Source organism: Ptychodera flava, chromosome 21 (assembly GCF_041260155.1).
Source record: "Ptychodera flava strain L36383 chromosome 21, AS_Pfla_20210202, whole genome shotgun sequence".
Classification (NCBI taxonomy): domain Eukaryota; kingdom Metazoa; phylum Hemichordata; class Enteropneusta; family Ptychoderidae; genus Ptychodera; species Ptychodera flava.
Window position 1 is genome coordinate 30244251 of NC_091948.1, and position 123227 is coordinate 30367477.

General features: G+C 36.7%; 4 protein-coding genes across 5 annotated transcripts; all 4 read left to right on the plus strand.

Annotated features, from left to right (window-relative positions):
* Nucleotides 1-7942: 7942 nt before the first annotated feature.
* On the plus strand, nucleotides 7943-13860 carry LOC139121995 (uncharacterized). Its single transcript, XM_070687332.1, has 4 exons — nucleotides 7943-8241; nucleotides 9430-9674; nucleotides 10102-10503; nucleotides 11209-13860. The coding sequence occupies exons 1-4, from the start codon at nucleotides 7997-7999 to the stop codon at nucleotides 11496-11498; spliced, it is 1182 nt and encodes a 393-aa protein (XP_070543433.1). The 5' UTR covers nucleotides 7943-7996; the 3' UTR covers nucleotides 11499-13860.
* Nucleotides 13861-14515: 655 nt separating this feature from the next.
* LOC139121003 (uncharacterized) lies at nucleotides 14516-19926 on the plus strand. Its single transcript, XM_070685581.1, has 4 exons — nucleotides 14516-14814; nucleotides 15993-16243; nucleotides 18178-18573; nucleotides 18826-19926. Exons 1-4 carry the CDS (start codon nucleotides 14570-14572, stop codon nucleotides 19101-19103), a joined length of 1170 nt encoding a protein of 389 aa, XP_070541682.1. The 5' UTR covers nucleotides 14516-14569; the 3' UTR covers nucleotides 19104-19926.
* An 803-nt stretch (nucleotides 19927-20729) lies between these two features.
* LOC139121997 (mitogen-activated protein kinase 4-like) lies at nucleotides 20730-34072 on the plus strand. Of its 2 annotated transcripts, none has more exons than XM_070687334.1 (4): nucleotides 20730-20897; nucleotides 22326-22969; nucleotides 26597-26906; nucleotides 28882-34072. In XM_070687334.1, the coding sequence occupies exons 2-4, from the start codon at nucleotides 22409-22411 to the stop codon at nucleotides 30279-30281; spliced, it is 2271 nt and encodes a 756-aa protein (XP_070543435.1). In that variant the 5' UTR covers nucleotides 20730-20897; nucleotides 22326-22408; the 3' UTR covers nucleotides 30282-34072. The 2 variants fall into 2 exon arrangements, with proteins under 2 accessions (XP_070543435.1, XP_070543436.1); XM_070687335.1 differs by lacking the exon at nucleotides 20730-20897 and adding an exon at nucleotides 21013-21170.
* Nucleotides 34073-35522: 1450 nt separating this feature from the next.
* LOC139121998 (proprotein convertase subtilisin/kexin type 5-like) lies at nucleotides 35523-104528 on the plus strand. The gene is made up of 31 exons (XM_070687336.1): nucleotides 35523-35913; nucleotides 47849-47953; nucleotides 61902-62000; nucleotides 63567-63695; nucleotides 64008-64084; nucleotides 64430-64518; nucleotides 65912-66084; nucleotides 66632-66850; nucleotides 67231-67331; nucleotides 67994-68112; nucleotides 68257-68374; nucleotides 70205-70503; nucleotides 71315-71648; nucleotides 72653-72849; nucleotides 73980-74304; nucleotides 74776-74885; nucleotides 76215-76314; nucleotides 79726-79865; nucleotides 81194-81415; nucleotides 81820-82170; nucleotides 82972-83163; nucleotides 83773-84006; nucleotides 84671-84869; nucleotides 85448-85548; nucleotides 88023-88277; nucleotides 95030-95257; nucleotides 96397-96595; nucleotides 96888-97093; nucleotides 97632-97768; nucleotides 98099-98276; nucleotides 101215-104528. Exons 1-31 carry the CDS (start codon nucleotides 35749-35751, stop codon nucleotides 101490-101492), a joined length of 5679 nt encoding a protein of 1892 aa, XP_070543437.1. The 5' UTR covers nucleotides 35523-35748; the 3' UTR covers nucleotides 101493-104528.
* Nucleotides 104529-123227: the final 18699 nt, after the last annotated feature.

Consider the following 123227-nt stretch of genomic DNA (forward strand, 5'->3'; position numbering starts at 1 on the left):
GTCTGTTTGGTTTTGCCTTCGCCAACAACTAACGTCGTGCATGACACGCGTTATCATTAGCCACCAGTAGCCGACACTTTTGGGTTATTCACCGTAACTTGATGACGGGTAGTTTTACTCTGGTTGTAGTTCCTGTCGATTCGTTCACGAGGCCACATTAACGCCATCGTGTTGTCAAACCCGTATGATGTAACGATTAGCCGCATTTTAATACTTACTCCAATCACGGTCACTCCACAAAGCATGTACAAACTGAGCAAAGTGCTAACACACTGTTTTGGATGCAGTTGATGAGCATTCATTGCATTGCAGACCTGAAATATGGTAACCGAGTCACCGTTTGCCGGAACAAACTTGTTTTACTGTATCTATGGCCTGGGAGTCGGAGGCATTACATTAGAATCTTCGAAATTAAAAGTAACCCTCCACGCCAACCATGATGAATTTGGGAAACCCCCTCTCTAACATAGAAATTTTGACTGACCAACTCCAAACTTAGAAAATTTAATATTATACATGTACATGTATTGGTATAATTTACGGATACTTTAATCAAAGTCCTTTAAGATCCTGGTTTACCCTGTTAGATTATCATCGGTAGCCTCATGATGGTTGAAAAAAGTGAAACCAACAAAATGAAATTCAAGGTCACAAAACATAGAAAGCTCGCCCAATAACCATTATCAAACCATATAGTACTGTTTAATTTGGATCGGATTTGGTTAAATATCAAAATGGTTATTGAACTTAAGTCAATCAAAGTATATATATATTTGTAATAATAAAGGGTGAATTTACAACAGTTCACAGTGTTCAGCTAATTTTCAGTGTTTACACTGCTTTTTTTCAAGGTTTGAGTGTATCAACAGCAAAAATAAAGATATATATAGGAATTTACACATACCGCACTTTGGTTATTTTTACCTAGTTTCATGTCGTTAACATTTATTGTTCTGTTAAAGTATCTAATAAATTTTGCTTTAGACTATAAGAACAAGATACACTTTATCAAGATATGCCTTGTCATTTGTATGCCTAGGATGCATCTTATTCATTTACCGTACAAAAACTGTTTCCGCAGATTGTGTTTATCAAGAGGTTGCCAAAACGTGTTTTAAGGCGATACCGAAGGATTCATATTGCTAAGCAACGGTTGCTAAGGACAATTTCCAAAATCAATCACAATGCAAAGTTTTCATGGTTTTCTTTGCATAATAAAGATTTACAGAAACATACAATTCCAAAAGACGCAGGTTTGTCGCGCGATTTGTCAGTGACGTCACACATATACAAAATATGTTCACAGCTGTACTTTAAAACGTTTCAGCTCCTACAAATTTTCACCAAATTTTCCAAAATTTCAGAATGTTACACATGAGATACCTGTTTACAGGTAAAGCCCCTAGCATGGATTAGGTTATCTGTTCAAGTACAAACGATTTTTGAACAGGAAAATATATCTCCTGTGTCATTTTGTAAAAATTTTGAAGGGTTTTACGGCGATATCTCATAAACGGTCCGGAATTTTCAAAAACGCATGCTTATCTATATTCTCATGTATGACTTCAATAATCCTACCAAAAGTCGGCTAAATTGGTTTACAATTGAGAGAGTTGAAAGATTTGAGCATTTACAAAATACCAGGAGTCGAAAATCCATAGAAAACAACGGGACGGTATGATTTTGCACGTGCAAAAGTGCGCGTTTGGAACGTTGCCAGCCATAGCAACCAACGCGCGCTTTGAATCCTTGGGTATCGCCTTAATGAATCAAAACAACCGAAATTATATTTTTGCACTGAAAAATCGACATTTATTTTTATTTTGAAAGATCAGTAGGGAATAATTAACAATTGTAGCTCTGATATAATATCAGTAAGCTAGAGGGTCAATTCTCAGGTCTAACAAAATTCACCTTTTTTCGTCACCTTTTGCTGTTTAGTAAGAAAATTTGCGTGGTGACCCAAACTTTTTTTGCTCCTAAATCAAAGAACACTCTGTTTGATAGATATTGCTGTACTTTTTAACATTTTGAAAATTATTTTGTGCATTTATATGAAGTTTATATTTTTAAAAAAGACTAATTTTACAATTAAATGATAAATTTAGGGTCTAATATTTAATTTTTAAGACAAGACATCACAAATTTTAGTTGATTGTCCTAATTCAGCTGTCCTGGCAATGCAAAAATGTGGTATGTACACTGGGATCTGTTAATCGTTTGCGATAAAATACAGATTCTGCTGGTAAGTGCAAATTTCGCAAAATGGGAGATTTAGTGGTTTTCTGTCAATTTTGGCATGTGTTTTTTAAAAAGTTTTGCATGGGTACCCCATATTTTTTTCATATCTTTGCAATGTACACATAAAGATTATTTCAGAAAAGTCAACTTCAAGAATGTCCCAACATTTTTGGGAATGGTAGCGTACCTCCTTAAAGAGGAAAAAGAAAGTAAGACAGAAAACAAAAGATTGGAGATTAAATTTTTGAAAGATAAAATGAATCTCTATCGCTCAGGTATTTTTAGACTATGACAAATTATTTACTTGCAATAAAAGATGGGGTTGTTATCGAAGCAGTTCACTGTATACTTACGGTAGAAGAATTAGTTTTCTTCACAATCAGTACCCCCTATAGAAGAGACAGTAGATTTTTCTCACGCTTGATCAGACAAGTTTACCATTTTTATTAGGAAATACCGACAAATTACTGAATAAGTAATGGTAGTCAATATACTTGGTATGCATTTATATCAAGTTTTACCTTTTTTATAAAATTGTACCAGTTTGTTTTCTTTCATTTCTATAATGTTTGTATTTTTTCATAACTGCACTAAATGCTTCAGTATATTTTTAAAGAATTTGAAAAGCTCCCTTCTTCCTCTACATATTTTAGCAACCCCCTTGTAGCTTTCGGGTGTTTTCATAATCTCCCCCTGATTCCCCCCACCCCCACCCCCCGGCCGTAAATAATGACGACACCTTATTGATTGCCAATTGTTATGTGTATGACACGATTCGTGTGGGGTTTTTTTTGGTACCACTAAGAAATTCAATGTTTTTTTGACATGATGATGTGTTCAACACTCACAAATATCGTGGGAATTTGAGCATCGCTGCTTTCAAATTTTTTCCGCTGGGATATTTGATACTACTACCTTTGAATCTAACAACTCTTTTGAAGTTTTAAGCGATCAAGACACAAAGCAAAATCATTTTTACAACAATTCTCAAACAACTACATCATCATTTAAAAGGCAAGATGTACACCACCTCGCATAAAACAACTGTGCGGAGTGATTTGCCATTGCTTATATTAGTTTTAAATTGTCAGTCAGTTAAACATGGCAATAAAACATCTTCTGAAAGTATGATTACATCTATACAGACTGATATCATAATTGGTACGGAGTCATGGCTTGATTCAAAGTTGTGAAGTCTTTCCACCCTACTTCAAATTTTATAGAAAAGATAGATCATCTGGCAGATGTGGCGGCGGAGTTTTCATTCTCCTTTCTGATAAATTTGAAAGTGATGATCTAGAATGGATAGATAGTAATGTTTAGGATCAGTATTATAGGAATAAATGATTTATATATCGGTTCCTGTTATCGACCACCTTTATCAGTTGATTATGAATATTTAGACAAACTCAAGTTACATCTGTCGCATTCCTAATTGGACCCATCTACTAAAATGCCAAGTTGGCAGCTGAGCATATTCTTCGCTTGGAAAGAACCCCTTTCTTTCTGCGTACATCTTATTGTCATTTGTAGAGGAACACTGTTAAAAGTGAGTACACACACGAAATAAAATAACAACGTATCAGACTGGATCAGTTCCCTCTTTCTTCTATGGCTGAAATTTGTCAAAAAGTAATGTAATTTCTGTATCGGATCTGCTTGAAATAAAACGTGGCGATGTACAACCACGCAATGTCTCTCAAAAACTGAGATGGATATACATTTTTCTCACAATATTTATTTGCAACTATAAAGACCATATATGAAGTGAAAATGCTCCCGTGTTTCAGTATATATCGAAGTTATTTGTAAAATCGAAACTTTTCCTACATGTTTGCGACTTTATTGAAACTGCTATGATCAACATCGTGAACAAATTTGACCATATATTTTAATTCCAAAAACCATTAGATATATGAATATGTAAGTAGCTGAAATGAAAATACAAGATTTCTGTGATTGTTGTCATTGTATCACCAATTTACATGCAAGTAAAATTGCCTTTGGTCAAGGCCTTCCAGCTCAATGTGCCTAATTTTCAATGTGCATTAAATATGCAAATTATAAATTAGCTGACACGATGATGCAAAAATATCTTTCATGACAATCGTATCTCTATCATCAATTTACATAGCACTTTCATCAAGTTGGTCAAGCCTCTCCAGCTATCACTCAGTTGTTGAAAAGTTTATAAGGGAGCGTAATAATTTACGGCCTTGGGGGTCGGAGCAGTGTGAGGGGGTTACTCAAAAAACTAAAAGCTAAGGGGATTGCTCAAAATGTGGAGAGAAAGAAGGGGGTGTGCTCAATATTCTCAGATTGCACAATTTCACACATCAATTTCTCCAAATTTTTGATGCGAGAGGGGGAACTCTAGCGCTCTCCCCTTGGGGTGTTCTAATAGTTTTACATAGCGAAAAAAAAATTGAGAATACCTCTCAAATCGCACCAGACTGAACCATTGCGCACATCAATTTCTCATTTTTTTCTTCAAGCAAAAGAGGGTACAAGCTCCTCTGACACTTTCCACCGCAGCCTCCCGTGTGTTCTCCCCCTGTGCTTTCAAATTCTGCCGTGTCACATATCTTAGTGAAAATCTTGTCATGATACCCATCCAAAGTAAACAATACTATATGGTTGGATACTGGTTATAGCATGAGCTTTTATATCTATATTTGTTGTGACTTTGAATTTCATTTTTTTGGGGGGTTTCACCTTTTTCAACGTAACCGTCATGAGTTAACCGATGATAATCTAGCAGGGTAACAAGGATATGAAAATTCTTTACTATTGCTATATTTTTTAAAAATTTTTCAAATACATGTCTTGATACTGTAATTAACTTTTCTAAGTAGTGGGGGTCAATCAAATTTTCTGTGTTAGATAGGGGATTACTCAAATTCATCGGGGTTGGCGGGGGGGGGGAGGGTTACTCGAAATTTCAGAGTTTCCGGTGAAATGCCTTCGACACCCAAGACAGTAAATAATGACAGCTCCCTTGTATATTCAAATTACTAATCAGCTGACATAGCAATTTTCATCTGCTTTGATCAAGTCCTTACAGATTGTGCGCTTAGTTTTTAATGTTCATTAAAAATGCAATCATCAATTAGCTCATATGAATATGCACAATGCTTTTTCACTCCTTGTCATATATCTTCACCATCAAATAGCAATTTCATCATCTTGGTCAAGTCCAGTTATCGCTGAGATTTTGAAAAGTTAATTACATATACAAATTACCAAGCATCTTTAGTAAAGTCCTTTCAGTTCGTTAAATATGCAAATTAGTAACTAGCTGATGTAAAAATTCGATTTTCATATTTATTTTTTCATAGTTTCTACAATGTACATAGGTTATGCCATTTTTGATTAAATCAATAAGATATATGATTAGGAAAGTTCATTTCAAATGCAAATTAGTAATTAGCCCATGTAAAAATGCTAAATGACTTTAAATAATCGTATATCATAGATTCTTAAATGTACATAGCAAGTTTTGGCTACTCTAATTGTCTATTCAAATACATATTTCTAATTAGGAAAGTTTCTTAATTATGCAAATTAGAAATAAGTTGCTCTAAAAATGTTAAATGACTTTATGTTAGTTTATAGTATCTTCCATGTAAAAGCAAGTTTTGTCAACTGTGGTCAAGTCAATTCAGATATATCCCTAATTATGAAAGTTCATCGAAAATGCAAATCAGTAATTGACTTTCGTGTCACCTGAATATCTTTGACAGTTGATATATCCTAGTATAGTACGATTAATATTTGTAGTAAGTCTCATCAAATTTTGTGCAGCCATTCTCAAAGTGTATCCCTTTTTTCCCAAAATCATTATTTATGCAGATAAGCATAAAATATGCAAGCTATATCTACCAAACAACTGATCAGTTCTTCCCATTCCGAAACAAAATCAGTATACCAGTTTTCATTCCATGTGACATAAAATGAAAATATTCTTCTTATAGCTAGGCATCCACAGTGGGCTAGTTGCCACAAAGTGTTGTGGTAAAATCAGAGTACTGATCATATAGGAGTGTAGTTTGGAGATGGGTGAACAGACATTATCATATGATTTTAGGAGGTCGAAAAACTGCCTTATTGTACAAAGGTTTTATAGATGCATTGAAATTGGGGCGGTAGACACAACATATATTGCCGAATATAATGCTAGAAAAATTTCTGTCAGAATACAGAACCTTCAGACTGTGTAATATCACAACTGGGGTGAACCAGTAAGCTCATAAAAAAGTAATATCGGAAACGTATCATCAATTGAAAGTACTCGGTAGGATTTTTGATAAAAAACTTTTGAGAGACATGTCTTTGTCACAGGTGTTGATGGCCTCGCTATGCTCATCAATCATGACATTGTCAGTCACTTGCTAATACCTTTTATACAGATGAACGCGATCAGTATGGTTTAGCTTGGCGTGATAAATAATTCAATAACACATAGTATGAGTGCAAGACTTCAGTTGGCCACACAATAGCTGACATAAAATATTGTTTTGATAAGTTTAGCCAAATTTGATGTGCACTGTACCGTCTGAGAGGACGTTTCTGTTGTCGTTGAAACCATAAACGAAGCTATGACAAAATGCCTCTTGCAAACGATTATTTTACCCATAGTCATGCTCTCACCTTTAATTTGAAACCTGGCACAGTCAGCTTGGCTTGGTGTTTCATCATGTAAAATTTGATCATCCCCTATATGCTATCTAAAATGTGACCCTCTCTCTTTTCCAATTTGTACGACATCGCCCTCCACCGTTCCAAAGTTGGAAGCTTGAAACAGGTGCAGCCAACGAACAATGCACTTTAATATATATTGTGCATGACAAGTAATGTGAACTGACTAATTTTAAGTCTAGAGGGCAATTAATTAGCTGTTCTTTATTTGTCCTCCCACAGAAAAGTTTTCGACTTACCCTCCCGCACTCATACTTCATTTTTACCCACTCCCCACTTATTTTGGCTGTTTCCCCTCCCACTGTGAATTTTTGAAGCTCCCCTGTCCTGTGGCGAAAAAACTTGCTATTTCCCCTGCGCTGGAAAAAAATTCCCCTCAAAATTTTGTCATTCCATTTCAGACACGAAGCTACCCTACCCTGTGATGAAAAAACATGACGATTTCCCCCTGCTCTGTGAAAAAAATTCCCCTGAAAATTGATGTGGGGTCAATCACGATAGGCTAAGTAGTCTGGGTAACCTTTATAAGGTATAAGTACTTGCCCTGTGTCCCCATCCCTGGAGACACCATGGCTCAACTTCCCCTGTCCCCATTTTAAAAGTAGTTTCCCCTCTCCTCGCCCTGTCCCCAGGACAATCAACCGATATCTGCCCTGCCCGACAAAAACACTAAAATTTGCTTCCCTGTCACCTGAAAATATGTCCCCTGCCCTGCAAAATTAAAATTTCCTCTGCCCTCAAAAATTGCTGCCGGAATAGCTTTTTCGATGAATAGCTCCGTTGGCTGCACCTGTTGAAATTAAGGTATGACCTCACCAGAACTGCTTCGTCCCCGTAGACCCCCAGGTTTAACCTTTTATGCCTCAATCATTTCCTTCTTGTTTAATATTTAATCTTGTTTATAGTATTTTTAACAAACTAGGTCTCGCTCTTACCATAAAGTACCCTTTATGATTAACCCAAGTGGACCACATGCTACGATAAGACCGGGTCAAAAGGGCAGCACGTTTCCTGAGATGTTAGTGATTGAAACTTTACTGGAATACAGTTGGTCAACATGGCTATGGCATCTGTACCATTAGTTCTAACAAGTATTGACAAGGTATTGTCAACACTTTCCAAGGGGCTTAAGAGTGAAGAATGGAAAAGCATGTGCAAATCCTTGAATGAATTCGGCGAAGTGCTCCATGGACTTGTTGCAGCTTCCGAGCAAAGTAGAGTCGTTCGTACAAAGGCCTACGATGCTGTATTCGAGATTAAAAACTCCCTGCAAGATATTCTCGATGAATCCATAATACACAGGTAAGTTATTTGCCATCAGAGGCCGACGCTAATCACTGGAGACGAGCACCTGTGGTTATGAGAGAAGAGCAGGGCAATATGGGAGCTGGTGTGGAGAATGAGTATTCATAAATTGTCAACCTACAAAGAGTTTGAACTTTGCTCACCAGGGCACGTACTGCACAAGTCCAATATACATGTAATCGTAAGATAGCCAAGTCAAGCTTTTTAAAACCGTAGAAAACGAAAATGACATTCCCTCTTCCTACAAATGATGACTCGACATTATTGATTTATTCCTTGTTTTCCCGGCAAAAATTACTCATACCATTGCTCTTTTGAATACCCTTTCCAAACTATACAAATTGTTCAGTATTCGTTAAAGCATAGTTAATTCATCGGACGTGAATACTGTGTGTTAATGCTCCTTGAACGGCCATGATCAATTTATTTACCATAAGTTACTCTGTATTTGCAAAATACTATTTATTCTTCTACAGGGAAAATCATGTCGGATTACCCCGTGTTCAACGTTTCACTACAGGCAGGAGAATATGTTTGTTTTTCTGAAAAAGGATATTGAAAATGAAATCCAGAATTCCAGCCATTGTCCCTAGAAGTAAATATAAATTGTTCTCGAATCGAGAATGAAAACAGCGCCACCGATGTTATTATTTAACTCGACTACAGTAACTTACTCGAACCCAGCCGAAATCACCTGGCAGAAATCCAATTCGACTGATTCTTTTAATTTGGTTTTCAGGACAAAACTGAGTCAAAGGTTCAAATTTAACCAAAATTTATGTGTCTAACCATGTAAACTCCGTAAACCGACCCGGCCTTAATCAAATCTGGTAGAAATCCAATTTCACGGGTTCTCTTAAATTTTTTGAGAGCTTTGTCAAACGTCGGATATGATGTGAAAATTTCATCTCAAATTGTGAAGTATTCGTCCCACGAAAGCACTGACCAAAGCCACGCAAAACCCACCTGAACTTTTCGATGTTGACTCGAATTCTTAACAGGGTTAAGGTCTTACTCTGGGGAACTGTAGTCACAAAATCATTACGGTAGCCAATCTTGCGCCATCATTGAAAATACCAGTCATATGGACTATCATCTCTTATAAACGTGTTTTATACATGAGCAGGCCCATAATTAGTGACCCTTCAGTTGTTAGGGCTTAATTTGCTTTCTTTTCTGAAACAGGCACTCACATGAAAAGTGCAAAGATATACTCAAACGTTTAAAAGAATCCATACAGTTCGAACAAATGGAGATTGGTGAGTTTCTTGAGAAAAACACGCTCTCACCATATGAACAATTATTCAAGGAAGAGGAAATTCAATATGCTGGGGAACTCCTAGAGGGCTACGATGAGATATTGAAGAGTGCCAAGTCACGCATGAAAATCGGATCCTTTTCAAGATTTAAGAAATCTATCGAAAGGGCCAGTAAGTTTCAATAATTCTACAATTTGACGAAGACGTGTATTGTTTTCGTGAATCTTGATTTCACTAGTAAACAATTATAGACACCCCATGATGCCGCTGACGACATTGCGGTCTAGAGTAGAATTCGGCAATCCACCTCTGCGATAACATATCGTAAAATCAAAAGCGCCATTTAGAACAAATTTGGACACGGTAATTTCTGTCATGTTTACATAGATATTTGATGACGAAGTTAACACGGAACTGAAAATTTCAAAATATTGCGCAAAGAACAGTAACGATGCTGACAGTAGCTCGTTCATCCAACGTACCTTCCTTCAAGGGCACCGATTGTCTCGCACGGTGTCCACTTCTCTACTCCAAATGAAAAGAAACTGCTGAATACAGATGTATTACTGTTGAATACAGATGATTTTTTTGCTTCCAGAAATATCCCAAGACTACATCGAAAATAAACTTGCGAGTGATCTGGTAAGCTTGGAGGAGACGTTTACCGAAGCAACGCGCTACATTGGAGAGAAATTGAAAACTTTCATAAAACACTTATCCCCTGTCATCAAAGAATTGGCACGAGTCATCGAAGATGAAGAAACACGAATTACTATCATAACTGGTGTAGCTATTGCCACTGTCGCAGTGCTTGGTATAGCATTGGTCGGGACTGGAGCAGGTTGTCTATTTTGTGGGATTCCAGGATTGATTGCAATCTACTCCGGTGGTGCCTTGGCCTGTAAACCTATAGCCGCTACTCTTATCGGAGCTACTGCCATTGCTGGTCTAGGTGTAGTCACCGGTGTTGGTGGCTATGGTATCCACAAAGTGAGAAAAGGTGAGGGCAAATCGTATAAACTATAAGTGTTTCTTCATCGAGCGAGAGTTAGTATGATAATCTGTTCATCAATCTGATGATACACTATGGTGCACATCAAAACATTCTAAAGGTTTTAAGTAAACATGTGTATATAAGTGTCTAATTTTGACAATGTATCAAACATTTTGTCGCCCTAAAATTTCCACTGGTCTTGATTTCTTCTATGTAGAGAAGGTGAATGGTACCATCCACGTAGCAACATACACTAAAACATAATCAGACCCCATTTCTATCAAATCAATTGTACTTGAATATAGAACCAACAGACAAACATATAAACACGTACAAATGTGGACGGAGAGACATAATCGTGGCATTCACTTCCAAGCTGAATACAGGAGCTACAAATGCTACATTAGTCGCTGACTCGGCAGCTTATAATTGTTGCATGTATTCCTACAAAGTCGCTAACTACATCACAGATATCTACACTGAGAGAAATCATAATACGTTGGCATTCCATCCCAGAAAATGATACCACTTTGTGAAACCTAATGATATAGGCTATTCTCTGCGATGTGCCTATAAACGTTTTGTAACACTGATTTTACTTGGTCTATCATTCTACCCACTTTTGCTGACAATTCATGAAACTTTACAGAAGATTATTAAATTTTAGATAGTCATCCTCTCATTATAGAATTTTTACATCGTGTTCTCCAGATATGAAGGACGATCTGGACCAACTAAAACATACAGAACAACTGGTAAGAGGATGGCAAGAGGCCCTGAGAGAACAGTTCTTGCAATGGAGATCACTGGTAACTGCCTTCAAGGAACTCTTCCTTGATCTCAAGAAACACCAAGAGCGATACAAAGATCAGCAGAGAGAGATAGATGAAAAGTTTGAGCGTACCGATGACATCCTTAATGATGCGTTGCATCAAACGAATGAATTTGAGAGAATGGTGAAAGCTCTGCGAGACAAGAAAATAACTAACATCAACTTTTAAATACATGTTACTTCTCTTTCGCATGAAACCATGGTCGTAGCCTGACCAAAGTACCAGGAGGTCAGAGTTTCAACTATGTGTTGGTGCAATCTAGCTTTGATATCTCAGCGGCGCTGTGGCGTATCTATCGCACTCGGGTCACAGAACCTGGCGATGACCCTTGACCCGAGCGTGATCGATAGGCCACAACACCACTGCAATATCAAGACATATATGAATTAGATGCTACTCGAAATTTACAATACTGGAAGGTTAAAATAGTCCATCAAATAAATGTTTTCATCTCTGAAATTGTAGGTGTAATAATGGCAAATTTGGTTAAAAAATGAATAATTCCGTTTATTCACATATTTTTTCATTTAGTCTTTACTGTTTAAAGTTTTACTTTTGAATTATTTTATGATGAAAATGAAATGTGAAAATTTACAAAATAAAGTATGACCCTATCTTTTTTCTTTAATATTGGATTATTCTCATATGCCAGAATTTAAAATTCCCCGATAACTTTTCAAGTCTTCAGGTCTTCCAAGTGTTGCTCTCTGGCCTGATCTTGGGTAAAAAGTCTGTTTCACTGTCAAGAGCGTCATTTGACCCAAACTCTTCTTCAACAACCATGTTCATCAGAGTCAAAGCTATCTCTAATACTGCTCGGGTATGCAGTAAGAGTGACACTGCAGTAGCAGGGCGGTACCTGACAGTGACACTGCCGACAGCACTCTCGAACCAGAGTTCTTATCGCGCGTACGCTAATAAGAATCTCTCATTATCGGTGACAGCGCAAGGAATTGTGGGAAAGACGCGCCGATAAGAACTCTGCGGTGGAGATTGTGCCGACAGGGGTAGCTGTAATAACTTTGATAATTGTGACAATATTTTTGTTCAGTTTATACAACTGTGTTCTTCTTCCTGCAACATATTGTACTGTCCAGTATTCAGCTTGCTATCACAGCCTGTGTATGTGTAGCATGCATTTGTATCACTGACAACTGACTGTCAGTCTGGACTCTAATTAAATTATCATCCAATATATATTTGTATATACAGGCTTTGAGGACAAACTGAATATTGTGTGTTTCAGGATGCTGTAGGGAAACAACAAGAAACTGTAGTTGATATATTGCACAGAAATATTGCAAAAATCATCAACAGTTGCAGCTTCTGCCCTGTTACTAGGCTCGTTTGGTTTTTTACGACAAGTCATACATGTTTAGATTTTTTCAAGATGTGAAAAAATGGTTCTAGATTTTGTTAAACTATTACAAACATTACAACAATTGGATGAAATAAAAATGGTATTCATTTTTTATTGAATTACCCACAAAAACTTGGAATTGGAAAATGTAAAACGTAAAAGGGAATCATTAAATTTTCAAGTTCCCCCTACAGGCAGAGCAAAATTTTCAAGTCCCCTTCTACTTCCCAAAAAATTTTCGAATCCCCACAGAATTCCTCCAGCCCCCTCCCCCTCCAACCATATTTTGTGAACGCAGCCTAACACTTACAGCTGCTTTTGACAATCTTGCCGAATACAATTTTGCGAATTATTAATGGTGATATTCGTGTTTGCTAGCCTACTAGCCTAGCTTCCTGGCACCTATTTCTATCAATTATTAGTGATAAAAAACATTTTATCTTCGTGTATGCAGAAATCAAGAAAACAGATTACACAGATCATTTCTATACAATCGCTAAAGATTTCGAAGTATGATTTTGATGAAGTTAAATTTGTACAAGGCTTGGTCCTTCTATTTGTTTTCCTATTAGTAAACTTTGGGGTTAATACAAAAGTTTATTGCAAGCCATCAATTGTCTGTCAGAGAATAAAGTCCTGCACAAATTGAATTGGTCGTTCCAACACCAGTGTTTGGGCTGCCGTAGTAGTGCTCATGCTCTATAGGAAGATGAATCTGGTGAATGAACTTTGCACTTTCGTATTTATGGCGAAATCAGATACAATCTGTGAACGATATCTTGTCAAATAGTTAATAATTTACATCGCAGTCTGACTGTCTAGCTACGAAATCACTTCATCTTATGGTTTTAACTGAATACCACAAAGGGGTGCTCCATTTGTTTTACGGGGTGACAGTTTGAGGATATATGGCACAATGTTGCTGACCAAGGGTGAAAACAAATAATTTCATAATTTGTCCTGCATAATATAGGAAGGGAAAGTTTAATAAAATATATGAACAAGTTTACCAAACTGAGTATCCACACCTACCGAAGTAACTGATTTTAGAGCAAAATAAACCACTTAATGCATGTCAATTATCTTGTTGTGTGTGGATGGATCGAGTAGTAAATGAAAATAGGACTATTCGTTGCACATGTTGCTTTAACTTCAGCCATTCATTGTTGATACCCGCTTGGTGCTGTGTATATTTGTGAAGTGAATGCTTTGACAACACTTTCAAAATTCTTAAAGCATTAAAGAATACACACAGCCACCCACATGTATATATGTATGTATGTATGTATGTATGTATGTATGTATGTATGTATGTATGTATGTATGTATGTATGTATGTATGTATGTATGTATGTATGTATGTATGTATGTATGTATGTATGTATGTATGTATGTATGTATGTATGTATGTATGTATGTATGTATGTATGTATGTATGTATGTATGTATGTATGTATGTATGTATGTATGTATGTATGTATGTATGTATGTATGTATGTATGCATGTAGGTAGGTGGGTAGGTTGGTAGGTAGGTAGGTAGGTAGGTAGGTAGGTAGGTAGGTAGGTAGGTAGGTAGGTATGTATGGATGTATGGATGGATGGATGGATGGATGGATGGATGGATGGATGGATGTGTGTGTGTGTGCGTGCGTGCGTGCGTGTTTTTATTCTTTACAAGATGGTCAACGCACAAGAGAATTTTATCAACAGTTACAGCTACAGGCGCGCTGTAAAATACGAATATATGTAGCCTCCCTCAATCTCGGTGAAACCACACCCCACACCCCCTGCATTGGACAGCTACACCTTAAAATTTCCAACGCACGCTACAACCAGTGCATAACCTGCCATTGCACGGACGTAGCCATCGAAGTAAGTATGGCCGATGAGTCCTGGTCAGGATTCCTGCAATCGTTGGACAATCAGTTCTCAAAAGTGGGAGATAAACTTGGCACTGATGAGTGGGATAGCATACATACAGCGTTGGAAGATTTTAAAGATGTGTTACGGTCTCTGGAGAATGCTTCCACGAGAAGTGACGACGCCAGGCAAGCAGCAAGTGACGCATTGTTTAAAGTGAAGAATTCATTGCGTGACATTCTCAATGAAACTGTAATGGTCAGGTATGAATGCCAGATATGTTGTTTATCCATCGTCCATACTCTTCATATGATAACAAAATGTTATGTACCGTGATATTGACTTCAACATTGTACCACAGGTACCCTTGTTTGTGGATATGGAATCCTTTGAGTAACAGAGCGTTGTCCTTCTTGACGGTGTTGGTCAATCAAATACAGACATGTAAGCTATCTAGCCCAAAGCAAAAAACGGAATCAGTTTGACTATAATTGTAATTTGTATTGAGTAAGGACGGGTTTCTGTCGCTTACCCCTACTATGAATTGACATTTTCATTCAAATCGACAAACCATAGACTCTGTACGAGGACTTTGTACCTTGCACAAACTGTCATGTCACACTGAAAATTACAGCTTTTAACAAAACCGTAAATCTAAAAACGCTGTGTTTTTAGCTGATTACACTCAGAAAATCTGTAAATGAAAGTAAACAAAAACATGCATTAGTTGCCCCAGACATAATACTAAAGATGAATGTCATTAAATATATTCCTACTGTTTATTTCAATCTTCGTAAAAATTATGATTACAAATAAGGACACCCCATAGCCATTGGTCAGCCGTTCGATAACTCACCAAGTCACCAGGAAAACTTTCGAATGCAACTTCGACTGTGGATCAAACGGAATAATATTGATAGAATTTAAGTTTCGACTGCCCACTATATATCAAGCACTCTCGAAACTTGGTCACGTGATATTAAAACCCATCAAATTATCGCATTTGCGATTCATGTACAAGAGTAATGAATGGGCGTAAAGACACTATATGAACATTGTCAGAACTGATTTAATTCATGAAAATATGCCTGGAAACGTAACAATGCCAACACCCAAAAATACCTTCCCACGTCTGTCGTTACTAAGCAGATAACCCTTAGATCAGAGTCAAATGGACAGGTATTCATTGTGACAGCATCACGACTTTACCTCTTGTAAACGAAATATAGAACTCAAAATATCACAATTATAATCACCACGCGGATTAGTGGGATATACCGGTAACAATATCCAGATATGCAAATGTAATCACACAGGACAATTGTGGTTTTCCGCCCTTTCTGTTTTCTAAAGGTGCTGATTAGTTTTGCAAAGTACATGATGTACAAGTTGATTTAGGGAAACATAACTCATCATTTGTAACTTATATGTACTTTTTCAGGTTCTGTCGGCATCGATGTTTGGAGATATTTGAAAGCATGGAGAAAATGTTTGAATTCCAGCAGATGAACATAGATGAATATTTGAAAAAATTGAGCTTGGAAAGTTATGGTCCCTTGTTCAAGACCGTCGAAGAAGTATGCTATGCCGGAGAACTTCTTCATATCCCTATGCATGACGTCAGAACAGCTTTTGAACCATACATGGAACATGACGCGTTTTCAAAATTTCGAAAGGATATCTTAGTAAACAGTAAGTAACAATTTTTATGTACAGGCACATGACAGGGAAGATGAGGAGAGCGTGAGCAGTGAAGTCAAAAGGGCAATTATGGTCCATGTATCGATTCTGTTGAAGCGTCTCATCGCATACTTATTAATGTTTTAATTATATTATAAAATCATATCACATGTTCTAGAGAACTTCTAACACTTGGCGAACACAAGCGTTTAACAAGACCCCAGATTTATCTTCAATGAGCATGTTAAATTAGAGAAATCAATTGATTAAATAAATTTTTACCATGTTGTAATTCTGAATAGTATCAAAATAATCGCAATCATACCAATCCATAATCCAATAACACTAGGTCAAAATTTGTAAGACAATAGTTGTAAACATAGACACAAAACAGCAAAATTTGCAAATAAGGTTTTTGATGTTTACTGTTCGTGGCTTGGTTCATATTTTAATTTTCAACTTTAAGTAAAGCCATTCACAGTTCATAGAACTCCATAACTGCCATTTTGTTTTTGTCAGAGTTTACAACACCTTCAACGTTTTGAAGTAATACGTAGATTTATCCTGTCAGTTCTGTAATTAATCTTCAGTTTTCTCTATCTGTCAATTATAATACTTCTAAATAAGTTTTACTAACAGCTTAAATGTGTAATGCCAAATTGTTATATTGTCGGTATATGTTAATTAGGCTAGAAAGAAAAACATAAATTGTTCATCGGAATCGCCGCTTCTACTTTGCCCGATTTGGAATTTGTTTTTGATTTCGGCAAACTCATACTTCTGCATTGTTAGATTTCAGTGATTTGCTGTGCATGTCAGTTTTATTCTGAGAGCATGCTGAAATACTCAGAATATGTTGTGCAAATACCGACTGTATATGTAATGCCCTATGCTATTGTTGAGAAATATTGTGTTGAATTCAATAACCAGTACCAGTGTATCTTGTCTGAGATATTTCTGGTTAGCCTAAAAGGGAAAAAGATTATTTGCCTTGCCTGTATCCAGGCAAAAAAGTCCGAGGGACCACGGTTACCTTTGGCCTAAAAAAATGAATAAATAAAAAACATTTTCGCTCGCCGCTCCTGAACCTTGGTCCAAAAGATCCGATGAACAAGATTTTTTTTCTCTGGTCTTATCGCTAATTTTTTTCTGCGGGGCACAGGTTGCAGCATTTTGTTTCGTTTGTTTGTGCTGTTGCACTGGTGACAATAGAACATCGGATGTCGAATAGTTGTCCTTTTTGGTTGTTTCCATATGTGTTTACAATCACAAGTAATCATTAAACCACGAGAAATACGAAACCAGAACTTTCCAAGTTGAAAAATAATGCCCAGTGGGCCGGTAGAAAAATTAATGCCACCTCATCAATCTTCACACCCCCCCCCCCCCCCCCTTAGAATATCAAGCAGCCCAAGCTCGCTCGTTAAATTGTTTCGGACAGCGGCCCGATTGGCTCGGCCAGTGACCGTTTGGCTCAGCAATGTTAGGAACACCTGTATATTGGCCCACTTCTCCTTTTGACCAGTGGCCGACGATAGTAAATTACATCATCAACACACAAAGCGCAGTTAATTATATTTTTATGTTACACAAAAGTTATAACTGCATCAACCTCTTAATAACAACAGGTCTGATATCAAGTTGTTGAAAGCTCGTGGTTACCTTTGCCGTCTGAGTATCGCTTGAAGAACTTGACCTTGCAATGTGCGCAGGTCATTTGTTAAAGTAATAGCTGCCTGATCAATAGAAAAGAAACTTTTCCTTGCACATGATGTATTTCTGCTTTTTTTCATTGATGTTTTGATTTCGTTGACTTGTTTAACTTTTTATATTATTCCGTCAGAGGACAATCGTTTCAGTATGACTAACAAAATAATACTCAAAGGCATACTTCGTCACTTCAGTTCATGCTTCATGAGATTTTGTTTCTTAACTTTTCTCGACAGAAGAGTTAATGGATTACATCGAAAACAATATGGAATATGAGCTTGAAAACATGGAAGCTCTGCATTCGACGTCATCGACAAAGATCCAGACGAAAATGGTCAGCTTCATTGATGACTTGAATCCAATTTTATCAAAACTCGCTGAGGAAATTGAGGTCCACAGCGACAAGATGAAAACCGCCTTGATCGTAGGGGGCGTAGCTTTGGCAGCCGCGGTAGGAATTCTGGCTCTAGGAGGCATCGGCCTAGGTCTTTTAGCTGGAGGAATACCAGGTTTAGTGGCTTTGATATCTGGTGGTGCAATCATTGCAAAATCAGCGACAGTTGTCACTTCGGTGGCAGGTAGTTTGACTGCTGGTGCTATCGGCGGATACAACATTTACAAAGCCACTAAGGGTAGGACTTTGTTATGTTCACATGAATTCTTCATAACTACAGATGAAATGAACGAGATTATACATTAGGAGAACCATGAATGCATACGACTAACATGTGGAAATAGTATTCTAAATACATCGTAATAACATGTATAACCGCAATGTGTAAATTTTAATAGGTGAATCTATGTTCGCATAAAGCCTTACCAAATTTTTCATTGTCGTTATACAGTTTATCACCTTATGGAAATACTTTATATTTATTTTACAGAATCAAAGGAGGTGGAAAGTCTACAGAGCTCTCATGACATCGTTACAGATTGGCAGGAGACTCTACGATCACAATATTTACATTGGCGAGAAATAATGAGTACTTTTAAAGATATCCTGCATCAGTTGAAAACAGATCGTGAAGGATACTGCCGTCAACAGGAAGACTTGAATGAACGATTGTTGAGAACTAAGATACTTCTTTGGGAGGCAGTCTTACAGACTGGAAAGTTTGAAACGCAGGTTGAAAAGCTCAGGGACATGGATATCAATATTTAACGAGATGAGTATGAGAGACCGCTCGGGATATAATCGCAGGCTTAAAATGTAGAACTTTATCGTTACGGGTTCAAAGTGCGCATCAATTTTAGTTGTACCTCATGTAAATCAGACAGCATTTTGCCTATAAGGCTCACCAAAGAGGGCTTTATTTATCTTCGGAAAGATAAATGCTTGGAGCATTTACTCGTGTTAAATTTGATGTAATATTCTTTCCATTAACTCTCCCTGATATCGTTGACTTTCTCATGTCGATACTGAATTTTTTTCAACTGAATGCGATTTATATCTTTTCCACTGATGCACCTACTTGCATTCAATAAAACGGACTCCATGGTTTTACCTTGACCGCAAAAAATAACACTTACGTCACTCGAAATTCGGACATTTTCCATTGAGCGGGACTATGTGGAACATTTTCCGAATGATAAAGTTGACTTTTTACTTCATTCGAATGTTTGTCAACGAACATCCAGTCATTACCTTGACTCGTACCATCAACAGGGCAATAAAGGCATTACCTAACAAAAGTTTAAAAATTGTTTGCGTGCATATGAACATTGTTTACAAAATATATTTCTCTCGATATTATATACTTATATATGTACCAACTGCAATCTTAATGATGTTCAGAATTTGTTGTAAATATCTTGGAAATAGAGTCTATAGTTGTGGCATGCTTAGTAATGGGCAGTCATAGTATTGCTTTCGCAGGTTCTCTTAACAGAGAATAATATATACATTTTACTGTATCGGACAAGCCGTAAGCGGATAGGCTGTTCAGTGACTTTCCATGCAGAGCTGAAATAAAACATCCCTGTTGAATTCGTTTAGTGATTTTTCAAGTATTTCATTTGCGGAAAGGAAGCTCAAGCCTGATCAATTACGAAACTCGTTATATAAATACCATTTATATTTTATAATGATAATTATATTATAGCTCTGTCAATAACATTGAATTTTGTGACGTCATACCCTAAGATTATCACTGATAATGGACCGATTATCCAACAATGTGGTTCACGATGTTTTCTACATCTACAAATTCACTGGCATCGCCAAAACTATAAAATAATATTAATAATGTACCTCCTCCCAGTCCATAATGGACTCAAGTAAACTTTGCACTGTATAATGTACTCGGCTTCACCTGTACATTTATGTGTTGCAAAGTTTGCTTTCGTCCAGTATGGGCCGGGAGGGGTAAGCTTACATTATTGCTTATGATTTTCTGAGACTGTATATATAAAATGCCTTTGACTAATGTTGATCACCCAAAAGTCTTTTGAGTAGAGAACATACTGACTTCAACTTCATTTTGTTTGTGCTTTGATCAGAGAAAGTTCTTTTATGTGTATTCAGGATTTCATCCTGTGTGATGTGTCCCTCTTCCCAACAACTCAGTCAAAAGGGAGTGGTACGCAGTAGAGCTACGTATCCACAGCGAGAGTCTGAGATGAACTTCGTACACATCCATAATACCTCTTAAATCATGATGTATTTTTTTGTGCTCTCTTCTAAGTAGAATTTGGCATTTTCTACTGTTTGAACCGATCATCATGTTCACTGAGTACGATTTTGCGCCGCCTGAGTGAAGCGCCATCAGCGTTTGCCGGTGGAAAAGCTGTGACCCGTGACCCAACTTTTACATAACCTCTAATGATCCCCCACAGTTTTCCACGACGGCGGCGGAGTATAGTATGGTGTATTATGATCCGGCAGTGTTTATGGCATCGATAGATATCCCATCGCCAAAAAACATAACAGAACTCAGCAACAAAATGCAATCTAAAGGTAATTTGTTCAAAATATCGTAGTGATTTACTCTCTCAGGCGTGTTTTGGTCCAATTTTTCTCGGTGTTTTGACCGACTGTTTACTTCCGGTGGTGTTCTTTTGTGATGTTGATAGCAACATGGCGTCGATATTGGCAGTGCAATTTCCCGGTACATCGACCTTTGAATTATTACGATGAAAAAGATGGATTTCTTTGTGTAAAAATTTTCACTCATAGAATTTTAAGTCGGATGTAAATTTACACCTAAACTGTGTCTTTGTAACATTACAGGTAAGTTTGAGGAACAAGTGACGAGTGATGCAATCACAAGGAAGGTACATTGCACAGACATTGTTAACTGCATAACGCCCTGATACGACATGAAATAGAAATACCAGATCAAAATTATGACTGCTTACATTTTCTGTCGTTATTGTTAGTTCACGCCGTCGACAGAATTGCTCTTGAAACTCGCAGAAATGAATGGAGTCTCAGATATTTAGCCGCCTTCCGACTGCGGAAAGCAAGACCAGCAAGCGTAAATAACCTCCGTACTCAAGGTCAACTGAGAGTGAATCTTTAGCTGAGCCTCGCCCTGTAAATCTAATCGCGAACCCACCACATACTCAGACTTTGGTAGTTTCATGATCCAACGAAAACAATTATTTTGGTGTGTGTGTTTTTTTACGCCATCAACTTTATATTTTTATTCAATGTCGTGAACAGCTACAGTGTAAGAAAATTTACCATGGGCTCACCATCCCCTTCAAGTTCAAGCCAGTTATAGCCATGAAAAATGTCAACACTGAATGTAATCTAAATAAGTTTGGATATTTCTACAGCTCTGAAAAATCAGTTTTTGTATTTTCCTGAACCATACGTGCTTGAGAGATTGTTAAGGTATTGCATAGGGAGCAGGTCACCTCGACCCCTGTCTGTTTTGACCCCAGTAATTCACACTGGTTGTGGTCACCTCACCTTGGTACCCAAGTCACTTCGACCTCATCATACTCTTCATGTTTACTGAATATATAATGCAACATTGCATGCGAGAATTGATCAGGTTTCTGTGAGGGAATCTGTTTGCTTCGAAAAGATGGTTTGGCTGTTTGATAGGCAAAATGCAGGCACCACGTGTACACGTATGCATCTGCCAACTGTTGGCCATGGAGATTTTAAGTACAAACATGGAGTGTTCCCGGCATTACTAGCTTCCAATACTAACCTTCAAAGTGCTATGAACATCGAATAAAACTGACTATGTGCTTTTGAGATAATAATACAGGTGTGTCTTCTTAATACTGAAGGAAGGTATGAGGGGTGGAGATGACCAGGGCTGATGGGGTCAAAACACCTAGGGGTTGAAGTGACTAGAAGCCACTGCATATACATGTATTTCTGTTTCTGCTTTGTCTTATAATGTCAATTTTCTTGCACTTTCTACAGACGAATGAAAACTCAGGAAGAAGTAAAAGATTGTGATTCCTGTCTCACTGAAATACAACTTGTAGTGGCTAAGAGAGAGAACGATGGGAGATGATGATATGTTATCAAGCCCTCTACAGTATAGTTTTACTGTAGGGCCAAGATACACCGACCTGAAACCCCTTGGTTTTGGAGGCAATGGTCTAGTCTGTTCTGCTGTAGACAGTGAGTGTGACAAACATGTCGCTGTCAAGAAGATCTCCTTCAGTGATCGAAAAAGCTGCAAACAAGCTCTGAGAGAAATTAAAATCATACGACGACTCAGACATGAAAATATCGTACATGTATGCGAAATCCTGAGTGCTCATGGTGACAACATTGATTTGAACACAACGGATAATATCAATGAGTTCCGTACTGTGTATCTGATCCAGGAACTTCTAGATACTGATCTACATAGAGTGATACAAAGTCAAACACTCAGTGGGGGCTACATCAGACTATTCATGTACCAGTTGCTGCGTGGCCTCAAATACATCCACAGTGCTAATGTACTTCATAGAGATTTGAAACCAAGTAACTTATTGATCAACATGGAAGATTTAACGTTACGTATCGGAGACTTTGGTTTGGCAAGAATTGTTGACCCCATGTATTGCCACAAGGTGAGTAAGTTTGTCTCGATTGTTCAGGTTTGAATCTATGTGATGTAAAGAAGGGATTAGGAAGAGAAATTATATTACCATTAGCATTATATGCTACCCTTTGCCATTCTGATTAGACGAGAGCTCATTCCATCGATGCTAAAATTTTGCTTAAATATTGTGGCCAAAGAAGAAAAATAACTACAGTGGTAATATATGAAGTGGTTTAGGAGAAAATAAAGAAGAAAATGTATCACTGCTGTTGGCATCACTATTTACCGAACGTCCAGGGATAAAAAGTTGAAAGCTAAGTTATATGCCACACAACTACAATTACGTATGTAAGATTCATCACTTACAAATTTTCGATTTCTATAAATTTCATGAAAGTTGCTAAATCTTGCAGCCACTTATATAGAACATTTCTTCTGCTGAGAGGATGATTGAACAGAATGGCACTTTCCTAAAAGTTGAGAGATTTGGAGTTTTATCAAAACTTTGGAAGTGTAATTTTGTCAAAACTTAAGAGTCACAGAGAGTGTTTTATGTCCATTGAATCAAGCCAAAAATCACAGACAGTAGAGATTCCCCCTCTACTGTCTGTGATTAACGTGACCTTCAAAGGCACAATTTGCATGCAGATTACCATGACTAAATGGAACCTTGGAATTCAAAATGATGCATAGTTCCCAATATATTTATTTTCCCTAGGCTCCAAATGCTGAAACAAACTCTTATATAATCACCGTCGACCTTCAATGGATGCAAAATCATGCTGCACACTTGTGTATATGAATGCTCAAATGAACATGAGGTCATTTTGGAGAACAATTTGAACTCTGTCCAGACTTTCTGAAGACTCTTCCAGTTTGCAGATTTATGGTTTTAAATTTCAAAGGGTCATAAAATCAACTCACAGGATGGTCAACAATATTGAAAGAGGGGTCACAGTCGTTTGAAGAGTTAGATTAGCTAGAAATGGATGAGTTCAAAGAGGATGTACCATGCATTCTCCTTCCACTGTGGGTGACAACATTTGTTATCAGGATATTACCAGCTTAATATCAACAAACTAACAACTCAGGGCTCGAAAATTCTCGCCGCCCGACGCCCGTGACAAGTGAATTTTGAGTCCGGGCAAGTGAAAACAACATTCTCCCAGCCCGACGGACAAGTGAATTTCAATGAGGCCACTGTACGTATGCGCTGCCACTCTCTAGTTCTTTGAGTGTACCGCTTTAGATATGGCCGGCCGATAAAATAGCTCTGTTCTACTTGGTTACAAAATAGCAAAATATTGACGTCTTTGCACGATGTTTTTTTCTTCTGATGAAATCATGTCATGCACGATGCCTCCTCAACAGAAAACTACAGCTTACAATAAAATGTTGTAAGGTGTTGAAACAAATTTACCCTCCTTCCTACAAAGTTGCAATGTATTGAAACACTTTACTCTCCTTTCTACAAAGTTACAAATTCCCTGGTACGTGAAGTAAACATTGTTGCTGTTTGATTCTGCAATCGCGGTCCCTCAGTCCCTCATAGACGGACCGTGCTACAAAACATCATGGAGGAATGATGAATACACTGAGGCTTGGCTTTGCCTCTGTGAGTCCCGCGTACCGGTCGTCCTTTTTAGTCCAAGTTTTATCTACTTTGCTTGAATCAAAATTTGGCCTGCAATTACTCAGTTTGATAGTAAAAACCATTATTTCAAAGGAAACTTTCACAAACAGAGTCAGAATACAAGGGAAAAGGAGAAAAAATTTGAGGTTTTCTGAAAGGTCAAATCTGGGTCATCTTATGTGATGTCATCAATGAAGACCCTTTAAGTACACAATTATGGTTCAAAAGAAACCACCTAGGGAGGTCCAATAGGTACAATCTCATGATAAAAGGTAATTTCTTGGTGCTTTCCAATTTAATGGCATTTAGCTTGACTGTCAGTTTTAAATTAAATTTTATTAACAGTTATGGCAAAGGGAAATTGTCAACAGTAGTTGCAGTAAGCAATCCATTTCAAATCATCACATTAATATTTCTGCAGAGTCCTCCAGTTTAATGATGTAATAGTGAACATCACTAGACATTTCTTGATGATATCGAAATATCAAATGAAAATGTTCCTGGGCTACAATGTTATCATTATCATTAAAACTATTATTACTCTTTAAAACATTGGAAAATGAATTGAACAATATCATTGTGTCTCGTTTTAAAGGATTTTGACCTGACCCTTTTTGTCTCAAGAAAATACTTATGCTGAAGATGCTATTGAGCCTGCTTGATCACAACTATGACACAACACCACAATACTTGTATACACTGTCACTATGCTACCGAATGCTTTCTTCTGCATGGAAAATTTGTATATGTGTGGCTAACAAAATTTACATCATGACTTAAAGAGTGCATAAATGTGCCACATAAGGTAGTAGAGCATGTAGTGTATATGTATGATAAGTTGTCATACTGTGAACACTACTCAATGCCGCAGAAGTATTCTGTATCTGTGGTAATACACTTCACATTGCTACCTATTTTAGAATTGCTACCTAATTATTTCTTGTGGCAAAAGTTTACCATCAGAAATGAAAAAGTATTTTGATCCCTTCAATGTCATAAAAAACACAGATAATTAATGTAATAAAAACTAAACAAATATTTCTTTAATGTAAAAACTATCATGAACAACATACAAAACATCTTGATTTGTAAAATTAGGAACTCCTGAATGCTGAGAAAGCTGTTGCTACACTTGAGATCATAAACTGTTTAAAAGTTGCTCAAAATGGCTACAAGATTTTTTATTTGGCTAAAGAGTTGGCTAATCATTTTGGTGACTTAGGGGAACCCTGCAGTTTATTGCACATACCACGTGGTAGCAGTAAACTAAATGATACTGAAAGTTTCATGTGGGCATAATTTGACACAACACCGCTGGCCCATTATATACTTACCCTTAGTGCACCTACCTGACTTGCCTATTAAAACCAGGTACCAGGTCATGATGACACACAATGACAATGTACCGGTGTTGTTTTATTGAAATGCATTACATGTCCCCCAAAAATTTAATTGGTCACCCATTAAGACCTACTATGGGTCACTGTGTCCCCATGCTAACAAAAGCTGGCTGAAACACTGTGTATGTGTACGTTACATAAGATATTATTTTTGATACACAGAATAAGGACACAAATTTATCAGTAAGTTACAGCTATTGTTTCTTTACAATGACATTAATAAACCATACATATTTACTCTTAAAATCATCTGAAATTCAGGGCAAGTGAATTTTTCTTCCGGACAAGTGAAATTGAAAATTCACTTGCCCTATGGCAAGTGAGTTTTAAAAAAAATTTTCGAGCCCTGAACATAACTGCAAACTCTGTGTACTGCCGTTGTTGTAAGTCTCAGCATAGAGGTACAAGAAGATGGTCCCCCATGGTCTCAGTGCCCTCCACTGCTTGGAAAAACAGAGGGACAGCTAATTTACATAGCAATGCATTATTTGCATAATTTTTGTGTGAAAATATACTCTTTTTGTATAGCTATTAACACACAGAAATATTGCTCCCCAAACAGGGGGGTGGTCCACTTGAATCCTGAAGTCTGATAAAATCTGTTGTTTTTGCTTTTTTGTAGGGTTATCTCAGTGAAAATGTGTCAACTCGGTGGTACAGATCACCAGAATTGATGCTAACTCCAAATAACTACACCAAGGCAATTGACGTGTGGTCCTGTGGTTGCATCCTTGCTGAATTGCTTCTTGGTAAACCAATATTTCCTGGTGCTAATGAGGCGGAACAGATATCCCTGATTTTAGATGCTGTGCCTGTACCTGTTGACAGAATAGATGAGATACTGGATCTTGTGCCAAAAAATCTACTGAAAAATTACCAAGGTCAACCAAAGCATCCACTCAGAGAGAGATTTCCTAATATAGAAAGAGATGGTAAGATTATTGTTTTCCTAATTGTTTGTGAAGAGATATTGACTCAGAAATACATGTTTCTGTATGCTTATGTGTAAGGTACCCTCCAACAAATGAGCATAGCAATATTGCAATTTTTTATAAATAATGTGTCTCATTTTGTATTGTACACCTGTGTTTGTAACCTGTTGAGTGTCATCGTGTTGTAAATATCAGTATCAGTGGACATGGAAAGAGATGGCAAGATTATTCAGTCCAATAAAGTTGGGTCTTATGGGACGCAATTTGACCATTCACCTCCCAGCTGTTTTATGTAAACATAAGAACAATCTGGCATGACGTCATAAATTTTTTCAATATAACTTAAACACCCATTTCATGATCACTAAGTCACAGAGTGTACAAAGGCCTATGAAAATCTATAACTTTGTAGTTCTGCTGGAATACTATTTTGGTACTACATTGGTTGAATTTTTGGTTAATGTCCTTGGCACTGTACATCTTGATAATACATGTACCGTACCTCTACAGTATGATGAACTCAGACATATATTCTGGTATTCTGTGAATAGCCTTATATTAATAATATAATATTAGAAGAAGTAGTGATGGCGGTTGAAGTGCTAGTATTCCAGTTTATTTTAGACTGGATGTTCATATAGACAAAAATTGTATCAGAAGCAGTGTGCTATCTAACTGACAACATTTCTGAACTTATTCAGTCAATTAAGACATTTCTTGAAATTTTTTTGAAATTTCTAAAGTTCTTAAGTTCAGCCCAATATCACACTTTCACAAGAAAACTGTTTTAATCCATTGGATTCAATATAGCTGTTACTCCACAAAATGGTAGAGTAGCAGCTGTATGTTTGACCCTTTCAAGTCTTACTTCCTGGTAACATACCTGAATCAGCCTTGTACATGTGTATGGTGACCCAGGCCAGAGTGGGTCAGTGTCCCTTGAATCTATTACACACATTGGCTCATCTATAGTACTGGAATTGAAATCCTGTGATTGTGATCAGAACATGAAGCAATATCTTCCATTTGTCATAAACAATTACAAGAGAAGCATATCACTGAAATGTGCATGTCAACAATTCTTCATTTGCAAGCAGTTTACTGTAAGCATTACACAGTACAGCTCCATTTTATGCGGATGTAAATTTTACATCAATTCTGTTTGAAACAGACAGTCTCTTGTGTTGTTCCCAAATCATGCCACAGTGCATTCTGGGTGTTCAAACAGTCAATATACTGGTTTGTCTTCAAGTTTTAAGAGAAAATAATTCATAGAATTCATATTTTCTGTTAGTAAGCGTCGGAGAGAAAAAAGCATTTGACATTGCATCAACGTCCCATCGTTGTGGCATGTGTAATCTGCTGTTGCCTGTAGAGGGCTGTGTATTGATAATGCCATCTGAAAGACTGAGTGAATCATTTAATGACCAAATTTCACAGGAAAATTGCAAAAAAAAAATGAAACCACCTGCATTGTCTCTATAACAAATACAGCTAACAATTACAGTACTCATGTAATTTATACAATATTTAATATTTTGTTGCCTCAAAATGAAAATGAATTTATATATTTACAAATGTGAAAACAGCTATCTCAATGTAAAATCTGAATTGCTGTTTCTGTGCATTCTACATGCAAATCAATGATGTTCCAGCAGAAATTTGTGACTTATCGCATTCATGTTTACTTAAACACTTGCAGCGTAAACCTGCCTAATGCTATGTGTCATGCCCAATGTTATTGTTGACAAACAAATACCAGCAACAGTCCTGACTGAAGTTCATTTGTCTACAGTAACATTAACATTCATATCGACACATTGTGTTTGTTTGCCAGGCTAATTCCCAGTATTTCAATGTATTCCAAAGGAAAGAAGATACACAGCACTTACAGAAATATCTGCAAAGGTACATGTATAAACTATTCTGCCTTAAATATTTCCGTACTCACTTTTACTCTTCTTGTCAATTGCAGCTTTAAATCTACTAGAGTGCCTTCTGACCTTTGACTCCAGGGACAGGATTACAGCTGAAGAAGCCCTTCAGCATCCATTCATGCATGTGTACTCCTATCCACCTGATGAACCAATCACAGATCAGCCATTTTATATTGAAAGTGAGGTTGATGACCTTTCACCTACAACTCTAAAGAAAATCCTGATCTCAGAAAGTTCCAACGTCCAATGGCACAACAATGTTGATGTCGACAATGAAGCCTTAGCCCTCAGTGACCTTACACTTAAAGATAGAATTTTGGATAATAGCGGATCTGAAATATCAGAAGAAGATTTGATGAACCGCAGCTTCACAGAACTTGAAAATCATTCTGTCGTGGACATGGTAGAGGGCCAGGAGAAGCTTCCACTTCCCAACAATTTAGCGGAAAAGTTCAATGGAAAAATTGAAGAAGAAGAGGAAGAAGAAAACATGGCTTTTGAGAGAAAACTGGCCCTGGACTATGAGAGTGAATGCAGTGAAAAATCAGACAACGATGCCAAGGAAGATGTGACTCCATGCGAGAATAAGACTGAGGATATGTTGGAAGAATTGGAACTGGAAGAGAAACTACAGATGGAAGTGGCTGAGAATGAGAAAATCAGTCAGGATGGTGAGAATGTGGTGGACAAGAAGGATAAATGTAAACTCAATGTGGCCTGTTTTGTCAAGATGAAAGACAAGAATGAAGTCGAGGAAGAAGCTGAACTGATGAAGACGGAGAAAGGAGATGGTGGGGAGGAGAGAAAAGTGAATGAAGATGTTGAAAAGATGTTGAAAGTAAATTTGAAGAAAGACGATGAGAAGGCAAGCAAAGAAAGTAGTGAGAAACCAAGTAGTGAGTTCAATAGAAATACTAAAACAAAGAAGGAAATGGATGTAGTGAAACGGAAAGTTAAAACAAATTGTAGTCATAGAAACAGCAAAGAAGAATATCATGACAGAGAGAAGAGTCTGCAGCACTGTCTGGAGATTGAACACTTCCGTGCCTTGCCGGATGATAGAGGAGATGGCGAAAAACATCAGGGTATGGATCAAAACCTATCGGATACCAAGAAGAAGTTGAGCTGTAGACACAAAACATGTGAAAATCACAAACATGATTGTGTCAATGCTGAGGGTTATACATCGCCAAAGCTTCAACACAAAATGAATGAAATCCGGAAGATGGAATTGGAAAGAAACAAGGCAGTACGCTTAAGTTTGATCGGTAGACAAAAAGGCCTAGAGGAATACAAACAACAGTTGCACATAGACTTGCCTGTCAGAGATATGGAGTGTACAAGTGGTCCAAACTCACCTAGATCTCCAAAAACTTATTCCCCTAGAGGTGAAAAAAGTGTCCGTCCAAAGAAGTACAAGCCAAAAGGAAAACAGTGACTTTTCACTTCAACTCATTTTAGCACAACAGGGTATGTGTATGTGAATTGCTGTAGTTGTTGAGTGCTACAAATTCTCTTCATGAAAGTGTACAACTAATCTAGGTAGCTTTAAGATGCCTCAACAGAAATTACTGATCTCATGTGTATATGAAATCAGTGTGTGGAAAACCCTGTTGAGGCTAATGTTGGATAGTATTTGTACACTGTTTAATACATTTCTTTCCAATTTGCATGTTTTTTACGATGCTAAATGCAATTGATTTTGGGTAAGAGATCAGTTACCTCAAATCATAGGTCGTTGCGTCAAAAGATTGATAAAGCAAGATAATAGTGTTATTCCTCATGGCAAATGTGAGATGTAAAGAAACATGAAAATCTAGACATGTTCAGCTTGATCATTATCTATGACACATTACCTTATTCAAGTAAATCATTATTTCTTTGGCTATGAAGCACATAAACTCACTTTGCGTAAACATTTTCTTATCAAGTGTGGGTGTTTTATCATGCATGCTGACTTTGTTAATTTGTATTTATTTGGACCAAAAAGTTACCTTCCAGTTTTCTATGTTCATAATCAATAAACTCAAGAAAGAATTCCATGAAAAGTATGTTCCCAGACAAACTGCATTACTGTATAAACATCACGTTTTTTGTCTGAAATATTTGCTTTTTTAGCCTGAGTGTCATTGTTATGACAGGTAAGCATTGTGAAAGTACCTGTGCTTTTGTGACAACATTTGCTTTGTATAAGATGTTTATTCAACAAATGATGATGATCAGAGATAGTCTAGCAAGTGTTGTAAATTCACATGATAAACGTTTTCACAAAGAGGTGATGCTCTCTCCTTTTGTTTCCAAGCACAGTGGCAGTTTTGTCCCATCTTGCCTCGGAATGGATTTTCAAAAGTGCTTGTACATGATATGCACTTGTACAATACTTTTCCAACAGTACCTCGATTCTTTTTTATTTGGAGTGATTTCCAAGAAAGGATCATGTTTAGACTTATTTATGGTCTGTAATTCATGAGAAATTTTAAAAGCCATTGAAGGCTGCAATTTGTTTAAACACACTAATAAAACCAGTGTTCTCCATGGCTTGGAAAAACAGAGGGGAGGGCAGTTTACATATCAATGCATAATTTGCATATTCCTGTGTTGTGAAAGTATTGCTCTAAAAAAAAAGAGGGATGGCCCTCCCTTGAAAATTGCCTTATGGAGAACCCTGGAAATGTTTGGTGAAAAAGCTGGTCATCTTAAATTTTAATGTTATGTTCTCTCAGAGAAATTTTTATCCAAGGTATAATCACATATTTTTAAAGAAATTTGATATTATTTCCATGTAGAAGTGCAAACATCAAAGTTTGAACCTTAAACTCATTTTATTCAACTCAAGTTATTGTGTTGGTGAAAACGTACGAAAGTCCTGCATGGAATGTCTCACTTTTTATCTTCAGTATTATATCGTATATGACAAGTGTGCCCTCAAACATCCACGATCACTAGACTCATGGAGTAAGTTTGAGTGTTCCAACAAAATTTATTAGAGTCAGCGGTAGCAGGTATTGAGTCGTTGCAAATTTGCATCAAACGCAATATGTATGTCAATAAGATGGCATAATGTTGTTCAGGGCTTATTGAATGGTTTATTTTGTTGCGGCACAAAATGCAAGTAGTTCTGATAGTTCATAAAAGTTGGTCAAACTGAGAACTCTACATTTCTCTTGACATGTACAGGAGTTATCCTGAGTCCATATGCAGCATATTATTGTACTGCACTTGATATCTTCTTATATGCTGAGCAACTCTTAATGTGGCATTCCCTTCTTTGGTAAATAATCTCCATGCAAGAAACATGTTTACTAGAAAACAACTACAAAACAGCCACTGACAGGTTGGCGTGTAGTCAAGCCATAGTTAGTGGAGCAGTATCTATGGCCAAACGTTAGGTCTTCATTGTATATGCTATCTGTCCATTTTGCACCTTTGTAGAAATTAATCACTGCCTATTGTGTCATTACTGTATGCCCCAGTAACTGTTAAATTTTTTAACAATTTCGTCGTCTATTTTGTGGTCTACTCACTGTAACTTTTTCAACTTGAAATACCTGGTACTTGGTTAAACAGCACAGCCTTCTTACATATGTTTTGTAACATATATGCTTTATAATTGAATATTATGCATTCTATTTATTCATTGCTCAATTATACCATTACTGGCGAGACATTTCAAGTCATGCTTCAACATACTTTCATAAAAATTCAAAGTTCTACACATTCATCAAAGTACAGCTCTTGCAAAAATGGTCAAAAGTTACTGGGCTTTTTGTATCAGTAGTTCACATTGACAAGTACTGGGTATGAGTGAAATGCATGTAGTGTAATGTAACACTTTCCATTACATGTAACTAGATGTGTACAGTTCTACAGACAACATTTTGATGAAGACTCTCGGGGTCTGATATCAAGTATCTAACCTAGAACAGTTTATAGAATCTATGGGGTCTGATATCAAGTATCTTACCTAAAACAGTTTATAGAATCTATGGGGTCTGATATCAAGCATCTAAACTAAAACAGTTTATAGAATCTATGGGGTCTGATATCAAGTATCTAACCTAGAACAGTTTATAGAATCTATGGGGTCTGATATCAAGTATCTTACCTAAAACAGTTTATATTTGATGTTTAGATAGTATACCACACTTAACATAGTAGTAAGATGGTTTTAGATATTTATGTATGCATTATAAACAGAAAACGTTTATAGTTCAGCACTATTTATAATCATATTTTGGTCTAAATTTCACAAATATTATAATATTTGCTATAGTGGATATTCTTTTTGAGTAGAAAATCTATTTATTCATATTTACCCAACCTAAATGTTGCTTGGCATTTCGCCAGATGTTTTCAGCACTTCACTTGTTGGATTTTAATTTTAATTGTTTGTTTTAAACATAAAGTATGATTTTCCATAACATTTAATGTGAATGAATGAATGTAGGTTTTGGAATATTTAAGTGTTTGTTAGAATGGTACTCTTGCAGTGAATTTGTAAATCAACACTCTTTTAAAAGTCTGTGAAAACTTTTTGAAAATGATGTTGTGTCAAAAAAACACCTGTCGTCATTTTCTAAAGATGTCAAAAAGTGAAACTTTGCCAAGCCTCATTCTGATAGCCAGACTATTTATACTGTGAACAACCATAAGTTAAAGGAATTTGGACACCTGGGCCTAAAGCCAAATTACTGATTTTCTCATTGGTTTCCATGTGAATAAAACATGCTATCATTACTGTACTGTGCTACTGCAGTTCCATCAGTGTATATCGCTGACATTCCTCTATTACCATATATACAGACAGTGATTTATCAAATTTGTGGTGACGAGCAACTCCACTTTTATGTGATCTGGTGAAATTTTTGGGTTTTACCCTGTGATGACATGTACCATGTCAACTCAGCAGATTAAAAAAGTACTAGTGATCACTTTGCCAGCAAAGAAACCAGTGCATCACAAGTTTGGTAGATTTGTATTGCATGCACTAGCCATCACATGTACCATGCAGATGGTATAGAAAACACAGTTTCTCTCTGAGCCAAAGATAACTTACACATTATATGGAGCAACTGTCCTGTAAATCTCTGTAGTTCTTTTAAACTCTTGAAATGTACTGTTCGTTGTACACTAGTGTTTTACTTTGTCATCAAAGATTTGTGTCTGAAAGTTTATCAGTATTCTACCATTTGAGCATTAAACCATGTACTGTGCAGCTAGTGTATCATATACAGTGTTGTTACTGAGTGTATGTCGTGTACTGTGCCTGACCGAGTGTATGAAATTTGACATGAATTGTCATGAACACCTTGATGGGAACCATGATGAAAGCAGATGAAGATGAACTTGAGTGAGTCCAGATGCTTGTGCATATGTAATAGTAGATATATGTACAACAAATAACTGGGTTTTATGACACAATTTTTGTAAATCAGTACTACACTGTAAAGGTAGAATTATGCATAAAGAATTTACAAGGAAAGGTTGTTTTCTTCCAGAAATATGTAATGTGTACCCTGTAGAGGTGGTCGCAATGGGTTTTGGAATCTTATTTAATATTTAAACTGTGGCCATCCCTACTAACCACATCTCTTGATAAAGAGGCTGAAGATGATAGAATACAAATACCAGGCCTTTGGGTTCTAAGTTATGATAAACAATCACCAGCTATTCATTGTGTATTGAAAGAAGCCATTTGCTATAACTTTTGACGATTTTTGTTCCAGTTTTTATTTTACCGTCAACCATGGTTTTCTAAAGATACATTAGGCCAAAAAAAAAGAAAGAATGTTTCTGGTCAGGTCTTTCTTTAAAAAATGGTGGCAGTGACACGCATTTTATTTTTTTTTATTTTTTTTGCCTCAAGGGAGGGGGGAGGGTCAGTTTATAGTTTTATCAATATAGTCACATATATACTGTTCATGCAGTCACTGATCATTCCCCCCAAAGAATTTTGTCTTTCTCTTCAGCCATTTTGGTTTGGTGTCAGCCACGGCCACCGGCCACAAACAGAGAAAAAAAGGGTGACGCGCTGTTGTTCAAGTGACGCGCGCGCTGACCAGAAACATTTCTTTTTTTTGGCCTTAGCAATAGCCGCTTTTGATGATGGACAATCAATTCATCTTATGTGCTTAGCAGTCTTAATATGGTAGGTACATGTTTTGCTGATATCTTATTCATGAAAACTATTTCTCATGTAATAATTACAATTTAACATTTTAGTTCACTTCCCACATTACAAAATGATTTACCATGTCTGAATGAATTCTTTCCTGGCTTGGTGAAGAATAAATACATATTTTCTTACCTTTCGTAATGTTAATAAATGACATATAGAATCAATAGCTTCTGAAGAATACAGCAATAGTAATGGGCTTTGGAGGAGAATTTTTAACCTGTATTCTGCTAATAACAGGTAGTCTGTTAGATTCATAAAATATATACATAATTTGTTCCCGTATAGCTATTTCAGTGAATGATTAAGAGTGTCTTAAAACCCTCGGTTTGGGCACGGTCATCGTGTTTTGGGAGACAAGTGAATCAAGTATGTGTCGTGTCGCGGTCATTGTGGCCTTCTTCGATAAAAACAAACTCAAGGCAAAGTATCTCGGTGGTGGCGCTTGTCCTCTGAGACGACAAAGCAACGAGTATTGGTGCTGAGTCAAAGGTCACAAGAGTTATTCAAGTAAGTACATCTAATTACCATACAAACATTGTCCCAAGTTAGGATTATACTTTTGATTTCACTCGCGAAGGAGTCTCTTTTTCTTTGATATTAGAGAACGTCATGGTGCAAAGATAACAAACGTAGAATACACATTAGTCACACGTCCATCACCAGAAGGACCTACGCCGGTAAAGGAGTGTTTTACTGTGATTTCAACCTGGGAAGATTAGCTGTCGGTATGTCTGCGTCGGTGAAGCTGTGCATGGTGACTCTCTGTACATCACTTTACGTCGTTTTCACGTCAGCTGCTATATATACAAATCAATATGCTGTCCATTTGCAAGGAGGGTTGTCAGAAGCCGATCGTTTAGCGGCCAAGTATGGATATATTAACCTCGGACAGGTAAGAAACTTGTGCCAAAAGTTGTTAGATTGTCGCTTCCTGTAGGGACTAGTTCCACGGAAGTTGTTGACGTGTCCCCCACTCAAAACGTCCAAAGCATTTCCGCAATAGGAATGCAAATGGAAGGGCATCCAGTACTTCAAAGTGCAAGGTACTGTTGTATTCATACGAATGACTTTTCTATGAAATTGTTCACTCGTTTAGAATTATTTAACAGAAGAAGATGCCCTCCTGTTCTTAATCGTAGTGAGAGGCATTGACTCCCGCCAGCTGTGACAGGATGTGTTCTAAGTGTTTTTTTGACGTTTCAGGGAAACCCAGTCTAGTCTCGGCACGCCTTTGTAATACTGCCAAGAGGCATTCAAACGCTGAAGGTGTATGCCTTTTTTTACTGACCATCATTATGACGGGATCTGGGCATTTTTTTTTACTTACTTAGAGTTTGATTTATATACACGCGGAGTCACTTAAATAGCATCACTCGTGTGAGTGGTTTACTGTTGAAGTAATTCATAAATGTACGCACCAATGGTGTTTCTGACAGGCACAATTTAGATGCACTGTTGTGCAACTAGGATTTTCCGTTTCTTGTTGCATCACAGGGATTTCACACCGTGAGTCTAATTCATGGTGTTTTACTTTAGTGTTTTTCAAAAAACTCTGTAATGATTTAGAGTCAAACAACGACAGTTCAGCCACGCCACTGTTTATGCAAAGACTGTTGTAATGCAATGAAGTTTTGTAAAAAGTATTGCATAATTTATGAGCTACTGCTTGCCTGTACTTAAAACTTGGGTAGACAGTGGAAAACAAGTCTTTGCATTCAAGAGAAAATCAAACGGCTTTTTAAACCAAAATTGATCGAATCTTGATATTATTATTGATCAACAAGGGCAATACCGGTAAGAGCAGAAATAATGAACACTACAGAGTAGATAATTGACAGGTGTGGCACATTGGCAAAATTTGTTGTTTCAGGTTACAATCAATGTGCTTTCTGCTTAAAGAAGGTTACACAGAAGCTCTTTGTGTTAGACCAGTGGTAAAGGTCACCACGTCTACATTTCAAGGTGTCACAGCAAATGATGCAAAGACAGCCAGTGACATACAAAAAATGTCTTTAGAAGGGAAGACAATATCTGTACAAAAGAAGATATCAGTTTATTCCTTTTACAAAATGGTAAAGGTGAAAGATGCTAAGTTCTCTATGATTGTTTTCAAACTGTTAGATCTCATTAGATTCCTTTAAATCTATGTAACTTGATAATCCTATATCACTTTACAAAGTCATACAAAGTGACCTTGTTCCTGAGATTGAAAGATTGACTCCACCTGTCTGGTTCTTGTGACATCATAAAGATTATATTAACTTTTCTATCAACTCTGAAACACAAATCAAGAATACTGAATCCTCAGTTCAGCTTCACATCCATTTATGAGAAACCTCAGCTAATCAGTATTAGTCAGTGACTGTCATTTGCTATGATCTGAGGTATCATCAGACCCGATGGTCAGGTATACAGTCCACAGTGTCCAAGATACTCATTCTGATCTGTTTGCAGTGTACATGCACTAAACTACTTTTGAACTTGAGCAGAAGGCATTAACTTAAAAACTGTCAAAATGACAACTCACAACATAAATCAACATAACCACAGCCACTCATTTTTTTGACGGTCAGTGCATAAAGGGAGGAACCCAGGATCATGAGATCACAATAGGTTGGTACTTGGCGCTTCATTGACTAACAATTGTGACTCCTTATTAGCTAGAGGAAACAAAAGTTTCAAGCTTCCAGTTGAGTCAACTTACCTTTTTTTCGATATGTGCAATGTAATGGAAGCTGCCCATATTCATACAAGTTGCATGTATGATTTTGTGTACACACTGATCAGAAACATTAAAATTTAACTGCCGGGATTCTCCTACAAGCATATCGTTTGTTTAATGAACGTGCTTGTAATACTTCCCTAATGCCTCTTTCATACCAGACTCTCCACTTCAGACCAATCAGCATCAACGCTGATCTCATGATTATGCAATTTTATTATGTTATGGTGGGTCATGAAACAAAATTTAACATCCATAAATTCGAATAGTTGTAGAAAATCAAACAACTCAATGTTAACTGTTTTGTTGGAATTTTACAAAACACTTATGTTAAACGATATCATCAGAAGATCTAGCTTGTACAGTAGTTTGACCTGAAACACTTAGCTTTTATCAAGCCTTCTAGTGGTCAGTTAATTCATCATCATAATCTGGTAATCAGAATATTTTCTTCCGAGAGCCTTGTCAGATTTGCATACAGGAAAATTTATTACTGTATTACAAAATACTAAATATTGACATTCCTTGTCTTTTTCAAACAAATATTCATTTGATTTGTCTGTTTAATGACTTTATCAAACTTTTAATGGCTTATCTCAAAATGACATGCATTGACACAGCCCACACTAGTTCACTGTGCTTTATCTCAATACTGTTCTAATTGATAATACTGAACTAATCTTTGTTTATATATCAGTGCTTATTGGCCATATATTCACACACAAATAAAAGACAGTTATGATCTTATCACTACATGATTGTATGTAATACCTACATACTGTAAAGGGTTGGTTCAGATTGAACACTTTGATCTATGGGAACCAACTCAAGACCTTAGTTCAAAATAATCAGAGTTAACATGTGTCAAACAAGATAACATTTTCTCTGGAAGAGGGTATATCAAATCACGTTCCTCCCCTGTGATTAAATCAGGACCAAAATTTATGTCAGAGACACAATTGTTTTTGAGGGTGAGTTTCAACAGTCGTGACGTCAAATCATACAATTTTATTCATGTACGGTAAATTATTTAGATTGGTTTGCAGCTGAAATATGCCTCATTGTTAGCTTTCCAATATACACAGTCTGCACTGTTACTCCTAGTCTACAATTGCACATCAGTGTAGTAACATGTACACATATTTGACGTTATCGTCTTGATTTAAACAGAGGGAGATCGTTCCATCTGTGGCTGTACCAATGGGACCTGGTACCCATACAACATGTCTCGGTACCCATACAACATGTCTGTTGCTATGGGCAACATATCCCAACCTTCCTTGTGCATGTCCAAAATTTTAAAATGGTAGCTAAAAGCTGTACTGAACTCGGTGACCGCATCCAAAGCAGCTTCATAGAAACAAAGGGATGCAATCAAAGTTTATTTGACAAAGTCTTGCAATCATTAGAAAGCTGCAAAACTGTTGAAATATCATCACACATGTTGAATTCGCTTCACATTTGCATGACTTTCATCACCAATTTCTGGGAAGAGACAGATTTTATCAACAACAAGGTCATGTCAGCCACAGATGGTACATGTACGTGTATTGACTGAAATGAAAAATCTGGCCAACATGCATGTAGATTGCTACTGTTCTTTTTGAAATGGACAACATATTCACGAACTCATGAACCGTCCTAATACTTGCCATGAATAGGTTTTTATGATACCAGCAATGAAAGCAGCAGTATGTGTCATGCAGAGATTCTAACATCACATGATAATATACTTGGTTATTCACATTAAAATACCAGGATTTATCACCGGGTACATGTATATCAAAGGTATTGCCATAATCGTGCGCTGTAGAATCGAGAACAATACTTAAGCATACAATGTACAAGGTGATAAATCCTGGTATTTTTAGAATAACCTTATCATTATATGTATACAACTTTTAGGGTCAACTTGGACAAGTAGGTTAAAAATAGTATTTTCAGTATACTTTGTATGTACAGTTAGCCCTGCAATCACATACAAATTAGGTTCACACCCAACGCATCAGCTAAGTGTACAATAGAAATACCGTATTCGGTACTCAACCTGTACTCAGTAAAGAAATCATAGTTCAGCACGAATTACTTGTATTTTGTGGATATTCACATTTTGACAGATTTTCACACACATTGTGACGTAGTGATTGTGAAATACATACTCAGATCTAATGAAAAAAATAATGAGATCACATCAAAGTTTTCTGATGTTTACATATAAAGGCTATAAGGTCAGAGATTGTTGGTGTTCAATAACACTAAGTTTTTGACTGCGCAGTACTTTCATTGGACTCCACATTCACAATACTGAAATTTATTATTCAATGAAAATCCATAGATTACCAAGGCAGGTGTATAATGATAAACAATATACCGGTACAGGTGAAAACATCAGTAAGAAGCCATATAAAAGGCTCTATTATGTATGTATATATTCCTTTATCCCTTACATGAAAGTAGCCGTAAATCTTACAGCTCATGCTCATAAGATTACACAAAAAGTAACAAAAGCAAAGTGCTTAGGACCGCTTTCAACTACAATGACTAAATCACAGATAAGCTTTCCTATTGATGAGTCACATTCAACTCAATTTTGCAATGATGCTCACTGAAACATTTCTTTGACATTTTATCTATCAAACATTTGTGATTTAAACCACAGTTTTTGGAGTGACCATGTTAAGATGTAAACTGGAGGTTCTCATCTTGTCCATTTTACAAACAGCACTGCCACCTGAATAATTAATATCTTCTGATGTATAATTAATAGCAATAGGATAGCCAGACTTCATTTTCTCTGTAATGCTGATGATATTGTCTGCATTCTGTCAAACTTGCACATAAAAAACCCTTGTTTTGAGGCAAGATAAAGGGAGCCTCTCTTGTCCTGCCAGGCCCATCACATGGCATTGAGCCATGATGCATTTTCACATACTTTGTGTGGTATGACCTGATAGTGAAACGAACTTGGTAGGATGACAGTAGTATGTTTTACAGGGTGCAACTTTGAACACTCAACTGTATCCTCGTTTCCCTGCAATTAAATTTTTATCAAGAGTTTATTCTGAAAATCAGAATAATCAGAAACAAATATCAGGAAATGATCCAAAAGAACAACTCTAAAATTTTCTTTAAAGCCCCAGTATTTGTAACTTTTAACAATTTTTTTCATATTTTTGATTAAAATGACATCCTCAGTATGTGAAAGTAGACCATAATTAATACTGAATCGCATGGTTTGCATGCCCAGCCCGCCTCACGATTAACAGTAAAAGGAGTGAAAAATGACTTCTTGTCCGGACCAGAAGTCAGCTTTGTTGACACACGAAACGAAACGTAATCACACCACCGCGCATGCTCAACCACATCTACGCAAGTTTTACTGTGGCGTCCGTAGAAACCATACGCTCTTCGAAAAGGTCTGGTCCATCGAAACTGGAGACTCAGCTAAAAACGCGCGAAAGTTGGGTGAAATACCGGAAAGATATAAATATGTAAGTGTTTACAGATTGTTCCGACTATAATGAGCCGTGCAACAAACGTCTTGAACAGCTAAACTAACGACGGAGGCAGTCGATTGTAAGCTTCATGCAAGGCACTGCACGTTGTGACCGATGGTACGGAGATCAAGTTTGCTGAATGAATTGAGAGAGAAAAACATATATGAATAAAAATTCAGCACTTCACCATTGTAATCATTGAACTAGTCGTTTCTTCCATTATGGAGTATAATGAAAATTTCGTTGAAAATAAATGGCGGGACTGATTCTGCTCCGTCTACTCAAACGAAGTTTTGTGTATGGCCAGGCCGGCTAACTAAGCCTGCAGGCAACACAGCCTATCAACTTCGCATATCGTTGCCGTACGGCGTAATTGAAAACGCTCAGAAAGGAAAAATATCTTGAATGCAGTACAAAAGTCTTACTTATTAAATTTAAAAGTATTTCAAAATAATATCGAACGTAACGGGTATATAATCCTCACAAGGACTACAGTAGTACAACAAGTATCGGCTAGCTGCGATGCGATGGAAGTTCAAACCCCGTTCAAACACAAGAGAGATCCCGGCCTCACTGCAAAGTCGTCCCCTGCGCACCCGGCCCGACAGCAAACTAACCTCTTGGTTAGTTTGATTCTGTTGTTTATATTTTGTATAAATTCATGATACATATCTGACTTTCACAACTGTACAATTTGCTCAGGCTGTAGTCTACAGACGATCGGAGGGAGCTAAGGCAGGCCCCAAATTTGCATGGACAATGCCCGGGACAATTATAGACGCAGCTCGATGAGAAAGTCATTCACATAAACCTAAATGAAGTAATCAATACAAAACTTTTAAACATCACTGGTTCTGAAAATTTATGATCAATGGTTCTGACCTACGGAATTTATACTGCGACGTTGTTTTTTTGTGTGTTTGGCCAGCTACTAGACCTGTAAGGCTGTACTACATGGAGGTAGTAGACTGCACAAGTGCAGCGGGGCCGGGCCGAGATTGGTGTGGGGCTGCAGCAAGGTAAATTGACAGCGTCCATTGCAGAATGCCCGCGTGTTATCCTTTGTCGTTTGGGAGGAAATTTACCGCTGTATTCAGAATGCCTTTTTACCAGTATAAAAGATCAGTAACTGATGCATCAAGAGCCAAGAGTCTGTAAATTTCTTAGCAGTAGCTCCATTGTTTTTTTCTAAATTTTCGCTGAGATACAGCAGTGCGTATACTGGTCCCGATCGTTCTGACTCAGGCGTTCACAGCTGTTTAGGGAGCCGTCATTATTTACGATCTGGGGTCGGAGGAATTACATTAGAAACTCCGAAATTTTGAGTCGCACCCCAGCCAACCATGATGACTTTGAGTAACCCCCCCCTCTAATAGAAAGTTTGGCTTACCTGAGCCCATGTAATAATTTGTAGATATAAAAGCTCACCTAATAAGCAGTCTCCGACCATATAGTATTGTTAAATTTGGATGGGTAGCATGTCATTATGGTATGGTTAAATGTCCAAATGGTTGTTGAACTCAAGTCAAATAAAATATACATTTCTATGATAATATAAAGGATGAATTCACAACAGTTCAGTTTTGTCCTAGATCCAGTGCACTTATAGTGATATCTGTCGAGAACATTTCTCCATGACCCAGCCTCTCCTTCCAACCCTGGTAACGACTGCAGAAAACTACTGTGTGAAATCATCATCACCACTGTTGATCCTCATCTTTAATGTCGCTGGTGCCATTGCGTACATGAACAACGATATCATTCTCATCGTCACTATCTTCTCTTTCATAATAAGTATTGCTAGTAGTAGCACCTACTTGTAGTTTTTTGCCTTGCTTCATCTAGTTGATATTTATTTGTACTGTTAGAGTATTTATTTTCTTTTTATTTAATATGTATCAGAGTAAAATATATATAATCAACTAATCATTATGTCATTGAGGACAGAGTAAGACAAAGAAAAAACATTTTGAGCACCCCCTTATAACTTTCAATTTTTGAATGACCCCCAGGTCGTAAATACTGACGGTTCCCTTACTTGCTGCCAAAGGCCATCGCGTTCACTGCATTCGACAGCCTACCATACATTGCCAAACTATGTTGCTTCGATTTCGCAATCACCTTGCCGCTAAAGCGACAATCAGCTGAAATTTATTACTTCAAGTTACTCAATTTTGATAGCTATTTGCCTACAGAAGTGAGCCAAGTGTATATAGTGTCGTCTTGATTTTACATCGGTACCCGGAGTTCTGAGTGACCAACTGCAGGGTGCGCATCGGTGCACTGCCGACTGCAGTTTGAATAATCCGTATATAACGCACACGGTACCAGAATAGAATGTTAGCCTCCTCTGCCAAAGTTCTGTATCCTCTGAAACACAGTAGCAGTACGTATTTGAACGGAGAAGAACAAAATAAAACCATTCGCAGGTCATTCAGCCGGCGACCATGGGCGATTACCCGGGCAGTGGCGTGGCATGGCAAGGCCCCAGGAATGTTGCAGGCTCGATGATGTCATCAGTATCGGCGTTCTCGATCACGTGCACAGCCTACAAATTGTCAACAAACCCGCGCGGCAATCCAACTCGATCGGGCAATATCTAGCGTTTGTATGTCACTACAGGAGCACAAATTTGGCTTATTTCTTTACTGAACAACATTTTACGATGGATGTAAGAGAATAATATGTAATTTCGAACATAAAAAAGGTTAAAAGTTACAAATACTGGGGCTTTAATTAAAACACACAAACATGCTTCCCTTTGCTTCAGGCAAAAATCATGTTTTTATAACCTGTTTGTGACTGTTTGCAGAAAACGGCTTTGTTTTTCAAGGTGGGATTTGCTTGTTCTGTTTGTTTTCATGTATTAGAAATACTAAACACAATACAATTAACATACAATCACTCACATATGACTTTGTTTGTATCCATTAATTTAAATATACATCTATTATCTTTTACGGTATCCAATTGTTCTGATGGTTTGACGAGTTATCTGTCAACATGACTTGCCCTAACCTGTCGTGTGTACATGTATGATACAGTGTTTCTGTTGTGCATGCATGCTCTACATGTATGTACACAACAAAAACATTTAAGGTAGAGACACACGTTAGATGATACTTATTTAAACTCACTTTTTGTCAATAAATTTCACTTTTAGACCCCACACATTATATATTTTCTGTTAGCCCTATATCTAAACATTATGAAAAATATGTTTATTTTCCGAAATCACAGTGTTTGTGACCATTTCTCTCAAAAATATGCGTTTTTGAGTTTTTTTACCTAAAAAAAATTAGGTGTTACAGGACTATGGCGACTTGAGATCTTTTAACAGAAATCAACAATTGAGTAGTCTGGGGAAAAAACGGTGTCCCAGATTTTCTCTATTCCCTTTTGTTTCAGCACAATAAGGTGTCAAAGTAACAACTCTGGGTTTTTGAATAAATTACCGGGTTTCGTTTAACTTCAGCAAGAATTTCTCTTGTTCTATTAATTTTACCAAAAATCTGGGACACCGTTTTTTCCCCAGACTACTCAATTGTTGATTTCTGTTAAAAGATCTAAAGTCGCCATAGTCCTGTAACACCTAATTTTCTTTAGGTAAAAAAACTCAAAAACGCATATTTTTGAGAGAAATGGTCACAAACACTGAGATATCGGAAAATAAACATATTTTTCATAATGTCGAGATATAGGGCTAACAGACGATAATGTGTGGGGTCTAAAAGTGAAATTTATTGAGAAAAAGTGAGTTGAATAATTTCATAGCTTGAATAAAGCTACTGAAGAAATTGGAATTTTTTTAATTCTAAAGTGCATATATAACCTTTTTTCTGCCAAGTTTATATTTCACCATCATCATCAAGTCGGTTAAAATTTGTAAAGCAAAACATGTCCCATATGGTGCATTTTAACAAAGACTTGAAGATTTGTAGGTCCCTGAAGACAGAGATACTGTAAACGTGATTTTTACAGACTTCAGCTGCTATAACATACCCCGGTACCAAGCCAAGTGGGTGAAAATACGGTACATATGGTTTTGGCTCAATACCGCTTAAATTTTTACTGACTTGGCAAATGGGGAAGTGATATTGTCTGGCAGGAAAAGAGATAAATGGTAAACTCACATAAAACTTTTCATTTGTCTTGTAAAAGCATTCAAATGTTCCTGTATACACAGACAGTATTAAACTCCCTTTGTTCATTTAGACTGGTTGACTTTGATAAGAAGATTTTAATACATGTACATGTACATTGTACATACCATTATTCAGATTGGCAATTCATTTTCCTTTTATTATTGAATTTTCAGACTCCAGGCAATATGAGTGAAACTTTACAATTAAATTTACATTTCATGCAGTTGTGAAAAAAACACCCCATGTCCATCGGTAAATCTGTAGAAAATCACATGTACTGGATAATATCTGAGATCATAATATTTTATCGACAGTATTCCCTCAATGGTACGTCAAGAATAAAAAGAATTTAGTACTGAATCTGTTGTAAATATTTCATAAATATATACAGTATAAATACAATATTTTATAAATGTGTATATCAGATAAAAATACTTTGCGTTGAAAATGATTGCACACCATGAAATCTGCAGACAAAAGCCATTCATTGCGCTGAATCATCATTCAAAAGATACTGATGGAAAATGTTGAACTTAGTAGGATACTATCAATAAAATACGTCTCCACAAGTACTGTATAAGCAGTAGTAATCAGCTAGTAGATTAAACAGTCTCTATGGATCGTTCATGTCCTTGTTAAACTTCTTCAAGATGTTCAGCCATGCCTACACATAGCTTTAAATTTGCTTGAGTTGCATCAACCACATGATGTATCTGTCTGTGTAAGGTCAGTGACCTCAATACATTCCTGTCTGCCGGACTTCACTATCATGTCAATGGTTCACATCCTGAATTCCTTGTCAAAGTGCATTTCAATACATGTATTTTGTACATACCGTATATGAATCTGTCTCCAGGTATTCACTCCGTAAATGCCAATACTTTGATAATAAAAATAATGTAATATATACATTAGAATATTTCATTACCAAGAAACACCTGTCAATTATTAATAAATACTTACAGCTTTGCATTCTTTTGTGTACATGTAATTTATTTGCATTAATATGATACCTTGGAAACCAAATCGAATAGAGGTCAAATGGGTTCTGTGATGGTACATGTACTTCTATTTCAGTCATACTCTGATTTCATATACAGTATACACACCAGATCAGTATACACCAAATGATACTTTTAGCCAATGAAGTCATAGCACATACATGTATAGTGTGTTTGAAAAGAAGATAATCATGCAAGACAAACAAAATTTTACTTTTCAAACTTTCTGGTACTACAGTAGTAGTGTGAAAAAACTTGCAGTGATTGCATGATTTTTACTCACATTCAATAAATTCTACATAATGTGTACGTTCATGTAGGCATTGAAACTGCTAGTTCATGAATGTTGCTTTGACCATTTGGAAACTTCACAGATGGTCAAGCGAGTCAAATTTTGGCCTTCTTATGCAGTGATATCTTAGATGCATCAGAAGTGTCCATTTGTAGCCAAACCTTATCAGTTGTGTGACCTTAGAATAAGACTAAACATACAATGTACATATATATGAGAGTAATCAAAAATGTTGTTTTTGAGTACAGTCAAACTATTGCTATCAATTTAGATAGCATTAAAATACAACAAAGTTACTGCTTTCATTTCAAAAACATAGACTGTTCATCCGTTGCTTTCATAATGATATCAGCTTCATGATCAGTATCATATGCAGTTTATGATTTCAACTAATGCAAACCCTGCAGTAACTACTGTACCAATGTGATAATTCACACCAAATAACAGTTTTAAAGTAATATTTTTAATGAACTGTGTGTGTAGTTTGAAGAGGAAAGAGCAAATTATTCTTGTGTAATTTTGCAGAATGTTGACCAAGAATAAATTGTGCTACAGTACCTTAATTTCTGTACTTGATAGTAGAAAATCCAAGTGTGAAATTTTGAAAATGGGATTTTGTCACTGAATGTCAACATTAGTACTTTTCCCCTAGTCTACTGTTTTAGTAAATGTCACAATAAAATTCAATACTTTCACATAGCTACACACAATTCTTCACACAATATTTTTACTCGCAGATTCAAATTTGACATTTGTTCCATGACTTTTCTGGAATAAGCAACCCAAAAGCTAGCTCATATGAAAAACTAGCCTTAGTGAACTTGCACTTTAATTTATAAATTTGCTGTAATGATTGATTATGGGATGAATTCAGACATTGCAAATGCAGTTGCAGGACCAATAATTATGAAAACAGGCCACACTTTTTTTGCTTTTAGTGGGCTTATGCACCAGTGAATAATGGGAACAAATCAGTAAACTGAGAATGAAAACAGGACCACTGACAAAGATACAGGACCACTCCGTTCATTTTAATGTTGGTCCATAGATTATCAGTTTCAAATCAATCAATTGTTGTGGCTGACTTCTTGATAAGTTACAACCAGCCTTAGTGAACTTCATGTCTCATTCTATGAAATCCTAGTTTAATTTACTTTATTTCTCTTTCAGGTTGGAACATTAGAGGATCACTACTTATTTGTTCACAGAAAAGTCACAAAGCGTTCTCTACGGCCAAATCAAGGAAAACACACATATATACATAAAGAACCAGGGGTAAGTTCAATATTTCTCTCATCAGAAATCAGTAATTGTCAGCTAGAAATAGAAATCTGACTTTGGTTCTTCCCCAGTGTTTTCTGTTACTTTCATCTGATAGCAGTTAAAGCTTTCTGCCTGCGTTAAGATTTCTGTCTGTTTCAAAGTGTATCTGTGCCCATTAGTTCCTGTGTTGTACAGATCTTCTACAGGAGTTGCACTGTACAGTTACAAATGTAATATCTCAATGGGCAAAAGCTTGTTTAGTCTGTCCATGTATTTGCAGAGCTTGTAATCCTAACAACACCAATTTGATTAAAATCAGATGTAGAGATAGCATAGGCCTCCAAAGAAAGCAGCAAAAAAGTGAAGGTGGACACATCATAATCTCTACATCTGCTTTCTATCAGATAGTAAAAACACTTATTCTGAAATTACATGGTGAGATTCTGGATAAGTAAAAAATAACTGAAGCAAGGGAAAGATAATGCAGCTGATAGTGTGTGAGTTTTAATAAAATGTGATAGTTATTAAAATTTTAAAAAATGGAGAGGGATTTCTGAAAGTAAAGAGGCAATCAATATTGTGAAAGACTTGATTGATAATTGACACAAGTCGTGCAGTGATGCTATGCAAGTCATCTAATCCTTCTCTGCTGGTGTGCTTTCATATCTCACACGGCCTTCAGAACCACACATGAAAACAGGTCTGGAATGTCCTCATAGATTGTACAGAAGTGTAGGAGATACTGGTGACCATGTCTGACACTTCATGTAAGCTGAAGTCAGCCCTACCATCATCATGTACACCAGCATATAATGTACATGCAGTATTTACCCCTGTGATATGATTGAACTAAGTTTACCACTTACAACGTAACGTCATTCATTCCTTTATTCATTCATTCATTCATTCATTCATTCATTCATTCATTCATTCATTCATTCATCTAATACTGTAAATGTTAGAAGCATTATGAAAAGAAAGTCCTATGTTAGCATTTGAAATCCAGCTTGTCATTATTGATATACCAGTACAGTTAAACAGTTAAAAGTAGTCAAACAAGGGACCAAGAAAAAGTGACCACTATGGAGATGGCCTCTAGAGGATGGGTAGCTGTGGTAATTACTTTGGGTGAAGGTGACGGTGTGCTGAGTGGTGAATTTAGGAATAGATAAAGAGTTTCTTTAATGAAGTTCAATATCATTAATCTTGTAAAAATCACAATACATGCATTTCATTTTTGAAAGCATTGTAATGCAAATATTAAAAATAAATCAAAATAGACTCAACTCTGGTTTTCCATTCGAAGCATCTGTCATTCAAAGTCAGATATACGGACCATTTTACACAGGTTTTGTACCAAATTGGAGCAATTACATGTCTCCACTGACCACATAAGTAAGTAGCTGTTCTGTAGATTGTCTTTTAACATGTGAAATAGTACAGGACAACCACAAGCTGACCAATATTTGGAGGTGACTGCTATGCAAGGGTTACCACTAGGACAGGTTTGACCACACATACACAGGTCACAATATATATTCTTGTTGTTAGACTTTATATCCCAATAGAATTCATTTGCAATTCAGACTTATGCAAGCTGTGTAAACAAGCTGTAGGTCCTGAATATATGCGTTTGAGGTAACCAACCCAGTATTTAGTTCTGTAGTTTAGGCAGAGAAATCTGCATGTATTTGACATTCTTGTCAATTGCTGAAATGACAGATCATTTACATGAATATTTCAGCACCTTATACTGACATGGAACAAAGTGAATCTCTATGAAAAAGGAATTCAAAGAAACGTAATGGCAGCTTTCAATAGAGTAATTTCAACACAATGCTGCATGGTATTCTGAAATACATTGCATTGCAAAGTACACCTGTGTCCAGCGTGAATTCATTTACTTGACAGTTCTTTCGTTGAAATGAATGGTAGGGTTGACTTTCTGCGATAGAATTCATGTAACTTAATCCTGCAAGTCTCAAAACATTTCAGTGGCAACTTTCTCTCTGTAAAGTATTTGGCGTCACTCAAGACTGGCCACCATTTTGCATTTTCAATAATTTGTCCAAATGCAGTGACCTCAGAAACAGGACTGCAAACAACTGTCACTTGATAATCACATGACCTGACTGGTTTTTGATAACCCACCTCAAGTAGGGGATGTCACCTGTACTGCACTCTGACTCTCATTGTTTTTTTCCCCCAAAAATCAGCTGATATGAAATTTATATATCTGACCTCTGACCTGAAATGACCCTACTACTAACACCCCAAAGTGGCGTGAATGACATGTGATATGTTCTACTGATAGAATCTATGGTGCAGTCTATGGGTCATGAACACTTCAGTCAGTCATCCCAGTCAGGATCCAATTCCAAAATGTGACGAGTTAGTCTGATCCAGTGCTTTAGTGAACTTTTGCTCTGCCAGTCCATGTATTTTTGACACATAAACACTGATATACGCTCAATATCACAAAACTTAACAGTGATATAATAATAATAATAATAATAATAATAATAATAATAACAAGGCAGTATTGCTGAAGGCAATGAGTACTTGGGCCGTGATAGGGTAATTTTGAGGACAATATATACTACTATTCAAATATGGTCTTGAATTTCCTCCTGTCAATGAGGCATTTGATTAACTGGTTATTAAACGAAGCAATGGCATGACAACGGCAAAATATGTCTAGCAACTTTTGTGGAGTTTGAGGCAGGGGTTCTTTATTTATAGCGGGAATTGCTTAAACTCCTTAAATATTCAAATTACAGCAAATTTCTTTTGTTCTCGATGGTAGATGTCTAATATTTAGATGGGCATATTTAGATTTCTACCCTATAGTTATCCCTATATACCAAAATCGGACATCCAGCTCTATTGGCTTGCTCAGAATTAGATATGCGCATAATTAATGAGGTACAATATGTAGTGTCATAAGGTGTCCCATCATACCATTTATGAAGGGTGTAGCACTTGTGGTTACTGAGTTGTGGACAAATATATATATTTGAGGTCAAAGGTCATCGAGGTCACGTGACATTTTGTCAAAATAATTGTATTGCTAAGTTATTCCTATATACCAAAATCAGACCTCTAGCTCTATTGGCGCGCTCAAAATTATATATGCGCATAATTAATGAGGTACAATATGTGGTGTCATAAGGTGTCTTATCATACAAATATGAAGGATGTAGCACTTGTGGTTACTGAGTTGTGGACAAATATATATATTTGAGGTCAAAGGTCATTGAGGTCACGTCACATTTTGTCATAATAATTGTATTGCTAAGTTATTCCTATATACCAAAAATCAGACCTCTAGCTCTATTGGCTCGCTCAAAATAAGATATGCACATAATTAATGAGGTACAATATATGGTGTCATAAGGTGTCCTTTCATACCAAATATGAAGGGTTTAGCACTTGTGGTTACTGAGTTGTGGTCAAATATGTATATTTGAGGTCAAAGGTCATTGAGGTCACGTGAAGTTTTGTCAAACAAATTATATTGTTAACTTATCCCTATATACCAGAAATCAGACCTCTTGCTCTATTGGCTCGCTCATAATTAGATATGCACATAATTAATGGGGTACAATATGTGGCATCATAAGGTGTCCCATCATACCAAATATGAAAGGTTTAGCACTTGTGGTTACTGAGTTATGGACAATAATGTATATTTGAGGTCAAAGGTAACCAAGGTCACAAGATATTTTGTCAAAATGTCTGAGATATCTGCGTGAAACGATGGACTCACTGATGGACTCACGGACGGATATGAGCCAATCTATAAGCCCCCTGGACTTTATCCGTGGGGACAAAAAAACTGTCACTGCATCCTTTAGGCAATATGAATACGATGAGAAACTAAATTTTTATTTTTCTTGGCATCATACATGCGAGTCTATGGAGAACTGCCTTATACATGGGAGTCTATGGAGGTGTAAACTAAAAAGTCCTCTAACACGGCCAAATTTTATAGCATTGTGAAACAAATCGACGTGCATCTGTATGGGGTTGGGTACTAGGCGTGAACGGACGGACGGACGCACGGACATGACCAAACCTATAAGTCCCCTCGGACTTCGTCCATGGTGATTAAAAACAAACGCAACAGTTATCCAGAGCCCCGTACGGTCTGCCGCCGTCGCTTGAAAACAATCTCATGCACCCGGCCATATGGGCAGCTGGCCGGATGCATGACTTCCCGGAGAAGGCGAGCCGTTCAAGCTCAGGATTATTTGTCGATCAAATTTCAGTAAATTTACCTTACCTAGATGAAATTTTGTCTATAGGCTGAAATTTCGCCGAAGTTTGACAAAATTACATCGATTTTTCAGGTTCATATGCGACATTTTTGAGTTTTGAGTGCAGACAGAAATAAGATTTGAGGCAACATGGCTGCGACCCCATGTTGACCCCTAGCCCTGCGTACGATGCTATGTGCTACAGCTACACACAGCATCGTACGCAGGGCCAGCGAGAGAGTTGCCGACATCGACGGTTATTTACGAGAAGTGAATAAAAGACTGTCATTTTTGGAAGCGATCGAGTAGCTGAGGTAGGCTGGGATACGACTTGGGCCCAAGAACGCTGAATTTCGGCAGTAATTTGGCTTTTTAGGTCAAGTCCCAAAATGGATTTGAAGTCACCGACCCAACGTACGGGTCTTTGCAGGGCTGTGGTGAGCGGGGCGGTAGCTGTAGCGGAACACACAGCATCGTACGCAGGGCTAGTGAAAATGTGTTCGCGATCAAATCTTCCTATATTTTTTTCAGAATTTTCAACAAAATCATTGCTTCTTACATCTTTTGTAAAATATAAAATACTAAAATAAAACTGCGATGTGCCATGTCTCCAGATTTCTAAAATATCGTTCGTTGACCGCTCGACGCAAACTTGTGACGCAGTTGAAATTCAATACTGACCGCCAAATAGGCCTAAGTCTAGACATCCTCCAAATTATCCAACCATTCGCAGTGGAGTTCAGCTCGCTTAGAGTATCATAACATTTTTCGGCCTTCTTTTAGATCGACCCTAATATCTCCCATTTAGGAAATAAATACACAAGCTACCTCGACAAAACTTCGTGCACCATCCAAGACCAAACGCACTACAAATCTGTCTTGACGTCATCATCTCCTTACATGGTAATCGGCATACCGTATTTTTTAGCAAAGGGGACACAGAATACGTCGGAGTATTCAGTTTCAAAACGTATTACATTGTGTGATGTTGTCAAAAAAGTCATGTTACTGCAGTGGTATAAATTACAAAACACAAAAGTTCAAATCAGTTTATTTTGGACTGGCTTTACCCAACATTTCATATTGTTTCTTATGCCAGATTTGACCACGTGCTTACTGGCGACCCCTTTTCATGCAAATTTTGTGTCAAATGATGTGTTCCCCTGGAAAAACAAACGTACGATTTCTAAATGAAGGAGGCGAAATTTGCCCTCAAGACTCGAAACCACTCCTATATGGTGTACCTAGCTATTTTTAACGAGCTTCTCGAATCTGCAGCTCTATTTCGAAATGATGGTCTGGTTTTCTCAGCTCAAGGATAAGTGTTCTCCATCGCTGTGGGCATTACTATTCTCAACCGGGGTACAGTTTCCAGTCGTAATGTTTTTCATTGTGTCCGGGATATAAAACCTTTCCTTTTCAAACTTTCTCTTTGATTAACACTAATCCACATCTTGTCAGTGATTAAACATGTTTCAAGTTTAAATGTTAAATTCTGGTCTCGAGCCCTCCTGTTCGACCAAACCGAAATTACCCCTCCCACTTTGGCTCGTCCAGTGGGTGTAGCAAGGGTCGTGCCATCGCCTAGTAAACGGAGGGTGCATTAATTGTTGCATTTCGATGCACATTTTGATTATATTCAGAAGATTTTGTGGCAAAAACTCAGATAGAGAAGCATTTATATTCACATCTCACTTATTCAAGACTGGCTGAGAGCAGCACTTCCATTCAGTTAACATCATTACGCCATTTATTATGCCAAGAAAGATGAAGCCAATACATTTTGCCCTCCCTGGTCTCAGCCAGAAATGGTTATACCTTACAGTTTTTTCCCACGGAATGAAAACAAATGTACTTGGGCTGAGGCCCAAGTACAATAATAATATTTTATTGCTTGCTTGTAAATATAGGATTTACATCACATTTGTGGCAATAAAAGTGTGATACAAAAATAAGTTAAAATTTTCTTCAATAAAGATAAAGTATTACAGTATAATAATAGTAGCTAATAATAAATATAACTAGGTATTTCTTTGTTTATATAAAGTAAAAATATAATCTGCAAGTTGTTCATTAAAAGATAACTCTTGTTTTGTTAGTAGAGAAATAAGCTGATTTTCAGTATTGTCGTTTGGGAAATTGATTTTACTGAAAAGTACTTTCTTTGGACTTTGTATTTCTGACAGACTAATAAAAAGTGTGTTTCATCTTCAATACTGTTGGTGTTACACTGATTTCAGTATCTTTCAGTAATAGATATAATAGGGTAACTTTGGATTATGTTTGAAAATGTTCATTATTTATTGTTTTAGAAGACGCACCCATTTCCTCTTAGAATCTTCTCCATGGAGTATATTGAAACACAAGGTATTAGTCTTGCCAGGACAATACAGTATGTGCAATAAACATTTTTTATTATCAGCAAAAAGTTTCAGTTCAGTTACTAACTGTGTCAAAAAGGTGAACTCTAAAATTTGAATTTCAACATGACTTTGGTGTAAAACAAGAAACTGTGTCCATCTATGACAAACAGAACAAGTTATGGAAGATCAGCTGTTAAGGATAATAGAGCTTTAGTTGTGATTATGATTAATTACAGAGCCTGTACCCTTCATTTCATTGATGAGCAGGTAAATTTATTGAAAAAGAGAATAAATGTACAAAATTAATCAGTTAACCATAAATAGACTTGCAGGAAATAAGGAGAAAAGGCAAAGTTATTACACTGTCTTTTCATCAAAAAAATATTTTTCATTTCATTTCTATGAAGTAGAAGAATATTCATCCAGTTGAAACTCCTGCCAGCATGTTGTTACATAAAACATAACTATTGGTACAGTAGGACGTTTGGAGTTAAAGGTCAAATTACCACATGTGTCTGATGAAGTCAAACTGTTTTCAATAGACTGTGTTTTACTTTAGGAGCTCAACAGTGTCAGACAAGCAAGCCCATCATGCATTGTATCCTGAGAAATCTTGACCTTTGCCACTGAAATACCCGAGAATGATCTTCAGATTTTGAACAGATTTTAATTTTTAGATAGTGCTCTAAACTAATCGCTTGAAAAAACAACTTGAATTTTTTTAAGAATCTTCTCAGTGTTGCCAACCACTTGGCCCATTTTAGCTTTTGCTCAGTAGGATTGTAACATTCACATTGTGTGTCAAGATGCCCAGTGGCCTGGTACTTGGTCATGCTAGATTCCACCACATATTATACATGTGTAATTCTTGCTCACAATAAATACCAGATCTGTAAGACTATAGTTCTTTATAATACAGTAAAACTGAATAGTCGTGAGCGACTATGGATAGTCTAGATTTTCGTTAATACTTTACTTATGTCTTATCCATGACACTTTGACTTTAACAGCTATTTCCGACGACAGAATTCTTGTGTAGGGTGCAAAGTAGCCTTTAAAATGTCTACAGCTGTATGATGTCATCACATCGTGCATGCTATATTTGAAAAAAAATAATTTGAAACCACCTTGTATTAGGAGTTCTGATTCAAATGAGGCCATGGCTAGTTGGCTGGTAGTAGCAGAAATTATGTAGTGTTTAATCCACATTTGCAGAGATTATTAAAAGATTGTAAGTAATACCACTTGATCTAGTGTAATGTGAACTTCAGATATGGGTTTGATAAAAAAACAAGAACATGATCTGCTCCGAGAGGATACAAGCAAAGTCCTTTATTTGACGTTTTGGTCCTTCACAAGAATCAAAGAATCAACATAAAGTAGGCAAGATGGTAAAATGGGTATAGTGGGCATGATAATGAAGAAAAAACAACAAAAATTTCACACTAAAAATGTGGTCACTAAAAGTTATTTAAAACTTAGACCTAAGAGGAATATTATTTTAATTGATTAATAAAAAGTTTTTATCCAGCCTGTTTTACTCCCAGTCTTCAACACCATTGGCTGCTTCTACTACATGTAGATGAAAAATACAACCCAAAACTGTTGTCTTTCAGAAAAACAAAAGTGTAGCTCATAATAGTAAGCAGTTATATTTTCTCATTAGCCAGGTTCCCTGTTCTGTGTCTGAAAAGGGATTGAAAATAAAAGTTATTTATTTTTTCTCAACATCGATATTCTTGGCATTTCATACATGTACACCGGGTATAGTGGTATGTAATAGCTGTTGTGGAATTCACAGTGATGTTGGTCAGAATTGTTGGAGTATTTTGTCACTAGGATAGCAGAAATAGCTGAAGTCATTTCTTAACCTTTGATCAGGATTACATAAATACATTGAGTTACTCTACCGGTATGTATGATATTTTTACTGTTGTATATTTGAACTTCCATAATCTTGACAGACTCTTTTTTTTCACAGTAATATTTTCAGCAACAAGTATGATCATTTTCCTGATATTTTCTAGCATCAGAACATGCGTTTATGAATGTTTTATTGTGCTACCAACCTAGAACACACATGATGATTATAAATTACATTATCAGGTATCACATGCATATGTACATCTTATGTCTTCAGGCAAATTTGTACCAAATGTATCCCAAACAGTATCAAATCCACATCATTATGCTTTGACTAAAATATCTTTCTCTCAGGTCACAGGTATGTTGTTTGTCTGAGCATTCATATATACACAAATTATCCTAAGGAAGCTTATGAAACACAAGGACTACTTTTTAGAAAGTGAAAATAAGCACTTTAGTGTACTGTATAACCAATGAATAAACCTTTGCATGACCTATTCAGAGTTTAAGCAGTAAATGGCTGGTTTTAGTGTATTCATTGCATGCTAATGCCGCTGCCTTTGTATAACCTCATCATCTTAGACCTTTGACTGTACCCAGAGGCATTGACGTTACATAAGAAGTCCTCTACTACGTGTATTAGCAAAGTCTTTGATCGTTTGTGTAACCTTCATTGTAATGCTGAATACTGTGTGTGTGATTTCATAATTTATATTACATGTACATGTATATCTATTGTCTTATCCTGTATCAATATTTTTCTAAAAACAAAATAAACGTTTCTGATTTTTAAAGCAATATAAAAACAACAACAATGCATTTTCTCAGTGGTTCATTCATTCACCCATCATTCACCTTGATCATACATTGATCTGTGAAGATCTTAGTATTAACTTGTAACTTGTAACAATTTGGTCAATATTTTGCATTATGCATCCTCATTTATTTCTATGATTACTCTCTACATCATGTGAAAAAATACGAAGTATTTGGCTGGTTAACGTTTCCTATATGTAAGCCAGGTACGTTGTTATTGTTGACAACTAAATCTCTGCATGAGCATTTATTCAGTTTGACAATAACAGTGTCACCTGACATGTTTGACAATAACAGTGTACCCGACATGTTTATTCACTGTGTTGAGGTAACCAAATAGTGGCAAATACCAGGTATTCCTCCTAATGCTGCAGAGAATGACCCATGCAGAAAGATATAAGTGATATGAAATATGCGTACGAAACAAAAACATTGAAAAAATTGTTTTAGAAGAGTTCTAAGTGGTTCCAGTGTGAACTGTTCTTTGACAGTGTACATGTATGGTAACTGAACAATGGCCAGAGTATTGTCAAATGTGCTCAGTGGATTACACTCCACTGAAAGGCAATTCTTTCAACCCAGTCTAAACAATTGTCAAGCTGTTGTCTTTCAGCTTTTTTACCGTGCCAGTGCATTAAACCAGTTCCATTCAATGATGATTTAATAAAGTTCAGAATGTTCGAAATACTTACAGAGAGCACTAGGTCAAATTTGTTGACCCAATTGGAAGGTCAAGGTGAACTGCACTTCTCAATACAGTGCCAAATAATACACTATACCATAAAAGTTAAACAATACAGATAGCTGGGGACCAAATAAGTCCAGTGGCATTGTTGACATGTAGGCGAATCTGGTTGTCTGAAGATAGGAAGGACCACTGGTTAAAGGCCTGTGTTGGTGCCAGATTGTCTCATCAGAAAATTTACTTCCTAGATTACAATTTCAATGGAAAACTAAAGGCCATGAAACCTCCATAATCCTCTCACAGACTAGAACAAAGGTGATCCCAGGGATCACCAAAAGTCTTTAAATTTGCTCAGATCAATGACTCGGCTGTCCCACTTATGTGAAAGCTTGGCTACTGATGTGACTGCATTGTCAACATGTATTAAGACTGCAAGACTTTGAAAATTACACAACAGTTGTCCTTTTGACCACTGAATACAACATTTATCAGCATTGCCTGGTTCATTGAACTGAGTAATTCTGTGTCTCCCCTGAGTTTACTGGCTACATCTGTCCGGTTGAATTTTCTGAAGTTGAGGGAGAGACTTATTGTAAAATGAACCAGTTACAGTACCTTGATTTCAAAGTGTCAACAAGTTGTTTGATTTTGTATTATAATTGAATTTTAACTTTATTTTTCTAGAATATATTATCTAGCACAATAAAAATTGCACACAATTCTGAATCAACAGTGTGTATCAATAGTAGGAATGGACATTTGATTGTCAAAATTTCAAATTACTCTATGTGTTGAAGTTTTGTTTTCATTTCAAAATATGAAAATTACTCTAAATATTATAAAGTTTGTTGAACACGACTTCTTGTAGATGAGCTTAAATCAAGTTTATGTTTTTATGAAAAAAGGGAAGTTTGTCAGTGGGAAATGAAAAGAGAACAGAAATGACAGTTATCCTGCCTGATATACAGTCTATATATTTTATGTATTGAGAATAAAGGTCTCTTTACATGTGAACAAACTGCATATCCTAAGTCAGGGTGCTATTTAACTACTTGTTGTATAATTTTCACATTAATGTAATGATCAGTAATTATTCTCGCTTAAATTTGCCTCATTAATGACAGTTATAAAGCAAAATAAAAAATTCAACCAAATGCAGGGATATAGAGCAATAAGTCTTAAATGTTGTTAAATGTTTTCAATCCTTCACTGTTGAATGATATTTTCTTTGAGTGGAAATTGACTTGATCAAAAATCAAATTAAAATTGAAAAAATAAATATAAAGAATTGTTTCTACCTGCTAGAAGTTGAAATCTGTGTAATTTGACAAATTTGTGAAATGATAAGCATAGTTGCATTGTGCTAGTAATAAATACATATATGCATAAGCCAGAGAGGATATGGTTTATTGGTGTGGGTACATGTTACTCATGCATTCATATCCCCCATGTACAGTATTCATGAAATGTTTATGAAGTACTGGTCATGTGACACGTATGATTCAAATAATGTTAAATTGCACTGAACTGCACTGTCGTTTACAATGTCTGAACACTGTGAAACATTAAAGTTCAAAACATAAAACTGGTAGAATTGACTTATATATGATAGAAAATGACATGACAATTGACATTGAACTGAGGGAAGTCATCTTGTTTTCCAAAATAGCCATGTAAGATCAAAAAGAAAATAAAAGAATTGTGCGATATGAAGATATCTCCCTGATGAAAAAATTTTATGTTCACATAGAATGTATAGATACATGTACATGTAGGTAAAGGAAATCATTGAGGGATGGCATAGACTTTACACTGGTAGATATAGTACCGGTAGTTATGTTATGTGTACAAAATTACTGGGGTTGTATAATTAAAGGGGAAGTTCACCAAGGATGATTTTTACATATGTGCTAGCTTTGTGGTCACTTACCCCGGAAAAGCTATTTTCACCATTTATAACTTGCACGATTTTTACAAAAACCGATAGAAATAGTACAGGAAGTTGCCCATGTAATTTGAATCATGGGAAAAAGCGCCAAGCTTGGAGCTTGCATAATGTGATATGGAAGGCACCATTTTCCCATGGGTATGGCATTGTCCACTCACCCATGCTTAAACCAGGCTATGCGTATTTACATACCGGTAACTTTTGTTTATACTGGGTATCCTTGCATAAACGATGAATCACTTATAATAAACTGTCCACTGTCAGATTTTGTGTTGCTGTTTACTACTGTGTTACTGTGAGTGGACAATGTGGGGGCCATACCCATCCGAAGATAGTTCCTTCCATATCACATGATGCAAGCTCAAGTTTGGGGCTTTTTTCCCATGATTCAAATTACATGGGCAACTTCCTGTACTATTTTTATCATTTTTGTAAAAATTGGGCGAGTTATAAAGGTGAAAATAGCTTTTCTGGGGTAAATGACCACAGAGCTACCACATATGTAAAAATCATCCTTGGTAAACTTCCCCTTTAAGGTGGAGCTGCATGTTGCCAACACAGTTTTTTTCAAAGCAATATTTCTCATCAAAGATGACAAGGAAACCCCCTCATACTATATATTTTCAAAAAGCAGAGACTCTAAAGTTTAGTATGGTAGCAGTAGTTTACTCAAAGGATGAAGTGGTTGTATATTTGGGGTAAAAAACCTCAATTTTGGTATTAATGATAAAAATTAATTTAAGTCAAAAACTTGATGTTATTTTCTGAAATGTAATATTTCACTTGAAAGAAGAGTGTAGAAAAAACGACTATTTTATTTGCCATTATCTATCCTCATTCTAAAATGGCAAGGGTTTAAAGACTGACACTCAAAAAATTGATTAAAATCATGATAAGCAAAATTAAAATGCCCATCTTTCAAAATGTTAGAATTTTATTGCCAAACAAAATAGTCATTTTGTTAAATAGCATTTAAAGAACATAATGTGAAAATTTCAGAAAATTTGACCCAACCAGAGTGGAGTTAAATTCTTTGGAAGTTTCGACATTGGTAGGAAAAAGAAGCCAGGAAATCGGGTGATTTGCATACATTTGCATAAATTAACACTTCTTTATCATGCAACTTTCAACTGCTTGACGAGCTACAAGGTGAACCTAACCAATATTTTAATGTTAGGTTAACAAATTAATTAAATTGAATAAATATTTGCAAAATATGCTGTGTTGGGTGCAGCGATCCCTTAAGTGTTTGAATGTGCATAGCCAACTGTAATGAACAACAGTGACTAGAAACTAAATATATATGGGTACATCATAAAAGCAAATATAAAACAGGATCCTGTTTGTCTTTAGGAAGTAGGAAAGTAGGAATATTTTGCATGTACCGGTACTGTATCAAGTATGTGCATTGAGTGTCATTGACTTTATGCCGCAGAGTATAGTCCAGACCACATCACAAGCAAATTTTGATCATCTTAAATATTTACACATTTTGTGATGGATGTTCATGTCCGCAATTTTGCAGCTTGCAGTGATCATAGACTATTGCCTGGGTATGTCTTGCGTTATGTTCATGAGTCAGAATGTAAGCCTCCAAAAGAGAAAAGTTTTTCAAAAGTAACACTCTTAATGTTGCATTAATTAAAAATGTTACACTTTTACAGCATATTTACACAAAAATGAATTTGTCTCCTTCCATCCGTTTTATTCACTCTTGACTGCAATCAGATACATCTTTACTGACACTAAACCCAAGTAAGCAATTGGACAGTTTCAGAGAACTGTTTGAAGAGCAGCAAGCCATATTGTATGAAAATGAACGTTACACAGCCGATTCGCCTACCTTCGAAACTTCAGTCTGATTTCTTTATAGACCAAAGTAACATAGTCCAGTCCATATACACGATTTTTTTATGAACTACAGTATCAGTCATTAAATAATGACATATTACCCTCTCGAAACTGATTTAAACATGTGATATTTATTTATCAAGTACTTCTCCTCGAAATTTAATGTTGCTAGGTTCATTGGATAGAGCAACAAGCAGCCAAGTCACGGGTCAAAAGAGACTATAAACCAACATTCACCGATCCAAACTGGAAGACAGAGCAGTGGTATTTTGTAAGTATCAACATCTAATATTATTCCTTCCATTTTAGATTGTTTATTTCTTTCTTTAAGTGGACATAAGCTGTAAATTGTGGCAAGTTTTTCAGTATTCTGCTTCTGTATATCAACTACCGTGTCTGACCCTAATCCCTTTGTCATGCTGAAATTTTGAGTATTCTTTTTGTCAACACAGCTTGTATATGTGTAGTGATCATTGTTTATTGTTTACAAATGAATTCTAGTCCGGACTTGAATACAATTTTCAACAATAACAATGTAGATTATACTCATATAGGTTGTGTTGATATGCTAAATACTTGGCATTAAATTACAGTTTAGGGATTCAATGCAGAAAGTGTAGGGAAACCACAAAACAAAAGTTCTGAAAAAAATAGCCAATGGAGCTGTAAGTGTACCGGTAAATATGCCGGTGAAAGAAAAGTTGGTTTTATAGGTATTGGCATGTCCTGAGATCATCGAAATAATTCAGTGTTTGTGTCTGCCTTTTCCACAATGTTTCGACAAAGATGCCAAAATGTGTCTTTATCAAAAAAAATAGTTTCTCTCAAGTATTGTGTAAGTAGCTGTCACTGAGTTGTAGGCTCATTACATGTACATGTACCTATTTACACTTTGTAATGGCTGTTATCCTCCAGTAGCTCTGACGTCATTCACAGGTATATGTGCATGAAAACCCTTCATCTTTGGTCTGAATCAATGATTTACACAGTGCTATGCTATGAGGTCAGACTTTCAGTAGAGGCATAGCAGCAGTTTTGAAAGTCACATTCATGCCCCGGCTCTTGTACTGCATTAGCCAAGCTATTGATAAGAAACCTACATACCTGCATTTGCATGCAATCCACATGAGAGTGAATCATATTGTTTTACATGAGATGTTGACCAGTTGACCATGCATGTAATGAGTAGATAGACATGGCAATATCAAATGCGACCATTATTTTTGGTTGTACTGAGATAAGAGGGTTACAAAATTGAAATTTAGTCTAGATGTCTAGATAATATTTACAACATACTGTAATATTGTATATTTTAAATTCCATTCATAGGAATTTTATCTGTGGTAATGTATTTGATCTCACATGCAGTTGATGCATTTTACTGACATGTATACTCTGATAAAAGATTTGGGCTAATGTGCAGCATCTCAGCTTTTATTCAATTGGTTTGCTGAATCTTACCGAATCTTAATTGAATATATAAATACTGGTGGACTCCCTAAGTTGCTGTGAATAGCGACAATTGACCAATCAGATATAACCTTCTGAGGACACTGCACATCAGCAGAAAGATTTAGATGAAAGGTCAAAGTAAAGCATTTCTTCAAGATGTGGAGCACTGTTAGATTGAGATACCACAAAACACATTTGATACAAAGCAGTGCATTAGTATGAATGGCATGAAGCAGGCATGAAATTTCTGATATCAAAATTGTCAGGAAATTTTCAAATTTCAAATTTAGAAAACATATTTTCATATGGTGAAATTTTATGAGCTTGATGAGTTTAACTTTCTGATCTATTTGAATTTATTTACAACTTTCTTTCATGTCCACAGAACAGAGAGAATGATCTGACTATGAATATCGCTGAAGCCTGGAATCTTGGTTACACAGGCAAGGGAGTTGTTGTGACAATTCTGGATGATGGCATTGAACATGACCATCCTGATTTGAAAGTGAATTATGTAAGTACAAGGATTTCTAACAGTTTGAGGAGTAAATGTAGTGATAGGTTTGTCAGGTGTTGTGTTGAAATGATTATTAAGACATGGTAGCTGTGTCATCTTTATTGAATGAATCATCATATAAAGTCATTTCTTGTCATGTAATATGATTGATAATTTTACCGTTATATTCATACATGTACTTGTGTACCAAGAACTTTTGTCTCAGGTGCAATTTTGCAGGAGACACTCTCAAACACTGTTCACTGTCAGAAATGTTTTTATATGTTTCTCATGTATGTTCTCATAATTTTCATTTTGCGGTTCTTCTAGGATCCTGAAGCAAGTACTGATATCAACAATCATGACAGGGATCCCATGCCAAGAACTACATTTAATGATGAAAACAGGTAAAAACTGAGCAATGTGATATATGTATGATTTACAACGTGAACATTTCTTCTAGCCGTGAGAGATGTCAGCTATCTTCTAAGTCATTGCAAAATTATATTTAAGCAGAAGAGTATTCAAACTGTCAACAACAAAAGCATCAATCTTTCAGAAGTCATGGGTCATAACAAACTATGAATAGGTATAAACAGTTTTACATATTGTATAACAACATACAAAATATTGAATCAACACCTTCCTGTGTTTGAAAAGTGATGTCGTCGTATTTTGAATTTCAGTAAAGAAAGGGTCACTCTAGCTTACAGTAAACATTCGTTCTGTTGTCATTTATTTGAAACTTTTAGACATGGTACAAGGTGTGCTGGAGAGGTAGCAATGCAGGCTAACAACTCAGCGTGTGGTGTTGGTGCTGCCTTTAATGCAGGTATAGGAGGTATGTCAAACAGAACCTTTGTTCGTATTCATTCTGTATCAGTGGGGAGAAAGTTGTCTGTGCAAAGCCCATTTGTACTGAAGATATTGCAGCTAATTCATATATTAGTCTTTATGTATACTTGTTGATGCAGTGCCCTCTCTGGCCATGACAGGAATTGTGTCAAATTTTGTTGTGCATTGTTCAGCCACATTGTGAGAAAGGAATGAAAACTCTCTTATTACTCAATATGATACCTGTTTTTAGTGGTAGATTTGCATGGTTTCATGTCAATGTCAAGTCTTTTGTAAGTGAAATCTATCATACCATCAGCCTTTGAATACCAATGGACTTACATATTGTCATCAATTGTCTCAACCAAAACAAAATCATAACATGTAGTGGTGACTTTCAAGTTTCGAGATCGAGTAACAAGTTTATAATAGTTGTCTAAGTTCAAGCTGTTGATGTGTTTTTACTACATGAGTTTGCTTCTATTTGACCTGTTTGTTAAATAGTTTCTTGTTCTGCTCCAAAAATCCTGTGTAAAGGCCGGTGTTTTCAATGTGTCACCCCAGTCTTATCACTTTATCTCTGTAGCAGTGGGGGAATAATGTTGTATGTGCAATGCCTATATGTAGACCTTATTTGTAAGGTCCATATGTGTATGCAGTGACACAGGCATGTTTTATGTGATGTCCAATGTTATCAGTGACAACTTCATCTCGGTCTGGACAAGAATTCATTTATTAACATATAATTATTGTGTTTGCAAGGTCAATTCTGTGAAATTCAACCTTTTGTGAAATGATATTAAAGTTACACCTATTGTCCCTTTTGCCATGCAAGATGCAAAGCAATAAATGCTAGTTTTGCTTCTTTTAGATTACTTGTAATGCACATTTGTATGAGTTGAAGCCATAGCAACAGAGATACTGTGATTGTAGTTTCTGATGGAAAAAAAAAAGAAACCACTTCTAGCTTTTCTGACAGAAAGTGATTTTGTGAGATTGCTTCAAGTTAGAGTGCACCTTGGGGACAGATAGTTGGACTCTAAAATTTTTACAATACTTTCTTGATCTGTCACTCATCATGGAGGTTAATTCTGAAGATTGCATGAGCGAAATCCACCCACCTATTTTGTGAAAATCAAAAATTTAATTTTTCCCCATAGAGTTAACACAGGGGTAGTGGCCATTTTGAATTCAAATATTGATAAATTTAAGGTAATTTGTTTTTCTGGTATCAAATTTTGGATGGTGACCCTTGAGTTTATTCTTGATAGCAAGTACAAACATTTCAAATTTCTTTAACTTAAGTTTGAGCAAAAGATCAGTCCAGAAAAATGTTATTGATAGACCTCAACAGAAGACAATGCATATTAAACTACTACTCTTTTTTGTTTTCGATAAAGGCATCCGTATGTTGGATGGAATGGTAACAGACGCTGTTGAGGCAGAATCTCTCAGCTTTAATCCTGAACACGTGGATATTTACAGTGCCAGCTGGGGACCTGACGATGATGGCAAAACAGTGGATGGACCTGGCAGAATGGCCAAACAAGCTTTCATTGAAGGTGTCACTAAGGTACAATCACTCTACCTTATTCAGCGTAAATTGTCTGCAAGTATCATAGATAAGTAATATTGAAAGACGGTTATGAACACAAACTCCAATGCTTACATTTTCAGTAAGATTGTGTCCCATTGATGGAAACCCAGTTACAATGCTGTCATGATATTACCTTTTGATCCATACCTACAATGAAGTATCATGTTTTTCCAAGAGGCGTTTTAAAATAAGTTGCAAAGCTTCTGAGTCACCAAACAGATGACAAGATTGTTTGCTCCACAGTAGTACAGTTAGATTGCTCAGAAATATGATCATATTCATTTGTAGTGAAACCTCATACATGTACTGAACAAACAAAAAGACAGTAAATCATGAAATGTGTACAGGTAGACTCATATTAAGGTGATGTAATTATAATGAAATGTTGTCACTGATCTCCTTGGTTACATGGAAATCATAAATCATAGATTATCATTTGCCTCAGGGTTTTGCGAACATCTTCAGAAGGTGTATGTGGTTTACATTTGAAAGTTATATAAGTGTTGATCATTCATGTTTCCAGGGGCGTAATGGGAAAGGATCCATTTTCATGTGGGCATCTGGAAATGGTGGACGAGGAGATGACAATTGTAACTGTGATGGTTATCAAGATAGCATATACACAATCAGCATAAGCAGTACGACAGAGCGTTCACTGAAACCGTGGTACTCAGAGGAATGTTCATCAACCCTGGCAACAACATACAGCAGTGGATCAGTGGAAAGGGGTGACAAAGAGATTGTGAGTTTACTTAGCACACTTTGTTTGAAAGATTTGTGAATGTTATTACACCCTTCAAACACATTTACTTACACTCATGCAAAGATTGATATAATTTGATGGCATAACAGCCCAGTCTGGAAAATGTGCTTCCATAATAATTCACCTACTGTATATTACATGATATTATCAGCCAGGACTGTTACAGGTTTAAACACTCAAATAAACACTACTAATCCCTGCAGCTTTACAAGAACAGTGAAACCAGACTTGTAATTATTCACATCAAGTTACTTTACCTATAGAACATAGAGATTATCACAACACAACCTTACTTCCAAAACTTAACAACAAATTTTGGTTATATCTCTAACAATGTGTTGTTGCATGACATTCTGCAGAGTACCACAGATCTTCATCACAGGTGTACGGCCAGACACACTGGTACATCAGCATCTGCACCACTGGCTGCAGGAATGATAGCTTTGGTCCTAGAGGCTAAGTAAGTACAAATCATTACATATGAAGAACATGAGGTCACATTCTCTGTATTGTTAAAAATCTCTGCTCATCTTAGGTTGCTTTAAGGCAGTTTGCTCTTCAAAATTGAAAGACTCAAACGTTTGCTCAAATTTTCAGAGACAGAACTTTAACCATGCCCTTTCGAAACCAAGAAAAATTAGGGATTACCGAGCTCAATTTTGTACAAGAGAAATAATTTAAATAACCCAATATTTTCTGACACTTGAAATTCAAAATGGCTGCCATCCCTTTGTTAAGTCTATGCTGAAAAATTAAAATTTTTAATTTTCAAAAAATCAAGCTAGTGAAAATTTTACTTCATAGTCCAAGAGCTTCTAAATAAGCCCCCATAAGTGGTAGACCAAAAGAATATTTTAATAGTTTGAAAGTCTGAATATCTGTTCCCGAAGCGCATTCTACCTTAAATGGTCAATAAATATAAGCATACTGGTGCTTGGTAAGGTAATGCTGAATTGTACCATAACTTGGCTTGGGCTCAGTGTTCAAATGATTCATAAACAAGACTGCATTATAAATTCTACGTCAGTGTCATTTTTAAAATGTACCAAGTTTTGACAACTTTTCAAGAATTGCAAAAACAGTACACGTAGCAACCCTACTCTCTCTGTTGTACTTTCACAGCCCTGATCTAACATGGCGTGATGTTCAGCACATCATTGTCCGGACTTCCAGAAAATTCCTACCAAAAAACCCGGAAGGAGAGAGTAATGATTGGGTGACCAATGGAGCTGGCTATGATGGTAGGAATAAAACTTTTAGTATTTAGAAAGTTATGAGCAACAACTCTTCATTTCAGATACTTTATTTGTATTATCTCAGTTTTTATCATTCCACTAATTGCAAAAGCATTGGCTATCTTTTTTGCATCTTCTTTTTTCCATCAGTGAGTCATAAGTATGGTTTTGGATTATTGGATGGGGGTGAAATGGTGAAATTAGCCAAAGTTTGGAAAACTGCACCAAAGCAACACGCATGCCAATCAGCTGCAGATCAAACACCAAGGTAGGTTTGATGCATTGACCCTCGAGAAAACGGGACAGGCAACTGCGATAGAGAACAAAGGGTCTATGGGATTAGCAGCTTGCGATCTATCTTTGAATAATTAAGAGGTGTTAATGGGTCGGGGACTGCACAAGGTCCGGTTCATAGACACGTGCATGCGGGTATACGGTAATAATGTTTTCGGATTATAAGTTATTTCGGATTACCCGTAAGTCCATTTTTAGAAATAAAAGTGTTACAACTACTTTGAGAAGAATTCGTCAAAATGGTTTTAAAGTACTTTTTACATATTGGTAGCGAGATTCGACGCAACTAGAAGTCTGCAGGGAGTCAGTATGTTGCTGTAAAGTGACAAAGTTTCGAATAGAAATCCGAAACACATACCGCTGCAGTTCCAGACTTGACAGCAGTTGACATCACAGAGTTGTTTACATTCCGCAATCGTCCGTGTATCTTCGAATTTTCCCTCGTTTTTGCAGTTTTTTAACCGTCGGAATATTTTCTGTGCGAGGAGTGCTCCATGATTCGGTAAAGTATGTATGTTAACTACTGAAATGTTGTTGTTTGAAAACTGTGAACGGCCAAATTTACGAGGACAGCGTTCAGCTTTGTGTAAATGCATGTCTACCTTACTGCTTCTGAATCCATCAACCGATGGATAGTACCGATTTATCACGAAGTTTCTCCTGACAGCGAAAGTCAGTGTTACAAATGTATTTTCTAGTACTTTGCGGATGTAAACATGTGTAGCTTATCCGAACTTTGGTGTTTCTTTAGGCTAAAACAGTACCAAAATGTTAGAGGTCGTGTATTTGAGCTCCGATGGAGTAGTCATTTTTTGTGTTCCCTGATTTTCGTCAAATGTTGCGTGACAGATGAAATAAAGGTCAGATTTTCGTTTCGCAGGACTGGGGAAGTGTAAACCTGTCTAACTTGTAAATGTTTCTTGTTATCGGTGATTTTTATGGTAGGGAATGTAAACTTATATTGTAGATATCTAGCAAGAGTTTTCTGTAGCGTCTATGGCTAAATGTACAGTTTTTTATCGTCTAGTTTTTTCCCTTTGGCTTCGGCTTGAATCCAAAATGTGATCTTCATCGTTACCAGAACATTCACCATGACTAGTATCAAAAAACCCTCAAAATTCTCTGTGTCATTACTCGGAACGTGCCATGCAAGAGCAAAGTGTACATATTCAGAACGTCAGTTTGATCGTTAATGAGATTCAGTGTTAAGTACGAAGTATGTTGTCAGGGACCGCTTGGCAAATAAACTTTAATGTATTCAAAGATAGATCGCACAAAGAAACCTCAGCAGTTGCCTGTCCCGTTTTTCTTGAGGGTCTATGGTTTGATGCATTGATTTTACTACAGTCTCAACTCAAATACAACCGGTAAATGTTTAATCAGAACTTCAAGAATCTGGAGCTGCTGAGAGATGTCCATTCATTTTTCAGAAAGCATAAAAACATCAATGTCTCTTTTTCCAGACACAAAATATTGATATACAGGTTCATATGGTGCTAATATTTGTGAATATTCTTGCTATAATGTTGAACATCTCATAAATTCAAGCTGTTTAATCCATTTCATTATTTTCACTTTCAATATTTATGTTGTTTTCACATCAATAGTTACAATACTTAAAATAACATTGCTACCTTACACTGATTGCACTACCTGTGGCAACATTACTAAACATCTTTTAAAATCCCCATGTAATTGGCAGTTGATGAATCTTATAGGTTACTGGTAGTGTCATTTATTGATGAATCTTATAGGTTACTGGTAGGTGTTATTCATTGATCTGTTGTGTACATTTTATTTTCAGACGTACTCCAGCAACAGCAACTATGAAGACTGATGGCTGTGAGGGTTCGACCAACCAAATAACATATCTTGAACATGTTCAAGTGAAAATCTCAGCCACTCTGAGTCGTAGAGGAGATCTGGCTATTTACTTAACATCTCCTTCTGGCACAAAGTCAGATTTGTTGAAACCTAGAAGGAATGACCACACCAGCCAGGGACTGACTGACTGGGTCTTCATGACAACTCATTGTTGGGGAGAAAAAGCAAGTGGAACTTGGACCTTGGAAGTCGCAAGTGAGGGATCATCTTTCAGTGAAGGTAATATTGATAACTTGAAAAACTGGAAGAGACAGATGGACATACAGTCAGTCAGGCTGAAAGACGACAAACAATGCATTGCCTCACTAATACATAGCTCCCTTTAACCTTTACACCCCATTTCCCTGTATAGAGGTCCCCATTCACCATTGAAAACAATGGAGTTGGATCAAACCATGGCGGGAAACGGTAACATAATAAACGTTAATGGTCAGAGCGGAGGCTGTTACGGTAATTCCATTATATTATCAACGAACCGGAGAAACCGTCAGAATTTGCGAAAATTTTCGGAGCCAACGACAACTGGGCCCCAGAACTGAACAATACACGCAATGCACTGTCATGCGCGCTGTAAAATACCGGTATTGGCAAATCTGGAGATATTTTCAGAAAAAAGTATCTCAACTTGGCCCACAATTGCTCCATTTTATTTTGTGATTGATTCTGATGTACGTTTGAGCTGTAAAGTTACGATACTCTGAGTTGCTAATCTTATTATTCATATTCACGGGCAGGTAAACAGACCATTACTGTGTATTTGTGGTCAGTCACGTGGTTCAGCTGGACCAATCAAAATGTGACAGGCAGGGCATGGTAATATAATGTAGTTTGGCACGTGCACTTTCAAAGTGATCAAACAATAGTGATAGATTTTAGCATTTAAGTAAAAATGATAGTCCATTAGGAGAAATACCTGACAGTCTTTTATTTTTTAATTAATTATTTTAAAACTGTGTTTATTCTTAAAAGAGACCCTGCAGTTACAGTGTCCAGACAAGGAGACTACTTAGAACTAATGCTTTCCCTGTAGGTGTGTTACAAGAATGGACTCTGATTCTTTATGGAACAAGTGAACCTGTCAACCCTAAGTTAATCACTGTATCGTCAAAGCCCAGTGTTTCTGAACCGACAAAAGTCAAAGAAAATACCAAACCATTTATCAAGTATAGTGATGGAAAGTTTGAAAACGGTTCAAAACATGCACAGATACGAGCACAAGATGAAGATGAAGATGATTGGGATGAGTGGTCTGATAGTGATTACTCATATTATGACGATTGTGATCCACAATGCCTTGATGGATGTGATGGGCCTACTGCTAAGGACTGCTGGACCTGTAAAAATTACAAAGATAGAATCTCTTTGTGAGTACCGTTTCTTGAATGATAACATTTCATTTCCACATCTCTATGGATAGGTCCAACTGAACTGTTGAACTCTGTATTCAAACAAATACAGAATAATTCAAAGTTATACTCACCTTGATTTTTCTGTTGGGCATGACACTGGGATAATGCAAGACAAAACTTGTATTAAAACCCCAGTATACCATGCTGATGATAATGCAAGCTTTCCAGCTGAGTGGCAGCAATTTCTTAAATAGAATTCAATTGGTGTCACAAAGCATTGCTCGATACACTTTTGCACGATCTCAGTTTATATGAATATTCATCATTAAGACATACGTTTTGTGTAACATTTGAAATATTATTTTGAAATCAAACTGGTATCAGCTACTGTCATTTACAAAGAAGAAAAAACTTCAGTGAATCTATAATTTGTTCCACCTGTGCATACAAGCATGTATCTATATATTCATATCAGACAGTCTTGAAGCGAGTCTAGCTCTTGGAAGAAGATTGCCCACAATAAGCCTTATTATATAGGCTTATTAGCACTAGCTTAACACAGGCTATGAATATCCTATCAATGTCATCCATTTAGTACTATGTACTGCATGGTGAGCACAGAATTAGCTTGGTGCTGGCTCCACAGCAATATTGACTCGGAAAGTCAGTGTTTACATGTAGCACAGAGCTATCTCAGTGATAGTGCCACCATGCAACTAGGTTGAGTTAGCACAAAGCAACTTCGCGGTTCTAGACCCACAGTGATATTAGACTACACATATCAACAATTAAAATGTCCAAGACCTTCAGCTATGTACCGGTAGTTGAATTGTATTGAATCAGTACAGTACTAGCTGTGCTACAATATCAGGACTAGTAATATGTAACTGTAGCAGTAGAGAAGTTGTAAGTTTTCTCAGTTTATAATATGATAAATTTATATCTCATGTACTCTGATCTTGAATAAATGATGTTGTCATTGTAGCTGACAAGGGTATGGCACGACATTTCTTTTGCAGAGACTGTGTGGAGAATTGTCCTGAAGGTTTTTATGCACCAGACCTCCATCACCGATGCAGATATTGTGATTACTCATGTGCCTCATGTAATGGTCCAACTTCATATGACTGTCTGTCATGCCCAGATGGCAGATTTCTGGTCGAAGACACATCAGAGTGTGTTAAAAGTTGTCAACAACGACCTGGATACTTTGCAGGTATGTCAGGAGACCTTGGTTGGCATCAGAATCAGAATGAGAATCAAATTTTACCCGAGGCTGTCCCCAAAGCAGTTGCTTCAGCATCATACAAATCCATTAGACTGGATGATTACTCAATGTTCTGTGTCGGAAATAGTCAAAGTACTAAACTTGGAAAGTTCTAACCCTATTACTTCAATACGGCTAAAGAGTTTCCTCATGGACAGGTTTCTTTGGATAAAGTTGATGGAATGACTGATATGCAAATTAGCAAAACAGATGGTCAAACAGTACAACCTCATCAAGTAATTAATGGCTTTCCAACTGTCATTATAACACCTCATCCGCAGTCTGTATTCTAATTCTCCAATTGATAGTCACATGGGATGCGTTCTTTTTGCGTTGATCCACGTAAATGACGTCATCAGGCATCATTTGTTGGAACTATTGCCTGCCAGGCATCAGTTCCGAAAAATGATGCTCGCTGACGTAAAAAATGACATTGACACATGCACAGACCGGAATGTAAACAAAGATGTCGTCTGCGGCTGATCGAAACGATAGTCGAGAAATTTCTAGGTTTATCCAACTTTCTGAAGAAGAATTGAATGCTCTGGTTTCCAGCAAGGACTCGAAACGGATGAAAACTATAATCAAAGATGCATTGAACGTTCTGCAGAAGTATTGCGATCCTGTTGGGAAAAACTTTTTCTTGCCGAACCACCCCAACATATTAAGCTTACACGCGACAAGTTTTGTGTATGGTACGTTCTTATGCATGACTGCGGATGAGGTGTGTTATAAAACACATATTGACTGGCCATGAGGACAACAGTATACGTCTTTAACCCCTCAGGCCTGTGAGTCACCCCAAAAATTAGACTGTTTCCCTCGGCCTTCGGCCTCGGGAAACAATCTGTTTTTGGGGGGTGACTCACAGTCCCTCGGGGTACAGACGTATGCTGTTACCCACATGGCCAGTCAATATGCGTATACTGTCACATTGTTCTAATTTCAAAGCTTTCTAAATGAAGTATAAAGTGAAAGTTTCTGACATTCCTCATTGATATTTATGGCAAACTCACTTGTTGACCTGGAAGCACACTTGCATTATATGTTGATATTTTTTGTTTTTGTTTCCGACTCAGATGAAGAGAGGCAAATGTGTAGTGCATGTAACCGACTGTGTGATACCTGTGTTGATAGTGCTGATCATTGTCTGACTTGCAAAGATGGCGCAGAATTGCAAGGCGATAGGTGTGTGGTCGGCTGTCCACCTCAAACTTACAAAGATGAGTATGATGTCTGTCAGAGATGCCATGAGTCTTGCCTGAGCTGTTTTGGACCGTCAGATGATGATTGCTTGGATTGTCAACCTTATTACATCCTACAAGATCGCAAATGTCTGCGTGGAGAGTCTTGTGGTGATGGTTACTATAGAGATACTGAAGTGTATCCTGCTGAATGTAGAAGGTGAATTGCTTTATCATGTAGACAGAATTTACAGACTGTGTGATTTGGTTACATATTTCATTAACTGGCTATAATTGCTTAATCATTTTGGAAATTTGCTCTTTTTCTCAACTTTTTTCTAACCATTTGACTTGCATTGCAGTATGGAAAACAAATATTAAGGTAGCATTATTGTTGATGTTATCATAGTTTCATACTACCAAACTCCCAGACAGGAGTTACCTTCTCAGTGTGCATGGTAACAATAGTTGATGATTTAGCAAAGATAGGACCAATATTGACTGTAACGCAGTGACTAGAATCAATCAGAGCAAAAAAATATTCAGTGGTTAAGGGATAGGAAACAGCTTTTTCAAAGGAAGGAAAAGGACACTGCGATTTATTAGAAAGGAAAGAAATGGAATTATCTGCCAAATAATGTATTACCTAAATCTTACTTAACACGATCCTTTTGACACGTTAATGTTACAGCTGTCATGAAAGTTGTAAGAGTTGTTCTGGCCCAGGTGAAGATGAGTGTCTGGATTGTGGTGAAAACCTTCATTTTCATCAGGGCAGATGTCAAAGTACCTGCTCAGAAGGCAAGTTTTCATAAGTGTTTTTAACATTGTAGTAAGTGAAGCTTTTATTCAAAGTTTCATGCATGAAAAGAATAGAGTTGCTAAATTTTGGCTCTGGATTTAATTCGTGTGAAAGTTTTGCATACAGGGTTTTGGCCATTGAGTGAAATGTCAAATATTATTGTGCAAATATGCAAATACTTCGGAGTTGTTAAAGTCTGTCAAAACTTTATGATAAACAATCTCAGGTCTGAGTGTGTTTTAGTCAACAAAACAAAGTCGCCATTTTCTCACCTTGAACAAAGGTTCCCCCAATATTTTACATGATAATACCTTTTGTCACAAAAAACTGAAGAAAGGTATTTTTCACATTTGGTCAAATTAGAAAAATTAAATTTCAATAATCTCAATAACTACCTATATTAATATATATGGTAACATCCCCTGGGTAAAGTTTTTATTTTTCCAGTATTTATTGCTGCAAATCTGACTAGAATTGTTTACACAAAATTGTGACAAAGAATTTAACAGAGGAATCTAGAGTAATTGCATACATGACTTTTAAGTTCCCTGGGTGAAAAAATTATTCTTTGAGGCATTTCATGTTATCTTTATTTGAAGACCAGATATAGTTTGATGATGCTGAAATATTAGTGTGTGGCTACAGGTAGATCAGGTGTAGAATAATACTACAATCTACTTCCAGGAATTTAAATTTGAAAGTAAATACGAAGCTCAAACAGTCACAGCACTTAGTTGAAATGGACAAAGTTTTCCATTTTCATGAATTTTGTTTGATACGAGATCCTACTTATATTGATTGACATATTGAAAGATACTGAATGAATGGGTGACCATGCATATATTCAACCCTGATTATAGACACGATACGATGGTTTCATTTAATTTGTCTAAAACCGGGGTCGAATATATGCATGGTCACCCATTCATTCAGTATCTTTCAACATGTCAAACAATATAAGTAGTATCTCGTATCGAACAAAATTCATGAAAAATGGCCAACTTTGTCCCTTAAGTAAACCTGGCTAACATAGTATCAGTACCATTAGAACTGAACTGGACAGTAATTTGCCATCGACAGTAAAAACATTTAACTTGTAAACAAATGTAGTCAAGCATGAGAGGATATTTACTTTTAGTGTTGGCCTGTATGAACTCCCAGGTATGTCCCTAAAATCTTTATGATATGACTGTTTTACAAATACGATATGCATACACGTTCCATTAATATCATAATTAATAGGCAGGTTTTGTTACTTCCTCAGCAGATCATTGTGTTGAAATGACTGCTGTTTGTAATCAATGCCTCTGTACCTTTTGGTGTTGCAGGTCAGTTCTTGGATTATGATGTGTGTACAGATTGTTATGAGGGATGTAATGCATGTAATGGAAGTGCTGCCAACCAGTGTCTCAACTGTGTATCAGGAAGGCAAGTACATCATATAACTGTCTGATAGTTAATAGGTATCTATGTAGCAAACTCCTCATTGAAACCATTACCGTAGATTTGCTGAGCAAACAAGCAAAGTTGATAAACCATGCCAAGCAATACAGCTATGTTGATAGAAGCTGTCAATCAAAGTTGCCATGTGTGTCGGTATATGTACGACTGAAAAAAATATGAATGAAATGAAATTGATTTCATACCATTACAAAAGAATACAGGCAAGACTGATAATTATTCTATTAATTGTCCTGATATTCATTGTACAATAACACGCTTGTTTGTAATTTTTAAATAAAAGCGTAATAAAATTATCATAAAAAAAAACTGTTGGTCCTTGCAAAATTTATATCTTGAATCGTGCAACAGATCAAAGTAATAACCGTGCTGTAGAATTTGCCTGGCTGGTTCCATCAATCACCATATCCAATCAAAACAGACACGATATTATGGTAACCCAACATCTTTATCATAAGCAAGATTAAATGACGATGAAACTAGTTTATGCTTTGATTTTTAGCTACTATAGACTATAGTCTATAGAAGTTATTGGGATGGGTATCCGTCCGGCGTCAGTCTGTATGTATGTATGTATGTATGTATGTATGTATGTATGTATGTATGTCAGTTTGTGAGGCGTCTGTCCACTCAAATATCTTGAGAACAACAGTACATGCTGATTTGATATTTGTTGTGTAGATGCAAAATATGATTATGAGAAACTTTTTTTTTAATTTTTTGATATTGTTGAAAATATGCAAATTAGCACAAAAAAGGCGTTTTTGGTAAAAAATCTTCTTCTTCATAACCGCTGGTCAGACAGCTTTGATATTTGGTATACAGGTCCCTAAGGATAACCCAACTTAGATTTGTTCAAATTGTGATGAAATATGCAAATCTGTATTTTTAAGGAATTTTTTTGTCATATTTGGTCAAAAAATTTATTTCATCAAAACCGCTCATCTGACAGCTTTGATATTTGGTATACAGGTTCCTACAGATGAACTAAGTATGATATATTGAATATATGATGAAATCTGCAATTTCCTATTTTTGGCGTAATTTTTGCCATTTTTTGTCGAAAAATGTTTCACAAAAACTACTTGTCTGATGCCTTTGATATTTGGTACACAGGTTCCTAGGGGTTGTCTTAGTGTAATGTATTGAAATTTGATGAAATCTTCAATTTTTGTATTTCTGGGTCATTTTTTGCCATTTTTTGCTCAATTTTTTGCCATTTTTGGTCAAATCTTTGTTTCTCAAATGTTACTCATCTGATAGCTTTGATATTTGATATACAGGTTCCTAGGGTTTATCTTAATGTAATATATTGAGATTATGATGCAACCTTCAATTGTGACTATTTTTGCAGCTAATTTTGCCATTTTTGGTCAGACCATCCGGAAATGAGCTATCAAAGATACCCATCTTTGTCATCAACACGTGTGTCACAAAAAGTTATTCTCTACATAACACAGCGGAGCTCTGTGGACTTTTGGGTCACTTGTTTTTAGTCCCCGCGGACGAAGTCCGGCGGGGACTTATAGATTGGGTCCCGTCTGTGCGTCCGTCCGTCCGTCCGTCCGTCCGTCCGTCCGTCATCAACAGTTTCTCAGACACTGCTGAACCAATTTCGTTCAAACTCGGCACAAAGGCATAGCACTATGACCTACAGATGCACGTCGATTTATTTTGTGATACGATCCAATATGGGCGCGAGGCGGCCATTTTGTTGCGATTTTTCATGTCTTGGACCATAACTCAGACATCCTTGAACATATTCTATTCAACCTTGGCACAAAGGCATAACACTATGGCCTACATGTGCATGTCAAATTATTTTGCGATACGATCCAACATGGCCGCAAGGCGGCCATTTTGTTGCGATTTTTTCATGTCTTTGAACCATAACTCAAATATCCTTGAACCGATTCTGTTCAAACTTTGCACAAAGGCATAACACTATGGCCTACATATGCTTGTCAATTATATTGCGATACGATCCAATATGGACGTGAGGCGGCCATTTTGTTGGGATCTTTCATGTTTTTGGATCATAACTCAGACATCCTTGAACAGATTCTGTTAAAACTTGGCACAAAGGCATAACACTATGGCCTTCATGTGCATGTAAAATATTTTGCGATACGATCCAATATGGGCGTGAGGCAGCCATTTTGTTGCAATTTTTCATGTCTTTGGACCATAACTCAGACATCCTTGAACCGATTCTGTTCAAATTTGGCAAAAAAGCAAACATTATGCCCTTCATATGAACGCCTCTTTATTTCATGATATGATCCAATATGGCCGACAGCGTCCATTTTTTTGCGATTTTCTCATGTCTCTGAACCATAACTCAAACATCCTTGAACTGATTTTGTTCAAACTTGGCACAAAGGCAAAGCACTATGGCATACATATGCATGTATCAATTAACCTTGCGATAGGATCCAATATGGCTGCAGAACTGCCATTTTGTTGGAATTTTGCATGTCTTTGAAGCATAATTCAAAGGTCATCAACCCATTTTGTCCAAACTTGGCACAAAGATCAAGCACTATGGCACACATACATGTATACATGTCAATTTACTTCGTGACATGTTCCAATATGGCTGCCAGATTGTCATTTTTGGATTTTTTCATGTCTTTGAGGCTTAATCATACGCAAATATTCCTTATCCAATGTTGTTGAGACTTGGTACAAAGATAAAGTACTATGGCATACTTATGCATGTCTACTAATTTTGTGCTACGATCCATATGGTCAATAGACAGCCATTTGATTTATATTTTATAAACGTAGGTCACTGTCCTTCAATGGACTGATTTTGTTTAAACGTGATATGGCTGCATTCTTGTGCACATTAATTTGTTTCATTATATGATCCAAAATGGCTGATTACAACAACATACCCGATCCCATACCATTTCGAAAATTCCACCAAACCATGTGTATAGTATGTGCTGTCATGACACTAGAGGCAGTGAGGGCATCGTTATGTGTGATGAAATTAAAAGTTCCTTTAGTGGTCAACACCGGCAGAGATGAGTCTTTTATTGAACGTTCCTCAGATTACTTTATTATGCAAGTCACAGGCCTGATGCACCCGTTGCATCAATGTCATTCCACAGCTACCTAGACACCAAAGATTATAACAAAATGGACAAGCGGGGACTGTGTCATCAACGATGACTTGTTTTTCAAAACCGCTGGTCAGACAGCTTCAATATTTGGTATACAGGTCCCTAGGATGATCTTAGTGAGATAATTTCATACAGACAGGAAATACTCAATTTTGTATCCATGTCTATAGTAGCTTCAGGGACATTGGCCCTATGTTTTTTAAATTATTGAACTTGAACATGACAAAGAATGTGCCTTGTGTTTTAGATTTCTTCAAGGTTCTAAGTGTGTTGAAGAATGTATTTCTGGTACCTATGGTTACAATGGAGAATGTCACGCATGCAATCCGTCCTGCAGTCAGTGCCAAGGTGGTGACGCAACTGACTGTCTTGTATGTGCTCAGCCAGGTAAGTCTACACAGTAACAGTAGCTTTAATACAATCACAAAATAAGCTGTCAGGAAATCATACCCATGAGAGAATGCTGATTTCCCTAAAGACAGGAATTAAAAAGTATTAAAAGTATTAATGTCTTTCAGACTCTTTATTGTTAAGAGTTAATTATGTGAATAGGAGATAGTGAGGAAGAGTTGCACTTCTTTCCTCAATATCCACAGTGAGTGTCATCCTTGTCATCAGTGAGTGTCATCCTTGTCAGCCAATGTGCAAATCATGGGAAGCTCAATGGACATCCTTGGTTACATCCCCTTACCACTTACATATGTATAGAATTTCATTTTTCTGAGTACATATCCCTTCTCCTGCCTATTTCATGTTTCACCGTCAGGTGAAGTTGGCTAAAAGTAGTGAAGCACATCATGCCCCATGTGATGCATTTAGACAAAAAATTGAATTGAAGGCCCCTGAAAGCATAGATACTATAAACATGATTTGTATGCACTAAAGCTGCTGTTAACAGATCAAGCCAAATCAATGACAATACATAATGGTTTTGACTTAAAGGTATATTGTCACCTGTTCCAATTTTGCCACAGTTAACCATCAGTTAACCATGGAAAGAGAAAATCTAACCAATCACAGATTTAAGCGGGTGGCCGCTTTTTGAAAACAGCGCCCTCACATTGGCATTTTGAATACCAAGAAACGCCCCTTTGACCATATGTGGTCATATTTAGATTACAGGTGACTGTATACCTTGAATACTGCTTTTTACAAACTTGGCAGATCAGTGAAGCATCGTGTGCAGAATCACTCTGCCAGCCAACTCTCATAGACATACCCTGGTAGAACACACTTTAGAAAATAAACCAGTGTAAACTTGTAGATCCAGTGCCACTTTAAAGCTGTTGCAGTTAAAATGCTCGTAGTTGGATCTTGGGCCTAGGCTGGCGGTCCGCCGAAAGGCGAGTTACTGCCTGTCCTGGTCTCTCCTTCGGTGCTCCCCCGGTGCTCTTAGCTGAGTGCCGGGGGTGGCCGGAACGTTTACTTTGAAAAAATTAGAGTGTTCAAAGCAGGCCGCCACGCCTGAATAGTCCAGCATGGAATAATGGAATAGGACCTCGGTTCTATTGCATTGGTTTTCGGAACGCGAGGTAATGATTAAGAGGGACTGACGGGGGCATCTGTATTGCGGCGTTAGAGGTGAAATTCTTAGATCGTCGCAAGACGAACAACTGCGAAAGCATTTGCCAAGAATGTTTTCATTAAAGTAATCTGGTCATAGTGTCACAGTTCTCATGTTTTAAAATTGGTTTGCTTTGTTTCCTTTCATGAAGATGATGGACACAGGTATTTGCTAGAAGGCATGTGTATAGAACACTGTTACACTGGTTACTATGGAAACGATGATATTTTACAATGTTTACCATGCCATGACTCTTGTTGGTCCTGTTTTGGTCCCCGTGACGATGACTGTGATAGCTGTCTAATTGGTGAGCCAGATGAAGATGGTAGATGCAATGCTGATTGTGATGATCGATGCAAGACATGTATATCAGGTAAGTTGATGCATACCCAAGTAAAAGTTGATAAATTTTCTTAAGTATTCATTTTACACTTAAATAATCTTGATTTGCTTGATGGTGTTGACATGTGTCTGTGGTCAGTTTCTATTTTGATCTTACGACATCACTCTTTAGATAATTGTCTTCAGACTTTTACCGTTTCACCCTATTGTCCCTGAACCTGAGCTGTTCACCCCTAATTCCCAGTAAGCGTCGCTTGTCTACATTACTGATAACAACTGGTTGGGCCAAACCATGGTGGTAAAAGGGTTCAAGAGGTCCATGTCTGCTAGATAGAACACTATGGTTGTGCCAATATTTGTTGGTAAGATAATTCAGTCATAATGCATAGTAGTGATCATCAAATTACATACTTCCTTTAATTATTTACTTTCCAGGATATAAAGAGGAATGTACCTCGTGTTATGACGGATATTTCCTTTGGGACCACAAATGTCTGAACAGTGGCAGTTGTCCACCAGGTACATTCCATGACTTTGATCACAATGAGTGCCATCCTTGTCATCCGACCTGCAGCTTATGCGACGAAAGATACCATGACAACTGCCTGTCCTGTGAGGAGAATTACTACCTGACGCCTGACGGTACATGTGAGTCAGAGTGCCCCATAGGAACATACACTTCAGATAGAACAAATACATGCGAAGAATGCCAACAAACCTGTGCATCTTGCTTTGGTGCTGGACACAGCCGTTGTTTAAGCTGTGTTGAAAATCGATATCTTGATGGTAAGTACAGAACCACTACCATCAAACTGTTTACAGCAGACAGTTCAGCCAGTCACTTGCCAAGCTATGTGATACGCACTGTCCAGCCTGCTAACATCAAATTGTTTACACCATACAGTCTACTCAGTCACTCTTAAACAGTACTCATTACACTATGATTTCAGTGAGTCGAGATTTTGCTAAGCAACCTGCCATCCTTTGGTTGATGAAACAGCAGGCTTCTTAGTGGTGCAGTAACAAAGCATTGCCTCACATTGACTATCATTTTTAGCTCATATTTGGTTTTGTATATAAATACCAAAAAGAGCTGTCAAAAATGGTCAAATGAGGCAAGAAAAAGTGAAATCCTGCAAATGTGCAGGAGTGATGGCATGCCAGTAAGAAACAGGCCAACTCCACTGATCTTGAGTCATTTCCTGTCATTGTTTATGAACTGTTACATATTAACAGACCTGCTGAAACCATAGGCACTACAGGGGGAAGACCGTCTATATTCAAACTAAGAGGGGCTTGTTTCTGCTATGCATGTTGCTAAAGTTGACCTCCAGTACCTAAAGTTTCAGACCTTAATTACTTTTGTCATTCTTGTTTTTCTGGTTTAAATATTTCTTGTTGATTTTCTGTTTGTACTGTGCAGAAATCATTGTCATAACATCAACATAGAATTTTCCTCCACTGAACAGATAGAAACAGCATTTATTGTTGATCATTGGTAACCCATACTGGTATACACCAATTCTGATCAAATTTGAGCGACACCGTATAATTGCGGTATTTTTTGTTATTTTCAAACATTGTCAGAAAATAACTGTGTCATTAGTTGTAATGACGGTCAGTATGCAGACGAAGAGAACAGACTGTGCATAAAGTGTCACAGATCATGCAAGACGTGTAGTGGACCTTCAGATTATGACTGCTTGACCTGTGATAATGGTTTTGAAGAATACCATGGGAGGTGTATGTCACCTTGTAGTGACGGCCAATATCAAGGTGGTAAGTCAGAAATTTGTTAATATTGGAGTCAGTCTACTAGCAGTGCATCATGGTTTCAAGTAATTCTGGCCCTCAGGTAACCCATAACATATTGCAGAGATTTGTCCCCAACAGACTGCAAAGGATTTAGACTCCCAGAAAACAACCTGTCAATTTTGACCTCCTAAGATCAAAAAAGTTCAGACAGATACTGAAACTAACAATACTGAAAGTAAGTGTGTTGACAACTTCTTTCAAATTGATGGCAGCCTTAGTCTGTTAACAAGTTATGTCAAAATCCAGACATACTTTACCTGCAGGTTCAAAGGTTAACACCATATGGCTATTGCTTTCCCTTACTTTCTCCTTTGTGAATGTCTAAATTGTGTGAAGTTAAGGATATTATTTCTTGTTTATGAAAAACATCAAAAATGTAGATATTCAACAAATCTCTGCTGGTAATGCATATCAATGAATGGTTTACATCAGAAAGTTTTCCTCCCATGAGGGTATTTGTAGACCACTGTCACAACATGCATTATGGGATACACAACCCTTACAGAGAGATAGTTCACTTAATCCCAAAACTTACAATTTGAATGTAGCTAACTGTAGAATCATTATTTACAGAAAATGGCGAGTGTGAGTTTTGCCATGACAGTTGCGATACATGTTCAGGTGGAGGTCAAACTGACTGCCTCAGCTGTAGGTTTACATATTTCCTGACTTGGGAAGGATTATGCACGGATCACTGTGAAGATGGCTATTTTGATGACTATTCCAGCGGTACATGTCAGTCATGCCATTCTACCTGTCAAAAGTGTCTGGGGAGTTCTGAGTCAGACTGCCTGACATGTGCTCAAGGTAAGTCATAAAAAAACCACATTTATACAAGGCACCACCATGTATACATTTGTATGCCTAGTATTTTGGCTTTTTATCACTGCAGCCGAGCTGTCTTGTGAGTGATGTACTACAGCTCAGGTTTAAATTCCAAGGCATTATTGTTGTGTGTCACCATGATCCAAAAGATTTTTAGTCTTGCTTGATCAAAGTCAAGCATTTGTACTTTTCTACCAGTAATTGTACCTTATTCTCTGACAGTTGTGAAAATAACAGAGTTTAAATTTAAAGTCTCTATAGCAGTTACTTTTCCTGAAAAAAGTTACGTCAAACTCCCAAAATTTCAAGGGGCTACATGTATGGCAATGGTATCCATATACATCATATCAACTTTCTCTCTGAATCAACTATGTCTTTTACTTGTAAATTGGGAAAATGGTGAAATAAATACATAACTGAAATGAGTAAATGCCCAGATACACAGGAGATTTTGAAATTCTCTCAAACTCAGTTCAGAAACCTGACAGAGTACAGGCCATTTGTTGTTAGGGATGAGCCATGAAACCGAGACCAATGTCATATAATTGACGTCTATATATGACTGAAGGATCAGTAATATTTTGTAGGTTGTGTTGGAGTCTGTCATTTACAATGATACATTATTTTGTGTTTCAATATTACTCAGATCTGTTCCTATATGAAGGAATACGTTGTGTTGAGCATTGTCCAGAAGGGTTTTTCGCTGATGTAAATTCCGAGTGTCAGCCATGTTCATTGGATTGTGGGGACTGCATCGATAATAAAGATAAATGTGTAAGCTGTAGGAGATTCACCTATCTTTTTCAAGACGAGAGTACTAGCAGATGTGTTGATGCGTGTCCAACGTAAGTACTACTTCCTGTCTGCTTTAAGTAAAGATGATAGCAATCATAGTTTAAGCAACCTACCTCCATAAACTTTTCTTTATATACATTTACGCTTTATTTACACTTCTTTTAACCCATGAAGAAAGCTGTATTAGGCCATTTAAAGAAAATTATTTGTTGGCCATCTTTGAATTTTTTGAAAACCTACCAGCCAGCCAGGGAAAAAAACAAACACTGACAGAAAACACAAGTGTATAAACATAAGCTCAATTTTTATTTGGGTTCTTGTGGAAAAACAATATTTTTATTTGTAATAGTGTTAACATTGTGTTTGTTTTCTTAATTTTCTCTGAAAACCTAACAGCACGCGGATGGCAAAGAAAGAATTTTATTTAAAGCACCATACATTGAAATAACAATTTAGATATAGGTACCGGTATATGATACTTCTGTGCTCTATTCTCTTTACCAGATTGTTTCAGTTTTTGGTCTCTGTCCAAGTATTTGATGAAAGGGCAGTAGGGTAAGGCTGTAACTTGTTATTGAAAAATTACATTGGAATAAAAACTTGGAGAATTTATTGGTTTTATCTGTAGTGGCTTCAGAGAAGATGAGGACAGCAACAGCTGTGTTGCAGCCACATTGATATGTCCAATGTTTTGTATGGACTGTGATGAAGATACTGGCATGTGTACAGGTAAGCATTTTACCTTCTCATTGTAGAGGTGGGGGGAGTGTGTAATGTGTAAAAACTTGTATGATCTCTGTTACTTTTGACAGATAGCTTTGTAATTCGTGACATAAGCTCTTTATTGTTGATAAAGTTCAATGGTGGAAATAGTCATGGGACACCCAAAGATCAGTCTTACTTACATAGATTATTGAACACCTTCTCACACTTGGAATAACTTACAAAACTCTATTTACATCCAAAGAAACTGTTAAATACTAGAAAATACACATACAAGATTTGATTGAGTATTCTGTACAGCAATTTCAAAAATCTTGTCAAATAGTGGAGGTGTTTATACATGAGAGGGGATGTACACTCACTAGTAGGATATAGCTATTTATGGAAGAAATCATTGTAATGTATATGCATGGGATATCATGAAATTTACATGACAAAACTGTTCTTGAAATTACCACTTTACAAATACTGGTGACTTCCAACTTGGCTGAGACTGGCAGCAACCAAGAATACACTCTACACAGCATGGCTGACATTCACTGTGTATCAATTGTGGTTTATGCTCCCAGGTGTTTGTTAAGATATGTAGATAATGTAGTAAATTTATTCTGATGTGCATGTGAGTGGATAATTGATCTATGATTTTGTATGGCATGCTTTGAAAAAGTATTTTATCTGAGTGGCTATCAGTCTCAGAGAAGCCTTACATGTAAGTCACTAACTATTGATGTAGTTTCAAGTAAAGGTTCAGCGATTTCAACTGAATTTTGAAATATCCCTGACATCTGAATTGCAAATATGATAATTTCTGCAGTACTGTAATTATTTCATTTCTTTGCTCTTATAAAACAGTGCAAAAATAAACCTTTCAGGTTTTTATGGAAACACAATATGATTATGCTGATATCAGATGTAGAGATGTATAGATGTATTCAGTATATATCATACTTTGTATGCATTGGTTACTTTTCACATTTTCATATGCAACAAATAAATGACTGTTGCCAATCCCTGTGTCTGATTTTAATCAGACTGTGATGGATTGTATGAAAGCCGTAGACATTGAGATGCATTGTTCTTCAACTGGAGACTATCAATGGTTTGGTTTCAATCTCATCATTCTCAAAGTGCCAAAGAAATCAATAAAGAAACATACAAATTGTCTCCAATCTCAGCTATAGTCCATTTCTGAACAAAATGTCATGCAATACAGACACAAGACACAGACAGAGACAGACCAAACACACACACACACACACGCATATATATATATATATATATATATATATATATATATATATGCTAAAACCTGTCTAAACCGCTTCAGGTTTGGAGAGGTGTTCAGTTTATAGACTCTGGTCCTTTTAACATAGAGTTCTATTGGAATGGGACTTGGAAAAGGGTTCAGTTTAGACAGGTTTCAAGTTTAGATCGGGGTTCGGTTTAGACAAGTTTCACTATATATAATATATATAATATATGAATTTAAACTGTTTAACTACTTTTGACTATATAAATATATATATATATATATATATATATATATATATATATATATATACCAGTGTGTGTGTATGTGTGTGTGTGTGTGTGTGTGTGTGTGTGTGTATATATATATATATATATATATATATATATATAATATATATATATATAGTCAAAAGTAGTTAAACAGTTTAAATTCACTTGGATGGAAATAAATACAGCAATGATGTAAAGTAACGTCATGCAAGTGCAAGCAATAGATCATTATGGGTTCGCTATGATTGTGTCATATGAATGATGAAGATATGACATCAGCAGGATTAGTTTATAACAATTAATATACAGCAAAGAAATAACATCATCAAAATCTCCTAGATGTTCATCAATTGTTTACCAAGGCGACTGTTTTGGGGATTTGAAAACAATACAGTCAACTACCTTGGCTCCCCAAGCAGTACTGATCAGGTACCACCACACCTTAAGTTATTCTGAGTCTGATGTTATATATGATGTCTTTCGGTGTTACATTGAATTTTTCAAAAAGTTGAGGATGTCTTGACATAGCTTTATAGCTTTATGAAACTGTCTGATAATTTTAGGTTCTTGTCCTCCTTGAGACAACATCCTGTTGTACAGGCTGGCAACTTTATATAAATATATATATATATATATATATATATATATATATATATATATATATATATATATATATATATATATATATATATATATATATTATATATATATGTGTGTGTGTGTGTGTGTGTATATATATATATATATATTATATATATTATATATATATGAGAAGTGTTTTCAAAGGGAATAAACAGTGAAGTAATTTGATAAAATTGATTATGAAAATCATCACTATAGCAATTTTCAAATTTGAAGAGATTAGAAGAAACAGAAGATTGGAAAATATTCCTTTATATACAAAATAATGTACAATTTTGGTGAAAATTGTGTTTCTAACTATCTTGTCCATTCTTCAGCTTGTGTCCGGGACTTCACTCTTCGTAATGGAATATGTTACTCATCTGCTGATCTGTGCAGAGAAGATCAGTTTCCTTTCTGGGAAGAAGGTGAATGGAAGTGTGCTAACTGTCCAAATTACTGTGCTTCATGTATCGGACCCACAGAGAATGACTGCACCAGCTGTGAGATGGGTTACAAATTGCAAGGTGGTAAATGTGTTACCAAGTGTTTTTATGCAGAGTATGAAGACACCCGGTCTGGAAGATGTGAAGGTGAGATGAATATCTTTCAGTCTGTGTTTATAGGATGTGTTAGCATTGTATCAAATCAATTTTCACTTTCACTCAGAGCAGACTGATAATGTTTTCCCATTGATTTCTGCACACTAGTACAGTCATAGATGCTGAAGTGTATCCCTATTTGTCATGCAGGCATTGAAGTACAAATTTCATATGATTAGCTTCATACACAAGTTACTCAATCCATAGGTTTCAGGGCTCCCGCTACCCGATCGCCAATTAGCCAAATGCGAAAGAAAGTTAAAAATGGCTACAAAAATTCCAGTTTGGCGAACATAGTGGCTAATGAATTTTTCCTGCCCAGGTGCCACCTCAATAAAAAACTACAGCTAACAATAAAAAAGTTGTAAGATGTTGAAACAGTTTACTCTCCTTTCTACAAAGTTACAAGTTCCCTGGTACGTGGAGCAGACATTGTTGCTGTTCCGTCTGCGGTACATAGAGGCTTTGTTTTGCCTCCGTGAGTCCCGTTCGTCCTTCAGTCTATCTAGAAGTTTTACCTACTTTGCTAGAATCAAAATTTGGCCTACAACTACTCAGTTTGATAGTAAAAACCGTAATTGAAAAGGGAAATTTCACAAACGGAGCAATAATACAAGGAAGAGGAGAAAAACTGAGGTTTTCAGAAAGGTCAAGTCTAGGTCATCTCATCATGTGATGTCATGCGTGAAGACCCCTTAAGTGTACAATTATGGTTCAAAAGAGCCACCTAGGGTGGGTCAATAGGTAAAAGGTATTTTTGGTGTCTTCCAATTTAAATGGCATTCAGCTTGACTGTCAGTTTTAAATTAAATTTATTAAGAGTCATTGCAAAGGAATATTGTAAACAGTAATTGCAGTAAGCATATCCATTGTCAAGTCATCACATTTGTGATTTGCAATTTTGCATGTAAACATTAAAGCAACAATTCATTAAAATTGTTAATTCTGTCTATTTCAAACTGCTTTAACTTATACAAGAAATTATGTGATTCTGAATTATTTTTATATTTTTGCAGATTCAACCAGTTTAATGATGTAGAAGTAAACATTACCAGACATTTCTTTATGATATCAAAATATCAAGTGAAAATATATCTGTGTTAAAATGTTATCATTATCATTAAAACAATGAATTCTCTCAAACAGCGAGTAATTTAAATGAACATATATCATTGTGTCTTGTTTTACAAGAGTTGTGTTTGGCCAAAACCTTTGGTCTCAAGAAAAATAGTGATACTCAAAATGCTATTCAGCCTGCTTGTCACAACTGTGACATACAAGTAACACCGGGGCCAATTGTATCTACACTGCCAGTGTGCTACTAAATGCTTTCTCCTGCACCATTTTTTTTATTCTCGTGGCTAAAACATTTTGGTTATGGAAGACTGCATAAATTTGCCGCATGAGAGGCTTGTAGCTTATGACAAGCTATCATACTGTGAACAAATGTTCTGTTCCTGTTGTAATATACACTTCACTTTTTTACCAGATTTTTAGTCCCAAGGACACCGTCCAGGGGACTTATAGGTTTGGTCGTGTCCGTGCGTGTGTGCGTCCGTGCGTGCGTGCGTCCGTCCGTTCACGCAGATATCTCAGAGATGCAAGGAGCGATTTCATTCAAACTTGGTACAAGAATTACTTCATATGTCATACAGATGCACGTCAATTTGTTTTGTGATACGATCCAATATGGCCGCCAGGCAGCCATTTTATTACGATTTTTTCATGTACAGAGCCATAACTCAGACATGTTTCAACCGATTTTATTCAAAGTTGGTACAAGGACATTGACTAATGTCATAGATATGCACGTCAATTTGTTTTGTGATACAATCCAATATGGCCGCCAGGCGGCCATTTTGTAACGATTTTTTCATGTACAGAGCCATAACTCAGACACGTTTCAACCGATTTTATTCAAAGTTAGTACAAGGACATTGACCAATGTCATAGATATGTAAGTCAATTTGTTTTGTGATACAATCCAATATGGCCGCCAGGCGGCCATTTTCTAACGATTTTTTCATGTACAGAGCCATAAGTCAGGCATATCTCAACCGATTTTATTCAAAGTTGGTACAAGGGTCATAGATATGCACGTCAATTTGTTTTGTGATACGATCCAATATGGTCGCCAGGCGGCCATTTTGTAACATTTTTTCATGTACAGAGCCATAAGTCAGGCATATCTCAACCAATTTTATTCAAAGTTGGTACAAGGACATTAACAATGTCATAGATATGCACGTCAATTTGTTTTGTGATACAATCCAATATGGCCACCAGGCAGCCATTTTCTAACGATTTTTTCATGTACAGAGCCATAAGTCAGGCATATCTCAACCGATTTTATTCAAAGTTGGTACAAGGACATTGACTTATGTCATACATATGTACGTCAATTTGTTTCATGATATGATCCAATATGGCTGCATGGCAGCCATATTGGTTACAATTTTTTCGTGTCCTTAGCCAAAACTTGGGCACGTCTCAACTGATTTTATTCACCAATTTTTTTAAACTTTGTACAGGGACATCGACCTATATCATACATATGCACATTGATTTGTTTTGTGATACAATCCAATATGGCCGCCGTGTGGGCATTTTTTCCGATTTTTTCATGTCCGGAACCATAACTCAGACATGTATCAAGCAAATTTATTCAAAGTTGGTACAAGGACATTGACTTATTTATACATATGTATGTCGATTGGTTTCACGAGATGGTCCAATATGGCCACATGGTAGCAATTTTGTTATGGTTGTTTCATGTCGAGAGCCATAACTCTGGCAAGTCTCAACTGATCTTATTCAAGTTGGTACATGTATATTGACTTATGTCGTACATATACTTCAGGGTTTTACATGACGCGCATTTCTGCGTCCTTTACGCATAAAACCGGACCCAGGACCCCTCAAAAACTAAACTACGCGTCCCTTCGGACGCAGAAATATCTGTTGCTGGTGTATATCTCGCAAAGCTGCTGAACACGTAAAACACATCCCAGTAAACCTTACCGACCCCATACTTTAATAGAATGCTCCGTACATTGGCCTCCACTGTTTGATGACCAATGGTACCCGCGGAAACAAATTTTACTACCGTAAAAAGTGACTTTCAAAATGTAAACTGATTCTTAATTGGTCGATTTCTTGTTTGCGGCGATCAATACATGTTTATATGCATCATGGCGGGTCGTGTCAAATACCCAAAACAAACCGATCTGTGAAAGTTTTTCGACGGCTGCAGCAACCAGCACGATGTAGGTTTGGTCGAGGCCGAAACAGCAGCTACGCCATGCGATACTGATACATCAGATCCCCCGGCCAAGTCGGCAAAATTACGAACATTCAACAGAAGTTGGCTCGATAGATTTAAATGGCTTCGATATTCTGAAGAGCGAAACGTCATGGAATGCGATGTATGTTTGAAATCGAATGTTACATGCCCGTTCACGGAAGGTTGTTCTAATTTTCAACATTCAACTCTCACTCGTCATCAGGACTCGAAAAGTCATCTCACAAGTGTTAAAATCCTAAGCTTGAGGTCACAATTTACTACTGCTCGCAAATCTGCAGAGGACCGGCAGGTGCAGGGTATGAGTAACGAACTCGAGGCGTACGCTGCACAATTACGTACTGTTTATCTGATCGCTAAACGTGACCTTCCATGCGATGTATTCACTGACATCATGCATCTACAGAATCTGAACGGCTTAGACATTGAATATTACAAACGTCCGCAGATAGTTATGGAGTTTGAAGAGTGTATTCAACGTGTGATCGAGAAGTCCCTGATTGATAGCATACATGCAAGTGATTTCATCGGTATAATGTTGGATGAGACTTGTGACATAACCGTTCATAAGAAACTTGCCATATATGTTCGATATATTCAGAATGGCGAGGCGAATGTTTCTTTCCTCGGTAACCAGCAAATTGCCACTGCTGCAGGGATCGAAAACGCCTTGATTGAATTTTTGACTAGGAAAGAAATCTGTGACGCGGCCGTAGACAAAATATATGGACTGGGAACAGACGGGGTGCCGTAATGACCGGTTCGTTTGAACGGGTTGGGTGCAAATTAAAAGCCAGAAATCCCAACCTTGTTCGAGTGCATTGTGTTGCACATCGATTGAATCTTGCTGCTTCTCAAGCAGGTAGAGATATTGAATATTGCAAAGAATATCATAATATAATCCATTCATTGTATAAATACTTTAATGACTCTAGTGTGAGATATGACAAACTTAGAGAAATTCAAACTCTGTTGAATGGGAAGGCAAAACAAATTACTGAGCCTACATCTGTTCGCTGGTTGTCGGTTGAATCAACTGTCAAGATGATTTTCATCAGTTTTGAGCCATTGCCTTGGCACTTGCAAGTGACAAAAAAGGGGGAAAGGCTGATGGGCTGTTGAAATTTGTCTCCAATTCATTGTTTCTGCTATTCACTGCCTTATTGATTGATGTCCTTACTGTGATTGGAATTTTGAGCCTTACATTTCAGAAAGATTCTGTCAACCTATCCCATATCAAAAAAAGTGTTCAGTCTACTAGGGACACATCGAATACAATGACTAATGATTCACACACTGTCAGAGAAGTCTTTAATGATTTGGGTGATGTTCCTGGCAATGATCAGAAAAACACATACAAAAACATTAAAATCACTTACAATCAGCCACTCAGACAGAGCTTCTGTAGTGTACGAGAAAATTATATCAACAAACTACTGCAGAATTTAGATTGCAGATTTCCAGATGATGAGATGAATATTCTGGAATGTTTTGATGTAATTTTAAACCCACACAGAATTACTTACCTTCTCGTCAATTTGACAAATTTGAATACTTGTTCAAATTTCACAACTTTGTGAACTTGTCATTAAAGTTATGAGATCATTTCAATTATGAATAGTGTTCTTTGAATTGATCAATGAGGGACCTCAGTATGAACTAGAATTTTCATGTAAGAATAATTTTAAGAAATGCGCAACCATTTGCCGTGTGTTATAACACTAATTGAACACAGTGAAGACCATGGCATGGATAAACAATAAAATATTCTTTTGAAATAAATTGGGACCCCCATATTTTGATGTAGGACTCCCATTTTCTAACACCAGGGGTCCCAGGGACTCTCAAAAGTAAAAAGTGATGTAAAACCCTGATACTTGTTGATTTTTTAAACAGTAAGATCAAATATCGCTGCATGGCGGTGAATTTGTTACAATTTTCTTATGTACAGAGCCATAACTCAGACATATTGCCACCAGTATCATTCAAAGTTGGTACAAGGACATTGACCTATTTCATACATATGCTCCTCAATTTGTTTCACGTCATGTAGCAGTAACATGTCAATTATTGAAGTTTCGTAATAGGCTGATATGTCAAGAAATACTGCATCAAATTCATAAACTTTGTACAGATGTTAAGCTCACATTGCTTAACATTGAAAAAGACATTTATCAGTGTCATTTTAATTAATTTGTAATTGCATAAGTAATGAACTTTCCTAATTAGGGTGATATAGCCACAAATTAATACAACGTCAAATGTGATGAAACTTGATACAGATGTTGATCTCATAGTGTTGTAAATACTGCATCAAACTTTGTGAAATATGGTACAAGTGATAATCTGTTAAGTGTTAGGATTGTATGCAAAAATGTTTTGCAACATCCTGTTGATTAATTCCTAGTAGACTCATTTTATGAACTTTAGGATGGTGGCCTACTTTGGTTTTATGTTTTCATCACCATAGAACTCATTCTTGGCCATTGAGTGCCATCTGTATCAAAGTATTTTATCACAGACCTAATTAATGAAGAGGACTCTATCCTCTCTGAGGACATGTAATCAAAGTACCCATTAACAAGTGGGGACTGTGTCATCAACGATGACTTGTTAGAATTCAATTGATACTCTATTTTATTTCTGGTGGTAAAAGTTTACCATCTGAAATGAAAAAGTATTTCTATCCTGGAAATGTCATAAAAACACAGATTATTCAATACAAACTGAACAAATGTTTCTTTAATGTAAAAACTATCAGGAACATCATAAAAAAATCTGGATTTGTAAAATTAGGAACCCCTGAATGCGGAGAAAGCTGTAATTGCCACGCTTAATTGAGATCATAAACTGGCTAAAAGTTGCTCAAAGTGGCTACAAGATTTTTGATTTGGCTAATCAGTTGGCTAATCATTTTGGTGACTTAGGGGGAGCCCTGGGTTTATTTAATGGGGTGCTTCATTTCAAATACAAGATGATCATTATCATTGCCACTACTGGCCAGAAAGCTAACATTTACTTGAATGTTTAGCTATTACTGAAAAATTTGGTAGACATATATCATTATCTTGGGTTATTTCCAAAAATGTTGTCTAAACTTTTGGACGAATATTTGTTTGTACATATTGATAAGAGGACAATGACATCATTTGCAAACATTCCAATTGAAATGCAAATTATTTTGTAAAGGGGAGGGATACTTGTGTATAATTGAAGGGAAGGGTCGCATTTTCTTGCATCCAGGTTTTGAGAAGCACCAGCCCCCCCCCCCCCCCCCCCAATCTAATTCTGTCCAGGCCCTAAATACCAGGAAGTATGTAGCGTATGAAACCAAAAACACGTCTTAAAGACGCATGCAGATGAAAACTTTTTTTTTGAGTGAGGTAAAATTGAGACTTCCATGGCTTTCTTATAATTTTGCATCACTTTTTCCATGAAACAGCTTGCCATGCGTCCTGCGCCACCTGTGATGGTCCAGCAGCCAGTGACTGTCTGTCGTGCCGTCTACCATACCATATTGATGAAGACCTAGGTATATGCCGCTCACAATGTCCAAAAGGAAAATATGAGGATTTCAGTAGCTGTGAAGAATGTGACCCAAGTTGTGCTACCTGTGATGGCCCTACAAGTGAGGATTGTCTCAGCTGTGTCAAACCCCAATTCCTCCAAGGTGAGTTATTCTGTCCAATTTGTGTTTGGTTTAGTGAGAGAGTGTGGTACGCGACGTGAAAGTTCCATTCCCTTTTGGAATGCCATGTCCTTACAGTGTACAGCATGCTGTCTTTGTGAAGATACTTCTGAACTCTGTTGGTCAATATTAAGGAATTTACATATACAGCAAAAAACAGGATGGATGAACAGTCTCATATACATTACGTTTACTTTATTGTACGTAACATACAAGTTTTTGTAGATAACATTGTAGATAAAAAGAACCGACTCATTTAAGTGTCTGGACAGACCACACAAGGGAGTGCTAAATTACTTGTCGTGTTGATAGTAGAGACCGAAGTTAATTAGGACAGCACTCTGGCTAACCATAAGACGTACTGATGCCAATCTGTTTTTATAGACACACAAGAATAAACAGTGGAGTGGAGTGTCACTTAGACGTCTGTCAAGTTTTACTTCTTAGAAAATGCATGCCCTTCATTAAAAGTCGTTTTATTAAAACTTGCATATGGCAGAATAAAAACCAGTATTCAAAAGACATTTCTGTCTGACATGAGGTAATCGCTGCTTCATTCATTCCTCTCAGAGTCTCGCTGTTTATCCATGTGTCTCGCAAAAAATCCTAATCAGCATCTGTCTGCATTCATTGTATCATGTTTCGTCTACCTAGAGTGTTGACATAGACCGACAGCAAGCTGTTTAGATATCATCAACATGATAAGTATTTCGGCACCTCCTATCCAAACACTCAAATGAGTCAGTTATTTTTATCTACAATGTTATCTACAGAACTTGTGTGGGACGTACAAAAAGTAAAGGTAATGTATATGAGGCTGTTCATCCATCCTGTTTTTTGCTGTAAGATGTCTCAGGGTCAGCCCTGTCCAAGTTTATGTGATATGCAAAATCTGATGATCTCAAAGAGAAATTTTGTGACTCAGTGAGTGGTGCATTCGTATAGCTTATATGGCACACTCATAATGCAGTCGTAGAATGCATTGTCACAATTTTATGGCAAATCTCTTTTTAGTAACATTCTAAGATTTGAACAATATAGAGATTTGTAAACACTGCAAGATTGGTTTTGATTCAAGTATTGGTTCTGATTTTAAAGTTTTTCATTTTCATTAACACCAGACTATACCTGCAAAGTTGAATGCATGGCCGGTTTCTATGGTGACCATGTGGAAGATGTTGATGGTGAGGAAGTACTAGAGTGCAGACGTTGTCATTTCAACTGTAAGACATGCCATGGACCAATGGCTGATGAGTGTATTGAGTGTGAAGATCACCTGATTATGCGGGACCATGAATGTGTGGCTGACTGTGGATCTGGGTAAGTTTATCATTTGGATTTAGAAGCCAACATATTGAAGTTCATGATCAGACTTGCAGTGTTTTTCCTTTGGTTTTGAAAGTAGGTTTGTAACATCTATGTTGCCAACTAACATGTATGTGTCTGTTTTGATGATGAAGATGAAGATGAACTCAGATATAATGTTTGCAAACCCTAGAAAAGTTTAATGTTGAATGCCCTTTGCAAAACAAACAACATCAACAACAACATTTGTCTGAATTATTCACCTGCTATGTCAAGATGAATTACTCAATATGCCACTTTTTGACAGCTTTTATGTCAACAATGGTGAATGCAGAGCTTGCCATATCACCTGTGAAAAATGCACGGGACCAGAGATCAATAAATGTGAGAGCTGTCCCGAGGGAAAATTTCTACAGGATGGTAAATGTGGAGATGCATGTGGAGTAAAATACTATTACGATGAAGATAAAGTGGAATGTCTTCATTGTCATCCTTCTTGTGAAAAGTGTGAAGGTATGTATCTAGGTAGCCATGATAAAAGGACATTCTGGAAGGTTTAGGTATTTTGACCATGATTCCAGGCTAATTCGCAAAGACTGTTTGATGTCAGGGAAAAGCAGAGAAATTTTGAAAAGTGCTTCAAAGACATCAGATGTGGGCCTGAACATCTGAAATTTTAGGATTTTGAGAACTGCATATCCCTCCATATACGCATTCTGAATAAAGATGTGAATAGCAGCTGTAGCAAAATTTTTAGGCACAGAAAATTTCCTCTTTGTAATTTCATTAGAGTTGAATTGAATGTCTGCCAAATATCAGACACAGAGAATTGTCAAATTCCTGCCTACTTATTCTTTTCAAGGTGTTGTCTAAATTCTACCAAAGTTTGAACCAACAGAATCAAAATTGATTACATTTACACTCAAAAGTAAGACACAAAATTTATAACAGGTAACAATTTATGACAGTTATAAATCTTCCTTCATGATGAGCCAAGATGATGAGCCAAGACTATTGTATTTAATTAGAGTTTTCTTCTATTGACTTTTAGGACAAGGTGCTCAAGACTGCACCAAGTGTAATCGTAATGACATGCTGCAAAGTGGAGTGTGTTATCCAAGATGTCTGTCTGGAAACTATTACAGTGGTGATGACAACAGCACAGGCACAGACAATGAAATCACTGTGGTAAATATATCTTTGGCACTGCGTCTACTTCAATTCTGATGGGCACCCACTAAGTCTTGTTCTTCACATCTTGGTAGTCTCAAGGCCCAAGTTCAATTTGTTGAAGTTGGCATCTTTAGAAAAACAAAAACAAAAAAAACTAAAAAACTAATAGAGTCTTGTAAGTCAACTTGAAGACAAAAAGAGAGATACTTGGTGTTTGTTAAGATGTACATCACAAAAATTATTTTTCATGGATTTTGATGTTTTTGATAGGTAGGCATGTAATAGTCTTTCAGAAGACCACTGATGACAAGAATTTACGATTTTCAATTTTTATATTGATTTCAGGATTGTCAACCTTGCCATTCAACATGCAAAGAGTGTATTGGACCTGGACCAAAAAATTGTTATGAGTGTGATCAACCCAGGGTTTATCAAAAGAAGAGCCATCGCTGCATGCTATGCTGTGATCAAAACAATGTTGAGAATAAGGATGAAGAGTGCTGTAATTGCCATCCAGATACAGGTGAAAGTTTTGAACAATTTATTGGCTGTATTTGAGCCTAAGCACACACTGTTGCCTCTGTAAGGGGAAAAAGTGGCCATTGTAGATATCACCTTTGTAATTTTTCAACAGGTCCAATATATTGTATAGCATCTTGAACCTGTCTCACATAGTGGTCAACACAACAAAACACATCTCAATGCCAATCCCAGAAAACAATAAGTTGCGATATCTGCTAGAAATGCATTTCTATGAGCTGAATGTTGCACCAGTAAACTGCTGCTCACCCCATTGATATTTGAAAGTCCTAATTACGTCATGCATCAACATTACTTTAGCACATAGTTGATTCTAAGAAACGACTTTATTTTTTCCTGACGTAAAAAATGCCCAAAATTACCCCTTAAGGTGGCGTGGATAAGAGTAGAGTGTGACTTTGATCTGATTGACAATTCAAGCAAAACTGACCCATTTCTTAGCATTGTGATTCTGATTAGATTCCCTTTGGAAAATATGGGGGCCCGTTCTTGTCAAAATTATGTTTTATTAATTTTAGTATGTTAGAATTAATTTTATGTAGACTGGAATTAATTTACTAGCACCTCGAATTAATTGTATGGTTTCTTTTAATTAACTTTTATATGCTTTAATTAATTTGTGTAGTCATGCCGAATTAATTTTATGTGTTCCAATTAATTATTACTGCTTATCTTTGCTGTAATTAATTTTATGTAGTCTAGAATTAATTTTGCTAACATTTCAATATATATATTTTTTTTTATGTGCCGGAATTAATTTTATGTAGTCTAGATTTAATATATTAATTCCTTCAATTGATTTTGGGTTCAAATTGTTTTCACGTGTTGCAATTAATTTAATGTGTGCTAGAATTAATTTCTACTAGTGTCTTGAATTAATTATGTGTTTGAGCGAATTAATTATATGTGTTCGCTCGAATTAATTATATGTGTTTGCTCGAATTATTTTCGGCCGATCCCACAGTCCTTTGCGCACGCTTTCTTAAATCAATATGGCGGCTCCCGACCGAAGTGGTACAGTTATTCAGGCGTTCGAACCGTGATCTGTGAAAATGGAAATCAATAAACTGATCACAAAAACTTTTGTAGTGTCTCCTGTCTGAGGCATCGTGTATGTGATTGCCCCTAGAGCGAAGCCCGACAAATTTTGTGTTTACGTCAGACGCGAACGTCCACCCTTTCTATCGGGCTTTGCCAATCATCGTGTACTGTAGTGTAGTGCAGTGTGTACCGTAAGCGTACGCAGCATTCGAAAAGAAATCTGCCGAACAGATATCTACGAATATGAAAACCAATAAAGAACTTAACAATGACCACCAGGAAATGTCTCCAAGCTTGATTACTGTCAAATGTCCCTAATTACAAATATAGCATTCGGCAGTTTCACCTGTATCTGTATATACATATAGGCCTACAGATAGACACAGGCGCTTAATTAAATTGTCGCTAAGCGAAGCCGGCCTGTTTTCTCCTCCGGTATACAGGCCGGCTTCGCGTAGCAACAGTTTAAGCGCCTGTGTCTATCTGTATACAGATAGAGGTGAAACTGCCGAATGCTATATTTGTAATTAGGGACATTTGACAGTATTGTTAAGTTCTTTATTGGTTTTCATATTCGTAGATATCTGTTCGGCAGATTTCATTTTCGAATGCTGCGTACGCTTACGGTACACTGCACTACACTACACTCTACAGTACACGATGATTGGCAAAGCCGATAGAATTAGAAAGGGTGAACGTTCGCATCTGACGTAAACACAAAATTGGTCGGGCTTCGCTCTAGGGGCAATCACATACACGATCCCTCAGACAGGAGACACTACAAAAGTTTTTGTGATCAGTTTATTGATTTCCATTTTCACAGATCACAGTTCGAACGCCTGAATAACCGTACCACTCCGGTCGGGAGCCGCCATATTGATTTAAGAAAGCGTGCGCAAAGGACTGTGGGATCGGCCGAAAATAATTCGAGCAAACACATATAATTAATTCGAGCAAACACATATAATTAATTCGAGCGAACACATATAATTAATTCACTCAAACACATAATTAATTCGAGCGAACACACATAATTACTTCGACCGAACACAAAATTAATTCAAGACACTAGTAGAAATTAATTCTAGCACACATTAGATTAATTGCAGCACGTGAAAACATTTTGAATCCAAAATTAATTGAAGGAATTAATATATTAAATCTAGACTACATAAAATTAATTCCGGCACATAAAAAAAATATAAATAATTTGAAATGTTAGCAAAATTAATTCTAGACTACATAAAATTAATTACAGCAAAGATAAGCAGAAATAATTAATTGGAACACATAAAATTAATTCGGCATGACTACACAAAATTAATTAAAGCATATAAAAATCAATTAAAAGAAACCATACAATTAATTCGAGGTGCTAGTAAATTAATTCCAGTCTACATAAAATTAATTCTAACATACTAAAATTAATAAAACAATTTTGACTAGAACGGGCCCCCATAGGAAAAGGTTGGTATTTATTTGCATTGATCCAAATCAGAACTATGAAATACACAGTGATTTGTTAATGTTTCATTGAGATAGACACAGTAGTCACACAGCTTGGGAGAACTTCTAATGTGAAACAAGACAAGCAGTAAACATGCTGGGTTGAAATGGAACACAGGAGAATGACACTTTCTCAATAATATAAAAAATGATAGTCCACCATTTTCATCAATGTTTTTGGAAATTCTACATATAAGAACTGCAAAGTTTGTACTTCGTTACGATCAATGTTCAAGATAAACAATAAATCAAAATGAGCAAAATCAAAAAAAAAAGAAAATGTACATTTTGTTGGAATGTCTTACACAGCAACAGATAAATCCGAAACTGCTTCATGAACAATTCAATTTAAATTTTGTTGTGTTTTCTCTTAGGTGAATGTATAATGAATCGTTCCAGCAATACAGCCAGTAATATACAAGGTGGAAGTCACAAAAATGTTGTCGGACTGGTAGTTCTACTCGTGATTGCAATCATTTCTGTCTTCTTCATCGTTTTTGGAATCCTGCAGTGCCGCTCTAAAAAGATATGGTGTTTCAACCGCAACTACCACAAGCTACCCACCTATTATGAAAGCAATTCTGACGAAGTTCGCATGTCAAGGGACTACACTGATGATGACGTTGAAGTGTACAGTAAAGATCGCATCTAAGAAACCACTCAAATCTGAGGGCAGAACTGACTGCTGTAAACTACAAGATACCTTGAACCATACATGTGTCATACTCACCAGAGATTCTGTTCAGTTTGCTCATAACTCTTCTTATCTCAGCAATCAAAATCCAACCAAAATGTAAAGAAGAGGGCTACAGAGTTTGTATTCATTTAAGATACCAAGATTTGACTTCACTGTGAAGAATGTTGGCACCATCAATATCATCGTTGGTTTTAGTACACATCAATGTCAAAGGGCAAAATGGTGCCGTAGCTCTCATTGAAGAATATATTCAGTTTATTTTTCTGTTTTAGTTTGTTAAAAATACTGTCTAATGTTATTGTCTTCTAAGTTGTTGCTGTGGTATCCAGCAGGCCTGTTTAATTCTGTTGTAAAAACGGTTTTACAATCAGGACAAACTGGCTTCAGCAATAGATCTGTAGGAAGCTGTATCCCTGTTTTTCACGATCTCTCAACGCGGTACATGCAAAATTGCTGTTTTCGTTTCCAAGAGATACAATCATACCTGTGGATTAATTTTTTCTATGCAAAGTAAGGTCACACAAGACTTACAAGAGTGGTAGTATTTCATTGAGATGTGTGTCCTTGTAATATTTCTAACAGTTTCCATACAACAGTACAAGGTATTAAAACATATCCTCTTGTAGACTAACTCTATGTAATATATGCAAATCATTTTCAGAAACTCCATAGCATTCATGGTTTGATCATTGCGTAAATTACTATTTATATCAACAAAAGTGATCTTCTATTTTTGATGACATGTTAATTAAACCTTTTCTTTTCCTCTGTACTAGTGCAATTGAAAACTTTTTTGTATCACGAACTCCATAGCACAATTTTTCCAAATCTCAGCAACATATTGAATAGATCAAAGTTATGTACTTATATGAAATGTGCAGATTTATTAATTCTTAAACTTGCAAGAGCTATATGTTGAAATCATGTTTTCCGCAGGAGATTTGAAAGATGTTGCCTTGTAGTCATGACTCATCTCCTCAAATTACTGCCATCATCACAACTGATATTACTTTCTAGTTTATTTGTGTAATCTGTTTGCAACTCACCAAGATGAATTCTAAAAGTCCTAGGAATTACACTGCAACGCAAAGGATCTTGAGTACGGGACTGCATCTTGATAATAATCCCCATCACCTGATAAGTTGAGTTCTTTTCATGAGACAAATTACGCAGTTTATGTTGGCTACTGTCTTTGATCCAATTCAACAGATCCTTTGAAGTGTACCCATCTTAGAACCTATGCAATCTCCATATCATAAGATGGTACACTCTTCATTTTATGGACTCCATTCTATCCTGTATCACAACTGTTTCAAATACAGAGTTGGGGAGGAGTCAAAATTTTTCAGAACTTAAGTACTGTAGTGCTTTGATTTTGTTCCCAGTTGGTGACATATAGATGACGTCACAATTTACTTCAAACCTCATTCATTTGTCATTGCAATCATAGCAGATCTTTTTTGAAATTGAATGTGATTCTCATAACACACCAAACTTTGTACCTTTATCTTTTCATAATATTGTTCACTTGTACATAAAAGCACATATGTGGATGGTTTGTATTTTATTTAACTTTCAACATAGAAGACCCTGTGGTGTGGTGTAGGGGTACTGAACACATAGGTTTTCCAAATAGTTATGTTCCTAGGATGTTGTATATGTCTTAAATCATACGCATCGACCGCAATGACACACAATAGGGCAAATACAAAATTTAAAAAATGTCCCCATGCTCTTTGTCAGATCATAAGATACAATTCATTCAGAACATCCAGACGTAAACTGCTGCATTCTGTGTGACTCAAACTGTAATAGTGATATGGTTTCTTGTAATCACTACACATTTAAGAGCAAAAAAAAATACAATCACTTGTGTGCAGTGTTCTACTAGAGGTAACATAAACATAAGGTGTAACAGTGTTTCTGATGTGTGTTTAAAAGAAAGGTGATGTGTAGTTTGCATGAAAGATTTACAGGACTTGCTTTCTGTCTTCATTGATATGGTTATTATTATCATAAAATTTGTCCATTCTTTATTTGGTGAAAGTCGTAGTTAATCATTTTGAATGCTGTTTGCAATTTTCAAGGGCAGTACAATGTGTATTTTAACCAAGAATTCTACCTATCTGAATGACAGTAATAACTAAAATCATCAAGTGTACAACCATTAGTTAGATTATCATGAACATAGATAGTAACAAAGTACATTTAATTAAAATGACCAAAATCTTGTACAGTTTACAATTTTGTATTCAAAACTAGAATGTCAAAAATAACAACTCATGTAATGATCTTGTAGAAGTACCTTCTATTTTATCAGACTTTCAGAAGTTTTGTGTTCAGAGAGTGAACCATTGACAGGGTGATTTCTCTGGTTTCCAAATTAACAATTATGCAACTTCAAATTCTCAATCAAACATATCTCAAGGTCATGATCTTTTCATGATAAAAAAAATTAAAGAAGAAAGAAGAGAAAAGAGGCATTTTGTAGTTTTGCTTTATTGTCCTAGATACTAGATACGTCCATTTACAAAACTCTATGTTTTAACAGTTATGTATGGTGCTTGATAGCCTTGGGAAACACTTGAAGTTCTCTTGTTTATATGGTTATGCTGACAATATTTTCATAAATGAGAGCAATGATCACTAAATATCAGTTCCGCTGTGAATCTTATTTATTTTTCTGTATCTTCATCAAATTGTAGCTGTATGAATCCAGAGTATTTTTGATTTCCTAACCATCTTCTACGCAAGAAAAGTTTGTGGGTGATCATCCAATAAGGTGAAAAACCAATGCAGACAATTTTTATACATTTTACTTTAAAAACATTTGATTTGATATAAAATGATCTAAAAATGACACAACCAACAAAAGAGAAATATTTTAATCAAAAGGTGGATTTTGTGAGTATGTTGTTTAACGCCTGATTCACTAGACATTGTACTTTGCAAAAACTTAACTCTGAAATAAATACTTTCGGGTAAATGTTACGTCTCTGTGCCTTGTTTCTGATGCTGTCATTTGAGATGATCGCTCTGACCAGGGTTTCTGGTTTTCAGAGTGTTGGTTTACGTGTAATGTTTTTGTCAGTATTCATATAGTTTTGTAATGTGAAGTTGTGTAACAAAGGATTCTGGTTACATTGGCTATCGATAATGTAGTGCCACCACAGACTTCACTTAGAAATATTGTTTTGCCTGTTTTAGATTATCTGTAAACATCATGCGTTGACAGGCAAAGGGAGGAAAGCATATATCTGCGACCCTCCCACATATTCCTTAATTGAGAAACTTTATGATAAACATGTTTGGATGACGACTTCGACACTAAAACCATAAGCTGTTCATTCACTTGAAAACAAATATTCTAATGAGATGGAGAAATGAAAAGGCAAGATATCCTAAGGCTCTCTTCCGGCTGATGTATGATACAAATTTAGATAAACGTAACTGTTCAGTATTATGAGACCCAATCAGTTACTAGTATTTGGTGATTTTGTCAATGTGTGAAACCTCACTGGTGGGACGTAATGTATGGATGTGTCTTTGTGGTTGTTGAATGTCTTTGTATGCAAGGGTGTTGGCAGCTTCCGGAGGGACTTTATCACCTGTTAGCACTCTCAATTAGCATGTTAAAATGGTATGCAGGGTATTTAGATACTATTTAGATATTATTTGCGTGGACCTTGCAAAATGCAATCCATACTTTAAGCTAGAATTTTCTGTTTATCAGATTCCATCACTGCCAGATACATTACTGTTTTCTCCCTCCCGTTGATGACATACCAGTTATCTGGTCCTTCAACGTATTTTTTCAGATTCAGATTCAGATTCTGTCAAACTTACATGCCATACATCACTACAATAGAGGCCTTTGGAGCAAAGGAATGAGTGTGTTCTGAAGAGAATGCAATCAACCCCCTTTCGAGACAATGAAATGTGTTTTCTTTCAACTTTGCCGCATGCTTTTCTATTAACTACCTGATAAGCACCCCTTATGTCCTTTAACCTGTCGTTACCACCATGAAAATTTATTAGTATCAAACCATTAAGCTACAAATTCATACCTAATGGTTTAATTACTGGGTCATTATAATCTCTGATTGTGAAATATACTTGCACTCACACATATATCGTGACACAATATTACTATTGACCATTGCACTGGACAACATGGGAATTTTTTGTTTTCGCACAATAGTTGAGACATGAAAAGTGTTATAAGTTTGAGTCCAACTCTGTCCATGATGTTTGTGGTGAGTTGTTCAAAAACTTATGTGGGAGATGTCTTCTAGTTGCCCGTTTGAGGACTCTTTAATTTATATTAAAGAAACTGCAGATTCGTATTAAAGTGAATATGGCTAAATACTGTAGTGTATATTCCTGCAAACTGATTAACAAAAGCTACAGCGATAATTAGCAATTACTGGTATGAGAATTCCTCTCATTCATTGACCTCACACTTTCAGTGGTCTTGTTGCATATTATGATAATCTACATGTAACTACAAGGTTCTTTATATCCACTCATTTATGGTGATCAACTCTTCAGTGGTACCGTACAATTGAATTAATCTTCAGTTTAATCATAGACCCTGGAGCGGTCTCGCTCCACAGTCTATGGTTTGATGTAGCAGGTTGTCATTTATTTTCTGGAAAGTATCACTACAAAGCCAGACTATGGACAAGATCAAGGCCAGGAATCACCATATGTAGGACATTATCAAGAAATTTGTGTTTGCTCTTGAGTTGTAATACCATTTTCCAGAAACTTCTTTCAAATTGATTGTTCAAGTTATTGGTATCACCACACAGACCAACTGGAAATTGATAGTTTAAAGTATGATATTTTTTCATAATTATTAAAAATATTAAATCGTAATTATGAAACATTTTTCATAATTATTAAAATGATAAATGTTACTTATGAAATATTGACATCACATAACCGAGTTCATATTTCATCTGGCTTGCACTTCAGGGCTTGAAATTAGCAGTATTCCCACATCCACAGACTACCAACTTTTGCTTGGGGCTACCAAAGTCCATGGAATTTTAGCCCACATGGACTACCAAAGACCGGGACATGAAATGCAGTCAGTACTTGGCGTGCCATGTCCGGTCTTTCACTTTTGGACGAGCTAAATGCAGTCAAACCCAGCTTGACACAGTAAGGCCAAACTATGTCTTTTTTGCAAATTACAAAGACGACCTTGCGATGGAACTTTGCAACAAAGTTTCAATATCTCAACTGATGTACTTGGATGACAGCTAAGTGACCACAAAGCTAGCACATATGTAAAAATCATCCTTGGTGAACTTCCCCTTTAAAAAGTGTAGGGACATTATCCTTCTATACATGTGTGCATGTGGTTTTTTTGTGAAAGAATTGAATGTGGCGAGGTTCATTGAAGAAAAGGTATTCTTACCTCACACATCTGTACATCATCCCCTATGAAAATTTTAGCCCTCCCAACAAGATTTTCTGGAGCTCTCCAGAAAAGGTCCCGCAAAGGTCCAAGAGCTCTCCTGACCATCTTTCCTGGAGAGCCAAGCATTGCTAAATAAGTAGGGTTAGCTGGATTCCTCCTGGAAAGATAAATGTCACTGTGCAGGACAGGTTAGCTGCCACTCTGCCACTCTAACAGTTACTACAACAACCTGAAACTTATCACTGCTGCTGAGAAACAGCCATTACCATACCACTTTCCACCTCTCTGCTGCCCAGAAAAAAGATTGCAAGGGCTATAACATTTGGTAGGAATAAAGTTAATCTACCATATTTTTAAACCCAATCAACATAACCACTATTTTGCTTTTATGTTGAAAAATGTTCAAGTGTCCATAAAGCCCATATAACTTCATATTGTCACAACCACAAAATATTTTGAAAGACTTGTAGTTGTGTGTTATGACTTTATTAGTTATTGCTTGACTAGTCATCTTGAGGTTGTCCTATGTATAAGCTGGAAAGAATAAAAAAATTCAAGTTATATGTAAAGTTCATTAAGCTTACGACAAAAATATGTAATGCTTAAGGGGAATTTCATGAAGGATGATTTTTACATATGTGATATAACCAGGGTTATGATGGTATTGTCGGTTACGTGGTAGCATGTCGGGGCCGGCAAGGCTAGTATTCCAATGTTGAAGGGATGCAAGGAAGACTTTGGGCCACAAGTACTTGTATAATCTAAGATGCTACTTTATTCAACTATGAAAAGTAATGACAGCTCGATAATAACGACATGGCACTATGTCACATTGAATAGTAATGACAGCTCGTGAATAATAATGATTTTGATGGAGACAGAGAGTCTACATCACTAGTAAGGCAAAATCATTCAGAAAATCAGCAAAAATTTAAGTAAGATTATGCAATGCTTATAATCTTACCACTAGTACAGAAATTTGCGAGAAATTTGCAAGAAATGGACACTTTTTCGCTGTATTGTGAGGAGTAAGTGAAAACACATACTTTCTGGTGATCAAGCTGCGAGAACTGCTTTCTCGCATGCATCTGCGAGAAATTGAATTCTTGCAATCAATCAGCGAGAACTATGTTTTTTCACTCTGCATCTGTGATAAATTGTGAAATTTTGTGAAATGCTTTCACAGAAGAATACAATTTCTCATAGATGCAGAGCGAGAAAACAAATTTCTCACTGATTGATTGCGAGAATTCAGTTTCTGGCAGATGCTGAGCGAGAAAACACAGTTCTCGCCAGCTGATTGCGAGAAAATTAAATTCTCGCTAAGCAATTGCGAGAAAGTATGTATTCTCACTTACTTCTCGCAAAAAGTGAGAAATGTCCATTTCTCACAAATTTCTCGCAAATTTCTGTACTAGTGTACTGAATCTAAAGGAAAGTTCATGACAAAAAAACTAAGTCTAAGTCGGGTACAGCAACCTGAGCAAACACCATTACTATAAGGGTTGAAAACTCAACGTGCATTTTGAAAACTCTGAACATCAGGTCACTACAGCCCTTTCAACTACATCATTCATGCACCTTTACACACTACCGTATGTCCGAGCTCCACATTCGCGAAAATGCGTCTGCATTTGTATTTTCGCTGCCTTCCTTGTACACAATCTTAAATTGATGTTCTTGCAGTATTTAACTCCATCGCAACAACCTACGATTTTACTGCACATTTTGTCTAACTAAACCAACAGATCGTGATCTGTTTGAACTGTAAATTCCCTCGGATGCGCTATTTTGCGGGTTGCGGGCATAAAAAATGCGTGATTTTCGGTATCATTTTCGCTAGTAGTTAGAATGAATGCTAAAAGAGTATCTATATGTATTTGTTTATGGAATAAAAGCCGTGAACTTCTTGAATAATGCCGTTATTTCAGCTTACATCTGGTAAAGCGCCACCAACGTCAGAATAGTCCATTTCCCATCCAACATTCGCCGTTGCACAGCGCACTGCAGATCGAAGCTTTCGAAATGATATGACTGAACACGGATGAGTTATAATATGAACACAAGACAGATTTCACAACAACTCGCTATATTAACTTTTTATGTTATGATTAGGATGGATAGTTTAAAAGTAAGTTTCGGATCGTTGACAGCACAGATGAACTGGGCGATGAACTTCAGTTCGTTGAAACTCGACACGCCTAATAATTTGTTACTTTTTCATAGAATGCCATGCCCTTCTCACACTTCAGATTAGTTCAACCGCCGATAAAAGCACAATTTTCAGAATCGTTTTCAATGCCGTTTAAAATTATTTTATTGTGGTGAACACGATAATAGTCCTAGGAAACATTCATAGTCACGCTGGATCAAATGCATATGGAGCGACTATCATGCTGCAGGTGCAAGTCATAGAATATGTTCATGATATTAGGAGATACACAATTATTGAGAGCTGCAGAACACAAACTCATCCAAAAATATTCCTATTAGATCGATTCCTGAAAATAAGTCAACGCACCGACGTGTTTTTCCCGCTGAAATTCTCGCGTAAAATGTTAGCGGAATGTCGTTCTCTGTGGTCGTGACCTCGGTTGAACCGAAACGGCAAAGTAAGCTAAATCCATTGTCGTACGTCTTTTTCTTTTTAAAGATTTCATGAAAAATACACGGCATTTAAATACACAACACTTCTACGCTTTTTGAAGTCAAATCTTTCCTTACACATTGCATTTAAGTAGGCATTGTTTAATTTTCTGTATGTGTTGCCCTAGAACCGAATTGTGAATAGATGCATTACAAAGAATTTACTTCCTATGGCCTGATACTAGAAATGTAACAATTTTCATTCTGCGATAAGTGGCGACATTTCTGAGGCACGAATTTTTTTTGTCAGTCTGGTATTATTTCTCTCTCACATCCATGGCAAGAAAGAAAGTGATTTCAGATCCCAAATTATTTGTAATGGCCAGGCAGCTCGGAACAAATAAATTGGTCCTCGGAATCGCCGATTTTAGTTTAGCAGATTTTTTTTTTTTTTCAGAAACATGACATATTTTCACCCACTTGGTTTGGTCTGTTATAGCATCTTTAGTCCAAAAAATCAATTTTACAGCATATATGTTTTCAACAGCCTTCAAATGTACAGTATTATGTTAAAATACACAATATGGAATATGTTGTGTTTCATTAATTTTAACCATCTTGACCTGATGTTGAAATATGGACTTGGCAGGAAAAGGGATACTGTACGATAGACCTGATCATGATTATTGATAATAGACACCTTCTAAAGGTTTTATTTCTTATATACTAAATGCCATATTACATATATTAGAAATCTAGCCATAATTCTAAAAACCCGCAGCCCGCAACCCGCAACCCGCAGCCCGCAACCCGCAACCCGCACTTTAGCAGATACCAAATTCCCTCCCGTACAAGTAAGGATTCAAGGCCTCTAAAGCTCAAACAATGGCTAAAACACTCTCTCTCTCTTTGGTAGGGTAATTTCTTTCCCTGGGGAGTTTTTGGCTAAGATACTGAACCAGATGTTCCTCTCCCTTGTACATCAAACTAACACAAAACTGCATCAATTCCATGGTCAAGTGCGTTTGTCTGCATTACAAATGGCTTATTATAGTCTGTAACCGCCAGAACTTGTGATGATGCTAAAGCAGCTTTCAGCTTCTTGAAAGCATCTTCACAGCTCTGAGTCCATTGTACATTGGCTGGGCTATTTTTACATGTCAGCTAAATTAATGGGGTCGCAATGTCAGAGAAATTTGGAATAAACTTCCTGTAGTATCCTGCTAATCAAAAAAATTGATGTGATGTCACGCTTAGTCTCTGGCATTGGATAATTGGCAACAGTATTAACTTTATCTGCCATAGGTTTTATTTTTCCACTTCCAGCACCATTACCAATAAAAGAAACCTCTGCCACGTACCAAATAGCATTTAGATGGTCTAGTAGTTAGTTTACAATTATGTACTCTCAAATATTCTATGCAGGTGTTCTACATTATCTTCCCATGAATGATCATGTGGAGCCAAGTCATCCACTATAGGAAAAATTGTGAGACTGGAGCGAGAAAATGACACTTTCTCGCAATTGGTGAGAATCACCGGTGAGAATTCAAAAATTCTCAACAGTGAGCAGTGAGAAAGGCACTCCTTGTGTGAGAAAATAGATTCTCACCATGCAAGCACTGTGAGAATTGTAATTTTTACAGTGAGAATCAACCAGACTGACCCCATCAATTTGGTGAGAATCAGCCAGACTTGTTGTTCACTGGTGTGAATCAATCTGGTTAATTCTCACTGGTAGCAGTTAGAATAAAGAGATTCTCACCAACTGCGAGAAAGCGTCGTTTTCTTGCTCCAGTCTCGCAATTTTTTCCTATAGTGATCCATGTAGGCTCTCTCTCAGCTGATTACATGTCTTTTCCATTAGCCTCTGAAAAGTGGCTGGTGCATTTTACAGGCTATTGACAAAGGTTGAGACGACCAAACTAGCCAAATTAGCCAAACCAGCATAAACCACCAAAAACGACCCATATCATCAAGTAAACGACCTAAAACAAACATTCTAGGTATTCAGGGATACAATAAAACTCCACCTTCTGGAGAAACCGTCGACAGAATTGCGGGCAGCCATGTTGTTGGTACTATCAATTACCAAGTTGTGGGGCTCATTTCGATGACACAACTGAAAACGAAAATAACTTCAGCATCGTAACTGGGCTCACCGAAGGAGGGCGCTTTTTCAAACTTTGTGCAGTGCAGTGCTAGTGTGGCAAAAAAGTTGTCGACATTGAAGAAAAATTAATGCACTCCAATTAAAGTGGCTTATGAAATTATTTGAGAAAAATCCAGATAAAGGGACCCCTAAATGGGCCAGCTTGTCAAAATATTTCATAGCGAATTATGACAATAAACTGAATAGTGATTATCACTACCTCCATCTTAATTTCAAAGTCAACAACAAACGAACCCCAATGGTGTATGGGGATATGTTAAATACCTGGAAGTCACTTAGACTTACAAGAGTGAATCTACCAACATCAAAACAGAATCTTCTTAGAGAAGTTCTGTGGTATAATGACAATATTAAGAATGAAGGAAGTGTCCTCTTTTATGAAAAATGGTCAAAGAGTGGAATTTTAAGGCTTAGGGACATCTGGAATGATGACAGAAATGACTGGCTTCAACCATGGGAAATAATTGCAAAAATTAGAGGAGGTACAAATAGACATGTGCAAGAGGAAATCAAGACAGAATATGAAACACTCCTCAATGCTATTCCAGTTTCCTGGAAACAAATCATCTCTTCAAACATCCAAAATGAAGAGAACTATGATATTTTAGACTTAGAGAATTATGGTCTGACAAAAAGTGATGTCAAACCAAGTCACTTTATTGGAAATTAGTAGATAAGAAATGGCATGCAGTCAGAGGTCAATTGGTCAAAAATGGGCTGAGAATCTAAGTCTCACTGATAGTTACAAAGATACTACTCATTCAGCCGTCTTAATTCAACAGGAATTGTCAGCAATTCAGTAAATGTTTAAATTGGAAGATCTTCCATCGAGGCCTAGTCACAGGAAGCTTGGCCAAAACTTTCAATTTAAGTGATGGGAAATGCCATATTTGTGGCCAAGAAGAAACACTGGAACACATCTTATTTGAGTGTAAATATGTTAAAGAAATCTGGCAGAAATGTATTTCTTTCTTTGTCAGAGAACACAACTTTGATAATAATATCAATATCAAAAGATTAGCAATTGCAGGAATCGAAAATGATAATAATGCAACATCTGACATTATTTACTGTATTACTTCCTTTGTAAAATATACAGTTTGGAATATTCGAAATTCGGTGACTCTTGATGGGATTAAAGTTTCCCTTCAATCGTATGTCATGCAATTGAAATGTTATCTCTCCTCATGGATGAATACATTGTATTTCACTTATAAGATGATGAACACAACTGAGGATTTTATCACAAAGTTTTCAAGCCTTGTAAGACTTGAAGGAGAAGAATGCATCCTGAATGCATTCATATGATGATCTTTGCAATTAAACAGCTAATTATTTGTTTTTTCAGACAATCACAGTTATGTAGATTTGTTCTATTTGTTACTATGTTGAAATAATTTATCTTTTTCAAAAAAAAAAAAAGTGCTAGTGGGGCATAATTGACGAATTTTCGAAAACATGTGGTCTCCAGACTCTCATTCACCGGCCAATAATGTGCAGGTGAGTGAAAAAAAGGTTAAGTTCTACGATTTTTAGTGTTTAACTATGTTTTTGTGTGTATATGCATGCATGCATGTATATGTGTATGTATGTATGTATGTATGTATGTATGTATGTATGTATGTATGTATGTATGTATGTATGTATGTATGTGTGTGTGTCTCCACATATAAATGTAGACATGCATGTTTCCTGTAATATGCCCTTGTATCAATATGGCCATGTGAGGGCGCTGTTTTTTAAAAGCGACCACCCACTTTTTTTAATCTGTTATTTGCTAGATCTTCAACTTTCCATGGTAACCTGCATGCACGCATATATATGTTTGTGTGCATGCATGCATGCATGCACATATATGCAGGTATGTGTATGTACATGTATGGAACCAGGGCCACGGCACATGTTATCTTAATATTTGGTTTGTAGAATTTATTCAAATAAATTAATGTTGGTATCAAAAAAGTGTGAATGAGCTGTAAAAATGTAATAAACTAAAAACTTTGATCTCATTCCTTGGTAAGCCACTAAACACGACAACGGGGAAATTCCCTGTGCTACACTTTATGTTGTAAAAGCAGTAACAATCTTGCACAGCGCCCTCTATTGAAGAAACAAACCGAACCCTTTAACTCGTTGATGGCATGTATAGGAATTTGCAATGATCGAAAATGCCGGCTGGTTTTCGCCGTTTTTGGGCGGTTTCTCCAGAAATCTGAGACATATTTCATCCCTGTGCTTATTTTAGGTCGTTTACTTGATGATATGGGTCGTTTATGGTGGTTTATGGTGGTTTGGCTAATTTTGGCTAGTTTGGGTCGTCTCAACCTTTGTCAATAGCCCATTTTACATCCCTGAAGGTATAACAGTAAACGGCTATTGACAAAGGTTGAGACGACCCAAACTAGCCAAAATTAGCCAAACCACCATAAACCACCATAAACGACCCATATCATCAAGTAAACGACCTAAAATAAGCACAGGGATGAAATATGTCTCAGATTTCTGGAGAAACCGCCCCAAAAACGGCGAAAACCAGCCGGCATTTTCGATCATTGCAAATTCCTATACATGCCATCAACGAGTTAAAGGGTTCGGTTTGTTTCTTCAATAGAGGGCGCTGTGCAAGATTGTTACTGCTTTTACAACATAAAGTGTAGCACAGGGAATTTCCCCGTTGTCGTGTTTAGTGGCTTACCAAGGAATGAGATCAAAGTTTTTAGTTTATTACATTTTTACAGCTCATTCACACTTTTTTTGATACAACATTAATTTATTTGAATAAATTCTACAAACCAAATATAAGATAACATGTGCCGTGGCCCTGGTCCATACATGTACATACACATACCTGCATATATGTGCATGCATGCATGCATGCACACAACATATATATGCGTGCATGCAGGTTACCATGGAAAGTTGAAGATCTAGCAAATAACAGATTAAAAAAAGTGGGTGGTCGCTTTTAAAAACAGCGCCCTCACATGGCCATATTGATACAAGGGCATATTACAGGAAACATGCATGTCTACATTTATATGTGGAGACACACACACATACATACATACATACATACATACATACATACATACATACATACATACATACACATATACATGCATGCATGCATATACACACAAAAACATAGTTAAACACTAAAAATCGTAGAACTTAACCTTTTTTCACTCACCTGCACATTATTGGCCGGTGAATGAGAGTCTGGAGACCACATGTTTTCGAAAATTCGTCAATTATGCCCCACTAGCACTTTTTTTTTTTTTGAAAAAGATAAATTTATTTCAACATAGTAACAAATAGAACAAATCTACATAACTGTGATTGTCTGAAAAAACAAATAATTAGCTGTTTAATTGCAAAGATCATCATATGAATGCATTCAGGATGCATTCTTCTCCTTCAAGTCTTACAAGGCTTGAAAACTTTGTGATAAAATCCTCAGTTGTGTTCATCATCTTATAAGTGAAATACAATGTATTCATCCATGAGGAGAGATAACATTTCAATTGCATGACATACGATTGAAGGGAAACTTTAATCCCATCAAGAGTCACCGAATTTCGAATATTCCAAACTGTATATTTTACAAAGGAAGTAATACAGTAAATAATGTCAGATGTTGCATTATTATCATTTTCGATTCCTGCAATTGCTAATCTTTTGATATTGATATTATTATCAAAGTTGTGTTCTCTGACAAAGAAAGAAATACATTTCTGCCAGATTTCTTTAACATATTTACACTCAAATAAGATGTGTTCCAGTGTTTCTTCTTGGCCACAAATATGGCATTTCCCATCACTTAAATTGAAAGTTTTGGCCAAGCTTCCTGTGACTAGGCCTCGATGGAAGATCTTCCAATTTAAATCATTTACTGAATTGCTGACAATTCCTGTTGAATTAAGACGGCTGAATAGAGTATCTTTGTAACTATCAGTGAGACTTAGATTCTCAGCCCATTTTTGACCAATTTGACCTCTGACTGCATGCCATTTCTTATCAACTAATTTCCAATAAAGTGACTTGGTTTTGACATCACTTTTTGTCAGTCCATAATTCTCTAGTCTAAAATATCATAGTTCTCTTCATTTTGGATGTTTGAAGAGATGATTTGTTTCCAGGAAACTGGAATAGCATTGAGGAGTGTTTCATATTCTGTCTTGATTTCCTCTTGCACATGTCTATTTGTACCTCCTCTAATTTTTGCAATTATTTCCCATGGTTGAAGCCAGTCATTTCTGTCATCATTCCAGATGTCCCTAAGCCTTAAAATTCCACTCTTTGACCATTTTTCATAAAAGAGGACACTTCCTTCATTCTTAATATTGTCATTATACCACAGAACTTCTCTAAGAAGATTCTGTTTTGATGTTGGTAGATTCACTCTTGTAAGTCTAAGTGACTTCCAGGTATTTAACATATCCCCATACACCATTGGGGTTCGTTTGTTGTTGACTTTGAAATTGAGATGGAGGTAGTGATAATCACTATTCAGTTTATTGTCATAATTCGCTATGAAATATTTGACAAGCTGGCCCATTTAGGGGTCCCTTTATCTGGATTTTTCTCAAATAATTTCATAAGCCACTTTAATTGGAGTGCATTAATTTTTTCTTCAATGTCGACAACTTTTTTGCCACACTAGCACTGCACTGCACAAAGTTTGAAAAAGCGCCCTCCTTCGGTGAGCCCAGTTACGATGCTGAAGTTATTTTCGTTTTCAGTTGTGTCATCGAAATGAGCCCCACAACTTGGTAATTGATAGTACCAACAACATGGCTGCCCGCAATTCTGTCGACGGTTTCTCCAGAAGGTGGAGTTTTATTGTATCCCTGAATACCTAGAATGTTTGTTTTAGGTCGTTTACTTGATGATATGGGTCGTTTTGGTGGTTTATGCTGGTTTGGCTAATTTTGGCTAGTTTGGGTCGTCTCAACCTTTGTCAATAGCCAACAGTAAACTCATACAGTCGTAAAGGAGTGATACAGGCAGACTTCTCCAGTGCACGCTTGCTCAGGGAAATTCGCAAATAACCTTTTGTGAGATCGACAGTCGATATTATAATTCGATCCACCAATTTCCTCAACCAATTCATCTAGTCTAGGTATAGAATATGCGTCAGATACTGTAACACTGTTCAGTTTTGTCTAGTCGACGCAAAAACGCAGACAATTCTGTTGTTTTCTAAAGACAATTGGCGATGCATAGGGACTTGTTGATTCAGTAACAATTCCAGCTTTTGGCATTTTCAGCAGTTCATCTTTTACTGTCTTAATTTTAGCTGCCTGCGGAAGATGATATGGCTTCTGACATATTGGCATTTCGTCAGTATAGTTATCACATCATGTTCTACCAATCAGTAGAACTAGGAACATGAGTTAAAAAAACACTGTACGCTTGCAGTAAGCATAACAGTTCCGCACGTTGATCTGAGTTACCAAATCTGCAATTACTAGATATCTCCAAGTCTCGTTGCTTTGATCTTTTGGTGTATAGTACATAGAGTTTTCTGTGTCCTTTTTGCAAACAGCATCAACAGTGTTGACAAATATGCCGTTCATACACAGGCCATTGAAACGTCTCTGAAACGGTTCTGGGCCAATACTGACACAGAAAGTTATGTGTGGACACTCCGAAGTGGTTCTGAAGCGTTTCAGATTTGAGATGGTTGAGTCGGCCCGACCAGAGCCGTTGTAGGGATTAACTCTATCCGCAAATCGCTGTGTGGACAGACTGAGCCGCTTCAGAAGCGTTTCAAACGCCCTCACGCGACAGGTATTTGTAACATAAAACAAACTACAACCAATATACAATATTCACTTTCGCCATGGCTGCCGAACATAGTACTACATCTCGCGGTATACTGGTCCGACGAAGAGAAAAGCTTGCTACCAAAAACCCTATCAATTTGACCAGAAAAAAATAATTACGATTTGAAAAACGTCGAATTAATAGGAAATTAAAACTGCCGAAATAATTTAGTGGTCGAATTTAATTTGGAACGACGAGGATGAAATTTAAGCGAAACATGTTTGCCATGTTGAGACTGCTTCAAAGCATGTACTGTGCAATTTTGTGAGGTCTACAAATGAGGTAACAAAAAAACCTCAAACGCACGTTGGTGTTACATCAAAATCAAATCTGTGACACTGCCACCGGCCGCTCGACGGACGACGCGTAAGTTGACATCGTGTGCCAGCCCTTGGAAATATATTGTAACTCCTTGACAGGCAGATGAGATAGTCTTATAGCGTTTGATGCATTGAAAGTTTGTAAAAATAATAAAAAATGACATCACCGATCATAAGAAACGTGGTGTTGTAGTAGTTTTTAAAAGAAGACTATGACGACCATATTTCTGTAAGTATTATCTAACTTTAGAAAACCAACATCTGAAGATTTACTTCAACCAACACTTTTGGATTTGTTCTACTCTTTATTATAAGATTAGTCGAATTTCTGGAAAGTAGGTGTACATTTTAGATGTCTGTGTATCGTCTACACCGAAGTCATATCCGAAAGAGTATAATCAGTTCGCGACAGCGTAAACCTCTCTCTCCCTCTCTCTCTCTCCGGCATTTCAATGTTTTATATTGTCGACATTTATATATCAGTCTGAAGTTTCAGGTCACTGCTCAATGCAAGTAGTTGATGTCAATTTTTCCGTATCGGGCATGGTCTCTATCGTCACTCTAATCGTTAGTGTTTTCCTGTTATATTCCATATCAAACTCAAAACACAACGTGAACAAGGCTGATAATATATTGCATCTTTTGTATCGAAAACCGGTAAAGTTCGTAACTGGTGATATGTCACGGCCTGGAGAAAGTTCATCACCATCGATCGAATGTCCGTGACGCTTTTGCTTCCAAATGGACATATTGAAATGCACAGGGAACTTCGCGGTATGGCAATTATATGAATTTTGCCGTGAAGAAAGTCTGAGACTTTAAACTGGTCGTACAACCAACAATAAACATGGCGGAACAATGATACCAACTTCAGAAACTTCGATTTTTTTTTCATTGCGACCTCGACCGCTGGTGAGAGCGAGTCGTCTATTTTTTTCCTACTGGCTATGATTTGGCTTTGAATTTTCAATTGCCATCATGTGCTAAGTTAAAGCTAAAAACAAGACGGGCGTTCTCTGTAAATCAATAAGCCTTTTGAATATGAAAAAATCGGACATCTGAACCTCAACACGCAGCTTGAAAGTTGTTCTCCGAATCAGGACAGGGACATCGGCCCGGGACATCGGTGAGGCCGGATTTCACGTAGTAGCTATGGAAACCGACGGCTCGTTCGTTGTAAGAAACCATGCGATGTACGCTCCCTTGGGCCGTGGAATTTCGCCGTATCGCCTCTACAGACTACACCGTTTATTACCTAACCATGCTATTAAACTATCAAACGATAGTTCAGTAACATATATCTTCATTAATCTACCGATCATCGACCGTCGAACACTTCGAAAACAATGGTCGCGGTCACGGATTCAAGGACGTTCACAAGAAGAAACTATCAATAAGTGGCGCGCAGAATTATTTTTACTGGTTTTGAGAACTTCTAAAATAACTTGTAATCTGTATATCTTCACACATCGAACCGATATTGTATACCTATCACCGTCGAAGTTTATGTCTTTCACTGTAGAGTTCTTTTTATCCAAAACACATATTCAGAAGAGTCCCACAGAGCAGTCAAATGAAAGGATAATTGCTTCAAACGAATGAAATTGCACGAAAGAATAAGAATGAAATCAACAGCACACCATGGACGTGATTTAAAACAATAGCGCTTGTGAATAGGACTATTCTATTTGAGTAAAAAGTGCCGTTTTCTCGCAATTTTAGCAACTGTAACGACCCTTTATTCTTTAATACCTTTCCATAATTGAATTAAACTAGGTTTAGGGCTAATACACAAAGTGTACACTGATGTACAAAATTTAAAAAGTATTCTGCTGGGAACGAGCAGGGGTTTACATTCTAATGGGCGCAGTAAAACAATGGTCACGTCCATAGGTTCAAGGACGTTCACGGGAGACACGATGGCAAATAGTGCAGTGTCGTAAAATTGCTTAGACTTAGTTTTAAGAGCGGTACATATCTGGTCATCAGTGTACCGCTACCTGTGAATCGAAACGACAAGTGTAGACCTATAGCTTCGAAATTTATGGGAGAAACACCACGACTGAGACCGACAGTAGCACAACAAACTATTCCCAATTGAATTGTGCGTCCGTGTTAATACAGACATCTCTGTAGGTGATTCTGGTTTCTCAATCGAATCAAAAGTCTGACATTGACAAAATTGACATAAAATAAGTCCGAAAAGTTATGTTTTATTCAACTAACTGATTCATCTCCTTTGATATCCCCTAAGCTACATGTAAACAGTCCGGAAAGACTGACATCGATGTCTCCCGGGCCCCCATTTCTTCACCGTTTTGCAAAACATCTCATCAGCCGGACTCATGGGCAATGTCTTTGTACGTTGGTCAAAACTAATGACACTATAGGTCAGGATGTAACATCGGTCAATGTAAGATTGAATATGGAAGACGAAAATGCTTTCATCGATTGACAAAAATGAGAAGGAACAAGTCAGTAAATATCGAACCATAAAGGGGAGATCGAGACTGCCATCCCCCAATATTAATCAACTGGGATCAAAATATATATTTCGATCGACAGACTTACACAACCAGAGACAGCATTTATTCAGCTTAAGTCACCGCCTTTCCTATAATAACACCCCGTTTGCATTTCGATCTACTCTGCTCTGTCCCAAATCGATATGGCCGTCCGGGTTTCGCCTGCCGTACTGACTGATACATGGTTATATCTTCACATATTTTTTCATCGTTTGGCATAAATTCAGCATCTCCTTGGTGCACAAGGCAAATCAACGTTTAGAAGGAAAGTCACAGGAGGTTAGGATATTATATACCGTAGGTGAAATTAGAATGGAATATGAAGATGAAAAGACTTTTATCGGTCGACTGGAATATTGAAGATGAAAAGACTTTTATCGGTCGACAAAAATTGCCATAAACCGAGAATTGAGATTGTCTATGATTTATTAATTGGGAACAAAAATATTCGATTGAGTCATTAAGTTTGTGTTTGATTCGTTTCAAAAATGTGTTCCTACATTCTTATCCGATTGTTTGTGTTAATAAAAATGTTTGTTTCGCCTCGGATATTTGTAGGGAAGTTTGGATTAGTGTGGACGGTAATGTTTTGTTTGTGTGAGGAAAGCTTATGGCGAGGCGAAACAAACATTTTTATTAACACAAACAATCGGATAAGAATGTAGGAACACATTTTAGAAACGAATAAAACACAAACTCGACACAAAAACATTTTGGATAGTTAGGTGGGGAGCCTCTTTCACATTCTTTACAGCCAGTACGACGTCGTCCATTTCAGCCATCTTGTTACAAACAATGCTTGGCCATACACACCTTTTGAACTCGAGAGGGCGTATTAAGACGTCTTAAATATCAAAACAATGGCTTAATTTTGTGCGTGTGGACGCAAGCGGACTCAATCTATTAATACCCTGTGTTTACAAATCACAAATAGTGTTGCAGAAGCGTTTCAATTTTTCCCTGTCTGAACATAGTAAAAATAAACCAGCTTATTTATCTCTTCCATACTCTTAGCAAGTTGAAACCCCGCTTAGGTTTTCTACAGTCGCCTCGCTCAATTTCGTTATCAACATTTGGGACTTTCCTTACCACAGTGAATGGTCCCTGCCACTGAGCGTTCAACTTATGTGCGGAGGTAGCTACTTTATGGCTGTTTCTCAAAAGAACATTTCTTGCCTACTATCATACCACTTTTTTGTCATGCCTGGGCCTTTTCCATGTTCTTCTTGGCAATTTTTCTCATGTCAGCAAGTCTTTCTCTCACTATTATTACATATTGCGCCAAAGTTTCCTCATGTGAACTTTTTTCAGTCCACTGGTCCTTGATCACAGCGAGTGGCCCCCTTATATTTCGACCATACATTAACTCGCAAGCAGAGAAGCCAGTACTCGCTTGCGGTACTTCTCTGTACGCAAAAAGAAGGTACGGCAAATATATTGGTCTCACTCCTTCAGGTCTTCTGCTTCAAAATATTGTAACATAGCCTAGAACATACCATTTAATCTCTCTGCAAGTCCATTTCCTTAATCGTAAAACAGGCTGGTTTAAATCTTCGATATATTCAATTTAGAACACTATCAGTCATAGGTTGTGACATAAGTTTGTACCCTGACCTGTCCGAATTTTACAAGGTAGTCCAATACGACTAAAAACTTCTATCGATGCCATAGCATTACTTTCTGCTTCCTGGTCTGGAATAGCCAAGGCCTTGGGATAACGAGCTGCATAATCCACGATGACTAAATAAACTTGTCAACTTCTTTTCGAGGGACCCACAATATCCATCGCAATTAACTATATTTGTAATAGGCATTGAAACAAGAGGAGCTTTCTCAAATGCTCTCCGTCTTGCAGATTTTTGACATGGACATCAAGTCCTGCAACGTCCTTGAAAATACCAGGCCAGTAATAGTTTTGTAGCAACCGTTATTTAGTCTTTTCAATATCAAGGTGTCCTGATAGAGGTATGTCATGTGACACTCTTAGCAATGTATTGCGACATTCCGTTGGTACTACAATTTGTCTAACATCAAACACCTTATGTGAAGAAATCCACTTGCGATAGAATATTTTCTCATGCCAGAAAAAATCCAGTTTGATTTTCCATCGATTGACTTGCATCTGCATGCTCTCATACCTTTGCAAGAGCAGGATCGGTTAATTGAGGTTCTCTCAACTTATCCCTGTCTAACCTTAGACACAGCTCCTCGAACTCCTGACCTTTTGGTGTTTTTCTGACAGGTAAGTGTCAGTTTCTTTCAGCGACCTACCGTATATGACTACAAATGCTGCTGTTTCACTGGTATTTTGGACAATTTAAAACTACACACTATGTTTCATAAAAAAGTTCAGGCTTTCCATAATAGAGTTTGACATGTGTTTCAGAAAAAGTCCAGCCTTTCTATAATAGAACTGTTAACACTTGTACGAGTGCACTTATACGTTACGGATTGAATCTATGTAGTTCCAATATATTCAGTTACTGCTACCCCCACTACCACCTGCTACCTAGTGGAGGCCTTGGGATAAAAAAGATTGTGCCTCGAATCCTGCATTGTATATTATCATGTTAAAGGCCCAATAGCTATATCTTTTAGCATTATTTTTGTGATTTTACTTCCAAACTAAAACAAGTTCATGGGAATGTACTCATTGATGGGTGATTATACAAGTATAATAAACTGTCCACTGGGACTGCATGTACAATAAATAATAAACGTTTGCCCAGACATAAAAATGCTGCCCTTGTGCAAATAAAGCAAAAAACACTGTATGTCGTGCATATATGCATTGGATCTTCACAGAAACAACAGAGTACGGTAGTC

Bases quoted from the DNA above. Each gene is read 5' to 3' on its own strand.
- LOC139121995 (XM_070687332.1), top strand. From the start codon at position 7,997: ATGGCTATGGCATCTGTACCATTAGTTCTAACAAGTATTGACAAGGTA. The intron at 8,242-9,429 runs GTAAGTTATTTG...TTTCTGAAACAG, and splicing joins GATGAATCCATAATACACAG to GCACTCACATGAAAAGTGCA. The intron at 10,504-11,208 runs GTGAGGGCAAAT...CGTGTTCTCCAG, and splicing joins TATCCACAAAGTGAGAAAAG to ATATGAAGGACGATCTGGAC.
- LOC139121003 (XM_070685581.1), top strand. From the start codon at position 14,570: ATGGCCGATGAGTCCTGGTCAGGATTCCTGCAATCGTTGGACAATCAG. The intron at 14,815-15,992 runs GTATGAATGCCA...GTACTTTTTCAG, and splicing joins AATGAAACTGTAATGGTCAG to GTTCTGTCGGCATCGATGTT. The intron at 18,574-18,825 runs GTAGGACTTTGT...TTTATTTTACAG, and splicing joins CATTTACAAAGCCACTAAGG to AATCAAAGGAGGTGGAAAGT.
- LOC139121997 (XM_070687334.1), top strand. From the start codon at position 22,409: ATGGGAGATGATGATATGTTATCAAGCCCTCTACAGTATAGTTTTACT. The intron at 22,970-26,596 runs GTGAGTAAGTTT...GCTTTTTTGTAG, and splicing joins ACCCCATGTATTGCCACAAG to GGTTATCTCAGTGAAAATGT. The intron at 26,907-28,881 runs GTAAGATTATTG...TGTCAATTGCAG, and splicing joins TCCTAATATAGAAAGAGATG to CTTTAAATCTACTAGAGTGC.
- LOC139121998 (XM_070687336.1), top strand. From the start codon at position 35,749: ATGTCTGCGTCGGTGAAGCTGTGCATGGTGACTCTCTGTACATCACTT. The intron at 95,258-96,396 runs GTGAGTTATTCT...CATTAACACCAG, and splicing joins CAAACCCCAATTCCTCCAAG to ACTATACCTGCAAAGTTGAA. The intron at 98,277-101,214 runs GTGAAAGTTTTG...GTTTTCTCTTAG, and splicing joins TAATTGCCATCCAGATACAG to GTGAATGTATAATGAATCGT.